Source organism: Durio zibethinus, chromosome 17 (assembly GCF_047325235.1).
Source record: "Durio zibethinus cultivar Kanyao isolate XHJ-2024 chromosome 17, ASM4732523v1, whole genome shotgun sequence".
Classification (NCBI taxonomy): domain Eukaryota; kingdom Viridiplantae; phylum Streptophyta; class Magnoliopsida; order Malvales; family Malvaceae; genus Durio; species Durio zibethinus.
The window spans coordinates 3,304,518-3,425,762 of NC_143178.1; the positions used below are offsets into that span (position 1 = coordinate 3,304,518).

The 121,245-nt window shown below is 34.6% G+C and overlaps 15 protein-coding genes and 5 pseudogenes across 27 annotated transcripts; 12 read left to right on the forward strand and 8 right to left on the reverse strand.

Annotated features, from left to right (window-relative positions):
• Positions 1 to 5,466: 5,466 nt before the first annotated feature.
• LOC111277460 (zinc finger A20 and AN1 domain-containing stress-associated protein 1-like) lies at positions 5,467 to 7,130 on the reverse strand. 2 transcript variants are annotated; one of them, XM_022863905.2, is made up of 3 exons: positions 6,858 to 7,130; positions 6,403 to 6,476; positions 5,467 to 6,235 (listed from the first exon to the last, which is right to left on the reverse strand). In XM_022863905.2, the coding sequence occupies exons 2-3, from the start codon at positions 6,447 to 6,449 to the stop codon at positions 5,701 to 5,703; spliced, it is 582 nt and encodes a 193-aa protein (XP_022719640.1). In that variant the 5' UTR covers positions 6,450 to 6,476; positions 6,858 to 7,130; the 3' UTR covers positions 5,467 to 5,700. The 2 variants fall into 2 exon arrangements, with proteins under 2 accessions (XP_022719640.1, XP_022719645.1); XM_022863910.2 differs by lacking the exon at positions 6,403 to 6,476.
• Positions 7,131 to 15,639: 8,509 nt separating this feature from the next.
• Positions 15,640 to 18,880, forward strand: LOC111277477 (Golgi apparatus membrane protein TVP38-like). Its single transcript, XM_022863916.2, has 4 exons — positions 15,640 to 16,165; positions 17,340 to 17,576; positions 17,652 to 17,869; positions 18,294 to 18,880. Exons 1-4 carry the CDS (start codon positions 15,881 to 15,883, stop codon positions 18,472 to 18,474), a joined length of 921 nt encoding a protein of 306 aa, XP_022719651.2. The 5' UTR covers positions 15,640 to 15,880; the 3' UTR covers positions 18,475 to 18,880.
• Positions 18,881 to 21,838: 2,958 nt separating this feature from the next.
• Positions 21,839 to 26,094, forward strand: LOC111277487 (putative LRR receptor-like serine/threonine-protein kinase At1g12460). Of its 2 annotated transcripts, XM_022863929.2 has the most exons (3): positions 21,994 to 24,072; positions 24,162 to 25,211; positions 25,298 to 26,094. In XM_022863929.2, exons 1-3 carry the CDS (start codon positions 22,895 to 22,897, stop codon positions 25,338 to 25,340), a joined length of 2,271 nt encoding a protein of 756 aa, XP_022719664.2. In that variant the 5' UTR covers positions 21,994 to 22,894; the 3' UTR covers positions 25,341 to 26,094. The 2 variants fall into 2 exon arrangements, with proteins under 2 accessions (XP_022719659.2, XP_022719664.2); XM_022863924.2 differs by having other exon boundaries at positions 21,839 to 24,072; positions 24,162 to 25,876.
• Positions 26,095 to 26,676: 582 nt separating this feature from the next.
• LOC111277503 (putative aminotransferase ACS10) lies at positions 26,677 to 30,224 on the reverse strand. 4 transcript variants are annotated; one of them, XM_089746107.1, is made up of 4 exons: positions 29,359 to 30,224; positions 29,141 to 29,272; positions 27,792 to 27,851; positions 26,677 to 27,661 (listed from the first exon to the last, which is right to left on the reverse strand). In XM_089746107.1, the coding sequence occupies exons 1-4, from the start codon at positions 29,764 to 29,766 to the stop codon at positions 26,750 to 26,752; spliced, it is 1,512 nt and encodes a 503-aa protein (XP_089602233.1). In that variant the 5' UTR covers positions 29,767 to 30,224; the 3' UTR covers positions 26,677 to 26,749. The 4 variants fall into 4 exon arrangements, with proteins under 4 accessions (XP_089602233.1, XP_022719678.2, XP_022719671.2 ...); XM_022863943.2 differs by having other exon boundaries at positions 26,677 to 27,596; positions 27,691 to 27,851; positions 29,359 to 30,089; XM_022863936.2 differs by having other exon boundaries at positions 26,677 to 27,605; positions 27,691 to 27,851; positions 29,359 to 29,970.
• A 4,446-nt stretch (positions 30,225 to 34,670) lies between these two features.
• On the forward strand, positions 34,671 to 39,731 carry LOC111277521 (protein TPX2-like). Its single transcript, XM_089746109.1, has 18 exons — positions 34,671 to 35,434; positions 35,601 to 35,762; positions 36,108 to 36,194; positions 36,505 to 36,655; positions 36,789 to 36,897; positions 37,303 to 37,353; positions 37,450 to 37,544; positions 37,641 to 37,716; positions 37,807 to 37,869; positions 38,014 to 38,100; positions 38,194 to 38,252; positions 38,447 to 38,525; positions 38,622 to 38,687; positions 38,773 to 38,835; positions 39,019 to 39,042; positions 39,191 to 39,235; positions 39,336 to 39,439; positions 39,528 to 39,731. Exons 1-18 carry the CDS (start codon positions 35,263 to 35,265, stop codon positions 39,544 to 39,546), a joined length of 1,512 nt encoding a protein of 503 aa, XP_089602235.1. The 5' UTR covers positions 34,671 to 35,262; the 3' UTR covers positions 39,547 to 39,731.
• Positions 39,732 to 40,847: 1,116 nt separating this feature from the next.
• On the forward strand, positions 40,848 to 41,788 carry LOC149513962 (blue copper protein 1a-like; annotated as a pseudogene). Its single transcript, XR_016329063.1, has 2 exons — positions 40,848 to 41,168; positions 41,269 to 41,788. The product of XR_016329063.1 is annotated as a blue copper protein 1a-like (transcript).
• A 2,861-nt stretch (positions 41,789 to 44,649) lies between these two features.
• Positions 44,650 to 46,476, reverse strand: LOC111277531 (putative sugar phosphate/phosphate translocator At1g12500 pseudogene; annotated as a pseudogene). The gene has a single exon (XR_016329062.1). The product of XR_016329062.1 is annotated as a putative sugar phosphate/phosphate translocator At1g12500 pseudogene (transcript).
• Positions 46,477 to 47,537: 1,061 nt separating this feature from the next.
• On the reverse strand, positions 47,538 to 48,983 carry LOC111286846 (growth-regulating factor 11-like). The gene is made up of 3 exons (XM_022877019.2): positions 48,710 to 48,983; positions 48,337 to 48,627; positions 47,538 to 48,209 (listed from the first exon to the last, which is right to left on the reverse strand). Exons 1-3 carry the CDS (start codon positions 48,756 to 48,758, stop codon positions 47,887 to 47,889), a joined length of 663 nt encoding a protein of 220 aa, XP_022732754.1. The 5' UTR covers positions 48,759 to 48,983; the 3' UTR covers positions 47,538 to 47,886.
• Positions 48,984 to 50,682: 1,699 nt separating this feature from the next.
• LOC111286853 (subtilisin-like protease) lies at positions 50,683 to 53,669 on the forward strand. The gene has a single exon (XM_022877024.2). The coding sequence runs from the start codon at positions 51,297 to 51,299 to the stop codon at positions 53,559 to 53,561; it is 2,265 nt and encodes a 754-aa protein (XP_022732759.2). The 5' UTR covers positions 50,683 to 51,296; the 3' UTR covers positions 53,562 to 53,669.
• Positions 53,670 to 60,044: 6,375 nt separating this feature from the next.
• On the forward strand, positions 60,045 to 62,432 carry LOC111277542 (subtilisin-like protease 4 pseudogene; annotated as a pseudogene).
• Positions 62,433 to 62,969: 537 nt separating this feature from the next.
• Positions 62,970 to 65,749, reverse strand: LOC111277553 (uncharacterized). The gene is made up of 3 exons (XM_022863978.2): positions 65,428 to 65,749; positions 64,403 to 64,518; positions 62,970 to 63,823 (listed from the first exon to the last, which is right to left on the reverse strand). Exons 1-3 carry the CDS (start codon positions 65,536 to 65,538, stop codon positions 63,313 to 63,315), a joined length of 738 nt encoding a protein of 245 aa, XP_022719713.2. The 5' UTR covers positions 65,539 to 65,749; the 3' UTR covers positions 62,970 to 63,312.
• Positions 65,750 to 69,084: 3,335 nt separating this feature from the next.
• LOC111286860 (transcription factor bHLH118-like) lies at positions 69,085 to 70,435 on the forward strand. Its single transcript, XM_022877026.2, has 3 exons — positions 69,085 to 69,536; positions 69,662 to 70,003; positions 70,083 to 70,435. Exons 1-3 carry the CDS (start codon positions 69,207 to 69,209, stop codon positions 70,182 to 70,184), a joined length of 774 nt encoding a protein of 257 aa, XP_022732761.1. The 5' UTR covers positions 69,085 to 69,206; the 3' UTR covers positions 70,185 to 70,435.
• Positions 70,436 to 71,930: 1,495 nt separating this feature from the next.
• Positions 71,931 to 73,077, forward strand: LOC111286875 (transcription factor bHLH36-like). The gene is made up of 3 exons (XM_022877031.2): positions 71,931 to 72,385; positions 72,459 to 72,803; positions 72,888 to 73,077. The coding sequence occupies exons 1-3, from the start codon at positions 72,014 to 72,016 to the stop codon at positions 72,963 to 72,965; spliced, it is 795 nt and encodes a 264-aa protein (XP_022732766.2). The 5' UTR covers positions 71,931 to 72,013; the 3' UTR covers positions 72,966 to 73,077.
• A 1,124-nt stretch (positions 73,078 to 74,201) lies between these two features.
• Positions 74,202 to 75,824, reverse strand: LOC111286882 (leucoanthocyanidin dioxygenase-like). Its single transcript, XM_022877039.2, has 2 exons — positions 75,231 to 75,824; positions 74,202 to 75,023 (listed from the first exon to the last, which is right to left on the reverse strand). The coding sequence occupies exons 1-2, from the start codon at positions 75,731 to 75,733 to the stop codon at positions 74,462 to 74,464; spliced, it is 1,065 nt and encodes a 354-aa protein (XP_022732774.2). The 5' UTR covers positions 75,734 to 75,824; the 3' UTR covers positions 74,202 to 74,461.
• Positions 75,825 to 80,342: 4,518 nt separating this feature from the next.
• LOC111286888 (expansin-A7 pseudogene) lies at positions 80,343 to 82,193 on the forward strand (annotated as a pseudogene). Its single transcript, XR_016328919.1, has 3 exons — positions 80,343 to 80,508; positions 80,860 to 81,166; positions 81,474 to 82,193. The product of XR_016328919.1 is annotated as an expansin-A7 pseudogene (transcript).
• A 441-nt stretch (positions 82,194 to 82,634) lies between these two features.
• LOC111318612 (uncharacterized) lies at positions 82,635 to 84,202 on the forward strand (annotated as a pseudogene).
• Positions 84,203 to 86,578: 2,376 nt separating this feature from the next.
• Positions 86,579 to 91,211, forward strand: LOC111277564 (B-type cell cycle switch protein ccs52A-like). Its single transcript, XM_022863986.2, has 9 exons — positions 86,579 to 87,204; positions 87,302 to 87,529; positions 88,583 to 88,762; positions 89,090 to 89,152; positions 89,252 to 89,446; positions 89,867 to 89,968; positions 90,057 to 90,119; positions 90,263 to 90,331; positions 90,754 to 91,211. Exons 1-9 carry the CDS (start codon positions 86,707 to 86,709, stop codon positions 90,805 to 90,807), a joined length of 1,452 nt encoding a protein of 483 aa, XP_022719721.2. The 5' UTR covers positions 86,579 to 86,706; the 3' UTR covers positions 90,808 to 91,211.
• Positions 91,212 to 91,335: 124 nt separating this feature from the next.
• Positions 91,336 to 93,184, reverse strand: LOC111277574 (protein STAY-GREEN homolog, chloroplastic-like). Its single transcript, XM_022864000.2, has 5 exons — positions 92,896 to 93,184; positions 92,639 to 92,781; positions 92,379 to 92,549; positions 91,933 to 92,100; positions 91,336 to 91,843 (listed from the first exon to the last, which is right to left on the reverse strand). Exons 2-5 carry the CDS (start codon positions 92,759 to 92,761, stop codon positions 91,481 to 91,483), a joined length of 825 nt encoding a protein of 274 aa, XP_022719735.2. The 5' UTR covers positions 92,762 to 92,781; positions 92,896 to 93,184; the 3' UTR covers positions 91,336 to 91,480.
• Positions 93,185 to 99,499: 6,315 nt separating this feature from the next.
• LOC111286891 (agamous-like MADS-box protein AGL19) lies at positions 99,500 to 106,587 on the reverse strand. 3 transcript variants are annotated; one of them, XM_089746111.1, is made up of 8 exons: positions 106,472 to 106,587; positions 105,806 to 106,015; positions 101,734 to 101,815; positions 100,856 to 100,917; positions 100,637 to 100,736; positions 100,495 to 100,536; positions 100,104 to 100,145; positions 99,500 to 99,890 (listed from the first exon to the last, which is right to left on the reverse strand). In XM_089746111.1, exons 2-8 carry the CDS (start codon positions 105,985 to 105,987, stop codon positions 99,765 to 99,767), a joined length of 636 nt encoding a protein of 211 aa, XP_089602237.1. In that variant the 5' UTR covers positions 105,988 to 106,015; positions 106,472 to 106,587; the 3' UTR covers positions 99,500 to 99,764. The 3 variants fall into 3 exon arrangements, with proteins under 3 accessions (XP_089602237.1, XP_089602238.1, XP_022732786.1); XM_089746112.1 differs by lacking the exon at positions 106,472 to 106,587 and adding an exon at positions 106,198 to 106,402; XM_022877051.2 differs by lacking the exon at positions 106,472 to 106,587 and having other exon boundaries at positions 105,806 to 106,168.
• A 3,642-nt stretch (positions 106,588 to 110,229) lies between these two features.
• On the forward strand, positions 110,230 to 116,497 carry LOC111277591 (uncharacterized). 3 transcript variants are annotated; one of them, XM_022864009.2, is made up of 13 exons: positions 110,230 to 110,350; positions 110,440 to 110,714; positions 111,180 to 111,298; positions 111,393 to 111,499; positions 111,590 to 111,677; positions 111,984 to 113,067; positions 113,580 to 113,634; positions 113,752 to 113,833; positions 114,009 to 114,089; positions 114,886 to 114,990; positions 115,078 to 115,127; positions 115,423 to 115,540; positions 116,176 to 116,497. In XM_022864009.2, the coding sequence occupies exons 2-13, from the start codon at positions 110,495 to 110,497 to the stop codon at positions 116,257 to 116,259; spliced, it is 2,193 nt and encodes a 730-aa protein (XP_022719744.2). In that variant the 5' UTR covers positions 110,230 to 110,350; positions 110,440 to 110,494; the 3' UTR covers positions 116,260 to 116,497. The 3 variants fall into 3 exon arrangements, 2 of the variants coding, with proteins under 2 accessions (XP_022719744.2, XP_089602239.1); XR_002688718.2 differs by lacking the exon at positions 110,230 to 110,350 and having other exon boundaries at positions 110,355 to 110,714; positions 115,428 to 115,540; XM_089746113.1 differs by lacking the exon at positions 110,230 to 110,350 and having other exon boundaries at positions 110,355 to 110,714.
• Positions 116,498 to 121,245: the final 4,748 nt, after the last annotated feature.

Genomic DNA, 121,245 nt, shown 5'->3' on the forward strand with positions numbered 1-121,245 from the left:
CATGGTCGGAGGTTCCATCCGATGCTTACCTAACAGATGAATTTAATGTGTGATTGAAGCATCTGTATGATTTTAACACTTGAACTTAGCCGTCTACCCTTCTAGTTCTGGTGGTTAAAATGTCCACTGACCCACCATTTTTTTTTTGCAGTGTGAGTGAGTTTGAGCAACCTAAAGGGAAAGTCTATTTGCTTCTTCGAATGACACTTGACAAAAGATTGTAGACCATAGGCTGTATTGTGCTTTAAACAGATGGGACTTATGTTTTGGGATTAATCAACAATATTAATAGTCAACATCTAATTGAAACATTAATGTGCTACGCATGAGCCAAGCAAAAACCTAGAAATACGTAAGACCATATATAAATATCTAAGAGTTATATCTATATATATATATATATATATATATATTGAAGTTACAAAAAATTGAATTTTGATTATTAAAACTCAAAAATTCAGCATTTTATTAAATGTCAAACGATTGTCGGCCAATAATTAAATTTCAAGAGTTTTGTTTCTTTCTTTTTACATTACATATAATAAAAAGTCACAAAAGGAGGCTGCTATTGATAGGGATTGGTTAGATTACAATCAATCTACCTTTGCTTAATGTTTCATTAATGTGGAGGTTGCATTTGTTCTATTAAACAGTTAAAGAGATGAATTATTCACAACCCGAACTCAATCATGCTTGAGTTTGAGTCTAGAACTAGCTCCTAAACCATCTAGAGCTAAATCCAAATCAAATCACTGTCCTTGAAGGTTTTGAAGTTAAAAAACCTTTTTTGATCAGTAAAGGAAGAAGGAAACATAAATGCATAAACATAAAATTCTTAGAGATTACTATAATTCATGATGAAGATGCATGACAGTCATGGAAGTCAGGTTTTCTTTCCTTGCAAACATAAAAAACAATTCGAAGAAGGTGGGCACGGCCCCAGCAATGGAATATCTTACATCATGAATTTCAATGAATTTATGGAAATAGAAATGATCTTTATCTAAATGCCAAATGGAAAGTGCAAATTAGTAAAAGAAAGGAATCCCCTCAATTTGATAAGAGAGATTTCCATCACTATGGAATGCCATTACAAGATATGTCCTATCAAGTTTTGTTAAAGTCAGGGAAAGAAAGAGAGAATGAGCGAGGGTCTGCTCCACCACCGCAGGCCTTAAGGTGGTCTGATCCACCACCCGGCAGGCCTTATTGACAGCTTTTATTATTATTATTATTATTATTTGTTTACTACTATTTCTTCTTCGCATTTGCCCTGATTAAGACACTTCAATAAAAAAGCTCAGAGATGGTGGTCCTGAAATGCCTCAAAGAGTATACTTGAAATTAGATGCTCTGCAGTACATTCAACAGGAAAATCTAAGAAAATGAATTGGTATTGATGCAACACATAAATCACTGTATAATCAAGTGGCAGTGCTTGGAAAACTATTCATCAATATTTAATGAAATTATGGTCAAAAAGAGAAGAAAGAAAGCCCCAGTGAAAACATTGTGAAAGTGGAACCTGCCACATGATATGTTGCAGTTTTATAGCGGAAAAGACCTAGACAGGATTACCAGCAAGTGATACAATAATGTTATGATGGTTTTGGCCATTTAAAAGCAAAAGCGACCTCCCTTGCTCATCCATTTCATTCCTCGTATATATTTAAAAGGAAATATTGAAATCATTATACGCCCTGAACAGTTCTTATCAAGTTGTACCAACTACCATTTTCATTATCTGAGCAACTCATTTTTACCCTCCCACTCATCCGAATACATGCTATTTGGTCTAAACAACTAAATATTAAGAAGTCAGTTGTAACGCCTCTAATCCCACATCAAAAGGATGTGTAGATAAAAAATGATATATATATGTAGAGACTTAATCTCAAACTTGAAAGACACTTTTTGTAGGATAAAACTGTGAGGTCAGGGAGTCAGAGTGGACAATACCTCAAAGGGATATGAATCTTGACAGGAAGGTTGATCCGAGACGTCGAAAGGATGAATGTCCGGGTTTCGGACCTTGTGAATCCTGACAGGAAGATTGATCCGGGACGCCGAAAGGGTGAATGCCCGGATTTCGGAGCCGCGTGAGTTCGAAGCTTGAGTCTCGACCCGTGACAAATGGTATCAAAGGGTATCAGAGCGGTCACCAGTCTGCACTCGTGTGAGTTATTAACTGCTACACGGTGGAGTCGTGGGAGTCACTAAGTGCTACACGATGATCTGGTGTGATCTTGATCCTGTGGATGGACTCGGCTTGACAGGACGTCAAGCATTAAAGGTAGAGAGATTGTAACGCCCCCAATCTGACATATGTTTGTTTTTTCTCTTGTTTGAACTAAGTCATGAATCTCGTATTCTTTTTTTCTTTACAGTGAAAGAAGTTGGAAAGAAGTTGTTAATAATAGATTACCGAGAGAAATGGGTAAAAGAAATTTCCATCCAAGATTTAATAATTGGTCCATTCTTAACCTAGGTAAAGTCCATCTTGTTGCGATAGAAATAAACAAAAACAAATAAGTTTTAGCTAATGTAATAAAGATACCAATTGTCGTTCCAAAGATTCCATTCATTTTATTTATTTCAAATAGCTCAGGGACGAATACATACGGAATGGAAATATTCCAACCCCCCAAGTAAAGAACTGTTACAAATAAGGAAGAAAGTAATAGATTTAGATAGGAAGCAACATAAAATAAACCAAATTTGATACCTGAATATTCGGTTTGATACCCTGCTACTAATTCTTCCTCGGCTTCTGGTAAATCAAAAGGTAATCTCTCACATTCTGCTAGAGAAGAAATTAGAAAAACGATAAACCCTATTGGCTGACGCCACAAATTCCATCCCCAAACCCCATATTTTGATTACGCCTCAACTATATCAACTGTACCCCCAATCTGACATCAGGAGAATGTGTGGATAAGGAATAATATATATATGTAGAGATTTAATCCCAAACTTGAGAGGGGCCTTTTGTAGGACAAAATCGTGAGGTCAGGGGGTCAGTGCGGACAATACCTCACAAGGGTGTGAACCGTGACAGGAAGGCTGATCCGAGACGTCGGAAGCGTGAATGCCCGAGTCTCGGAGCCGCGCGGGTTCGGAGCTTGAGTCTCGACCCGTGATAAGTGGTATTAGAGCGGTCACCAGTCCGCAGTCGTAGGAGTCACTAAGTGTTACACGGTGGAGCTGTGAGAATCATTAAGTGCTACACGATAGTCTGGTGTGATCTTGGTCTTGTGGATGGACTCGGCTTGACAGGGACGTCAAGCATTAAAGGTGGAGAGATTGTAACGCCCCCAATCCCACATCAGAAAAATGTGTGGATAAGGAATGCTATATATATGTAGAGACTTAATCTCAAATTTGTGAGGTGCTTTTTGTGGGACAAAATCGTGAGATCTTCGGATCAAAACGGACAATTCCTCACAGGTTGAGTGCGGGTCTCTACACCAGTAGTGACAAGATTGGTTGCATCTTGACCAACTTGCATGAATTCTTTGCAGTAAACACGTGCTGTGATATGAGTTCCAGGAACATGTTCCCAGTAGTCCAGTTGGGTTCGACCTGTTTCCAGTTCACGCCTAAAAGGGTTGGAGTTGGGTTGTTTCTTGTTCTTTTCTTTTTTCCGTTGTCAGCGTTGCGATTCAAATTGACATATAAAATGGAATTTGTCGCGGGAAAAACTTTATGAAATCTATTAAATCATAACAGAACACTCCATTTACTGGATACAGATCGTACCCTGTATCTCACCACCTAATATAAACAAGTTAATAGGAATTCTAATGTCCCTGACCATTCAGGCATATCCGCTTCATTTGTGTACAATTGGAAGGTGAAGTATTATGTTAGTAATTAATTGTTTGTCCAATTGAAAAATTACAACCTTATTAAACGAGGTTCTCTGCTTTGCTGACCTTTTTTTCTTATCACCATCCACCAAATTATGGGGGAACCACCATTTGCCAGTTTCATGGACGGATATATTTTATATATTCAACAAGGTGATTGGCCAAATAACTGAAAATCTTTTAATATTTATATATGAAATTATGATACTGCTTTAGTACAGTCAACAACATTCACAGATTCCTCGAATTTGACTGTCGAATTTGAAATTGTATGATTCCAGGAAGATAATATGGACTCCAGAAGTTATTCGTATGCAATGGCAATTTCTCCCACCATCCGACCAACAAGGCCCATACCTTGGGTACTCGAATTTAAAATAGGAACTGAAAGTGGAAAGTGCAAAACGTTTTGAAACTTTAATTTCAACGAGCTTTACCCGCTACGACCTATGGGTTACGAGAACTACAGGTTGCAGAAAGCCGCTCAAGAAACAACTGGAATTGAATGTTCAGAATGAAAAACTCATCATCCAAGGTTAAATTGAGCAGTTGATGTTAACACATAAGAATGTAAATTTTGGTCAATTTTTTCACAAAAGGAAGGGTACCAAGATGATCTCTAACCTAATCAATACGCATTCCAGGAATGCCAAACTGATAGAAGATTATAACCCTATGATTTCAGCTCTGCTCCTACTAGAAATACGTGATAGTAGAATCTGAAAAGGTCCTATAATAGCTACGGATTCGAAATCTTTTGGTAAGTTTAAAATTTAACACTACATTGTAATATCAGATGAAAATGTTAAAAAAATTACAAAAATAACACAATTTAAAATTTTAACAAAAAAATAAGTTAAACAGACACCAAAAATATATTTCATGGGCGTATCTTATAAATTTGACATGTTTTACATATGTTTGATACCATATAAATTTGACATGTTTCACGACCAGGGACAGTCTTCTTACGGCCAAGAGAAATGCAGTTAAACAGCCTTACTGAAAGATACAACAACGAGAGAGGAGATCCTTGCCATCAATGCCGCCTTCTTCACCTACTTCAACAACAGTGACTTCGATTCCGTTCCAATAATCATATAGAATATCAACTGGCTAAAAGTTTCAGAAGTTTTCATGAATCAGGAGGTAGCAATAGACACAAATCAAAATGCAGATCCAGTATAGAAACAGAAGCATGGAACAATAAAAGAAAAAGGGTTGATGCCTCTATGAAGCAATAACTAGATGATGCAGGTAACTTAAAAAGTTACATTGGAAGGAAAAGAACCGAGTACCATAAATGGGGTAAAACTGGGGAATTTGAATGCAAAAGAAACAACATCCACAGCGGAAATTCTGCGTTTGAAGAATGATAAGAGACAGGCATCTCTCCACCAGAGAACTAAGCATGGTAAGAAATCAGAATATGTAGCTACAAGATTAAGTATTTGCAGCTAAAAGAACTTACATCAATCACGTATTAGAAATTTTGATGGTGATAAGATCTTAATCCAACAAACATACAAAGTAGATAGCACAAACATTATATATATACCTAATAAATATGGATAAAATAAAGATCAAGACAGAAACATTCAAAGTAAACTGAAACTAAACATTCATTGATCCATTCTTATTGTGGAATCAACTAAGTTACCGTCCCAATCATTCCAACCACCACAAAACACTAGCAAGAACATTATAACACCCCGCATTTTTCCTGACCCAAAATCTAATAGAACCCTCGAAAAGCCAAGAGGACAAGAAAGAAAAGGCAAATTCATTCAAGAACACCGGCTCAGTCAAACTAACTCCAAGCCTCCCCTTTTCAGAACCTCTCCACCTTATCAGCTTTGACGATAGGATTTGCCTTGGCAATCGCATCACGCCCAGCACCCTTGAAATCAAAGGAGCACTCATGTTTTTCCGGGTACCGGTGCTCACCACAGAATGTACTCCCACACCTGCACTTAAACCCAGTCAATCCAACCTTCTTTCCGCAGATAAAGCACCTGTTCGGCAGCTTTGGCTCCGCCTGTTCATCACCAGCGACAACAGTCGGTTGTTGCTCAACTGCCATCGATGAGGAAGACGAACCCACATGAGGCAGCTCCACAACGACATCCTGCTGCTTCGATTGGACACTGAGGGATTTCTCCATGGCAGCTTTAGCCTTCGCAGCTTGCTCCTCCCCCGCCCGGAGGTCACGATAGCACTTGGAGCATAGGTTCATATTCGCCGCCGTGCCAAAAAATCCACAGCCGTTGGCGCAAAGCTTCGGCTCGGATGGTGAAAAGCTGGTTCCTTCATTCTGTTCAGAACCCATGGTTTCTTTCCCCTTTATATGTGCGTTGCTTTGGTTTCTACAATCAAAGATGAGAAAATAGGATTAGGGTTTTGTTCTCTTTTTTTTTTCACGGAAAATCAGAAAGATCTAACGTGGATTACACCAACGAGCTTCGCAATCAAAATATATATTGATTATTTCCCTAAGACTAATTTTTTATTAACGAATATACCCTTCACCTACATGTTCTTTCTATGGCTATACCGACGTAGCAAGGGTATTGTCGTCATGTTAAAAAAATGTGTTGCCTTCTCAAACTGGGTAAGACAGAAAACAAATCAGAATGGAACTAGGAAAAAGAATATACAAAAAGTACAGACAAACCCTCGGACAGCTATTCTAGGGTCAACGGAAAGGAGGGTAATTTAGTCTTTCAAACGCCCACTTAAACCCAAACTCCACCGATAATCAGGAGCATTCCTGAAGAATCTAGATAAAATTCCAATCCATCAACGTAAAAATCCCAATTTAATATCAGCCGTCGATCGGAATAAATCGACCAGCCACCAGTATTTACGAGTCAAACAACACACAAAAAGGAAAAAAATACCTGAAATTTCTTCAATCGATGAACATGAAAACCCAGAAGTAAAACAAAATCAAAATTCAAATCGAAAATTAAAACCAGTAAACCATACCTCGCTGTTTCGATAATCGGAGGTTCTTTGTTTGTTGCTTTTTTAGGTCGGCGTCGATCGATGAGAGAAATCGGGAAATTCGCAGACGAAGATTAGATTTTTTTTTTCAGAATTTGATAGAAAATAAAAGAAATTGAGAAAATTTTATAGGAACAGCAGAAAAATCCTGACTTTTTTTTGTGGGAAAGAAAAGAAAGGGAACAGAAGGAAAACGAAAACGAAGCTGAAACTCGAAAAACCAAAACCACAACGGAACCTTTGGTTTTCAAGTTTGGCTTTTAACTTCAAAATTTCTTTTTTGTTGGGGGGGGGGGGGTGTTTGGTTTTGTGTGTACGGCACCCATGGTTTTATGCCTGCATGGCAAGGGTACAACGGTATTTTGACAGGAGTCCAAATCTGAGCCATCCGATCTAATCCGGCCTTTGTGATGACGTCAAGGGTTCGATCATCCGACGGTTAGTGCTGTGGGATCCACTCTTCTGAGAAAGGGTGTTTAGGGAATTTAGTTGTTAAAATTAATAAATGTTGCTTTCAGTCTCAGAAAGCGACTGTGCTCTTTACGCTCCCTTCATTGACACGCCTCCTCCCGTTGCTTACAGCGAACCCGGTCCAACTGTGGGTTACAGAACCGGACCAAATATGGTCTTTTTTTTTTTTAATTTGTAATTTATTCTCAAATTCTCTACTCTACCGTACACCTTGCTCAGTGACATTACATGTCTTGAACCATTCTTTCAAGTATCAATTTTTTAATGGTTGGTTTAAATGGTTAGAGTTATTTTTTTGAGTTCGAATTTTATCGGTGATCATTTATTGAGATCATATCAAATGCATAATTTATAATTATTTATTTTAAATTATCAGATATGGTACATCTTATCTTGATTTAAGGGACTGAATAACTTATTTACCTCAAATTTTTCTTACAAAAAAAAGTAACAATTTTAAGGACATATTAGTTTATCCACATCTTATCTTAATTTGAGAGACTGAACAATTTATTTACACTGAATTTTTTTTAAAAAAAAAATATCAACTTTAAGGACATGTTAATTTATCTAATTAAAATTGAATTTGAATGAAAATAATCGTACACTTAATTTTAGTATTCAAATATAATCTCAAAAATATTTTGAAATCGAAATAATCATTCCACCCATTTTGTCGAAATTTTATTATAATTTATTTCTCTCATAAAAAAAATTTTGCACCAATAAATTCAAAAAAATATTATTTGTAAAATTGTTTATAGGTGAATTACAAATTTAATTCAGTTGCAATCATATATTCATTCATTAAATTAATTCATATATTTATTCTTTAAAAATAATATCTAATAAATTTAAAAATTAAATTTTTTACTTGCAACCTCTTTACTTATTCTATTACTCTGTCTTCAGTTCTCTCAAACTTTTTAGTTCAATATTGAATGCATATATATAAGACATGCCATTTTTTGGTATTGAAATAAGTAGTAAATCAAGCTAACGTTGAACATTTTATTCACATCTACCATTGCCAATGATAACAGTTCGATTTTATATGCATCATTTAAATGTGTTGATGAAGAAAGATAAAAGGGAAAGTCAGAATCAATGTGTCATTGTAACCAAAATTTTAATCCATTTCCCCTAACTAAAATAGCAGGAAAGGGAAGGCAATGATGCCATTTCCAAATTGGGTTTTTCATCAAATGAAAATTTCTGTTGAGATCCACTGATAAGTGAGTCTTTGATTATTATGTGATCATGAGTTGCAGAGCAAGTGTGAAGAAGAAAAACTAATTTTTTCCTCTGATTGGCTATGCCGGTTGATTAAAAATATAAACAAATCGTAACTCAAAGAGGATTAGAGGAGAAGAGTCGGTTTAACAATTACAAATATACGAGGTTTGGCAATACATAACCTATTTTTGTGTCTCTCGCCCGAACCCATTACCCAAAATCTGTTTCTGTTCCTTAGCCATCACGAAACCATATCCACATTCTATTCCATGCCAATGGCGATTGACAGTACTCCTCCAGGGCATGACTACAAGGTATTTTTCTCTGTTAAGCCAAACAAAGATAAGAGAGACGATGCACCTTCGCCTATGTTAAAGTTCCAGTGCAATGTTAGAATCATATATGTTTCAAACAGAACAGATGCAAGTATTCCAACCAACATTAAGCATCATAATTCATGGAGTTTCTTTCATCTTCCATATGACATGTTGACATGTGATGATAATTTTTCATTGTTTCAACCGCGGAGTTATATAACTCAGATGTTGAATTACATGAAAATTCCTTTCGAATTAGACAGGTTGTTTTGGAAACAATTGCATCAGGACAAAAAATCCGTCCCCTAGGAAAACCCCGATAACATCGTAACCCTTATCCTGGATGCTGCATATGCTATGGCGGATGCGTTTGGACTTTTAGAAGGCAGGGGACTGTTTTTGCTTGTTACAGTTGAGAAATAAGTGACTGTTCCGCATAGTGAATATGTGGGGATGTTGAAGGCAAAACAAGAAGAGTTGTTTTGCAAGGTTCGGGACATGGTTGTTAGGATGCTCCAATTGGAGGAACAAGGACAGGAACTTCCAAAATCAAAATGGGACAAGATGGTTGATGTAGCAGCCAAATCTGGGTTGAGTGAGGCTATGCAGAATTATTTAGCTTCATTGATGAAACATAGTCCAAAGGACTCTACTCACTACCGAACAAACATAGACGGAGCTTAAGTCAGCAACGGTTGCAGACCATATGCTCAATGCAGATGTCCATCCCCTGCCTCACTCTCGCCAGTTCCAGGAATATTACATTGTTAAATTTGGCCACAAGTACATTAGATTATGTTGATAATTTTTTTCATATTTGGTTTAGATTAACCAGTTTGATTCACATAGCAATGAAAATATGGAATGTATCTTTTCTCTTTTTCCTTTATCAGATGTTCATGTTTCTAATTGATACAAGGAATTCAACTTGATCAACTACATTTGAAATTTCAATGTCGGGTTAGATCCCTCCCATAACATATAAACTATGAATTGACTTGAAGCCTGCAAATTTTGGGATTAGGGCTTTTGTAGCATGCCAATTAAGCTCTTTGAATGGCTTAAATTTACTGCAAAGAAAGTGATTGTATCTCTTAGACTATGCTATATTCTGATAGTATCGTGTCTACAAATCATTCAATCATAAGAGAATAATTATCTAAAGCAAACAAGATCATGCAGTGAAGCGATTGATTGAAGTATAACCCATGGCTACCCTATCCCCATCATTATTGCTCATTTCCCTTTCGAGACCTTCAAAAGTTTTGCCATCATCACCATCTAATTCAGAAGATTACGAATAAATAGTAGAGCACGTGCCTATCCTTCCAAATGAACAGGCTCTACTTGAAGAAAATCTCAATCAGATAAATCCTCCCAAAGAACTCTCCAAAACCTTGGTACCTAAGCAAGGCCAATTAACAACAACAAAAGTCAACAGCCATCAGCTTAATTGTTCCAGGAACAGCATGAACAGCTTCCAAGCTAGCTGCATTTATGGAACATGAAGATTCTTAAGAGAAACAGACACCATCAGCTGCACTGCAAAACCACCACCTAAACCTCAACAATATCCTTACAAACATCAACAAGCCTCTTTCAACTTGCAAGAATTTTTCTGATTACCTTACTACAAGATTTGACAGATTACAAATTTTCTTTTTTTTTTTTTTTGTTTGAAGAAAATATGACTTCGTTGAAATTATGAAACGCCAGGGTTACAGCAAGAAGAAGGAAGGTTTCCATCCCACACAATAACTCCCCACTTGGCCACTTCTCTCTCAATCTTAGCTAAATTTTGTGCCAGAAAAATAGCTTCGATCTCTCCTAGTAAATACAAACATGACTACTCACACGTGAAAAAATTTTACTAAACAATTTATAAATAAATATGATGTTATTTTTTTAATATTTAAAATTATTAGAATTTAAATTTGATTGCTCCCTAGTGCTCGCCTCGCTCAATTCTGTCAAACTTGAAAATCATGTCTAAGCTTCCGGAGTCTTGATCACTGCTTATACTACTATTTTAGACTAGTGCCTCGTGACTTGGGTTTCTAGCAGGCCTCGAGGCTTGGTCTCTTAGGTTGTTAAACCCTTTTCTGTTAAAAATGAAACTGCTTCTCGACTTGAAAGAACCGCTGGGCCTGGACCACCTTACGGATCGTGACACATGCACATGCCTCAACTGACTTCGAGACATGTTGACCCTTGATCTCGACACATGCGTCGACCATCATCGGTACATGCTAGCCTTTAGTGCTGGTAGTCACTTAAACACATCGGCATATGCTAAGCCGCGCACCACACACAATTATCCTGGGCCTAGGCTACGCACCATGTGCACCACGATTGGGCAATAGGTGAGTTTAGGCACATTTTTCATATTTATGCAATCCCAATGCCATTTTTATGGCTTGTAAATTCATATAACACTCATTAGCGTCTGCACTTGGGCCTGGCTCAATTCTGTCAAACCTGAACATCATGCCTAAGTCACTACAGTCTTAATCATTACCCATACCATTGTTTTTGGCTAGTTCTCTATGACCTAAACTTCTAGTATGCCTCAAGGCCTGATCTCATTGGTTGTCAAACTTTGTCTGCTAGAACTGAAACTATTTCTTAACTCAAAAAGAACCGCTAGGCCTAGACCAGCTTGGAAACCGTGGCACATGGACATGTTTCGATCGCCATTGGGAAATGTTGGCCTTTGGTTTCAACACATGCTTCAATCACCATAAGCACATGCTAGCCCTTTTTACAAGTAGTTCCTTTAAACACCATTGGCACATGCTAAGCCGGGCACCAAGTGTGGGTATCCTAGGCTCGAGCCAGATACTATGCGCATTACTATTGGGCAATAGGTGGGATTAGACATATCTTCATATTTCTTTCATGCTAATGCCATTTTTATGGCTTGTAAATTCATATAATGCTCACAAGCGCTTGCACTTGGGCCTAGCTCAATTTTACCAAAATTGAACATTGAGCCTGAGCTTATAGAGCCTTGATCATTGCCCATACCATTGTTTTAGGCCAGTTTCCCATGATCTGGGCCTTCAGTCAGCCTCAAGGCCAAGTCCCCCTAGTAATCAAACCCTTTCCTACTAGAGTTGGAACTGTTCCTTGACTTGGAGAGAACATATGAGCATGGACTAGCTTGCGGATAATGACACATATACATGGCTCAACCACCATTGAAACATGTTGGCCTTTGGTCTTCGGACATGTTTTGACCACCATTGGCACATGTTAGCCCTTTGTGAGGGTAGTTTCCTTAAACACCATCGGTACATGCTAGGTTACGCATCAAGTGCGGGTATTCTAAATTCGGGCCATGCACCATTCATACCATGACTGGTAGTAGATGGGTTCATGCACATTTTCATATTTCTGTTGAGTCAATGCCATTTTATGGCTTGTAAATTCATATAAGTACTCATTAACACCCGCACCTAAGCCTGGCTCAATTTTGTCAAACCTGAATACCGTGCCTAAGCCTCTAGAGTCTTGATCACTACCCGTACCACTATTCTAGGCTAAGTTCCCATGACCTGGGCCTCCAATAGATCTCAAGGCTTAGTTCCCATAGCAGTCAGACCCTGTCTTATTAAATCTAAAATTGCTCCTTGATTTGGAGAGAACCTATGAGCCAGACCAGTTTACAGATTGTGGCATATGCACATGCCTCAATCGCCATCGGGATATGTTGGCCTTTGGTCTTGGTATATGCTTCGACCATTATTGACACATACTGGCCCTTGGGGTGAATAGTTTTTCGAAAGCATCGACAAGTGCTAGGTCGCACATCACGCACTATTATCCTAGGCCCTTGTTGCGCACCATGATCACCATGATTAGACAGTAGGTGAGTTTAGGTACATCTTCATAATTTTGTCATGCCAATACCATTTTTATGGATGTAAATTCATATAACGGTCTTTTAAGCCTTCATGTGATATTTTATGACAAGGTGATTCATTTTTTATTTTTCATCGCCAGTTGAGATTTTTTAAAATTTTTTTAGGAGTTTTGGTCCCAAAATTGGTATACGTGATCCTTGTTTGTTGGTATCCATAAAAAATTTCAACTAAAAAAATTAAAGTGTAAAAGATTTTATGGCCATTTGAAAAAAAGTGTTTCCATTTTAAAAACTTGAATGGCTATTAGCTACAAACCTATAAAAGCTTTTATGCTCTTTAAGATGTATGAATTGTCGAGGTTTCTTAGGAGATATGGGGCCAATATAAGGGCTAAAGATTGACACCCATTGCATTATTGTGCACACACCTCTCGACCCACTCCTTCAATTGCTAAAACCTCTAATGCCACCAGTCAGGTTCTCTGACATTGCTCCGGTGATGGTGCCCTAGGTAAAAAATGTGACACTAGCACATGCTCAAACTTAGCATGGACACTGGGGCCTAGAATAAACTTTGGTCAAGGCCTCGACCATCATCAGCACATACTAACATATGATGTAGGCACATATCTCGACCATCATTGGCATAAGATGGCCTTTGGTACATGCACCTATCTCGACCACCGTTGGCACAAGCTAACTTTTGGTACGAACACCTACCTCGACCACCGTCGGCTCATGCTGGCCCTTAGTAAGGGCATATACCTTAATCAGCATTAGCACAATCTAGACCCAGACAAGCACATGCCTTAATCAGCATCGATAAAAGATGGTCATTAGTAAAGGCAGTTGCTTCAAACACTATTAGCATATGCTAGCTCTTGTTGCGAACAATTGCCTCAAACACCATTGGCACATGCTAGGCCTTAATACGGGCACATACTTTATCCACCATCAGTACCTATAAACCTTTAGAGTAGGATATGCCTAAAAGTGTCCCTATTATAGACATTTTAATATCTACTGCTAGCATATTTATAAAATCTCTCATGCTCTTTAGGGAATGGTTGTTCAAGTCACCCCTCTTTCACCCACAAGGGGAGTAAGTGTATGTGATGGGCTTGTCATTGCATACATCTATGGCAACATCCATAGAGCAAAATTTAGGCCACGCATGCCTTCTGGCCATGTTGTCCGTCAACTGGTTGCTTCAGTGACCCATGGCCTCAACTAGTTGGCATACATGCGTAAAAGCTCAAGTTAGTGCTTATGTCACAGGCCGGGAGCTTAAGCCTAGCTATTGTATGGTTTTAGGTAGGAAACTACCATCTGTATACCTAAGTAACCTTTAACCGACTTTATTCCATGCACTAATAAACTGTTGTGCACTTGTGTTGAAACTTAACCTAACTTTCTAAGAGTTTAAGAGAAAACTAGGAATAAAATGGTTAAGGCAAGAATAGTATATTCATTTGATATGGTATGTACACTTGCTTGGAGCATAGTTCTTATGTGTTCTCTATAAATGCTCTCAAGGCCTAGTCCCAAATACTTCACACTCTTGCTTCATCTTCTGGTTATTGCTTATGTACAAATAAGAGAGAGGCTCTCCTATTTATACTTAAGCCATCTTAATACTTGTGGTTACAATGAATTCAAGTGTGTCGCCATTAAGAGCCTTTTAGATAGTTTTAGGGTGCCCAAACCCCAACAAGGTCGATTAAGACCTTTTTAAAAATATGCTGATTTTAGGTTCCCTGCCAAGCCCTTGGGTCTAGAAGAATCCGAGCACTTCCACTGAGTGCCCGACCTAATGGGTTCCAAAACCTTATCCATCTGGGTGCCATTTTGCTTGCAGCTATGGTCTTTTAAAGACTTCCTTATCTAGGTGCTACAGTGCCCAACATTGTACCCACACCTAGTCTTTCTGGAAACTTTGGTGCTTGCACACTTGGTCTACCTTCAGGCTTTTCTAAACTTTTTTGCACCCACGTGCTTAACCTGTCTCTAAGCAATTCTAAGTTTTTCTATGCTTGATTGCCTGCACCATTCTTCTAAAATGTTCTAGATCCTTCCAACGAGTAATCTTTATGCCTAGCACCATATAACTCATCACAAGTGTATTCTTGCACTCTGATCTTGGTCTTAGTCCATATACTTGACTAAATTATATGTCTTTAGAACCTTGGTCTCAATCCTTTCTAGTGTTTTACCAATATCATTTTGAGTAAGTTTAATCATGCGATTTTTTTTATTTAACACATTAAAATAAAAATTTTAAATATTTTATTACTAAATCATATAATTATTGACTTAATTTGTTACTTTGAGTACGAAGACTATGTTCCTTAACACGATAAACCAAATTGATTGGTACATATTTTGAGCTTGAAAGCCAAATCTAGTTAACATCTTTGGTTTGGAGTACTTACTTGAGTGGAATTCCTTGGAGTTGTAAACATAATGCCCTCGATTATAAACGTCAAGGAAAAGGATAGATCCACAGCACGCGTTCCAGCTTTTCCCGACTGTGGCAGCCAGCTATTTGTGTGACACGTGTCCAATTCTAATTGCTCTGTCCTCCAAATCTAGCACACCACCATGTCACCATCGGAGCATGTCCTCTTTCCACAAATTATTTTTTGGACTCCAGTATTTATCCACGATGGAGTGAGTCAATTTCGTGTTGGCAGCTCAAGTCTCTAACTGGCTGAAAAACTCAGTTCCCTCAGCGTCTTCTACCGATCAAAGTGGATCACACCTCACTCATTTCGCCACGTGTCATTCAAAACTTTCTAAACGACGCCGTTGCTTCGAATGGCGGCATCGTAAATTACAATACCTTATGAAAACAAATATTTCCAAATTGACAAATGAGAAATAAAGTAACATAAACGTTGAGTTTCCTTTTAAATTAATCAAAAACCAAAAAAATCAAACGTTTCTTATTTTTTGGTTTGCTTGCTTTGTTAAATAGATTATCATCTTTGCTCTCAATTCATCTACCACTCTCCTTCATCTTCTCTTCGAATCTATTCGCCCCTCCCTCGCACATTTTTCTTCTCTAATTATCTCAGGAACCAAACAGGAAATTAGGGTTCTTGTTCTGAAATTCAATGACTTTTAATGATGAGGGAGGAGAGGTGGTGCCAGAGCTGAAGCTAAGAATTGAGGGTGATGATGATGATGATGATGTTAATGGCAAAAGGGTAAACTTGAGACAGAGATTATTAGAAGAATGTGAAGTGGAAGAGAGAGATTTGTCGTTAAAAGAGTCAGCTTTTTCTTCAATAGGGAGAAAGTCTGTTTGGTATTGGATCAAGTTGGGAATTTTAATTACCTTTATAGGGTTATTGGCTGCTGTTTTCCTCAAATGGCTTGGCCCATTTTTCATAGATAAGGTTGGTTATTTTTTTCCTCAATTTCATGCCTTGGTTGGATTTTTTTTTTTTTTTTTATGCTTGCAATTTACATTGCCTTGTTTGACTAATTTTGAGGGTTCTTTCTTTTTTTTTTTTTTCCTTCAAAAGGATAATGACAGTTTTTTTTGTTGGAATTTTGGTTTTTTTTTTTTTTGGTGGATTTTAGTGATTACATGATATTAAACTGTCAACTAAAAGATGGTTTTCTTTTCCTTTTTTCAACTTGGGTTTTGTAACCTTGTTCAATTTGCTAAATTCAATGTCTTTGACTTTGAGCGCTCGTATGGGGTTAGTGCGGTACATTTATTGGTTATGATATTGTTCTGTGTTTTCTGCATATTGTATAATAAATAATAATGGTTTCTATCATTATATATTTTGGAGGTCATTGCTGGTTTGTTCTTAAAATGAACTGAAACCTTCTCCACTGGTGCAGTTGATCTTATTATTGACTAAGCATATTATTTAGTCAGAATGTGTGGATTGTCAAGGTTGGATGACCATGCTTTTATCTTTAAAGTTAGAAAAATTCATCAGTCTACATGATGATTATGGGCAGGGAACTCTTTTCTTAATGGCAAGTTGCCAGTCCAGCTTATGTTATTATCTTTGAATTTTATGTGATATATTTGACTGCTTGCTGAGAGGGAGCTGAATTATCGTTTGGTTCTATGTCTATCCGTGTCTCCCCTTAACATTCTTTCTTGCCACAAGAATAGTCATTCTATGTTCATTTTCCTTCTTAGCTTCAAAATGTCAGCAAAGCACTCTAGTGATCTCTATATGGGAATAGTTTATGCTTTGAGAAATTAATTATAATTGATATGTGTTCTCTCACTTTATGTTTTTGGTCCAAAACTAACAATGTTGGTAAACTAATCAGCACCTGAATAAGCATTAACTTTTACTTACTGGGATATGTGTCTATGTTGTGTTAAGCGTGATTCTTCATTCTTCCAACTAAGTTATGAAATATAGCAAATGGACACTTAGGTTTGATTCATTTTTTAGGTCCATTGTGTACCCAAAATTCTTGATTTTGTAATGATAGATTATGATTCTTCTCTATGATCTTCATGCGAACTGAGGGCTAAAAATGATGATTTCCTTTGCACTTTCTAACTGGACTTGACGAATGACATGATGACTGCAGGAGCTAATGCCTATAATAAATTGGGAGATGACAACCTTTAGTACTCCGATTCTGGCAGTTCTAGTCTTTGCTTCTGTGGCATTATTCCCCACGCTACTTTTACCATCTACACCATCTATGTGGGTGGCAGGAATGACATTTGGTTATGGTTTTGGATTTCTACTAATCATATCTGCAGCTGCTCTGGGTATCTCACTTCCATTCTTTATTGGCTCTCTTTTCCTTCAAAGAATTCAAGTGCGTACCTTATCCGAAGAATTTATTGTTCACCCTTTATTCAATGAATATTCAAGTAGTTCCATTTTTATGCAGGGCTGGTTAGAAAAATATCCCAAGAAAGCCGCCATTCTGAGAGCAGCTGGTGAAGGAAATTGGTTTCATCAGTTTAAAGCTGTAACATTAATCAGGATCTCTCCATTCCCATATATCATATATAATTACTGTGCAGTGGCAACACATGTTAAGTATGGTCCTTACATCTTGGGATCTTTGGTAGGAATGGTGCCTGAAATTTTTGTTGCAATATACACGTAAGATCTCTCTCTCCCTCTCCCTCATTTTTTTTTCTGTATTTAATCTTGAGTTTGTGTTTACTTATGCATATGTGTTCAATTTGTATACAATCTTTGATCATTACAACACATGTGCATGTGCATGCATATGCAGATGTAAGATCTTTGTATACGCATATCCATGTACATCTATGTTTCTTAAATGTACCTTATAATCTTAGACCATTACCTGATTTAGTCAGATATGCAAACCCCAAAAAATAATGCACACAGTGTATGAGCTGTATTTTTGGGTAGTAACAGGTTCGCAACTTTTAGGTTGTTCTGCTATCCATTCTTTTGTGTATGCTTCCTATCATAGATGTTTCTTAATGGCAACATGCATAGTTAATTGACATAACTTCCATACCTCCAAAACTTATTAGAATATTGATTATTGCAGTGGTATCCTCATACAGACATTGGCAGATGCTTCGAATGAGCGACACACCCTAACAGCTCCACAGATTTTGTTAAATGTAGGCGGTTTCCTTGTAACAGTGGTGACAACAATTGTTTTCACAGTTTATGCGAAAAGGCAACTAAAATTGTTGCAGAAAGAAGAAGATTTAGTGTTGCAATAAGCCGTAGTTTGTTTTAGAGAGAAACAATCTCTACCCGAGCTAGGTGTATATTCATGTTGAGAACGTTATAGGCTGGATGAAGTTTTATTTATTAAACAACTTCATCTATTGGATGGAATGTGTGAGGACAAACATGGTCCTATGAAGCATTGTGAAGGAGTAACACAGAGGGAACCAAGACAAAAATCTGGCATCATACAGAAAGGCTGTTTCTATCTTCCATTTATTTAAAGAATTTTATTCTTTGCTCTCTCTCTCGCTCTTAAGCACACATAATTGAGATTTGTATATGAATGACACGTCTGCCATATGAAAGTTGAAGTGGACCAAGGCAAAATCGCCGACATTTTATACATAAATCAGTTTCATTTTGTTGTTGACTTGCTGTATATGATATTTTGCAGAATCCTTGCTTTTTTATGGCCGAATGGTGTTCAAACTGTTCCTTGGTCTCTCTTATTTTATTGGATTTCACATGTACACGCTTATTGTCGCGGTTCACACTAACATATGAAATATTGTCTATTTTGACTCGTTGATCTCAGGGTTATCTCACAAAAAGTATTTCGTAAGTTAAAGAGGTGTAAACTTTTTATCTTAATATCAATTTTAATATATAGTCGATGTAAGATTTATGATTTTTTTTTAGGATCATGACATCTTCCTTCAATTGAAGTTCATCGTCTTCGGTGATACATCGTTAGTACCATTAGAGTTAGTTTTGATATTAAATGTCATTATCTATATTAATTTATGAGATATTGTCTGTTTTGTCTTGTTGATCTCATGATTTTGTTTCACGAAAAACGTCTCATAAATTAAAGAGGTGTGAATATTTATATCTTAAGATTAACTCTAATACATAATTGATATAAAATTTATGGCTCTTTCCTAGAACCCCCTGACACTTATCCTTTGTTCTATTTTTTAACCATGGGTGCGAGCACTGACCCAAATAAAGAATTGTTCATATCTTTTCTGTGGTTTTAAAATCCAGTTTCAACCTTAAATGGTGGGACAATGATGCTTTCTCCTGTATGCGTAACCTTCAATCATTGTCAAAGCATCTAAGGTAGAACAATGATGTTCTCACCTGGCTGCTTAACCTTTAAGATCTCAATAATATGAAGAAATATCCCTAAAGTAAAGCTACGCCTCTGTTGGACAATGTTTCATTCAAAACTGCCACTAGCTTTTTTTCTTTCAAACGTTTAGTCCAAAAGTTCATGGACTGAAACTGAAGCATTCTCACACTTTTGGTACATGGCAAGGAGTTTTCTCCTTTATTTTTGAACAAGCTAAGGGTAAAGTCCCAGCACTCGGACTCCCCCAAAATACTCAAATCTTTCAATCAAGCCCTACTATCATAAAGCAAGTAACAATCAAGACTGGAAAAGATTTTGTCCACATAATTGCCTTTTGAACAGTTGGGCAGATGTATGGCATTCTGTCTCTTACATCTTCTGCCATCTTTGCTGGCATCCTATGAATAGTTCATGAAATATGCAAATACTTATACAGATCCTAATGAAAACATTAACAAAATACTACCAAGAAAAAAAAAAAAGAACCTTTACTCTCATTCCAAAATTACATGGCTATCGACAAATGAAAGTGGTAAAATTGCCTTACCAATTTACTACAGTTAATCTAAGAAACATACAAACTTGATAACTGGTGGGGTTTGTTTCTTTGCTACAAAGAACCAAAGTGAAATTCTCTCAATTCTATCAATAACATTCATTAATGTTGAACTTTGTTGGCTTTTGGCACATTAATGCCTTTATGACACACATTATTATATTGTTTTTGGAAGATGAGATATATTTTTAACACAATGATTATGATGATTTTGTCGCCTTTAACTTTAGAAATCTATCATTATTGTGTTGCATATAGCATAAACATGGATAAAAAAAATTCTGTTTCAGCTGCATACATACAAATAACATCATATGGAGATCCCTTTATTTTTAATTTTTCTCACCTAAATTTTGTAACAGTCAAAGAACACTTTAGTAGATAATGCAATTATAGTTGTGAATGCATTGTAAACCAAAAGTAAGACAGTTTAAATATCAAATTGTAGGTTTTAGCCAAAGGGTTGAGAAAAAGGCTGTTTTGGCTGTTCAACACTCGTAAAAATTGGTAGCCTGTCGTTCTGTCAGTTCATTTGTGATTCTGGATTGGTGTTTGATTAAGCTATTTATGTCTAGTTGTTAGGATGTTACAAACTTAAGCATTTGCTTTCAAAGAAACCTTTGTGTTAAAGCATCCTTTTTTATTCAGTTTGGGCAAGATTGAACAGCAAAGCTAAAAAATCCCAGTTAAAAACATCAAAAACATTTTCTAGTTTTTAACTTGTTTGTAAGTTATTGTCTCATTCAAGAAAGATTGATGCCAAATTACCATTTTTCTTGTTGAGAGATTTGGTGTATTTGGCCGATTGATAGAGGTTTTGAAATTAAAAAAAAATGATTTAATAAAAAGAGGAGAGTGAGAAGGGGGGGAGGGGGAGGAATTGACATCTCTACCTACACATCTACCATGGCAATGACTGAAGGTTGGAGAAGAAATGAGAGGATGGTGCTTGGGGCTGCTGGCCTGGCATTCCATTAAGGAATATTAAAGTGTTTCCAAGCATTTTGTATGCACTTATGGTTAAAGTGTTAAGTGCTGTTGATATGGTCACATGGGAATGAAGAAAAAGATACATCAAAAGGCTGTGATGCACCATTGGGGGCCCTTAAAAAATGAAAATGCCATAAATCTTTCACTAGGCAAAAGCCTCAGGCACCAAGTTTTTCTTTTTCCATTTTTTTTCCTGCAAATTTTGATGGACCCTTCAGTCTGAGAATGTTGATAAGGTCCATGGTAGTAGGTTCTTCATATACGTTAAGCTCATCTGCCCTAAAAAAAATTCAATTCAACGGTTAAAAAATAGTGTTCAGAGACTTTCAGTTTTTAGCTTCTTTCTGTACTTTTCTTGACCTTGGATTGATTCATCTCAGTTTCTAACCAGAACCATGTACTCAGTCAAATGCAACAAGACAACAGCCTCAAGTTACTTAAAATATAAATAAAATCCATTAAAGTTAAACTGTTAAAATTATTTAAAAGATAATTAAAAATTAACAAAAAAAAAAAGAATTTTCCAGAAACAAAAGAGACATGACATGACAAGATCCGCTGAAGCTTTCAAAAGTAAATAAATAAATGGAGACAGGAAAAGATTCCCATTGTCCAGCTGGAAATACAGTGTAAACACATATATTTTTTTTCTTCTAAAACCAAAATTTCTGCTTATAAAGTAAAAATAAAAGGGAAATGGAAATAAATTTTGACGACTCATATAACTAAATTTAATAAAAAGAGTCACAATCAGAACGGATACAGAGAACCTTCATTGCAATAGGAAGGAAAGAAAAGCACAACTCAGTCAACAAAAAACCAAAAAAAAGGCAAAAAGCCAAAAAAACGCAACCATCATTTCTCCTTCTTTTACACTTCTTCTCTTTTGGGTTTTACTTAAAATTTTTGCTCTTTTTATAAGCACATTTTGTTCTTCTGTTATCCCTCTGCCAATAATTTGATGGTGATGAAAAGTGTTGGTACCATGGGTTGGTGAGAGAATAAATGCTTGTTGTTTGAAGACAAAGCCAAGGCCCTATCCTCGCACGGAGGTGAGTGAACCAAGAAGACAGTGGAGTTTCAATTTTTTTTTCTTTTATATGAGAGTTAAAATTAGTTAAAACTACAAAGAAAAATGGGAGGGGAGAGACAGATAGGGGGAGTGGGAGTGGGTTGTTTTGTAAAGAAAAGAGCTGAGCTTTGAGATACAAAGAGATTACATGCACGTGGTTCATCTTCTGTTGGTGGCAACCGTATAGATATAAATATTTACATGTAGTTATTAAATTGGCTCACCTGTATTTCTTTCCAGCCAAGACACCTTCATTTTTGTTCTCACTTGTCAGTTGTCACCATTTTCATTGCATTTTTTTCTCCCATGCTTTGTTTGTTGCCCTTTTTAACTCTCCTTTTGTCTAGACCTGAAAGAACTAAAAAAATTTGAGATTTTTGCTCAAACCCAGAAAGAAAAAGGTGAGATCTTTGGTTCTTACTTATAAGTCTTTGATTCATCGAGGAAAGTTTGGGTTAATAGGGGTAGCTCTGTTGTTTTTGCTGAGCAAATGTATGTTAAATTTTGGAGCTTGTTGAGTTTTTGTGAGAAAGGAAGTGAAAAATGTTTGTGTTTGGCCATGATCGTGATGTTTTGTCTTTGGTACTCGAGATTTTTACAAGTCCAAACAACAAGCTTTGCAATTGGAAAAGCAGGATAGGCAGATCTTCTTTGAATCAGATTCTATAATGCCAAACGGGTAGATTCAATTTTCTGTGTTCCCGCTGTGTTTCGAGCATGAGAAGGATCCATCAATTTATTGTTTCCCATGCTTTGCTCTTCCTGATTCTTGCTTCTTTTGGAATCAGAATCCTCATCATTTCTTTAGCAGCAACTGAAAAAGAAATCTTGCTCCAATTTAAAGGAAACATCACTAATGACCCTTACAACAGCTTGGCTTCCTGGGTTCCAAGTGGTAACCCTTGTGTAGATTTCAGTGGTGTGTTCTGTAATCCAGAGGGATTTGTGGACAAGATTGTTTTGTGGAACACTAGCCTTAATGGACAACTGCCAGCTGCCTTGTCAGGTTTAAGCTCACTCAGAGTCTTGACATTGTTTGGCAACAGATTTTCAGGTAATATCCCGCAAGAATATTCATTGTTACAAACATTATGGAAGATCAATGTGAGTTCAAATGCATTATCTGGTTCTATACCTGATTTCATTGGTGATTTACCTAATATTAGATTTCTTGATTTTTCAAAGAATGGTTATACTGGAGAGATTCCATTTGCTTTGTTTAAGAATTGTTACAAAACAAAGTATGTCTCTTTTTCACATAACAGTCTTTCGGGTTCTATTCCGGGGTCCATCGTGAATTGTAGTAAGCTTGAAGGGTTTGATTTCTCGTTCAATAATCTTACCGGTGAATTACCTTCTCGAATTTGTGATATCTCAGTATTGAAGTATGTATCTGTTGGTAGCAATGCATTAAGTGGCAGTGTGCTCCAAGAAATGTCAAAATGTCAAAGCTTGCTATATTTGCATCTTAGTAGAAATTCTTTTACAGGGTTGGTACCACTAGGGGTTCTTGAATTTAAGAATATTACTTATTTCAATGTTTCACATAATGGGTTCTTTGGTGAGATTCCTGAGATTGGAACCTGTAGTGAGACAACGGAATTTATCGATGCTTCATGGAATAGTTTGGATGGGGAGATCCCAAGAAGCATTTCAAACTGTAAAAGGCTAAAAGTTTTGGACTTGGGGTTCAACAGGCTTAATGGGACCATACCAGTTAATATTGGGGATTTGGGAAGGCTTTTGGCAATTAGTTTGGCTAATAATTCACTTAGCGGGACAATACCAGCTGGATTTGGTAGCATTGAGTTACTACAGGTCTTGGATTTGCACAATCTTGACCTTGCCGGTGGAATTCCTGATGATATAAGCAATTGCAGGTTTCTTCGTGAACTGTGAGTATAAATGCTATCTTAATGTGTTAGAGATTATCATCAGCATTGCTTTGAATTAATTCTGAGAAACTTATATTTTGTTGCTGCAGGGATGTTTCTGGAAATACTCTAGAGGGACATATTCCTGATACTCTTTACAACATGTCAAATCTTGAAATTCTTGACTTGCATCGCAACCATCTGAGCGGAAGTATCCCATCTAGTCTTGGGAACTTGTCAAAACTCCAATTTCTTGATCTCTCACAGAATTCACTTTCTGGTTCAATCCCCCCTTCACTTGGGAATTTGAATATGTTAACACATTTTAATCTTTCATACAATAATCTCTCTGGTATCATTCCTACTGATCAAACCATCCAGTCTTTTGGTGCATCAGCATTTTTTAACAATCCTGGGCTCTGTGGTTCCCCTTTGGCATCCTGTTCGGGAGGTGGCACACCTTCCACGACTGGTAAAACCATGGTCCTTAGTGTTTCTGCAATTGTTGCCATTGTTGCTGCTGCTGTGATCCTTACAGGGGTTTGTGTGGTAACCATCATGAACATCAGGGCACGCAAGAGTAAAAAGGAGGAAGTGACAGTGGTTGTTGAGAGCACCCCACCAGGTTCATCAGATTCAAATGTTATAATTGGGAAGTTGGTCCTCTTTAGCAAAAGTTTGCCGTCTAAATATGAAGATTGGGAAGCTGGAACCAAAGCTTTGCTTGACAAGGAGTGTCTAATAGGTGGAGGGTCGATCGGAACAGTCTACAGAACAAACTTTGAAGGTGGGATCTCAATTGCAGTAAAGAAGCTTGAGACTCTAGGAAGAATTAGAAACCAAGATGAATTTGAACAGGAAATTGGACGCCTAGGTAACCTCCAACATCCCAATTTGGTTGCTTTTCAAGGTTATTACTGGTCCTCAACAATGCAGTTGATTTTATCTGAATTCATTCCGAACGGGAATCTCTATGATAATCTTCATGGATCAAGTTACCCAAGTACTAGTACAGGTGCTGGCAATAGTGAACTAAGTTGGTCTAGAAGGTTTCATATTGCCCTCGGAACTGCAAGAGCACTTTCTTACCTTCACCATGATTGTAGACCTCCAGTTCTCCATCTCAACATCAAATCAACTAACATACTCTTAGATGAGAGGTACGAGGCTAAATTATCTGATTATGGATTGGGAAAATTGCTTCCGATTTTGGATAATTACGGTTTAACTAAATTCCATAATGCAGTTGGATATGTAGCACCAGAGTTGGCTCAAAGTTTGAGAGTTAGTGAGAAATGTGATGTGTATAGCTTTGGAGTAATTCTTTTAGAACTGGTAACTGGGAGGAAACCAGTAGAGAGTCCAACACTAAATGAGGTAGTGATTTTGTGTGAATATGTTAGAGGATTGTTGGAGAGGGGTTCTGCTTCAGCTTGCTTTGATAGAAGATTGCGTGGTTTTGCAGAAAATGAATTAATACAGGTTATGAAGTTGGGGTTGATTTGTACATCAGAGGTTCCTTCAAGAAGACCCAGCATGGCTGAGGTTGTTCAAGTTCTGGAGTCCATCTGATCTGGAGTGGAACCATAGTGATCAAGTACCAATGAGATTTAAAGTAATATTTTTTGAGGAAAGTTCAAAGAAATGGTAGTCTAGCTGGAAGGGGATGTGATTAATTGTGCAAAAGAGACCGAGTTGCTGATTAGGGTAAAAAAGAATAGACAAAAAAAAAAGATCATTCTTTTGTATTCATTTTGCTATTACCATTATTGATTTGTTCCTCTATTTGTAATTTTGTGCAATAAAAAGTATTCATTTACTTGTATCCATCTGCTCAGTTCTTGGGACCAGGTGAGTAAGTTCAAGAAATTCAAACCTCCAGGAAGCCTTCCCATTTAAGTTTACAGCAATGGCAGCAGCACAGCATGCAGACAGTTTCTTTTATGTTGTCTAATATAAAGGTAAAGCCTCTTAAAAGCATTGTTCATTCAACAATACAAAGGGCACGGAGCTCTTTAATGGTGCTTTTCTTTATTGGGTTTCCCCAAGCCTTTGCAATCTTGGCATGGTTTCCATATCAGATTTCTATGGTTGCAACGGTCTCAATTGTTGAAAGAAAATGTTGCTAGAGGTAGTAGCTTTTTCATTTATTTTTGGTTCATTTGACATCACGGTTGGACATCCAAATATTCCCTTTTAGAGTATCTTTAACTGCATTTTGCATTTCGAAATATGCGCTCACTTTACTGTTCTTGTTTTGGTCCCTAATTTGTGACAATGGCATATATATTTCACTGTTATTCAAAATTTACTTGGGAACCATACAATTCCTGCTCTGTCTCAATCATAGAGAAAAACACTGCTGCACCAAATCCAACAAACCCATTTTTTTTAAGAGTTTTCTCAAGATCCAGTGTCATTTTATTAATCAAGCTTCTGACGTTTACATATTGGTCAACATGAAAGGATCGGATTTCCAAGTGTTATGCACATGCAAATCCCTAAAAACGTTGATCCCTGTGGAGAGGCTTGGGACATGCACCGATCTCTCAATTAGGATCTGAATGGCATTAATTGGTCCTCTTCTTCCAAGTCAGGACTATGACTTTCCACCGTACCGTAGTGTCAAAGAAATAGTTTTCTATAAAAAAAAAAAATCAGTGGGTTGGGTAAAATCAATGAACAAAATAACAGCATCTCAACAATTCAATTTACAGATTTCAGAAACTTTCTGAATCCTTTCCATAACTACAGGGATATCTTTCTCTGTCAATGTGGCAAAACAGAAGCTGAACCATCCAGGTTCGATGCAATGACAACAAGACCCTGGAGTTACATTGACCTTGGCTATATTCAACAACTTATCCCAAAGCTCAAGTTCCCCTTTCTCACTGTAAGAACTGATTAACCCGCTCAGATCAGCCCAACAGTAGAAGCCCCCGCTACCCTTTATGTACTCTATGCCCAATTTTTTCAACCCTGCCACAAACTTAACATACATTCTTTGGAGCCTCTCCCTATTAATGGTGATGAATGAATGAACAAATTTTGTATCGGATAGCATAGAGATGAGCAAACGCTGGGTTGGAGCCGATATGGATGAGAACCTTGTCAACTTCTTAGCAGCAGCCAAAACCTCCTCATTAAAAGAGTAGATAACACCAACCCTGAAACCTGGAAGGGAAAGATCTTTCGACAAACCGTACACTACATGGACTCTTTTCCGGTCAACATCTTCCAGGTCAATGATTTCCGCCATGCTCACAAATTCTTCATTTCCATGAGTGCAACCAGCCAATATTTCATTACAGACAATATGGATGTTCTTCTCCCTGGCAAAGTCTAGCAGGCTGTAAAGCGTTTCTCGACTTAGAAGATTGCCAACAGGATTTGATGGGTTTGATATTATTATCCCACGTACTTTCAGCCCACGTTTTTTTGCCTGGTTGAATGCTTGATCAAGAGAAGCTACACTTAAATTGAAGTTGTCAGCACTTCGGCAAGGAACATGTATTATTTGCACCCCAGTCCGCCATTTTACATCCCTGTCAAAACTGCATACGTTCAAAACCTCAATTTCCTCTTCAGATATCTGGTTCCAGAATGAAAACTGTCAAAATGGTGGAGAAAAAAAATTACCCAGGGTAATATGGCGTTGGAACAAGAAATGCATTTCCAGCATCTGCTAAGCAGAAGCTAAGAATCTCAATTGCAGGGGTCGCACCAGCAGTCAGCAATACCTGTGAAGGGTGGAAGCAAACAGCTTTCTCCATGACTTGAGACATGAATCCTGCCACAGCCTGAAAGTAATAACAAGTCAAGACACAAGAATGTTTCACGTAGAGACTGTTTATTGACAAGAAGAAAACATTTCCAGAAGGAATCATTAGATGAGGAGCTTCCCGATGGTAGGCTGAGAATAGACTCCTGAGACTAATGACCCCAAGATGTCTATATCAGACATCTTAACATCACTTGAGACATGTTAAATTTAAAATTTTACAAATAATTTATGCCGGTAAATGTATTTTTCCAACATATTATATCACCTGAAAATTTTAAATACACCTACAAAACTTGTGCATAAATTAAGAAGACCTGTCATTAATTGTTAATATATTTCTCGCTTTTCTTTTATCTTCCTTTGCTTTCTCCAAACAAGGAGTTCACTTTATGATCATGGGCATAAATGTTGTCAAGCAGATTTTTAATTTTCATCAAACCCTACACCGCAAGTAATCAAAATGCATGATGCATAAATGGTGAGAAAAGAAAAACACTTGTGTTAAGAGGTGAACTAAACTGGAAATTACAAGATCTCAGTGCACGTACATGTTTTAATGAATGGTTCTTGTATCTACCAACAATATACATCACTAATACGAATTAAGAGCTGATGAAGTTAGATTTATTAACTGTTTTATTTATCCCCCTTTAATTGAACTTGTAACACTTAACCAGAAGGGAATCATTTCAATTTGTTATTTTCTCTGAACTCTTCTTTTCTATCTCTTCTATCCTCTTCTCTAAGAAACTAACTTGGCTTGCCTTCTGTTTAGTGTCTACCACCCAGCACCTGCAATCAACCCAGACCTCCAATAGTACAGTTCATATATTTGGTGTTTGTGACCTCATTCTCACTTCATTCTTCATAATGAAGTACTCTATTAGAGATCTTTCTTAGGCACTTAATAAACACCAAATATTGTACCCTCCTTTGAGGAATCCCAAACAATTAAAGATATAGGACTCTACTAAATTATTTGGTGCCGCCATTATTAACAGAGACCATGAACCGTCATATACACGCAGTCCCTAGAGCACATAGTAACCTTGTTATTGCTCAATCAATCTAAATCTCCAAACAATTAAATCTTGAAGTCACCAACAAGTGAATACTTCTACTTTTTCTCACTAGCATTATATGAACCATTTGAAGTTTGAAAACAACAAAAACATATGAACCATTTGAAGTTTGAAAACAATAAAAACAAACATATCAAGAAGACTGACCCAATAAACTGATAGTGATAATACTAAAATAAATGCAAAACAACAGTTACGTTGAAATTTTTTTCTCAATTGTTACCACTTTCAACTCCATTAATCCGTCAAAAGGCTGGTAAGTTGCAATCCTGCTAATGCTGGGGTCTTCACCATTTCCCAATAGCGCTTCTTTCCCATTCTCCGCTAGCCAACCCTTAACCAAATCCAACGACAACTAAAAAAACAAGAAAAATAAAAAATAAAAAACGGAACCATAAAGCATATTAACAATTAAAAAAACAAAAACGTAAAAGCACCCACATTGTTTTCTGCTAAACCCAGCTGGATGACCCCATTCGGATTACCCAATTCATCATAAGGATCCTCCTTGACCCGTCTCAACCCCACATAATACGGAGAATCCGCACCCTTAATAATCCTACTAACCCGACCTGAAATCGTGACGGGTCCACTCTGACCTTTCGGCGAAAGCGAAGCTCGAGACAGACTACGTGTCAACCCAGGAAGCTGCGCCAACTTCCCGGACGACGGAGACCGGGTAGATGGGTTTTCATCAAGAGAATTGGATTCGTTCTGGTCATCCTGGTCATGACGATGTCGCTTCAAATAGAATTGGAGAAAGTAAAAGAGCGCGCAAGGGATGATGGAGCCTAAAACTAAGCCTCCTCTTCCTTGAACAACGCCCTGTAGAGGAACTATCACTCTCATGGCGGCTCCTCCTTCCCCTCCGTTTTTTTCCTGTTCGGGTTCCGAAATATCGGGTTTGTGTCATTGTAGTGAAGCCATGGCCATTGGCCACATAACTCAAAAATGATTTAATGGGTTAATAAAAATAGTAGCTTTGTAGTTCTCTCTTCTGCTTTCTCTCTTTTTTTTTTCCTGGGTTATGGGATACAGCTTCGTTCTCAGCAGTTCCTTTCTTGAAGCCTCATGAGGAGGGGGATTTTTGAGATATTGGGATTTATCTGTTGTGATCTTTCGGAGGGAAAAGCTGTGAGTTTACTGAAATGGCCTTCCCGTTTGTTTGGTCCATTCTTTCTTGTGTTTGGTTTTGGAAATTGAAACTGGGAGGAAAAAAATGAATACTGCCGGTTTTATAGTAATTTCAGACACGATTTAAGCCATGATATTTTATGTCAAAGAAAACATTGTTCTAATCTAACCTCAATTAGAAACCCTATGAAATCTCTATAAAAACAAGAGTACAGGAGATAGAATCTGCCAACATTTTGTCCTCAAAGTCCCCCCTTGCACTTGAAGACAACACCCTAATTTTGGCCTTTTTTTTGTCCACCACAACCACAATCGACGTAAAGCCAATTTCACCAAGGCAAGTCACCAGATATCCGGGAGAAATCATACACAACACACAAACTTTGCAGCATTATTGGGGACTTCCATTTCCTTTGTTTTTCTCTTATAGCAACCTTTGTTCACTCCTCCAAGGTCCAAGTTTTCCTATAACAGCTTGGGTAGTCACTTTCCCTAACCTTTTTGCTAGGACCATTGATTGTCCCCTCGAAAACATTAGTGTTTATTTAAGCCGCACACTTCATTTACATAATCTTGAATTCTTGATTTTGAGGCCAATAGATTATGTGTTTTGTCTTTTTTTTTTCTTTTTTGAATAACTAAATACATTCTGAAGCTAAATGGATCAAGAAAGGAGATGGTTTGTAAGTTTCACTTGTTTATTTCCTTAAACCTTGGTGTGATGAGTATTAAATTAATCACCAAGTTAGCCTTGTCGTTGTCCACGTGATGTGTCCATAGATGCTGAGATTAGGAGTTTTCTTCTTAAAGAAGCAAGGGAAAATATTGAAAAACGTTGAAGACGAAAACAATATTGTTTTAGGATAACGTATAGATTCATTCAACTATTATAGATTTCGGAAACCTGAAATGAGGGAGATGTTTAAAAGGACAATTACTAATAATTCAGTTTGACTATTTTCTCGTTCAAGAATCAAGCTTTAGTTGTTTTCTGTACTTAGATTTACGCTACAAGATCCAAGAAACCTAAATGATATTTTTCGAGAAGATTGTTGGACTGCGTTCGTCATAAGATATTATTCGTTTCGAGATTTAATCCGATCTAGCTCATGGTTTTATCCATTGAATGTATGACATTTATTTACAAAATCATATATAATTTAATTCTTAATCATTAGACGTGGGATCATTTTTCTCTCAACACTAATTCCCTGATAAGGGTGTGGACTTTGTTTTGATTGAGGAATCATTACGGATTCATACAAACAACAGGAATACATCATTATTGACGTCTGTACCCACTAAAATTTGAGTCTTGCACTCAATCCATGCAGCTTTTTGAGGTTGCACGTATTCAAGTTAGTTGAACAATAATGCAAGATATTAATGTTTGTTAATCGAGGAAACAAATCCACAACAAAAAAAAATCAGAAAAAGTAAAGGGTAGGAAAGCTTTATCATTAAAGTATGTAGATCCATGAAATCTTGGGGGTGTTTTCTGCTGTGTTACCCACTAATGAAGCAATCTCTATCCAATATTGGCCACTCTATTCCCCAGCAGATTGTGAAGCAAAAGTAAACAAGTTGGGTATCATTAATATTAGAAACTTCTCAAATTAAGAGCCTAGGCCACATAGAGAACTCAGTAATCATCAACCTAACTGGAAAGTGTGAGAGGTCATTGTTCAAACCTAACTCAAAACAATCATTATTTTCACAATTGTTGCAAAGGAAAATGTTGGCTCACCTACAACCAATTAATCCTGGACTGGTTAAAATGGGGTAAGCTCTCATTTAGTTAATGGTACCGAACCGGTTTTTTTTTTTTTTTTTCTTTTGGGTTAATTTATTGTGATATATTGATTGAAATCAGAAATTAAGTTCAAAAAAAAAAAAATCTGAAAATACTCTGATTGTATTATAAAAAAAAAAAAAAATCATTTACTGAAAGTGAGACTTTTTATGAACAATGACAGGGAATACATTGAAAATACTGAATAAAACTTGTTCTGAGGATGTATTAGCAAATAAAAGTCATTGTTGAACCTGGAAACAGTTCAACATTTAATTGGATTGGGATGTTGAAGCTTGGATTGGAGATCGAGTTGATTGCATGCTTAGAATTACAAAGATCGCAAGAGCCATCAAGTTTGGTTTAGGAGGTCTGAATTTTGAAAACTTGGGGTGCTGTACGTGTTTTTAGAAAGTGATGGACCTGGAATTGGCTTACAGGTTGTGCATCAGTCCAGCACAAAGTTATGGATTCTGTCTGCTCTGTTTTTGTCACAGTGAAAGCACGCAAGCATGCTGCTGAATCCCCCTTTTGCCAAAGGAGAATGCTATATGAAATGTTTAAGCCCATGAATTTGGCAGGCAGGCAGGAAAGAGTACTCTAGGGAGGCAATTTCTCTCATTTTTCAGGTCACAAGCCCAACATCTCATTGCTAAAATGATGGATGTAATGTAAGAGGTTGGGTCATTTTGGTCTCTTGTTGAAGCTCTATAACGACAGTTTTAACAAAATCAGACAGCAACGTGCTCTATTCCTTGCTAATGGCTTAATTATTAACTCTAAACAACCCTAATTAAAAATGATCATGGTCTCAAATCAAAATATCCGAAAAAAAAAGAGACAAAGGTACGACGAATCTTTGACATGAAGTGAGATGTGAATTAGTGAGTCATGTTTCCTATTTTGGACAAAAGGTCAGATGATAATTAATGCAGGAAACAATACCATTACATTGTTCAACCTTTGGTTGGGGGAAATATCAAATATAGAAAGGAATCCGATGCAAAACCCTGTGACTACATTGAAAATGGAAACTACTTCAATTTTAAAATTTAATTAAATGATTTATATAATTATTTTTTTAAAAATTATATTTACTAAATTTATAATTCGAATTTTAATATTTTCAACTAAAAAAATAAAACATGTCTTTAAAAAAAATCTGGAATATTCAACTACCAAGCTATTATTTCTAGTTCTAGAAGTTGAATCTCAAATTTCTTCGAAAGGGCAAAAAAAAAAAAAAAAAAATCACGTGAAAATCAATGTTGTTCTCATTAAACAGTCTATACCAAGCAATCAATGTCTTTTGTTTCTTAGCATTTTTAGAGGCAGCATAGAATTCATAATCCTTCACAAAGGGACAAAAAGAAATGCACAAAAGTTATTGCATTAATAAAGTAAAAACCATATGCTATTTTTTGCAAGGCATTGATAGTTTTGGCAGCCTCTCCCTCCTTTTTTCCTTTCTTATTTTGAAAATCTGACACAGTATGAAACTGGTGAGTATCCAATGTTTCTCATTAAAACCTTTTCTTTTCTCTTAATATTTTCTTCTTATCAAACAAGAAAAAAATTTGAAAAGAAAACTTTTCTTTTCACACTCTTTTCTCTTATCAAATACAATGTTAAAATTATTTCTAAACCTTTAATTTAATAATTAAAAATATTTAAAAAGATATCAAATATTTAGTTTCGAATCAATCACCCATCTCTTATTCTTTTTTGTGTTAAAATTTTATTCTCTTGATGTAACAAAAAATATAATATTAAAATTAAATAATAATAATACCCAAAATATGATTTGATTACGTATGTAACTTTTTTAAAATAAAATAAAAAGGGTTTTGCCTAGGGTTTGTATCGGGTAGAGTTCGAGGTGGGTTTTGTTCATCTCAAACTCGATTCGATTTTATGCATTAATAAACCTGAACCCGATCCTATCCAAAATTTTTTTTATTTTTTCATACCTGATTCGACTCGAAATTAATAAAATATTATATTTTAAAATATAAAATATTATTTTTAAATATAAATATTTAAAAATATCATTATATAAATATATATAAATAAAAATTTTAAAAATTAATTAAAAATAATTTTTTAAATAATATCGGATCGGATAAGGTCGGATATGCCTAAAACCCAAACCCGACCTGATCTCAACTGTTTCTTAACCTTACCCGACTTGACCCAAAACTTGAAATTAAAAAAAAAAAAAATCGACCTCATAGGATTGAGTCAGATCGAAATCTGTCGGGATTGAATTAAATTCTCATCCCTAACTTTGCTACAAAATTCAAAACTAAAAATTTATCGTTCATTGAAGGCAAAAAAAAAAAAAAATCATTGATATTAATTTGAACTTCCTTTTTTATTTTTCCTCTTTTGGTTTTAGCTCAAGCAGCATTCAAACTTATAATTGACTAAATTTTATGTGAAAGATATAAACATGTTTTTTGATGTAATGTCAAAGTCTAAACATATAAAATCTTAGCTGAGTTAAACTCAACTTATATACAATCAAATCAAAATGATTTTCCATTGAAATCCGAAGCTTTATTCTTACAAGAAAAAAAAAATGATGCTGACTAATTTAGAGTTCGTTCGTAAATCACCAAATGCCCTTATTACCACCCTTCTCAACTTTTCCTCCATATTTGAATGCGCATCCGAGAGGCCCCTTACTCTTTCCCACCTGATAAACGAATAAAACCGTTACGGGCAATCTCGCAATTACGATCAAATCTCAGTGGCAAATTTAACCCCGGCCGAAATTTCAGAGTCCCGTCGACATGACCTCGCCGCCCTAGGCCTGTGCTCGAGCGCACTGCTCCTCACTTCAAAGACATCAAATTCTCAAAAAAAAAAAAAGGCCTAATTTACTCTTTTACCCCCCCCCCCCCCCCCCCCCCAAAAAAAAAAAACACAAAACTCCACCCTCAAATTCTGATAAAAGATCGGGAATAATATAGTCAAAAAATTTATAAACCGTCTTATATTTATATTTTTGTTTTAAAAATTTTCTGAAGCCCATAAATTCAAATTCGGATCGTTACAAAACCTCGGCTCTATAAAACAAAATAAAAAACAAAAAACCCGGGCAGGAGCTTCGATAGCTTGTACCTTACGCTGTTGATGTTGTCCTTTGTTCTGCGTTTTTCATTTTCTCTCTTCGTTGAAATAAAATTTATTTTGCCTTGAATGCTACAGTGAAGCTGGCGTACTCACCGCCGTCGTCGACTCAACATTGCTGTTTCCAAGATTTCTTGGGTTTCTGAGGGAAAATCAGTTTCAAATTATCGATGCAAATGGCGGCGAAGTTTAGCAATGGTTGATTCAGGGGAAGTTCGAGCGGCATTTTGAAGAGAGAAAGAGAGGAGTGAGTGTTGGAGAGAGAAAGATAGAGGGAGAGAGAAATGGAAGAGGAGATGGAGATGGAGATAGAGCCAGTGTTCGAGGTGAGAGAGATCGATCTCGATTATGAGTTTGATGCGGCTCGTTTCTTTGATTTCACGCGCGAGGAGTCGCCAGCGGAGGCCAGAGAAGCTGAACTTTGGTTCGAGTCGGCGCCAACTTGTCCTCCCTCTCGTTAGTTTCTCATTTGCCTAATAATATTTGCCTGAAGCAAGATTTATTTCATTATTCTTTTTTTTTTTTTTGGTTTATTATCTTTTCTTCTTGTTTGGTTGAAGAAAAATAAGCTGTAAAGATGATTTTACTTTCAATATTTTCACCCTTTTCTTTTGGATTGTAGCTTTTGTGACAAAGTTAGTTTTAAGGGAGGAGAGTCTCCTGGAAAATGTGACTACGTCGTCTCCAAAATGTGAAGGCATGGAAGACACTAGTACGTTACATGAAAATGATTCTGAAAATGTGATGGCATTGGAATTTTCAGCTATGGCTGCCACTAATAGAGGTACAATTAACCCCGTTTTGCGACCTATATGTAGAGTTTTTATTTTATTGAACTTGCTTTCTATTTAGATTTTACGACCGAAAGCTATAATTTAGCTGATATTAAAGGAGCCGTGGAGCTTGCTTCAGAAATATAGAGAGAGTCTTCGAGGCAAGCTTGTGCTTCTGCAGGCAATTATACGAAGCATGAGCTTGAGTGTAATCTGTCTTAGAGCTGTTGGTTAATCCTTTGAGTAAATGGGAGGATAGATCAACTAGAACAATGGGTAAATAAAAAGAAAATTTTTCTTCGGAAAGTTTGAAAACTGGGTTGAACCGATATTATTGTTTCTTTTATTGTTTTTAGGCAACGATGGAACTAACAGAGCGGCCTTCACCAATATACAGAAAGTTTTACAAAAGGCTCTGAATCAACCATTTCAATTAACTACAGGTGATCGGCACACTTCTGCAAAGTGATTGTACAGTTTTTTTTTTTTTTCCTTGTATCTGCCTCCAGTGACATTGCTTTCTTATTGTTATCATTTTTGCCTGCTCTCAAGTATGTTTCGTTAACCACAAATATAGTCTGAATGGTGTGTACTTTCTAGATTTGTTCCCATCTATTTGCTTGAATTTAGTCACTATACGTATAATCTGTCTTCTGTTATAGCTTGAACATCTCTGTAATGATTCTTTTATCATTAATAGGAACATTACTACATATATGTTCGCTCATACTTAATTTCTTTTCACTCTCTCAGGCACGACAACTTACAATCATATACCCAGTGATAAATTAAAAGCTAAATTTAAGGGCCTGAAACCATTAATGCCCTGGAGCTCGACTTACATGAAACATACTGCAAGTCAGTTAGCCAAACAAAATTGGTCCCCTCAAGTTGCTACATCCAGGTAATGCATGAAAATGCTCTATCCCTTATAACGTAAAAGAATCCTAGTTTCAATAAGAGGAACAGTTTATCTGCGAAAGCTCCTTTACTAAAATCTTACAGTTCTGATCTTTCTATTTGGTTTTCTGTTGTAGATTTCAGAAGCTACAGGTGCTAAACAGTGATAGAAGCCAAGGTAATTCTTCTGTGATTGAAAGTCAAGCTGCCAAGAGGCAGAAGCTAGAGGGAGGTCTCTCGTGTAAGGTACATGAGTTTGTAAAATTTCTCATACTTCTGCTATGTTGCTCATATCGAGGAGAATTTCTCATGGAAACCATTTGTATTGAACATGTTGGGTTTTTCAAGTGTTTTTTATTTTGTTGAGAGAACCTTTTCTTTTAATGTTTACAAGTTGGCAGTTAATAACTACATGAGTGCATGTTATCACAAGGTGCTCTAATGGGTTGTGTTTTTCATATACTAAGAGTAGAGGCAAACTAGATGTTGCATAGGTCAGTTCTTCTAGTTGGCCTGTCTTCACTTTTCCTTCTCCACATTGAGACTTAGGTATTCTAACTTTATCATTAATTTCTATTATTTAGTGGTTGAGTTACATAATTTTACCAAATAAGCCTCTGGTTTGGGCTAAACTATTGTTCTGCATGGCAGGTTGATGAGGTAAAGCAACAGACTATTTTGGTCCACAAGGCACCTAAAAAGGTATACCCTCAAATTATGTCTAGATCTATAAAGTGCATTTGGATTTAACCTGTCTTGCATCTGAAACTTTCTGAGCTTTTCTTTGTGGTTATGTAGGATGGAATAGATAGAAACACCATCAGTAGCAAGCTGAAGCTTACCATTCCAAGGGAACCGGAGCTTGAAACAGCCCACAGGGCTCAAAGATTATGGTTGGTTTCTGGTCACTTTTCTTTATATTTTGAGGTAGAGTAAAACTGTAGAAGTATTGTTAATAAGCTGCTGGTGCAATGATATCTTCATTTCAGGCCTAAGAACAATACAGAAGAAGAGCATGTTACATCTGCCACGTATAGATTCAAAGCACGCCCATTGAATAGAAAAGTTGGTACTTATGATGTGACAAAAGGGACTTTCTCTAAAGTTGGTTTTGTTGTACTTCCCTCCTCTCAAATATGTATTTATGATCTGCAGATTCTCAAGGCTCCTTCAATTCCTCTTCCTAAGAAGAGTATTCCAAAGTTGCCAGTGTTTCAAGTAAGTAACAGACTGTAGGTTCTTGCTTGTTCCTGGATTAATGGCATTTTGTGGAAGCATCATGACAAGCAATGATTCTTAGCAAAATGAGGTTCCTTGCATCCGTATGTAGCTAGATTAGATTGCTGTCTCATTGCTTCTCAGGAATTTCACCTAAAGACATCAGAAAGGGCTGTGCACCTCTCATCAGCTGTATCATCCTCCTCATTCCAAACAAATGACGCTGATAAGGTTACCCATTGATACCTTTATGTATCATCTTACTTTGGGCTTTTTTATGAATCAATCCACTTTGTTACTTCTGCAAAACTTGTGTTGTTGCAGAGGTCTGAGAAACCTTGTACAATTTCTGCTAGTGGCAATGGAACTAGAGAAGCCAGAAGGTAAATGTTTTATCTTTTAACTATCTAGAGAATGTAGTTTTGTGCTGAATATATATCATGTAGGCATCTATCCAAGCATGCATTTCTTATTGTGCTAATTCTTTTATATATGGGTCCCTTGGTGTTTATTAGTATTAAATTTGTATTAAATCTGAGAAAGGAATGACTTTGGAATTTTTTCCTGCATTGTTTAGACCAAGTCCCATGGATACCACTAGGCAGGATGCCTGTGACACAAAGAACAACTTCAAAGCTCGTCCTTTGAATAAGAAGGTAAACAAACAACAAATTACATCAGTGTATTGTTTGCTTGCTTGGGCTAGTTATCAATGATTCCTATCTAAGGTGTATCTAATTCCCTGTATGCAGATATTTTCCAGTAAAGGAGATATTGGTGTTTTCCGAAATATCAAGAGGGAAACCACAGTGCCAATGGTGGAGCATGGAAGAACTTTCTTTATTTCAAATTGATTGTTGGCTGAATTGTTTGATATGATATTGTGCTTTGCCTGTCAAACAGGAATTTAATTTCCATACAGAGAAGAAGGTTCCACAAAATCCACCCATAGAACTTTTTAGTAAGGTAAACCTTAATAAATACGTTTCAGTTATACTGTAATTCATCTTCCTCCTTTTTATATTTCCAATTAACATTATGTGGCATGTAAGAATGCAATTGAAGTGTTTGATCTTTTTCGGGTCTCGTTGTTTGCATGGCATATGTTATTAATATAATCTCTTTTTCTATGTCTATGTTGTCTGCCAGCTGTCTCTTACAACTGAACTACAGGCAAGCAATGGATCCCAAATTAGACTAGATCCTAACGTTTATATCTACAAAGTTTCTCCTAGTATTTTAACTCTGTTATTTCTTATTAGCGCTTTTGAATTTTTATTTTTCTTAGTTTGTTATTGATGTAATTGTTCTTTGGTATAAGGGCTCAAAAAAAAATAGATTGACTTCTTTCCAACCAGAAAATGAGGTAAGTTTCATAATTTCAGCACAGAAGTTCGATTTGCATCTCTTCACAAGGCTTTAATTCCTCCAACGAATAAATGCATCTAAATGCTATTGTCTTGTAGATGAGGCATTTGGCAAAGGAGAAACCACATGTGCTCAGCGGAAAGAACATTCAGTGTGCGAGTGATGGTTGCTTCACTGAAGTTGGTAATCAACTGAGCATGAGGTTTGTTTGGATCGATCGTTAACACTATCTTTTTCATCTTTCCTTAATTTTAAATTTTCAAGAATAACTTTAAATGGAGATTATGCAGGAGCCTGGGCATCCGCTGAAAGTAAAGGCAGCAGTCCCAGATGGCTTACCACCACATGAACATCCAACTTAAATATTCTGCTCTTGGTTTAGAATTTTGACGGATCAACAGTTGACAATTGCAGAAATCATATCAACATAGGTTTTCGGTGTATATGGAATCTGTTGATATCCACTTTACTACAAATCAATATTTATCTGTGGCAAAAAAAAAAAAAAATCAATCTTTTAACTCTAAAGAAACTGAACTTTTGTGCTCCATACTCGTGGGTCACAAGTGCATAATACAATAAAAGTGTTACAGGTTCTAACAAGGCCTCTTACCGATTCCTTTGACTTCAATTTTGCAGCATTATAACAAATGTAATGGCCATTAGTTCAGAAATGTAAATTATTTACTGAGTTTCTCAGGAAATGCTAGGTGGTATCAGTTCAAAATTATTTCTAGTTGGATGGCTATGGTATGAAAGCTGACAGGGTGGAACTTGGAAGTGTTCTCTTTTGACAAGATGGCTATGGTATCAGAACTCACCTAGTTGGAGGACTATGCATACAAACCAAGGAGCAAAGAAGAAACTGACTGAAAGGATGGAAGTATTCTCTTTTGACAGCGTCAAAGTAGTCAGTACGGTTGAGCAAGTTGGTTGTGGAGACTGAGACTAGTTCTGCCAGGGCTAATACCCTGATGAAAAGAGTGATAAATGTTTGTAATGTGGAGAAACTTGGTATCCAGGCTAGCTGACAGGGCATGCCATAGAGCGGCTTGGCTGGTAGTCCAAGACAGATAATAACCAAAGCAACCAATTGGAAAACGAAGGGTCATATCTCATCTTTTGGGAGGAGAATGTCCCCATGGTCCTGCAGAAAGCAGGAGCATAAAATTGAAAGTGAAGTAACTAGAGTCCAGACCATGAATACTAAAAATCTACTTCAGCAGATCAAATTCATGGCATTAGCATACATTATATATATAACTTTAGTATGTTACCTTCACTTGGTCTAATTCAGGTCCACTAAGAGCAGCAAAGTATCTTCCAGCAGGAACACTTCTGTTAACGGATTCATCAAGACCAGTTACACCTTCATTTCTTTGGGACTCCATCTCTCTCTCTTTTCTTCCAGGCAACAGAGAATTCTACTTACTGAGAGTCGACTTGGTCCTGAAGATAAAATCTCCTTTCCTATTAGCCGATCAAAACCTCCGAAGCTATATAAACATCTCCAAGAAAATCAATATTCCAAACCTGTTTGATTTTTGAAGCTTTTATGCGCTCTTCCCGTAAGTTTCCATGTTCATTTGGCTGTGCCGACCTCAGCCGGATCACATATGCTGAAATTAAGCATTTCTGCATCATAAACCTTGTAAGTAGGCTGCACTTTAAACTCTTTACTGCAAGCATTTCCGCAAAGACCATCTGAAGAACACATCCATGGCAAACTGGAAGACAGTTGCCTGCTAATTTCCTCAATGGCCTCTTCCAAGATCTTCTTCATCATTGCTGTTGTTGCTTACTTTGGAATTCCTTCAAGTTTGGCCGCTGAGTTTGTGGTTGGTGATTAGGTAATTAGAAAGAATGGAGTCTTGACTTTGATTACCAAGGTTGAACAGCAGGAAAGGAATTTCGAGTTGGAGATAAGCTTGGTAAGGTAACATTCTCTCTATTGTCTAAAAATATATATATACATGTAAACTCGCAATTATTTAGCCTGATGACAATAAGTAAATAATTTTCTTGATGCAGTTTTCAAGTATACACCGGCAGTTCACAATGTGCTTAGACCTTAGAGTTAATGGATCTGAGTTCCAACAATGTGAAGCAGCAGATAACATTGTTCCTCTTATCACCGGAAATGATGCGATGACATGTGCCACCCCACGAAGAAAATGGTACATTTGCGGTGCAGCCAGGTACTGCGCAGCCCAAAACATGAAGCTTAGCAAATGTGCTTTATCAAGTGGGATCTCCTCTTTCTGCTCCTACTCCTACTCCTACTCCCATCTCAACAACATCAACATCTGCTCCAAGAGGAAATGCTGCATCTAGCTTTTATGGATGGATTGTGGTCGTGGTTAGCTTTGTTGGGATGGTCCTTGTTTAATGTTGCAATGTTGTTCCAGCTTAATTCCCAGGTTAAACTGTTTTTGAGTGTTCAATTCTTGAACTTGCTGTTATTTTTATTTGTTCCGTTTGGAGAACAGGGTTGTGACAATGGTTTGCCATAATTATATTAATCAAGTCATCGTCTTCTCTTTGAGGCTTATGCTATTTCTGTCAACATATTTTCTTTGGGCTTTTCTGTTTTCTTTTTTTTTTGGGCTTTCTAGGCAGATAGCGTTATAAATTCCTTGTATAAATAAATTCAATAAAAACCTAGCCTAGCCCACAAATAATATCCATACCGATGAGCAGATGGGGAATGGTAACGGCGATAATTCAGCCCATATTGAAGGCCAAAGGTGAGCCAACATCAATGGATGATGATGCTTTGATAATGAATTGTCACCAATGCAGGAGGACACCAAACATGGAAAGGGAGTCCCCATCGTCAATTCAACTGATTGACATCACATATCCAGTTGATTGTTCATATAAACTCAGCATCTTAGAGGTTCTTGTGAATTTGTCAAATCTCCCTATGATCTAAACTAATACAAGTTCAACAATTTAAATATTTGATTAAGTCTCAATTATTAAAAAAAAAAAACCTGATTGTTAGAGATGGCATAATGGAATCCCATTTGATAATAAAGTATAAACCCAACAGAAAACTTCCATAGTGCCGCAGCAACATGGTACCGAGGCCTCTGCCCTGATTCTTAAGCTTAGACATGGCTACAAGTTCTTGGAACTTTTGATGTTGTTTTGCACGAACCAAACAATCTCAGTCGGCCAGGTTGCTAAACATGGAAAATTTAGTCTTTTTTCCCTTTTTGTTCCAACATTTCTCAGACTCAAACTCAGTTACATTCATTAAAAAAAATTCTGCTACAAAAAAGAAGCCTAGTTGCTGCACTTGTTCTTTCAATGTCCTAAACCTCTACCAAAAAAAAAAAAAAAAGGGTGAAAATCTGGTTAAAGGTCATGCCCAAACGTCAAGACAACATCAGAGTCTTGGGAAAGTGACAGGAATTGTTCAGGCACCACATGCTCCATTGCGATATTAAGAAAGTAACCCACAATGATTTTTGGAGTGGATGCAAACAATATTTTTTTTTAACAATGTGTTGCACCTGCTGCTGCAACCAAAGGATTCACCAACCGGTAATGACGTGAACGTGGTCACCCTTGCAAACACTAGAAAAAGACAATTGGTACAATTTGCGGAGCTGACAGATTTCAGGAAGTGGAATCAGAAGCTAGCAATTGCTTAGTCCCCTCAATTGAAATTTTTTTTACATTAAAAAAACAATGGTTAACTGGAGCCTGAAAGTGGAACCAAGGATTTTTGGGCAAATGCTGGTCTCCTCCCCTCTACCTCCAATCACTTGAATAAAGCCAAATATCTAAGGTCACCAACATCTTTATCCATCTCCGACATAGACAGGTGACCCAGGATTAAACCTGGCAGCAGTAGCAACTAATGCCTAATGGAGTATAATTGCAGCGTTTCGGTTCTTTTTTTTCACGAATAGTAGATTGAAAGCAACTTGTCATCTTTCCAAGTACCCCATTTTGTGATTTGGCTCGCAAGTCGTTAGCATTATATTGTATTTTATGCAAAGCCTTCGACCAGATGGAATGGGGGAACAAAGAAGTCCACACCGAATGATTTGGAATATTAACTTTTATATGAATTGCAAGCCAGGCCCTGTTTGTTTGAATTGCCTAGTCCAAAGCCACATTAGATACATGTACAATAAAACGCATAATTCTAAATCTTGCCTTTCTACCAACCCAATAATTTAAAGCTAGCCGCTGTGAGAATATGTAGTTCCAAATGCCACAAAAATTTTGAGCAACCCTAAGTTCCTCCCTGATTGGAAAATCTTAATCAAGCCACACCAAGTGGATTTCTGTCAGCTTAAACCGCTAGAAACATACGTGGCAACCGACACCGAGGCTGCTAAGAGCAAATGCCTCAAGGTTAACCAGGACAGGGAATAGGTTAACCGCAGGCTGATTTGGTCGTTTTCTAGCTGAAGCAGATGAACAGGCACGCCGTTTCGTGTTTATATAATTGTCAGTTGATCGACCATTCAGACATTCACAACTCCATTTCCACGTTGTTTCCCGATAAGACAAGTATCTCTGAATGGATTGACATTGATTTGGCCTTCAAAAACGTTATTTCGTTCTAAAATCAATTTCCTTGATCTTTTATTTCCTACAAACTTCAAGCGTAAAAATTTGACGACCCAAATTGCGCCACCAGTAACAGAACAGTTTGCTAATACCTGCAGACGTTCATTCGATTGTATTACTTTATTACACCTCTATCAAGCTAGAACTCTCTAATCAACACTTGCCAATGCCAGAACTCCATTTGATCCCGGTTGATAGAACATGCAGATTCATAACATAGAAAAAGTATTTTGTCCAGAAGACAGAACCAGTATCTCAACATCGTGCACAGGTCAGCTAAAAGCTGCATTTTAATCACTTGCAGCTGGTTTCCTGGAAATGAAATATGGAATCTTACCAACTTTTAACTCTGGAGCGGTGGTTAAAAGGATTTCTAAAGTTCTTCACACGTTTATTAATAGTAGTAACAAAAATGAATGGTCATTGACCTCAATGCTTATCTAGAAATAGGCCGTTCGCTGATTCATTGTCCATCAGTTTTAATTCAAGCTATCCCTTTTGTTTTCTACATAATATTTAATACAGAAAATAACAACCATGATGAGAAATAAATATGTTATCGTTGGATGGAAAAACCCACATAACAGATCACAAAGATGAACTTTCAAATGGTATATAGAAGAAGAAAATTCTTTTCAGATTCTCAGGACACCTGAAAATGCACCAAAACTTCATTCTCAGGCTGTTCCATCATAAAAAAACATGTTTCCTTCTAAACCCAATTACAAGGATTAGACCCGAAACAGAATTACCAACAACCGAAATTCTTCCAAAATCAGAAGTAAGACCAAAGAATGTCAACATGAATGGATTTAAGCTGGAAGTTAAACAATGAAGAATGCATGAACAGAACACTGAAGTCAAACAATGAAACAGCAGGAGATATGTCCAACATATACAAGTGGGAGAACTTCTTCTCCCAACTACAACACATGAAATGAATATTTGAACTGAGTCTTCTATCTGTCCATATTAATGCAGCAACAGAATATGTAAGATTACAAACAGGGAAAAAGCGAAAGAGAGAATTTTATTCTCTTACCCCAATAAAAAAGAAAAAAGAGCATCAAACCCTTTTCCCTGTTTTTCCTCCATCGTTACTATACAATCCAATCACAATTTTCTTTTATCCAAATTCTCTTCTTTGATTCTTTCCCTCCATTAAATCAAATAAAAAATAAAAAACAAAAAACAAGAAATTACAGTGAATAATAAAAAGAAAAAAGAGCCGCACCCGTGTTTGTGGCAATCAAAATAAATCCCATCCTTTCTTTTAAAATTATTGTCAGTGTGTTGTGACCTTAGATCTCTTCTTTGCCTCACTGTAAAGCACAACTCCCATAATTGTAACAGCAAATCCAGTCATTCCCATCACGGTCACCGGATTTCTAAAGATCATAACCGACACAAACGCAGCCACTGCAGCTTTAGCATTGCCCAAAACCTGCAAAGTAAGGGCACTTGTATGCTTGGTAACCAAAAAATTTGTCAAATTCACCAAATAGGCCACCGTAGCATTCCCAACCAACAAGAAAATAATAAAAGAATCACTCCTAGCTTTCTCAAGTGTGACTCTTGCAACATTCCCTTCAATATATAAAGTAAATGGCAACAAAATCGTTGCTGCCATAGGCGCCATATACAACAACAAGTTCATGGAATGTAGCTTCTCAGCTTCACTAGTTAACAAGATCCCTTGAACCACAGATTTCAAAGCACGACCAGAAGTAGAACCAATGCAAACCAAGAAGCCAAACAGGTTAAACAAAGGTTCACTATTACTAGCCAAAACAATCCCAAAAACCACAGGCGAAAGTGCAAAATAAACCTCAGCAGATTCCTTCTTGCAAGTGATTAAGAAAGCGAAAATGGCAGTGAAAAAAGGGGTCGTTGCACCAATAGCTTGGTTAAACGACACCGGAATGTACCTTAAAGATGTGTTCCCACACACAACGGAGAAACAAAAAATAACACTCAAAGCAAAGATCTTGAAAAACTGCTTCCTTGACAAAATGTGTTGCCTTGGAACTATTTCAAGAAAGGTTATGGCTACGTAACTGTAACAAGAACATGAGATCATGTGAAGCATGGTGAGAAAGATTGGATAACGGTAGCCATAAAAGCTGAGTAGATACTTGTTCAGTAAAAGGACTCCAATGTTGGACATGAACCATGAAGCAATGATCAGTGCTGTTAAAAGGTTAGGAGAGAGATGGGATCCAACGCTGTGGACGCTGTTTCTAACATCACCGGTTGGGGTTACCGGAATATCCAAAACCTTGTGGTCGGCAGTAGCGATTGAGTCCAGTCTTGGGTTGCTCATCCTCCTTGTCCATGTTTGCGCTTCCACCATTTGGGTCTTTTGGGATGATAGTAAAGATAGTAACTTTAAGCTCAAAGACTCAAACTTTTTCCTTTTCCTTTGGGTTTTCTTCTCTCTCCAAGAATCAAGAAGCGAAAAACAGAGAGAGAAAGAACAAAAACTGTTTCTTTTTTTTCTTCCGTTTTTGTGTGGCGTGTTAGATCTGAAGGAATGAAGGGAGGAGGATATGTTCAGTGAGATGATCTGATCAGAGGGTGAAGATTTAGATTTGAGAAAATGGATAAACGTGACCCGTTGGATTGGACGAAAGGGTAATGAAAGGAATAAAACAAAACATAAATGTATTAATTAGATTTCCTCGTGAAAAGAAACTTAGATGTTAGAGGGGTGTCGGTAATGGATTCACTCGCACGACTCTGGTCTGAATCTGACCAGATTTTCTTTTTTCCTTTTATTTATTTATTTTACTAACAGTAATTCCTTTTAATTTTTACAGTGAAGGGTTTATTACATACCGCGTGTTTTTTATGGTAAAGTGGCAAAACACGCAACGTATGAATAAGATGTTACGCACGTGTGATTCTTGGTTTCATAGTTTTTAATGCATTTGATTTACCTTTGGGGGTTATCATAGTTGTAATGCTAATATACACAAGTCAATTAATAATATATATATACAAGTCAATAAATCTCAGCTGATGAATTGCTGGGATATGTAACATATAATATTAGCATTTAGTACTAAGTATGAAATTTTTGTTACGTTTTCAAAATTTAAATTTAATGATTAAAGACGTTTGAACGGATATTAAAAGTTTAATTTCAAATTAAATTTCTTTTCATTCCCTATATTGTACTAAAAATTTATCCTCATGATATAATCAAAAAAAAAATCTTGTTACTTACGCATAATCAAGCTATAGATTTGTATTAGTGCTATAAAAAGGGTAAAAGATAGTGGGAGTATAGATTACAATTATTAATGTATTTTTATAATAATTTTTTATATATAAAATTGATCTACACAATAAGATATAAATATTTTGTATAATTAGTTACTAGTATCTTAAATTTTGCAATAAATGGTCCAACATGCTATCAAAAACTACTTAAAATGTTATCTCATTTTTGTTTCTAAAGAGTTGCTTCTCATTTTATTTTAATTTTCTATTAAAATAAGACAAAAAAATAAAGTATAAGTCTAAAGCAACTTTGATTACTTATCATTGACATAGAGAAGTAGAAATATAGATAAAAAAGAAGAGACTTGAAAAAATAGGGGCTGATGAATGTTCAATGAATGTTGGTTTATAATGGCTAGTCCCATACTTCAGCTGAAAGAGGTCTAATCATAAGATTTATGATTTTGGGCTTTGTTTTGGGCTTTGCTTATTAGAAATCTAAAAGCCAGCCAGCGGTTTGCTTTGCATATAACCCTTTATTTCACAGCAGCATTGGAAAAAGCCAAAAAAGGAGCGAGTGCATCGGTATCTAGACATCCAGGCTAGCTAAGGGTAGAGATTGATCAGTAATGGAGCCTGTCAGTCTCTACGCCCTTTCACCGACAAACACCATTAATGTCTCTCACATCTCAGACATTACATCAAAACAAAATCAAAAGGTCTCAAAACAAAATCGGAGATTGAGCTTTCCCTACAACAAGCGGCTACGAAAATCTGTCCATATTAAATCCCTTTGTCCTACAGTAATTCCTGAAATTTTGTAGTGAAAGTTCAGCTTTTGGATTGCCCCCCATCCTGGAGAACACCCTTTTGAGAGAAACCAATAAAGCTGGAAGAGAGATTGCTGCCACTGCTGCCATTGTTATCCACTTGGAGAGAAATGGAAAGGTTGGTATCAGTATTAGTTGCTTGAGAAGCTTCCGCAGGCTTTCTTGAACGCTGGCGCCCTCTGTGCATGTGCTTCTCACAGTACTTGTGATCTGGGACTGCCTCTTTGCTACACCTCCATTTCTTCCCATCTGTTCGTCTGCATCTTCCTGGCTCTGGATCCAGCCCATTCTTATACCCCAAATGCAAGGATCCACAATCCAAAACTGGACCAAGATCAAAGAACAGAAGAACAAAAAGTAAATTCATTACTACCGATCAATTAACCCAAAAAAATAAAGAAAAATATGTAGTAGCAAAAGAAAAGATGGTTTTGGACTTTTGGGTACTTACAGCCGGAATAGAGTTGGTAAGGACTGCCATGGAATCCACTGAGAGAACCAGTAACACTTTTCCATATAGGAAGAAGAAGATGATGGGGCACAGAAAGTCCAGCTTCCATGTACTTGTAGATGAGAGATTGAAGCTGTAGTTCTTGCAGCTGAAAAACTGTGAACCCAGTTGGTCTATGACCAGACCCACGTCCAAGCTCAAGACCTAGCCCAATTGGAGGTGACCCTTCTCCTCCACTCAGCCTATTACTGTCCATGCTCCACGAATCACCCAAATTTGTAAGTCCAATCCCTGCAAAAGCAATTACCAATACATGATGGGAGAAATGAAGTAATGTGCTCCCTGAGAGTGAGAGAAAGAAAAGGAAAAGTACCTAAGTCTGCAAAACGGGCAATCTGTAGAGGAGAGTTTACGGGCTCCATTTCTTGCGTGTGGGCACAAATCAGAGAAAAAACAAAGGGTCAAGAAGCAGGTACAGTAGGGTCTGCAACATACAATGAATTAGCGGTAAAGGTTAAAGATATACTCTATCTGAAAGTTGCAACAGTAAAAACAGATTTTTTAAGTCAGAAAATTTTTAGTTCATGGCAGAGTACATGGGGATGGGATAGCATGGGCTAATGGGCATCTTCTTAAAATGTGTTTTCAGTAATAAAAGAAAATCCTTTGTTTTTTAAAACGACAAATGCAACAATGACACCATGCACGCCCCAGTTGTCTTTCTATGAATTCTTGTTCCTATCCAAGTCCAACAAAGAGAGAGATAGATATGGAGATTAAAGTGAGACTGAAAGCATTCTGACATGTCAGGAAACTCTGCAGGTGTTTGCAGAAACAAATGCGCTTGTCAGGTCATGCGTGGTAACAAGTAGAGCCTGGGACCCGCAACGTGACAAAGAGGATAGTCATTTTGGCTCCCCTTCCACTTACGAACAAGCAAGCAGTTTCATCATATAACCATACGGGGAATGCTAGGGACAGCTCCTTCAACAATCTCACTTTTGAATAAGAAAACTTGTCACCAGGCGTGCAAATAATATTGACGCGTCTCACCCACCTTCATAAGATATTCTTTTTTTTTTTTTAAGTAAAATTTTTATTTCAAATTTTATAAATAAACAAAAACAAATTTAAAAAATTTTACCTTTTTATATAATTTAATTTTATTTAATTTTAAATTAATTGAGATTCAAAATAATTTTTACACATAAAAAAATCCCATACCAAAAAATAAAAAATATTGACGCGTCTTAATCTTTTTACTATGAGATGATTAATCGGTAGCTTAAGATAAAATGCTTTAGCCCATAACCTCTCAAGTTCTATAAATACAAAAATGCCTCCCAAAGAGTTTCTAAAAAAAATTCTCTTCAAGAGTTATATTATTAAAAGGAGAATATACCGTAAATTACATGCACTCATTCGAATTCTTTTCGTTTTTTTTTTTTTATAAGAAAAATCGTTTGTTTTTTTGAAACAATTTTGGATTCATTAATATTATTTTTTTGTGTTTTCAAATGCCCAATAATTCAACTATATATACGTTAAAAAAATTATTGATAATGAATATTTATCAATAATAATAGATAATAACTTTGTAAATATTTATTATTTATAATAAATATAAAGAGAACGAAAATTTTAGACTAGATAATAACTTTGTAAATATTTTATTATTTATAATTATTATTTTTATATATTAGTAAATAAAGAAATTATGATTATCTTTGCACAAGCTGCTAGAAAACAAACGAGTCGTTTGCCTCTAATTGAAGTAGAGATGTTAATGGATAAGATAAAGTATTCTCTATTTTTATATTTGAATTTTTATATTTATATCTAATTAATATTTTAAATTTATTTTTATTTTCATTCTCATGGGTGTTTAATAGGCATGGAGATGTTCATAATTTTTAACAAATAATTAAACACTAAAATTTTATTTAGTTTTTTTATTTTTATTTTGTATATTTAGGTAATTTTTTATAAATATATATTAATATATATTTTTTCAATAAAAATATATTAATTTTAATTAATTTAAAATAATAATTTATATTATTTAATAAAAAAGCTATATATTAAATATATAAAAAATATATATATATAAGGTATGAATACAGGACATGTGTTGTATTACTTATCTCTATTTTTAATAAAAATTTAAAATCATACTTTTTTTCATCCTTATATTCACAATGTGATATTTATTTTTATTTTTATTTGAATAAAAAATTAAATTTTTTATTAAATATAAGTAAAACTGACATTCTTAAGCTTAAGTCTATATATGCAAAGACAGAGAACAATGATTTTGAGCAAAATTACTGTGAATATGCTGGGGTTAATATCAGAAAAAGCTGAAAAAATCTGTATTGGTAAAAAACACAACTGGTAGCCTATTAATTGCTACAGAGTGCAAGAAACCAAAAAAAAAAAAAAAATTGAAACCATAATCAAACCAAGAAATTGCTATTTTTCCTATGTTATGCAATGAGGCTTCCTATGACTGTTCAAGGCATAACTTAAACATTTAGAAATTGTCATAGTAAAAGTAATATGCAGACAAATTCCCATAAACCAAGAAGTAGGAGAATTTACATAATGAAGTAAACAAGAAGTAAATGTCAGTTGGCTTTGCTGGAGAAGTCCCCAAAAATCTGTTATTCTTAAGGCACATCGCTACTTTTTTTCAACTGGATACAGCAGCGGCAAATTCCAAGTTCCAATCCAAAAAATCTGTAGGCTTCCATCCCAATCGACAATCTGACAAACTAGACCCAACAAGAATTTTCTTGTAGCACCTCCAATGATAATTTTAATTATTATCGTAAAGAGAACGGCCAACATTTGTACCAACATTCTCCTTCTCCGTCATGTACCATCTATAAATGGAGCTGCATGCAGATAGTAGTATATAGTAATCGAAAACATTAGATTCCTTCATTCCTTTAACCAATATGAAGGGCAAACATTTTGAAATGCTGCCAAAATTGGTAGCAATTTTTCTAGTTACTCGTGTTTTCAGGTTTAATATTCCTCTAGCAGTTGCTCGAGAAGTGGAATTTATGCCCATGAGCAAAGAAAATGGGAAAAGCGGCTTATCAACTTACATTGTTCACCTTAAGAAACCAGAGGGAGTCTTTGCACAAGCAGTAGACTTAGATGGTTGGTATCAATCGTTCCTTCCGGTCACCACATCCAGCCAGCAAACCAGGATTGTTTATTCCTATCGAAATGTGGCAACAGGATTTGCTGCAAAACTAACAGCAGATGAAGCAGAAGCAATGAAAAGAAAGGAAGGTGTCATATATGCTCGGCCTCAAAGAGTATATTCTCTACATACAACACACAGTCCTGACTTTTTGGGGTTGACCCAAAATCTTGGATTTTGGAACCAATCAAATTATGGTAAGGGAGTCATAATTGGGCTTTTAGACACTGGAGTAACCCCAGGTCACCCTTCATTCAGTGATGAAGGAATGCCTCCGCCACCAGCAAAATGGAAGGGCAAATGTGAATTTGATAGGGGATGCAATAACAAGCTAATTGGTGCAAGAAATCTTGCAGAAGATGAGGCAGGGCCACCAACTGATAAGGAAGGTCACGGCACTCACACAGCAAGCACAGCTGGTGGAAATTTTGTGGGGGATGCAAATGTGTTTGGCAATGCCAATGGCACAGCTGTTGGCATGGCACCTTTAGCTCACTTGGCAATGTACAAAGTATGTGGACAGTACTGTTCAGAAAGTGCAATATTGGCTGCAATGGACGCTGCTGTTGAGGATGGAGTGGATGTCCTTTCACTTTCATTAGGAGGTGGTTCAGTTCCCTTCTATGAAGACTCAATTGCATTGGGTGCCTTTACAGCTATTCAGAAGGGTATATTTGTGAGCTGTTCAGCTGGAAACGGAGGTCCTGGCTATAGTACCTTATCAAATGAGGCCCCGTGGATTCTTACCGTCGGAGCAAGCACCATTGATAGGACCATATTAGCAATTGCTAAGCTAGGAAATGGGTTAACAATTGATGGTGAATCCCTTTATCAGCCTAAAGATTTCCCTTCAACGTTACTGCCTCTTGTGTATGCAGGAGCAAATGGTAACGCGTCATCCGCATTTTGCGCCCCTGGATCATTGAAAGATGTTGATGTCAAAGGAAAAGTGGTTTTGTGTGAAAGAGGAGGGGGTATAGCAAGAATTGACAAAGGCCAAGAAGTGAAGGACAATGGTGGCGCTGCCATGATCCTCGCGAATGACCAGCTTAGTGGCTTCAGTACAATAGCTGATCCCCACGTACTTCCTGCAACAGATGTGAGTTTCACAGCGGGTTTGAGCATCCAAAAGTATATAAACTCAACAACAAAACCAACAGCTACAATCTTGTTCAAAGGTACGGTAATAGGAAAGCCATCTGCTCCTGAAGTCACTTCTTTCTCCTCAAGAGGCCCAAATATGCAAAGCTCTGGGATCTTGAAACCCGATATTATTGGCCCTGGTGTAAGCATTCTAGCTGCATGGCCAGTTTCTGTGGAAAACAAAACAAATACAAAGTTGACATTTAACATGATTTCTGGCACTTCCATGTCCTGCCCTCATCTCAGTGGGATTGCTGCTTTACTCAAAAGCTCCCATCCAGACTGGTCTCCAGCTGCTATAAAATCAGCTATCATGACCACAGCTAGCTTGGTAAACCTTGGAGGGAAGCCCATTGTTGACCAAACAAACACTACTGCTGATATCTTTGCAACTGGCGCAGGTCATGTTAATCCATCCAAAGCAAACGACTCTGGCCTTATCTATGATATCCAACCGGATGACTACATCCCTTATTTATGTGGCCTGAATTACACTGACGAAGAGGTAGGAACTATTGTGCAACGACCTGTGGACTGCTCCAGTGAATCAATAATAGCTGAAGCAGAGCTAAACTATCCTTCATTTTCTATAATATTACCGGAGTCTGGTTCTCAAAGATATACGAGAACGGTGACAAATGTTGGCCCAGCAAGCTCATCCTACACCTATGAAGTCGTTGCTCCAGCAGGAGTAGATGTTAGTGTAAAACCGAATCAGATTGTTTTTACAGAGGTGAACCAGAAAGCAACTTACTCGGTGACATTTAGCAGACAAAAGAACATCGACTTGCAATTTTCCCAAGGACTTCTCAAATGGGTTTCTGATCAGTATAATGTTACAAGCCCAATTGTTGCCATATTCGAATAAGGAATGGCTAGTTCAAGCAGCTTAATTCCATGCGTGGCCATGTTTTCATACAAAAGCTTGTAATTTACTATTCCTGGTCCACAATCTTCACTGGCTTTTGGCGTTTTTTCTTCAATAAATGTTCAAGTGAAACAAAGAACTGATTGATTGAGCATCATCCTTTTCACCCCACTAATTCTTTCGATTATAAATGGCATTTTTTTAAGTGCCTGCTTTTGAGTTAAGGTCAAAGACGGATCAACTCAACGTACACCAACCATATTTTCCATTTTTGCAATTCGAGTAAGAAGAGAAACCGATCAAGGAATAAATTTTCCTTTTCCTTTGCATGATTCCTTGGGACACAGCAGTTACTTCTGGTAAGAAAATCCTCCTTTCTTTTTTTTATTAAAGTTTATTTGTTGTTGATTTTTTGAACTCTATTTACAAGATAAACCAAGAAATCTCAAGCACAGTGTCATGAGCCAACCTTGTATAGGCCATGACCGAGACTTAGGTTGCCATGAGCCACCCATGTATAGGACCATGGTCGGGTAGATCCTTTGTGCTAGGAAAAATGTCTCCATTTCAAACATTGTAATGGTTACTGGTAGCATAGCTCTAAAATCTCTAAGGCTTTTTAGGGGGTGAGCCGGTAGCATAATGTTGGGTTGTCTCATCGGTTGCTATGCGAGCTTAGGCCACCCACCAAGGGCTGCCCTCCTGGCCCTGGTGATGATGGGAGGTCCCGATGTATGATTCCCGTTTATAATAAAACTCACCCCGATTGTATGTCCCGATTGTTGCCTCGATGTATTTTTTTTTTTTCGATGCGAATGTGCCTTCTTGTGTGTGTGCTTGAGATTGATCTCGATATGTTGTGCCTTATTGTGAATGCTTGTGACTAACCATGGCTTATTGTTATTTGTTCAGATATCGATCTATTGAAGGCTGACTTGGTTGGGAGCGCCCATTCAAGTGTCGCACGGTCTATTGCTTGTTGAGAGAAAGCTTAGTCCGTGACACGTGATATCAGAGCACAGTTGAAAAGTGCTAGAAAAATGGATGAGATGGCCACAAGTGGTGGACCGGATCATCAACAGAGAATTAAGGAACTTGAGGCCGCGGTGGCCGCAATGAAAACTCATATGGTGACGAAAGACCGAGTGAGAGAGATCGAGACAACCCAGCGGGAGTTGTCTGATACTCTCCACAATGTGAGCAAAGAGGCTAGAGATGCCTTGAACATTCTTCAAAAGGAGTTTGAGGAGTTCAGAGCACAGGTGAGCATCCTACAAATGGCTATGGCCAGATCGGGTTCGAGCTCGATGGAAAGGAGAAAAAGGCCCAAGGTGCCGGAGCCTCGATGCTATGAGGGGGCAAGGGATGCTAAGGAACTTGAAAATTTCTTGTTTGACATGGAACAATACTTCCGAGCTGTACACACAAATTCAGAGGAAGATAAGGTGACAATGGCGTCGATGTACCTCGCAGGGGATGCCAAGCTGTGGTGGCGCTCCAAGTTTGTCGATGACGAGTGACTGGTTAAGACTTGGACGGATCTGAAGCGAGAATTGAAAAACCAGTTTTTCCCTGAGAATGTGGAGTATATGGGTCGAAGGAGACTTCGAGAGTTGGTGCAAACCGGAACGGTGCGAAAGTTCGTAAGGAGCTTTTCTATCATGATGTTGGATATTCGGGACATGTCCGAAAAGGACAAGATGTTCTATTTTCTTGAGGGCCTCAAGCCTTGGGCGAAGACAGAACTACAAAGGCAGAAAGTGCAAGATGTGGCCACGGCCATGGCTGCAGCTGAACGTCTTCACGATTACAATGATGGCTCCTTAAAACGGAAAAATTCTCCATCAACCGGCAGTAGTTTTAACTTTGGAAGTGGGGAAAGATGACTAGGTTGGACCGACCTTTCAGTGGGGGATCAGACAAGAGGTCCCTTGGTCAAGATAGCACCCAACCCAAGACAACCAACGCAGGGATTTTCAAGCCTAGACAATCGCTAGCTTGCTTTCTTTGCAAGGGGCCGCATCGGGTGGCTGAATGCCCATACAGGGGAGCCCTTAATGCCTTAAGAACCTCGTCTCAAGAGTCCGTAAAAGCATCAGAGAGCGTTGAAGAAGCTGAAGAAGAGCCAGCCAGGATGGGTTCAATAAGGTTCCTCAATGCCCTCCGTACCCAATTGAACACTATAAAGAAAGAGCAGAGTAGAGGCTTGATGTACGTGAACTTGATGATCAATGAGAAAGCCACCAAGGCCATGGTGGATACGGGTGTAACCGACACTTTCATCACACCAGAAGAAGCAAAAAGGTATGGTCTTCAGATTAGTAAAGACTGTGGACGAACGAAGGCGGTCAATTCACCAACCTTTGCGATCAGTGGAAGCTCCAAAAGTGTGGTAACCCGATTGGGGCCATGGAAAGGAAAGGTAGACTTTACAATTTCCCCTACGGATGACTTTGATGTTGTCCTCGGATTAGACTTCATGATGTTGGCTTAGGTCATCCCTATCCCCGCCGCTAGCTACTTGTTGTTCTTAGGGGAACACCCATGTGTGGTGCCAGCCAACATCTTACCAAAGAGTGGTAAGAAAATGATTTCGACTTTACAGTTCAAGAAAGGGGTAAAGAGAAGGGAACCCTCCTTTGTGACTGTGCCGATTTACAAAGAAGGGTCGAAAATAGAACCAATACCTGATGGTGTGGGAAAAGTGTTGGAAAAATTCGAAGAGGTGATGCCAGAGATGTTGCCTAAAGTTCTACCCCTTCGACGAGCAGTGGACCATGAAATTGAGCTCCTCCCAGGAACGAAACCCCCTGCTAGAGCGCCATACCGCATGGCCCCGCCAGAGTTGGCCGAACTAAAGAAGCAGTTAGATGAACTGCTACAAGACGAGTTCATCAGACCATCAAAGGCTCTTTTCGGAACGTCAGTGCTATTTCAGAAAAAACACGATGAAAGTTTGCAATTATGTGTTAACTACAGGGCTCTGAATAAAGTCACCGTAAGAAACAAATATCCCATTCCCCTTATAGCAAACTTGTTTGATCAATTGAGCCGGGCCAAGTACTTCTCCAAATTGGACCTGAGATCTGGCTACCATCATGTTAGAATCGTTGAGGGAGATGAGCCAAAGACCACTTGTGTGACACGGTATGGTGCATTTGAATTTCTTGTTATGCCTTTTGGACTGACCAATGCTCCTGCCACATTTTGTACATTGATGAATTAGGTGTTCCATGACTACCTAGACAAATTTATAGTCATCTATTTAGACGATATAGTGGTATATAGCTCCACCTTGGAAGAGCATCAAGAGCACCTGCGCCAGGTACTTCAAAGATTACATGACCACCAGTTATACGTAAAAAGGGAGAAGTGTGCATTTGCCCAGACCCAAATCCATTTTCTCGATCACATTGTTGAACGTGGCCACATTCGAATGGACATGAAAAAGGTTAGGGCCATTAAGGAGTGGACAACACCGAAGAACGTTAGTGAACTCCGCTCATTTTTGGGACTAGCCAACTACTATAGAAGGTTTGTGAAAGGGTACTCTCGTAAGACCACAGCCCTCACGAAACTATTGAAGAAGGAGCGTAAATGGTGTTGGACGAATGAGTGCCAAGAGGCCTTCGAGTGATTGAAATATGTTATTATGAAGGATCCCATCTTAGCTCTCCCCGATATTGAAAAGCCCTTCGAAGTTCAGACGGATGCATCCGATTTTGCTATTGAAGGAGTGCTTTTGCAACAACATCACCCGGTAGCATTTGAAAGCAGTAAACTAAGTGAAGCTGAAAGAAAATATACGGCCCAGGAAAAAGAACTCCTGGCGGTGGTTCACTGCTTGAGGGCTTGACGACATTACTTGTTGAGTTCACACTTTGTCGTGAAGACAGACAATACGGTCGTTAGCCATTTTTTCACCCAACCAAGGCTTACGGTAAAACAAGCTAGGTGGCAAGAATTTTTAGCGAAATTTGACTTTTGTTTTGAGCACACCGCTGGAAAGACCAATCAAGTGGCCGATGCATTGAGCAGGCGAGCAAATCTAACGGCCCTTAGAAGAATTACCCCAATGACGGTTAGTAGAGCCACTACAGACATTCACAAGTTGATTGGAGATCACTTAGGGAAAGACCCGCAAGCTTGTGCCATCCTGAAGCTAGTGGAAAAAGGGAAGTCCAAGTACTTCTGGCAAGAAAATGGGGTCCTATAGACTAAGGGGCTTCGAGTGTTTGTGCCAAGAGCAGAAGGTCTGAGATAGATGCTAATGAGGGAATGTCATGACACACCATGGGCGGGACACCCGGGTTGGCAACGCACTTTGGCGTTATTGAAACAGGGATACTATTGGCCTCACATGCGACAAGATGTGATGGACTATACGAAGACTTGCCTCATTTGCCAACAAGACAAGGTTGAAAGGAAAAAACCTGCAGGCATGCTTGAACCACTACCAGTACCCACCAGACCATGGGAAAGCATCTCCTTCGATTTCATTTTGAGCCTACCCAAGGTTGGTGACCTTGGAGCTATTTTGATGGTAATTGATCGGTTCTCTAAGTATGCCACATTCATTCCCGCTCACAAGTATTGCACTGCGGAAGACACAGCCCGACTATTGTTCAAACATGTCAAATACTGGGGCCTCCCTCAAAACATTGTCAGCAATCGAGATCCGAGATTTACGGGGTCCTTCTGGAGAGAACTTTTCAAGATATTGGGGTCCCAACTCAACATCTCCTCAAGCTATCACCCTCAAACCGATGGTCAAACGGAACGGTTCAACGGATTATTAGAGGAATACTTGAGGCATTTTGTTCAGGCCAATCAGAAAGACTGGCCCTCATTATTAGACATGGCTCAACTCTGCTTTAATTCCAACAAAAGCTCTTCCACCAATAAGAGTCCATTTGAGGTGGTCACCGGACAATTACCAAGGGTACCCCACACTTTCTTAGAACAATATGGAGGAAAAAATCCGAGAGCCTTCAATCTCAACAAAGAGTGAAAACAAAACACAGAGATTACACAAGCTTACCTGGAGAAAGCATCAAAGCGGATGAAGAAATGGGCAGACAAGGGTCGTAGAGCTCAACAATTTCAAGTCGGTGATTTGGTTCTTGTTCGACTAGTTCCTGAACAAACCAAGTTCCTGAGAAAGAGATATCGTAGATTGGTGCGCAAATATGAAGGTCCAATAAGGGTCCTTTCTAAGGTGGGAAATGCTTCTTACAAAATTGACCCACCAAAGTGGATGAAAGTGCATCCAGTATTTCATGTGAGCAACCTGAAACCTTTCCATGCAGATCATACAGATGCTAACCGAAGAGAGCCAACCAGAGCTGCCATCACCATGAAGCCACCCTCAGAGCGTCGAGTCGAAAAGATCTTAGCTGATAGGGAAACCAAGATATCTCGAAGACTAGTTCGAAAATACTTAGTGAAGTTGGAGGGATTAGGACTAGAAAAAACCAGCTGGGAGAGAGAGCACGACCTCCAGAGATTTCAAAAGAAGATTGAAGAATTTCAAGCTAGCAAGTCGACGAGGACGTCGATAGAATAGGTGGGGGAGGATATCATGAGCCAACCTTGTATAGGGCCATGATCGAGACTTAGGTTGCCATGAGCCACCCATGTATAGGGCCATGGCCGGGTAGATCCCTTATGCTAGGAAAAGTGTCCCCATTTCAAACATTGTAATGGTTACTGGTAGCATAGCTCTAAAACCTCTAAGGCTCTTTAGGGGGGTGAACCGGCAGCGTAGTGTTGGGTTGTTTCACCGGTTGCTATGCGAGCTTAGGCCACCCACCAAGGGCTGCCCCCTGGCTCTGGTGATGGTGGGAGGTCCCAATGTATGATTCCCGTTTATAATAAAACTCACCCCGATTGAATGTCCCGATTGTTGCCTCGATGTGTTTTTTCTTTTTCTCGATGCGAATGTGCCTTCTTGTGTGTGTGCTTGAGATTGATCTCGATATGTTGTGCTTTATTGTGAATGCTTGTCACTAACCATGGCTTATGGTTATTTGTTCAGATATCGATCTATTGAAGGCTGACTTGGTTGGGAGCGCCCATTCAAGTGTCGCACAATCTATTACTTATTGAGAGAAAGCTTAGTCCGTGACACAGCCTACTCGCTGGTGGGTACTTTAAAGTTCAGATTGCTGCCTGAAATCTCACGCACACAAGTTTAGATTGCTGACTCGAAAAGAATCCCTTAGCTATAAAATCTGCTTTACTCAAAGGCATCTATATTGCTGTTTAAAGTATGATTACAGAGGGTATTATTCAACAAATACAAATGAATGGGCTCACTATAATACTCCAGCAGCAGATTTTAGCCTGCACTGAGGCTCATTTAAAGAAGCCGGCCATCTTTCTTCCTCTCACTTGTATGTATTGGCAGACTAAAAAGTGGTGAAAACACGAAAAAAATATCCCTCCTCCAACTTACTAGAGAGGAGCCATTTCCTATCAAAGATGGAAATCACTCACTTCATTTGTATCATTTTCTTGTTCAACTTCCATTCTCTGATTGTCCAACGAAGTTAATTTTCATCTGCAACAGAAAATGAAAAGAAAAAGTTGCAGACTTACATTGTCCATGTTGGGCAGTCAGATGTAGGAGTTCTTGGACAATCAGACAATCTAGACGTAAAGAGCCAGTACAAATCTTTTCTGCCATTCAACACTGCAAGCTCAGACACGCGGCCATGCATCATTTATTTGTGCAAGTGTCGTCAGTGGTTTTGCAGCAAGACTGACAGACGAAGTGCAAGCCATGAGAATGAGAACGAAAAAGGGGATCTCAGCACGTCCTCAAAGGATAAGACGTACACAGACAACACACACACCCCGCTTCTAGGGGCTGCATCAGGAACTGGGAATTTGGAAAGAATCAAACTTTGGAAAGGTGTGAAAAATGGCGTGCTGGACACTGGAGTTTTGCCAAACCACCCTTCATTCAGGGATGAAAGAATGCCACCTCCAGCAAAATGGAAAAGAAGATGCGATTTCACAGCCGGTAATAACAAACTAATTGGGGCAAGGTCCTTCAATATCGATGGAAATATGACCAAGGGCATGGGAGTTGAACCACCAATTGATGAAGATGGACATGGGACTCACACAGCTAGCACTGCTGCAGGTAGGTTTGAAAACTATGTTGATGTGTTGGGAAATGCCAAAGGTACAGCTGTAGGGATGGCACCACTTGCTCACCTGGCAATTTATGAAGTATGCTTTGGAGAAGACTGGCGATAGCAACAAACTAGCTGTGTTTGATGCTGCAATTGAGGATGGTGTGGATGCGATCTCCCTCTTTCGGAGTAGATGCAGTTCCGTTCTTCCAGGACAACATAACCGTGGGCGGATTTGCAGCAATGAAGAATGGAATATTTATTAGTTGTTAAGCTGGAAATCAGGGGCTTCCAACACCACATTATCCAATGAAGCCCCATGGTTTCTCACGGTTGGAGCAAGCGCGGTTGATCAAAAAGTTGTAGCCATAGCAAAGCTAGGAAATGGAGAAGAATTTGATGGAGAATCCATTTTCCAACCCAATGACTTTCCTTCCATGCTGTTACCGCTTGTTTATGTAGGCATGAATGGTAAACCAGAGTCTGCACTCTGTGGCGAGGGATCATTGAAAGGTATAGATGTCAAAGGCAAGGTGGCTTTATGTGAAAGAGGTGGAATAGCAAGAATTGCTAAAGGACAGGAAGTGAAAAATGGTGATAGTGTTGCCATGATTCTCATGAATAAAGAAGCTAGTGGCTTCAGTATTTTAGCTGATGGTCATGTTCTTCCAGCAACCCATGTAAGCTATGCTGCTGGGCTGAAGATCAAAACTTACATAAATTCAACAGCAGCACCTACAGCAACAATCTTATTTCGAGGAACCATCATAGGAGATTCATCAATCTCCCTCTGTTGCTTCCTTTTTGTCAAGAGGCCCCAGCTTGGCCGGCCCAGGCATTCTGAAACCAGACATTATCGGCCCTGGAATGAACATTATGAAAGCATGGCACTTCCCTCTTAATGATACAAATTCAAAATCCACTTTCAATAAAATATTTGGCACATCAATGTTTATGCCCTCATCTCAGTGGTATCGCAGCCTTGTTCAAGAGCTCTCATCCGACCTGGTCACCAGCTGTCACTAAATCTGCTATGATGACTTCTACCAACCTATTCAACATAGGAGGCAAACCCATTGTTGATGAAACGCTCCAACCTGCAGATCTCTTTGATACGGGTGTTGGCCACGATAATCCATCAAGGGCAGATAACCCAGGATTAATTTATGATGTCCAACCTGATGATTATATTCCGTATCTTTGTGATTTGGGCTACAAAGATGAGGAAGTTAGGATTATTGTACATAGATCAATCAAGCGGTCAGGAAAGCCCAGTATTTCAGAAGGAGAGCTAAACTATCCCTTATTTTCTGTCCAACTTGGACCGTCTCAGACACACAAAAGGACTGTGACAAAGGTTGGTGAGGCAAATTCATCTTACGAAGATATGGTCATAGCGCCGAAAGGGGTTGATGTGATTGTGAAGCCTAGTACACTATACTTCTCAGACCTAAACCGGAAGGCAAATTACACAATAACATTTACTCGAGTTGACTCAGCTTATAACATTGGTGAATTCACTCGAGGATACATCAAATGGGTCTCTGCTAAATACTTTGTTAGGAGTCCTATTGCAGCAAGGTTTGAGTAAGAAACATGTGCATAAAGACATAAGAGCAAGCTTCAAATGTATTGTCATAGAAATCAAGAGCTAGTCCTGGATGCTATCACAGAATTGTAACAACTTATTTCTCTATGTTTTCTTCAGTAACATTACAAATTGTTTCAACCTCATGACCAGAAAATTCAAACTCAATCCAATGAAGGGGGAAGAAGCATGTGGAACATTATACCAGGCATAGACGTTGAATACCTTTGCTTTTCTAATTTAAAGATCAACACTTGATGATGAAGTTAAGAAAAAAATAATAGTAATAAATATGTCTAACAGAAGACCAACAGGAACAAAAGTGAAAAGTTGAGTGATAAAAACCATATAAAAAAAAGTAATTCCATCTGCCAAATAAGTCCATACAAAGTGCATATAGATAAAATAGTAACATTGAAAATAAACCTGTTTGGTGCTTAAATCAAAGTAAATTTCTCAACAACAACAAAAAAAAAAAAAAGAAGAGAAATACAGCATTGCACAACACGTAAGCAACACAAATATGGACAGAGTTTTAGACAGTTGTTCTAAAAAGAGGTACAAATGGCTAAACTTTTCACATCCCTACCTTATGCCTTTTCAAAAGGTGAAAAAATTAGAGATTAGTTACAATTAAAATAGAAGCAACTGGGGCTAGTTACTTGTGAAGACCAACAATTGACAATAAGAATGGTTATTCTTATAAAAAAGCAAAGCCTCTTAAAATGTTGGTAACAACTAGCAGATTCTCAAGAATGCTATCATAAGTTATTCAAGATCAAGTCAAGAAGACATGCATGAGAAAAACTCATTAAAGAAAGAAAATAGCATCTGGTTATCACACATAGCAGATTCGGAGCTCCCCCCCTGACTGCCATGTAAAGAAGAGCATTTTAGGGCATTTTAGAGCAGAAAAAAAGGTATACCGTCTCGTTAGCACATTACTGACCCATTCACTGAAAAGTCTCTGCCACATTTACAGCTCCACGATGGTTATGGGAAATGACTTGCAAGTTGACTCTCATCGACCAAATCCAGGAGGCACATCAGGGTCCTCATCACTGACATCACATGGTTGCTTCCGGTTAATATCTTCAGAAAAGCCAGGTGGCACACCAACATCAACATCATCTTGTTCCTTCCCATCCTGTGAGTGACGGGGCTCTTCCTTACCGTTTTCTAGAGCTCCATTACTATAAGGCCTAGGAAGCTGCTGTTTTGCCTTATGCTGCAGCTGATGGTGTTTGCTGTAACGATTATTGGACAGAGAGAAACCTGGTGGTTCTTTTGGTTCACCATCAGATAATGTCTCATCAACTCTACCAACTGTGGCCTTAATGATACGATTATTCTCAGCTTCCTTTTCAACAGGCACCATTTCATGGATAGATGATTCACCCTTTTCTTTCCCTTGAGGATTAGCTAATTTATTGTACACAGATTGTACTGTTTCTGTTATTCCACTTCTCATTCCACCTTCTGATCTGATTATTTCCCATAGACTATCAGAAATTTGGCCCATCACTTTGTTCCTAATGGTTATGAAACATTAGAATTATCAAATTAACATCAATATTATTGAATAACTCAAAACCAACCAACAAGAACTTACAAAAAGTTGGTGAAGGATTAACTGAACATTCTAACACACTCTTGAACACAAACAAAGTTAACCTATTCTTTCTGAGTTGATATGTTTCTTGTGAAGTACTCCAAATTTATTCTGATATCCAAATCTTATTCCCAAGACAAAAGATTTTAATAACCAAATCTCCTCATGCCAAACACATAATAAAGAAAGATGCAAACATTTTATCCAGGAACAAACGTGATTTCCACTAAGAAAACCATTAGGCTTTGCTTGGTAGGAAGGATGGAAAGAAGTGAGGATGGAAAATTTGTTAATCTAATAGTTAAAATTTATAACAACTTTCCTACTTTCTAGCTTAACCATTTGATTAACAAATTTTCTATCTTCACTTTTTTCCATCCTTCCAGCCAAGCAAAACCTAAGGATTCTTAATGTTCAGATTTTTTTATTTTTGCATTTTTAAAAATGAACATGTTATGGATAAAGTCATCAAGAACTTTGACAACAGGGGGACACTTACCCAACCTCATCATATATGGCATCTGATAGTTGCCTTAGTTTCATGTTTTCAGCACCTGGACGATTAAGTGCTGCCGACTGCCTCACAGCTGCAATGATGTTGTTGCGTAATTCTTCCTGCAATTTATAGCCTTATTCAGAAGAACTTATAAATGTACATGGTTAGAACAATGTGCAAACAAAAATATGAAAGTTGCAATTGACATGTTCTTGAGTTGACAGAGTAATTATTATGAGCGGAAGCAATTATATTCCACATAGATCCAAATGGACAACTGCTTACATCTAAACAAGTATAATCAAGCAAAGTTCTTTATTACCATATAGCGAGCAATGAAAAGAGCACCACTCATTACCAATCAAGTTGATAAAGCAATTACAAAACATTTAACCAGCCAAACATATAGTGATAAAATCAAATAAAATTCAATCACTGTAAGATCCTTTAAGACCAAAAAGGACAGTTTTTGAAAAGCAAAGGCTGATTGAATTGATAGCACGATACACAAGACTCTGATTTGTCAAAAATCTGCGGCCGCAAAGCAGCTTAATCAACTTGTACAGTGTCATTGCAGTGTTTAACACAGATAATAAATCACTCTAAGCTATTTCTATATGACAAGCTGTATGGGACAAAGTAGAACCTACAATATATTCAAGCTTTACAATCACAACAACTGATGTAATATAATCTTTCTGAAGAAAAGAAAAAAGAATTTTAGTCAACCTTTCATTCAATATCAGAGAATTCTTCAGCACCCATTAAACCCAAAACCACAGTCTTGAATTTGATATTAACCAATAACACGCATAAATAATCATCATACTCAATTCCAAGAAAATACTCAAAATCAAGGCACAACCCACGAAGCAAACAATCACAAACAACAAGCATCCATGTTTTCCAAGGAACCCAAAAGCTCAACATTCCAAAATTTTTACCTTGATTCCCAAAGAAGTAAACAAGATAGTTTCAACCTTAGGAAAAGAAACAAAAAATAAGAAGAAGAAGATGAATTAACATACGTTGTCCTTGAGCTTGCGGATAATTTTGAGACGGAGCTTGTCGAAATCACCATCATCCTTGAGTTTTGCAATTACCTCTTCTCTGCTAATCTTCTTGGTTTCTTCTCCCATTGGATGCTTTCCATTCAATCTGTTGGATAAAAGAAAAACCTGGGTTTTTTTTCTTCTTTTATGTTTCTGTAAACTGTAATGCCTTCTAACCGGCAACGGAGGCAACGTTGCAGTGCAAAAACTTCGTGTAAATGGAACAAAGAAATCAAAACTATTCCCGATTTGGATTCAAGGGCAGTCAAGTCAAGTAATTTCATTTAGGCCCAGCATCAGCAAGTAGTAGTGAAAAAAATATATATTTTGTTTCAAACAACGTAGGTGTTTTTTCGGCGTGGCTCACGGCAAAGTGGCCCATATATACCACTGGGTCTAAACTGATCTCAGTCCACTTTTGGATTGTAGATTTGAGAACCTAAAATATAATACAATGATATAAAATATGATATAAAAATAATATGATTTAAAATTTTATAATAATTATATATAGATTTAATAAAACTAAAAAATATATATTTTATATTTTTATGTCAACATGAATTATTAGAGCTGTAAATAAATCAAACATGAACGAATAAATTTTTGTTTGTATTTATTCGTTTATTTTTAAAGGTGTTTATATTCATCAAAAAAATTACTTTGTTTGTTCATGTTCGTTTATTTAAATAATAAGTTATTTTTATTTTTTTCGTATTCATTCAATTAAATTAATGAACTTAATTATAAATAGTAAACGAACATGTTCACGAACATATATAAATAAATATATTTATGAATAATAAATAAATTATAACCAAATAAATTTAAATAAACAAACCTTAAATGCATATAAATAAACCCAAATAAATATAAATGAACCTTAAAATAGGATTAAACTAAAAGATAAAAATGTAATCTTATTAATATTATTATAAACAAACGGTAAATAAATAATAAATGAATGAATTTTAAATGAGTTTATTCACGAACATAAACGAACCAAATAGATATTTGTTTATATTCAACTCGTTTAATAAATGAATATAAAAATATTATTTAAAATTATTTATTAAATTTAATAAACGAATATAAACGAACGAAAATCAAATATATTCACGAATAATTTATCGAAAACTTTGTTAGTTTATATTCTTACAAATTATGACATATAATTTTTATATAAAATATAATATTAATACATAAATTTTAATATTTTATATGATACAAATATATGAATCATTAAATTTACTCCAAAAATTGATATCAATAGATAACTTCCTTGATCGTCAATCTCAAGACCCGCAAATGAAAAAAATAAAATAAAATAAAAAACCCCATGCATAACAGTATCTAAAATCCACCTATATATTGCGTTTTTTTTTTTTCTCATTGTATATTTATTTTAATAAAAATAATAACGTGCTAATTGAATTTAATTTAATCGTGTTCCAAAATCTGTATAGCTTGTATAAGAAGAGATAAAAAAACGAAACTGTGGTACACACTACTTGGTCAACTAATTTTCATCCTCATTTCTAGAGAAAAAAATTTTACGTCACACCTTTAAATTATAATTAATCTCATTATTTGCATGTGAAACATTTATGTATCACACCTTCAAATAATTTAATCAAAGAATGATTGATTAATAAAATAAAATATTTAAGTATAATAATATAATTCAATAATATTAAATTATTTACACATTGTCAATGATATATATATATATATATCTATATGGGATAAATTTAAACTACAAAATAAAATTACAAATTAAATATATAAGATGGAATCATATCAGCATTAATACATCAAATCTTATCAGAATTTGACAATTAAATGTGTTTGAAAGAGAACAATATTAAAGTAAATTATCTAATAAAAAAATTCTCGTACTGCATTTGTTTTTCTTTTATATATATATATAAATGGACCTACATATTTCATGATCAAAACACCCCACCTAATCCTGGCCCCTCACAAGTCACAACAATGGGTAGCATCATTAAAATTAAACGGGGCCTCTTTAATTAATTTAGTTGACAAGAAGCTTAAAATGTAATTAGTTTATTATTATTATTTTTTGCCAATAACCCAAACAATCCAGATGGCATTTACAATTACTAATTATATTAAAAAAATTAAAATTTTATTTATATTGACAGTAAAATTAATTTTAATAAAATTAAAAATAATGATGAAAATTATTATAATTACGATTAAAAAAAATTACACTAAATCTTAAAATTTTTGTAAAAATTTTCTGCTGCTTTTTATCAAACGCACCTCATTAAACTTTCATTTGATTTCCAATGAAAATTTTTTAAGCTTAATTGCATTTCATTATAGGTGCGGTTGCATCCAAATTCAACCTAAATTCTAAGGAGGAGCACGAAACCATCCCTACTCAATATATGTACTAAGGAATTTGACAAGCTCATTTCCCTTTTGAATCGATTTGCAACTCAATCCGCAGCTACATTAGCACTTCTACTAATCCAGTAGATTTTGACTCCTTCAAATTTGCACTCTAAGGCTTCTCTTTTTTTTATATAAGCTTGTAACATTTTAATTTTATATCGATATATTTTAAAGATTTATTATGATATATAAATTAAAATTTAAACTTAAATTTATGAAGTGCATAAAAATAAAATCGTGAGATTTTCAAATCAAAATTAAGATTTTTTGCAAACTACTTATGCACGATTGCAGAATCTACCTCCACCACAACCTTACCTAAATTCATTCTTCAGCTGCCATGGCTACTGCTTCTATGCTAGATTGCACACTTACCTCTTTCCCTATTCCTCCTACCATTCTCCAACCTTTTCTTTCTTTGAATGAGCTCAAAACAATAACTTCACTTTCCACTTCAGGTAGGATATGCTTATCAAATGTACAATCAATTAAATTTTCTATAAGCAGGATCTTCTTTATATTGGATACTTTCTCTTTTCCTTTTGTCCTATGTGCCTTTATTGCCTCAATGATTCTGAGTGAATAAAAAAATGATAACTGATTTCTGATGGCAATTGGTGTACACTGCCATATATGTGTTTATAAAAATATATGATCTTTTTTTTTTCTTTACCTCAAATTAAAATCCGATGCTTAATATATTACAAATATAATTCAGGAATTTGGATTTAAGGTGACAATAACCTCACAAATAAGAAAGGGTTATATGATGCAATATTTTTTTTATAAAAGATATCTTAGTTTAAAGATATAAAAAAAATATTACAGACTGAAATTTAAATCTTAAATTTATTGAATATTATATTTTAAAATAATTACATAAATGAAATAAGATAAATCATAAATTTCTATATTATATATATATATATATTTAATGAGTGAATTTTCAGCTCTCTCGATCACTAGAAAAGCAATTCTTAAGTTTGTTATTTATTATACCTTCATATGTAATTTAACCAAAATATTCATAAATTTTTTATTTATTATATATTATTATTTAATGGAACTTACTGTTAAACAAAATATATAGCAATAACATTTTCAAGAAAAATATCTATAGCAATACCCTTCAAATAATATAAGCCTGGAAGTGAGTGAGGTCATATCTAATATCATAATTGCCAATGAAAGAAAACAAAAATCTTGGAATCTCTGGCCCATCAAAGATCTGATATGCTTAAAATAAATAGATCCCATGATAAACTTCCACTGGTGGTCTAGAATCCAACACAAGATAGATAGGATCATAGGCGATTTGAGGGTTTGAAAAAATGGAGCATGTTGCATCAACGTTTCAATCCGACCAAAGGACAGATGAGTTTCAATTCTTTCCCATACCTTGCCAACAAAGAATCCAACAGGATGAACGCATCTTGATTCCTTCTGGAGATGCCAAAGTTGTCTCCACGAGGAGTGATTATAGCCAGCGCAGGCGTAAAGCAGCTAAAGCTTTTGGTGTCAACGGAGTCGATATTGGGAAGCCTAATGATAATAATAAAAAGAAGAAAATCATACATAGAGATATTGAGCGACAAAGAAGGCAAGAAATGGCTACCCTTTACGCAACTCTTCGATCACTGCTTCCTTCTGAATATCTCAAGGTTAGCTCCTCCTCCCTTCTTGCATGTGAAAATTCAAGTAGGTGGTTACCTAGTTATACATAATCTCTGAATCTTTGCAGTTTTTTTAAAATCATTTGCATTTAATTTCTTTTCACTGGTTTTAGGGAAAGAGATCTATATCCGATCACATGAACGAGGCTGTAAATTACATCAAACATCTGCAGAAAAAGATCTTAGAGCTGAGTGACAAGAGAGATGAACTTAAAAAATCATTCCATTCCTATGTTTCAAGTTCTGTTCCGGAAAGCTTACAAAATAGTTCGGAGGACACTGTAATGGTTAGACCTTGTTTAGCAGGAGTGGAGGTAGTCATTAGCACTTGCTTGAGACAAGGGCTTCAACTTTCAAGTGTGCTCGAAGTCATAGTTGCAGAAGGCCTAAGTGTTGTTACATGTATATCAACTAAAGTAAATAAAAGGTTAATAATCCACACTATTGTCTCCGAGGTAAATTAACGTTGTCAATCGTATCAGTATTTGAATGATGGAAGTTTAAAGCACTCTGATTTTTGGACTTTGTACGCAGGTGAATGATGGAAGAAGTATTAAGCCATCTGAGCTGCAACACAAATTAACAATGTCGACAGTTCCCTCATCTGAGTTAAATCTTGCTGTGTTGACCAAGTAATTATTGACCTCCAAGGTTGGTTCTGAAAATGATTAACAAAATTTTCTTCAGCCTTGATATTCCGTATAGCTGTAAATATGTATAAAAGCAAATTATGTTGAATCAATGCGTTGGTTATAATTAGGATATCCTGAATGACGCTTTCTTCATCATTATATATCTTTAGAAGCTAGATCAGCAAGCAATATTGGTTATTTTCATGGGTCCAGACTCCAGATTTTGGTAAATCCAATTTGTCGACGTTGAAGATCAATGAAGAAAGTATAGCTGATGTTTGAACATGAACACAAAAAGCCTCCCCCTAGCATTATGACTCGTTGAAATCTTAATTATTTTTTAATAATTAACTTCAAATTTGAACAAAAGTATTTCAACTTTTGATCTGTTTTCAACACACATAGAGAAAAAATATATTTTTTTTGGGGGGAGGAGAGGGAGGAGGCTTGAATTTTTCCTACTGTTCTTCGAATCTGGCCCTTAATGTCCTTCTAGATATATGGTTTTCTGCTTTGGTATTCAATTCTAGACAGATGATCATAGCAACCAAGTATTTCTACTAAATCCATCAAACTCGATTCTACAAGTATATATCCGACGGTTGAATCATTCTTCCCCAAGCACATGATTAAGCAAAGAGATTTTGATTAAAAAGGATAATAATATAAGTAGTTAAATTAATTCATCAATTAGGCCACTTGAGTCCCTGGACAACAACAAACATATATCTCATCCAAATCTTAATTTAAATAAAGAAATGAGTTGCAATCTTTACTCCATCATGAATAAGCAGAAATCTATGCACGATTTCCTGGTGGCAATAGTTAAAGAATAGAAAAATGAGAAAAACTCCAAATATTCAAAACAATGAAGAAGAAAAGGACACAGATTGTGGGATATGTTTGTCGTAGTCTCAAAGGACATGGCCACATGAGATTCAGCTTTTACACGTGGACAACTTAATTTCAAGTTATATTTGTTTGTAATAATTGTTAAATTTAACAACGCATATCATGCATATCTCAATTTCTGTTAAAAAAAATTATATTATAACAAATTAATTGATAACTTTTTATACAAATTAAAATATTTAATCTTAAATTAAATAATTATTCAAATGTTTAATTTTAATTTGAGCATTTAACCTACAACGATCAAGAAGTTAAAATTATAACTTGCATTTTCAAGACTTTGATTGAATTCTCCATGTTTAATTCTCAGATTTCAATAAATATATACACCTGTCATTTTCTGATTGCCATGCTAGATGATAAGAGATGAACTCATACAGCCAAGTAGGCCACAGATCTGAATGATACATCTGGACCTACATTTTCATGATAAATCAGATTCATCCAATCCTGTTTCCTCACAATAATGATCATGGTTTCTAAAAAAACTGTAGCATCTATTTAATTGGCAAGAAACTTGAATGTATTAATCGGTATTAGTTTCAAGCTCATATCATACAGTAACGATCACTCTCTGATTTGAGGGAAGAAAATTTTTTCTTCATCCGCAATAATTCTTGAATTTTTTGTCCATTATAAGTTCTTGACCTACCCCACGATTAATTAATAAGAAAATCTTAGCAGTATATTTGGGCTCCTTTTAGTATTAGTAGTTTAAGACATGTGAATTTTGTGAGTATTTGATCAGCCCTCCAAATGTACAGTTGCTATTGCTTTTGTCTTTGTCTAAATGTACGGTAGTTGTCCATGAAAGAAAACAAAGTCTTGGATTCTTATTTCTTAAAACATAACAACGATCTCATGCCTGAATAAAACTATCCCCTTTCGTATAAATCATTAATTTTACTTCGGGATAGGAAGATGGAACATGATGCAGAGGAAGTTTGGGGCTTAAGAAACATGCAGGACTGTGTGGTGTCAGAGTTCCCATCAGAGCAAAGCACAGATGAGCTGCTTCAATTCTTTTCTATTAATCCCGGCCAGCAAGACAGCAACAACCGACAGAAAGATGAACAGAACTTGATCCCTTATGAACACGGCAATGTTGTCTCCAAGATGATCAGTGATTGTAGCGGGGGAAAGCGTAAGATTGCTGTTGGCGTCAACGATGGAAATCCTACTGATAATAAAAAGAAGAAAACCATACATAGAGATATTGAGCGACAAAGAAGGCAAGAAATGACTACTCTTCATTCGACACTTCGATCACGGCTTCCTCTTGAATATCTCAAGGTTTATCTTGCTCTCTTACTTTAGATTAAAATTATTTCAAGTATAGTCATTGGATATTTTGTCTTAATTTTAGGGAAAAAGGTCAATATCCGATCACATGCAGGAGGCTGTCAAGTACATCAAACATTTGCAGAACAAGATCACGGAGTTAAGTGATAAGAGAGATGAACTGAAAAGATCATCCAATTTGCAGACACCAAGTTCTTCTATGATGGAAGCCAGACCAGACTGTTCCAAGGACAGTACTGTACAAGTTAGAGCTTGTTCCATAGGAGTGGAGATTACCATGAACACTGGATTGAGACGAGGGCTTCCTCTTTCAAATGTGCTTGACGTTATAGCTGCACAAGGCCTAAGTGTGGTTCAGTGCATTTCAGCTAGAGCAAATGAAAGGGTGTTGCATACTATTATATTGGAGGTAAATATTTTTGCAATTTTTAATTGGGAATCATAAATCAGAAGCAATAGATCTCTTAAATTTTTAGGCTTAACTTGTTCACAGGTGAATGGTGGAAGAAGCATCGAGCTGTCAGAGCTGCAACACGAATTGACAAAGCTAATACTTCATTCTCCAAGTTGATTATTAGATCTTAAATAATGTGCTGACTGGTTTTTACAGTTAGTACTGCATGATTCATGACTACAATAATAGAAGTCATTTATAAATTAAAATACCCAAAAAAAATAAAATTTATAAAGTCATGTATGAATATATTGAAATTGAATTTCTTCATTAGAGAGATTAGAGAAGGATTATCATGGGCCTAAGGCCCGACTCCATATCTTTGCTCTTGAATAGTTAGTATTAAATAAGATGTTATTATTGGGCAAAACATGTTCATATGTAATTGGGCAAGACATAAGGAGCTTTGAAAATAAGCTAGCTTGCTCCAATGAGGATGACTTTGTCGACAAGCTTAATTGGGCAAGAGATGTCCATGAAAAGCTCCTTTATGGCATAAAATCTTTTCACTCAGGAAAGGAAAGGAAAGATCATACTTGATTGGATGCGTGCTTTTGCAATTTAGGAAAGCTTCACACTAGCACTGCCCAAAGAAAATAAAAAAAAATATCACTAGTCAAAAACAGTACTGCTCGGTTGCTGAAAGAAAGGAATTGATTAGATGATATGGTTTTCATTATTTAATTCCTTGAGGGTCCCTTGAACGGTTGATGAGGCACGCAGCACATGTGCCAGAACCACTTTATCTGTGGGATTTGAATTGCCAATGAAATTATTTTATCCTCAGTCGACGATTTATTAATTAGTAAAGCAATTTCCACGTCAGTAATAGAACTATTTTTTTATTTGTATAGGGGATTTACATATTGTTCTATTAATTTTTCATGATAAGAAATTTTTTTTTATATTTGAATATTTGACAGAATAATTTATGTATAATTTTTTATAAAATTTAAGTTTATTTTTTAATTAAAAAAATAGGTTAATAGTCTATGGCGACAAACATAATAAGATTGCTAATACTGTTTACTAGGCTGCTTGACCTGGTAGAAACTTGCATGTTTTGAGTTTGATGCACTATTTAAATAATTACAGTTGCTTAAAAATATAAATATATATCAAACCCAAATTTTAATTTAAATTAATTTATGTTTAAAAAATAATATTAAACAGACGTTGTATTTGCAATCTCTTATATATATATATATATATATATATATATATATCATCGAATTGCAGCCTAGCTCTTCTATAAAAAAAAAATTGTATTTATATGTTAAAAAGATTGTTAATATGTTCAAAACTAAGACTAAGAAAAGAAGTGTGGAGGGGAAAAAGTTTTTCTAAGCACTGTTTAATAACAAGATATATATTGAGGAAGAAAATGTAAACAAAGACCATTAATACAAGGAAGCAAATCACGTCTCACTAATTATTCTAAAGCAGGTAAAGAGTAACCATAGAGTGAAAGAGACCACACTGGCAACACCCTACCACAACCATGGCTTTAACCCAAGAAAATATAGCATCATCAGAGTTCAGACCCATAAACAGCTTATCACGACAATATTGAAGATATAAAAAGATATATTTTATGTAAATAAAGACTGGTCTCAGTTAGACAGAGTATCCTGGGTCTTCCTGAACAGCTTGTGCTGGATATGCTGAGCAAAGGTGCGAGGAGGGAACAATGGAGGCTCTGTCTCGGACACTGTCTCTAGCAGTGGCTTCAGAATTATCTTCTCCTTTGGCGGCTCACAGAAAACTGCCCATGAGATCCTTACCTTCTCCTTGTTAACAAGACCCCTGTGAAGAATGCTCTTGTACTTACCATTGCTGAGGATCTCGATGGTGTCGCCAATGTGCATGATGATGGAGTTTGGAACACATTTTGCGGTGATCCACTTGCCTTCGTAGAAGAGTTGCAGGCCAGGAACCATGTTGTGGAGAATGAAAGTGAGTGCACTTACATCTGTGTGAGCTTCCACACCGAGAGCGAGTTCTGGTTGAGGACATTTGGGATAGTAATTGATTTTCATTTGAAGGAGAAGCTCTTCCAGGCCACCAACTTCCTTCTCTAGCCTTCCTTCTTCCAATCCCAAGCAAAGTGATAGTGCCGACAGAATTTTGGTTGCTAGGCCTCGGAGTTGCCTTGCGTACTCACTTGTAACGTCACTGCATATACAGTAACCAATTAATTTCGTTAATAATGAAGGGAAACATTATATAATATAGATCGCCAAATAATCGTCAAACTGATAGGTTTCTTGATTAAATGTGAAAGTTGTCAATGAATCCGGTGGACAAATATAGCATGTTTTTGTTAGAAACAAAATAAACCATGAAGTCAAGCATATTTAAATGTAAGCAAGCTAAACTCACATGTAGTCGCTGGGTGTTTTAGGCCAGATCGACAAGTCTCTCTTCTCCTCAGGATATACAAGATGGAAGAAGTAGTCCTCCCATTCAAGCTGTCCACTAGCATTGTTAGCAAGCTTGCTGCCATACCCCTGAATCTTCCCTGAACCCTGGTCGTTTGCATACTTCTCTTTCTCCTCAACAGGAAGTTCAAAAAACTTCTGTCCAGCTTTCTTGACACGATCCATGAGTTCGTCCGAGATTCCATGGTTAACAAGGTGCATCACACCCCACTCCATGGCAGCTTTCTTCAACTCCTGGCGACATCTCTCGCGTACCTCGACGTCCTCGGAGTCGATCTCCTTTAAATCAATGGTCGGAACCTGAGGCCCTTCCTCTTTTTTCTCTTCTTCAAATACATTACCTATGCTTGTCAGCTCTTCCTGAGGTCTAATATACTCTTTTGGGATTGACTGAATCCCACTGCTTGCCAAGCTTTCTACTCTGGGAGCCACTGAAGTCACCATTCTAGCAGTCTAAACCTATTTGAAAAGCTTGTTGTTTCCACTCTTCAAACACACAAATTTTTCTTTTTCGTATTGCAGTATCAGCTGTAATGCTAATGCTTAATTATAATGGGCTTTTTATAGGGCTGTGGTTGAAGAAAAATGATAAGCGGAAGATGAAAAAAACAAATGGAAAATAAAGCAACAAGTTGCCTGAGTGAACACGGGATGGGGTAGAGCTACCAACTCAAGACTCAGGAGGAAGGAAACACCATCGAAGAAAAATTGATGGGAGGTTGTTCACGTGAGTGAGTAGCCATGGTCAAAGTGTCCTAAAGTGAGTTGACTGGAAGATTGGAGCATATGGATATGGGAAACCTGAGCCTAACAATCTCTTCTTCTTTCTGCTAAATTGAAATAGAAAACTATTTGTCTCATTTCTCAACCACATGCTCAAATAATTATGATGTGATGTGGAACTTGATTTGATTTCTTTCATCTAAAGCTATCTCTCACTCCCATATAATTCTTCTAATCCTAAAATTATATCTAAAAATTACATAGTCAAAAGATTGATTCAACAAGTAATTAATCTTACACATAAATTTTTTTTATATATACTTCTAATTAATATTATAAGTTGTTAAGATCGCTTAATCTTAATTAACCAAATATAGGAGCTGATTGTTATATATCATCTACCATTCTTAGGATTATGGTAAAAATTCGTATTGTTAATGGTTTCATTTTATATAATTCGAAGAGAAAATCATACATACTTAATCAAATGATTTGTTATTAAAAAATTAAAATTTTAATTAATTTCAATGATTATGATTCAATTAATACAATTCTAAATAAAAAACATTCTACATTACGTTAGGTTAATTTACATACATAATTATAAAATAGGTGATTTGCTTTAGAAGAAATTTGACTAAATATATATATATATATATTTTTTTTTTTTGGGGAAAGTCCGAGTACCAACTACCAAGCCAGGACTGCACGTTTTTCATCTAACCCCTGCCTTTGGATTAATTAGTTAGTTTAAGGTAAAATGCATGGTGGAAAGGATTCAAACTTATTTCAACAAAAATATTATTGTTGAAGTTAAATTTCCCATTCACTACTCGCATTTGGAAACATTTTACCATTCATTGTTTTATTTGGCAAGAAGATGGAAATTAAAAGGATTCAATGCAAGAAAAAAAAACCTTATAAATAACTAAAATTATTATATTTGACCAAACTTAAGTTTGTAATAAAAAAGAGCGATCATTTAGCAATAAGAACAAATTTACACGTATCAAGTATTTCAACTAGATATTAAACTCCATGTAAAGTTGAATTAGCATAGCTAGGTTCGAGAGATAAATAAAAATCTCGATTCTTTTATATAGATCCATGCATTAAAAAAAGTTTTAAATAAATTCGAAATTTAATTTATTTAATTTATGTAATAATATTTAAAAAGTAATATTATTTGGTAGATTTGACGATAAACTCTCAATATCTATTAAACTTCAATTGAAATTTAAAATGAATTAATCTTTTAATATTAATTCATAGTTTTTCTTTAAAAAAGAGGGGTGAGGGGTTTATTTGTACATTTCTACGTAAGGAAAAACAAAGGAAATGAATTTTCCTAGCCTGAGTTAACACGAGAATTGTACATGGAAAGAATGAGGTAGTTGGTTTCTCGTCTTTCAGTCAATGAGCTTTCGGTCAGCCACAGCCTATCTGCCTGCTTCTTCTCTGCTGGTAATTAATTAATTTTGCGACGCTTTTTCAATTGTTGTAGCATAAATATATATATATATATTATTTATTTTTGCTTTCATCTTTGTAGCATAAATATATATTATTTATTTTCATCTTAATTTTTCTTAATTTTTGACTTTTTATATCTTGTTTTTTGGACTTTCATTGTCGTTTTGATCTAAATAGAAGTCCTTAAACTTTCATAAAAAGATATATCTAAATTCAAACAATATTATGGACTGATCTCATTTGCACAAATTTAATGAAAATCAATATACTAAAAGTCCGTTTTAAAATTGAAAGTCATGCGTTCGAATTTAATTATAATTTAAAAATAAAAAATTAATATTTGATATGAGAGGATATATAATATATTGATTTTTTTGTTATATATATATATATATATATATATGTGTGTGTGTGTTTAAAAATGTTTTTTAGTTAAAATTAATTTTAAAAAAAGGAAAATGGGAATTAAGTTGATTTGAAGGGGAGGTAGGATGGACCAGGATTAAGGTGTAATCGAGTCGAATCAATATAGTAAAAAATTTGAGTTTGATTTTTAACTCGCGATTCGATACTCGATTCGAATTTGATCGAGTTTTATTTTTTTAATTTAAGTTCGATTCATGATTGAAATCGAATTATTCGAACTCGCTCGATTAAGATATAAAAATAAATTCGATTCATATACTCGATAAGAGTTCAATTATTTATGCTCGAGCTCGAACTCGAATTCGATATATTTTATTAATTAAAATAATAAAAATATATTTAAATATAAAAATTCGATTAAGTTCACGAGCTACTCGAATCGAACATAAAAATATTCGGACTCAACTCAATCGATGAATCAAATTATTCAAATTTAAACCCGATTCAATAATAATCAAATTAATTCAAATTTTATTCGAATCTGAATAATTTATGAATATTAATATATTATTTATACTTTTACGTGATACCAATGATTGACGTTAGATTAAGGGGGTGGTAAGATCAAACGAAAACAAATACGGAAAAGGTTGAGAAAATCTATGGGACGAGACTACTGTTTTTCAGTGGATTTTTATTTTTTATTTATAAGCATCGATGCTCCATTTCAGGCCTCTGAAAGGTAGTTCACCAGCAGGAGTGGGTCAAGTCCTAATGTAGTGCATCAATGCCAGAAAAGCAGCGACAATCATTTGCATACATGGGTCAATCTTTTTATATTTTAATCACATTTTCATTTTGCCATTATTTTCAGGTCTAAAATAAATTAAAAATTCACAAATATCAAAATGATTGAATCAATCAATCAAGTTTAAATTAATAAAACATACTATCATAATGGAAGAAAATAGAAAAATAATTTAACTAATTAACTATATAATTTTTTATATGATAAAAATTTGATGTCCAAAGCATGTCATAAGTAATTGTTATATACTTCAAACTGCATTTTGTCAGGCAAGTAGACCAAACTGAATTATTAAAACAATCAATTTGTCCACCTTATTTTATTCATGTGATTTTGATTTAAGTGATTAAATTTATCTGTTCTCTGTCAAAGGAATAATAGCATGATGAAATCCATCATCACCTGTTTTCTGTAAAAATAAATCTTTTTAGATTTATTTTTGCCTGTCCTCAGTTAATCCTAAGACACCTACCCTTTTTTTTTAATTGCATCCCTAATTTAATTCATGTGTACCTAAACTTGACTTCTTCTTTTTTTTTGTTTTATATAATATAGGCTAAAAATCTTATAAAATGATCTGAAATTCATTCTTCAATTTTTAATTTATAATAATCCAACAAATTTTTTTTTATTTTAATAACTATGATCAAAATTCAAATGAATCACTGTAAATTATATTTAATTTTCATTTATTTTTTCAAGAAAAAAGGAGGCCAGACCGGGCTTCAAAAGAGTAGATGAAACCCGAAGGCTATAACCTTCGGTTAGCTCAGCCCAATAAATGAAGCCCAAGAAACACAAACCAGAAAAGGTCAAAAAGCTGGCCCCAAAATATCTGCCCACGTGGCTGCCAATGGACTCACGTGGACAGCACAAGGCAACCGCATGTCAATCTCACGCCTAAGGGCAAGATTTTCCCAGAAAACGACCATCACGAAAGATGACGAGGCAGATTTTGTAAGATCAAAAATCGGTTATCGTCCACGGTCCAAACGTTCCTCGGTTGCTCCATCATCATCAGCTTGACTCTCAGCACCGCCTGAAACCAGCAAAAACAGAATAGCATAGCTCTAACAGATTGAGGTCCTGCTTAATTTTTACCTTATTCATCAATGGCTACCAAATTGGCCTTTACTTCGACACACCCTTTTGTGTTCACTGCACCTATTCAAAAACCCTTTATTACTTTCTCTTCATCTTCCTCTACCAGGGTTCAATCTAATGGAAAGCAGATTGCTTCTTACTTCCCATCGAGGCTAATCCTGATAAAAAAGGTTTTGAAACTTAGAATCATCTTTTCGGGACCCAAAAATTTTGGATATTCCTTTAAGTTGACAGCTAAATTTGCAAGAAAAAATTAAATTGAAATGTATTCCTCAATAAAGACTTGTCTCCTTACGTTCTGCAAAGTTATATTTTTAATTAATCTAACTAAAGAGCACAAATAGAACCTGCACGCACGTTGACAATCATTAAAAAATTTGTATGATAATATCCGATGAATGAAGCATTACATATCCATTTCCAAAAGTTTAAGTTTGACGCTTGAGAGAATTGAGCTTCGTGAGTGTCACGATGGCATGCAACTTGTTTTTTTTATCCTTCTATGAAAGGTTGGTAGAAGGAAAATATATAGGCATTGTTCTAATTTGTCTGAGGAAAGTTTCATAGGAAAGATAAACCATGGCTTCTTCTTTAAATTCATGGAGCTTTGGGTTCTTTTCATTGACACTTACAACGTTGGCAATCATCAGCAAAACTTCTGTTGCTGCTCCAGTATACCAGCCAAGCTCCTGGGCCCTTGCCCATGCCACCTTTTATGGCGACGAAACCGCCTCCGAGACTACGGGTATATACGTTGTCATATCAGCATTTTCATATAGCTAGTCATTGTTTTAACCCTTTCCTTTGGCATATATGATGGGAATTTTCTCTTCAATCTTTCCTTTCTAAATCATATATGTTGGTCATTAATTTGTGTCTTTAGCTCATCAAGATTGATATTTAGACATATAAGAAGAGTTTATTTTGTTAATCTCTCAAAAAAGTTTGTCAGTCATTATCGTATCAGAGTAAAGGGTTTTATAAACAAATTTGACCATCGATTTAGCAATTCCTAATATGAGATGAGAAATGAAAAAAAAAATGATGCGGGAAATAATCCGTGGTAATTAACCCTGTTTTCTGTGTGAGCTTACAGGAGGAGCTTGTGGGTATGTGAATTTGGTAAGCAATGATTATGGTACGGACACAGCTGCTCTGAGCACAACACTTTTCAACAATGGGTTTACATGTTACCAGATAAAGTGTGTTCAGTCACCTTGGTGCTACAGTGGGGTTCAATCCACGACTGTGACTACCACCAACCTTTGCCCTCCAAATTGGGGCCAAGACTCCAGCAATGGTGGCTGGTGTAACCCTCCTCGAGTCCACTTCGACATGTCCAAGCCCGCTTTCATGAAAATTGCTCAGTGGAAGGCTGGCATTATCCCTGTCATGTATCGAAGGTACGTACATCATAATATGCTCAAGAAAATTCTTTGGATACTGAAATCCCTCTTAAAGCCTCACCTAGTAGTTTAAACTTCAAATTTTCTGGTTTCCTATTCAAATCCTGACTTTTCTTGTTTTGATATAAAAAATTCAACATGATTTTGCATATGAAGGAGAATGTTTAAACCATTTTCTAACGTACTCCAAGAAAGTTATGAACTACGTGTCTATCATCAGCTTGGTTTCTTGAAATTGTTTTTGAATTCTAGTGTTGAAATATACATGCTCTCCTAAATGGTCTAAGGATTCTAACCCTTGCAGGGTACCGTGCGTAAGGTCAGGCGGGCTTAGATTTTCTTTCCAAGGAAACGGGTACTGGTTGTTGGTGTATGTGATGAATGTAGGAGGAGGTGGTGACATTGCAACAATGTGGGTTAAAGGAAGCAAAACAGGGTGGATTAGCATGAGCCATAACTGGGGAGCTTCATACCAGGCATTTGCAGCTCTTAGAGGCCAATCTCTTTCCTTCAAGATCACCTCATACACAACCAAGGAGACCATCATATGTTGGAATGTTGCACCTGCCAATTGGAATGTAGGATTGACTTACAAGACAAATGTGAACTTCCATTAATCGACAACTTCACAATAGCTCTTCTTTTTTTTTCCCTTTTTAAAGCCCTACTAGGCCCATGCATTATTGCTTTCCTTGGAGAATTTTCCTTTGTAATTTCTAGAGCTTAGGCAACTGGGCAGCTCCATGGTTCAACCAAGTTTGAATGGCCAGGAGAATTATTATCTTCTCTCTTTTGGTTATTTCACTGTTATGTTCTTCCCTTCTGTTTTACTTTGTTCTTTGCTTTTCCTCGATTTTTTTTTCTCTATCTTCTTCCGTTTTCTTCTGCTTATTTCAATATTTCTTTTGATTTTATTGTACAAAGGTCATGTGTAATCAAAGGGATAAAAAGAATTATGATGGGATGCCATATGGCTAGCTAACATGAGACCCACAAATTTGTTAAAAACGGGGAACATGTTAAAAACACAATTTGAGTACTGAGCCCCCAAAGGGGAAATATGTCCTCACTTCAATCCCTTAGCACGCCAGCTTCCTTTTCATTTCCTTTTTGATATGAGGGGCCATGCCTCAAATCATTTCTCGTAACATTAATCCCTCCCTTGCGTAGCTCGTCAATGTTTCTTTCCATGCCAGAAGATTTTAGGCAATTTCAGGGGAGTTTAAATGTACATACCAAATCACTAGTTGCCAGTCTAAAAGCAAATTACGTAGTAGTGCCACTTGCTTGCTATAAATCCAGCTAAAATTATCTACTATTCAGTAAATTTCTATGTAGATGATATCTGGTTGATGGCAAAGAAAATGGAGAATGTCATTTTAATATGCCAATGTGGCAAATTGTTATTGGATTTAACCACTGGAGAAACTACATATAAAATGCATGATGCCTCCACATCATCCAAAACGCTACCTCACGTAGATTCTACCTGGGAAACCATTCTTTTCTCCTCTTTACTGGTACTTTCTCTTCAATTCAAAGCCTCTATCATCTATAAACTGCCCCAGACAGTACGAACTTTCTTCTTTGCAACTTCAAACCTGTCACATCTAGAAGAGAAACAAGAATCTGTTCTTGGAATATAGCTTTCAAAAATATCAAGTTCCTTCAATACACCAGCCAAGAAAAATTAGAAAAAGACCACAGAACTGTTCTAGCCAACTTCTTTGGCCAACTGAAGCTCCTCTCATGGGCTCTCTCTTCTCTCTCACATTGATAATACTTTCATGGGCATCATTACTCTCAATGAAAGCTGAAGCTGAAGGGATCAGATCAGCTCGCCTTCTTGATCTTCTCATTAGGGACTACACAGTAAAGTCCTTTGACAGGCACTTGAGAACAGGTATTGTACACACTGTACATTTACCTGCAAACTTCTCAGGCATCAAAGTCGATACAGCAAGATTTAGATGTGGAAGTCTCCATCGATATGGTGCACAAGTTAAGGAATTTCATCTGGGAAGTGGTGTGACTGTGCAGCCTTGTGCAGAAAGAGTCATGGTAGTTAGACAAAACTTGGGTTATAATTGGTCATCCATATATTATTCTAACTATGATCTATCAGGTTACCAGCTTATGTCACCTGTATTGGGCCTCCTCGCTTATAATGCTGGCAGTGATGTAAGTTTTAGTAGCCCTTTTCAGCTTGGAATTCTTTCCAGGGAAAAACCAATCAAAATAGATTTCAGCAACATTACTAAGGCATCCAACATGACAGGAATCAGGCCCTTGTGCGCCAGTTTTGAAGGAGATGGCAAAGTAACATTTAAAAACCAAGTATCACCCAATGTTTGTGTTGCAACCATGCATGGCCATTTCGGTTTGGTCATTGGATCACCGCCATCAATGCCTGTAAGGAAGAAGATTAGCAGATGGAAAATGGCAGTTGGAAGCTCAATCGGTGCTGCATTGGGTGCTTTCCTCTTGGGATTGCTTTTGGTGGCAATGTTTGTTAAGGTGAAGAAGAAAGCAAGAAAGGAGGAGTTGGAGAGGAGAGCATATGAAGAGGAAGCTCTTCAGGTTTCCATGGTTGGACATATCAGGGTTCCAACAGCCTCTGTAACTCAAACAACGCCCAATCGAACATGATTACATACCTTATCCTTCTTGAAATGTTATTTATGTCATTTTTTTCATGTATGATCATTAAGATTAGCTCCATTTGTTTTTGAGATAGAAAAACAAACCTAACCAAATATTCTTATGTTCAATATCTTGGAACAGGACAACTCTATTTTTCAAGGATATGCTGGTTGAGAATTTATTCTCTTTTCCCAAAACTTTCAGGAAAAGGACCAAACTTCTGAGAATTTCATAATTTCTGAGAACATATTGGAACAAACCTCAGAATTTCAGATTCGTAATTGTTTATTTGAAATTTCGTATTTCAAATAGCATCAAATTGAAAGGACTTTTCGGTTCTCTCTTTCTGGCCTACATCAATCAAAAAGCCATAAGCGTGAACTTTAAATATTTTCTAAAAATGATTGCAACTTTCGGTGACAATTAAGGACAGAAGAAGTTAAAGAAAACCAAAGTGCTCCATTTACCCCTCATCCCCGCCAAGATGACAGGGTATTTCAAATCAGATCATGGAAGCAAGAAAAAGTTTTGCATGTAAAATTTTGGATTGTTTTTCACAAAGTAAGTCATTATCTTATAAGAGAAGAGATTGCATGTGTTGAAATTTGAAATAAAATTTAATGAAGATCCTTTTTAAAAGTGATTGTATGAACTAAGGAAATTAAATCTTGGTTTTTGAATATATATTACTTTATTTCACCATCATAACAACAAAATGTAGGAAACAATCTAATTTTGTAGTGGTGGAGAAGTTCTTGGCTGAAATCATGCAAGTATCCTTGGTAATTTTTGCTAACACATTCAATGAAAGAAGACTCTGATCAACACTTTATAGTTCAGTAAAAAAGTTTTGCACGCTTGAACGCAAAATCAACATGCTTTACAAATTCTTTTGTTTTGTGTGGTCAAACACCATTATCAACCAAAGGCCCTTGAAATTTAAGTTGCTTTAGAGTGAAAAGAGTTGGTAGCCACCTCTTCCAAGAAAATGGGCCACAATGCGCTGGCTTCCACATTCCAACAATAGTTCTCAACTTGTAATGCTGCTTTTAATAGCTTCAAATGTTAGATATAACAGACTGAAATCTGAATTAAAAAACACTATAATGCAATACAAAATATGCAAATTCTTTCTCAGTAAATTAATCTGCAGAAGTTGGAAATGGGTATTGGCTATGCCAGCCAAAGTGGGGACCTTACAATTCAAGGATGCCATCAACTTCTTCCTGTCTCATACTGCCAATCTGCCATGATTTTCATGCTGCAACATCCCCTCCATTTCACCTACTTAATTAAACTCAAATTTAAGATTTTCTACTTTCCCTTACTTTTTATGAAGAATTTATAAAGTCTTAGCAAAAGAAATATGATTAATTCTGGAATAATGGTCTGCAAATTTCAAGTTTGAAGCTTCAGTTTGGAAGAAAATTAATTTTATTTTTTTTGAAAGTTAATTTAAGCGAGAGAAAGAAAGAAAGAAATGAGTTGGGCCGGTTCGCCAATCTGATGGCCCAATTATAATATACGTTGGGCTCATCCTAATGCCGAATCCAATTGCCTAATCTAACGGTCCATCTTCTGTCATTGGAATCCCTGCTGACTTTACTTTTACCCACACCAAATCTTTTCTTTAGCGCGAGAACGCTTCGGTAGTAACTGTTGCCGTTACCGTTACTAAGATTTCCCGGAATGGAACCCACATTAATCAAACGTCGTAAAAAATCTCACTTTCAAAAAATATATATTTGAATGAATTAAAAGAAAAAGGTTTTTTTTTTTTTGTCAAAAGAAAAACAAAAGTAAAATTGAGCATTTTGTTTTCGTAAAAAAAAAAAAAAATTAGGAAATCGAGGTTTTTACTTTTATCACTTCAACTCTCACTCTGACTCAGAGAAACAAGTGAAAAATCCCTATTAGATTCTAATAAATGTCCTATTTCGGTAATTTTTTTGTCTTTGTAATTTTAAAAATAACTGCGTATAAAGATTACGAATTCAACTATTATAAATTGATAGGAAAATGCTTTAAGTAATATTTCATTATTTTCCATGTAAATTCTTTTTTTTTTTTGTCAAGTTTCATTTAAATTTTTTGCAAAGCTCTCAATTACTATATTTTAAATGAAATAGTACAAATTTTGAACAATTTCAAACTATAAATTTGATTTTTTTTTTATCAATCCAATTAATATCAACTCTTTAATTCTAATGTCATATTATGATATTGTATTCTTTTAATTAAAAAAAATTAAATTACATTAAAAAGGTATTGCATCCTTTTTTAATTTTTTAACCATTAATTTTAATAAATTTAAGGAGATTAAAATTTTTTAATTTATTTTTCTTATCTCTTTAATATATTAAAATTAATAATTAAAAAATAATTTTTTTAAATTTTACATTGATATAAATTAATTTTAAAATAAATATATAAATTAGCTATTTTAATAACTCCTCATATCTCAATTTTATGAGAGTAATTTTCATTCTTGAAATTTTAGTACAACAAACCATGTAATTTAATCAACACATTCACCACCATTCTTTATTTACAAATAATTTTCATCAATTAGTTTCTTGTAAAAACTTTTTATTAATTATCAATAAATAAAAGTTTCCAAAAAAAACAATTACTACCATCAAGATTACTTGTTAAATAGGGTAAGGACTGATCAACCGACTCACAGCTTCACGGACCACATATAAAGATAGACTCCTCCACACCGAATCACTACTTTTCGCGCAAAAAATAAAAAGTGCCAACGTTTTCCGTCACCACAAAGAAAACCTCCCACCAAGCTACGACTCGTCTTCAACCTCTAATTTCAAAAAAAAAAAAAAAAAACTCGTCTCCGGCCTCTCAATCATATCAACCCCCAAAACTAATAATTATCTATGGACGATCCTACGATAAGCAATCAACGTAATCAATCAGCTCCGCCAACGCCCCGTCTCAACCTCCCGTCGAGAATGTCCGACTCTTCCCTCCATCTCGAAAACCTTCCGTCTCGGACAACGCATATCAACCGTATGATCAACTCCACCTACAACCGCTCTCCTTCGCGCACAATTTACTCCGATAGGTTCATCCCTAGCAGATCCGGCTCCAATTTCGCACTTTTCGACATCTCAAATTCTCCCACGTCAGCCGAAGGAAAAGAAGACAGTTCCGGTACTTATAACAGCCTTTTACGCGCCGCGCTTTTCGGTCCCGATACGCCCAATAAGAAGGACTCATCGGGCCTTCCGGCTTGCCGGAATATTTTCCGGTACAAAACTGAAACTAAACGGCCATTACACTCGCTTTCACCTTTCGGGCTCGACGAGTCGGTACCTGGGATTAGCCATAGCCCCGTTAAAGCTCCCAGGAAGGTTCCCAGGTCACCCTACAAGGTAACTTTTTTTTTTTTATGGGTTTTATAGTAAAATAGGTTGAAATTTTGAAAATTTGTTCTTTTTAGGGCTGATGTTTGTTCTTCTGGTTTTGTAGGTTTTAGATGCACCTGCATTGCAAGATGATTTTTATTTGAATTTGGTGGATTGGTCTTCAACTAATGTGTTGGCGGTAGGGTTGGGGAATTGTGTTTATTTGTGGAATGCTTGTAGTAGTAAGGTCACCAAGTTGTGTGATTTGGGGATTGATGATAGTGTTTGTTCAGTTGGTTGGGCTCAACGTGGAACTCATCTTGCTGTTGGGACAAGAAACGGGAAAGTTCAGGTTTGCTTTTATTATTAGTATTGGATGATAAAAATCTTTATGTTGCCAACCTGTTAAGTTTGTGCGTATGCTTGCTTTCTGATTTTGGCTATGTTAGATTTAAGCTGTTACAATTAGATAGCGTTATTAAGTGATGATAACCTGTGAACGCGGATAAGTATAATTAAGAATCAAGGCATTAGTTCTTATGAAACGTGATAATGTTTTCAAAGCCTTTTATAAACAAGGGTGGTGGAATCTGTGCAAAGTGTGAAAGTTTTGTCTCCCAAAGAAACTATTGCTGAATCCTAAAAGTAATATGAAGAGTACAAATTTATTGCCTTTCATTTCATTTTGCTGGCAATTTTTTTCAATTATTTTATTATGGAATTGTTCTTGGGTTTACTGATGCTTCTATATGTCGTTGGCCTTTATGGGATTTTGAAGCTATCACATTATGTTCAAGTTGCAACTGAAAATAATAGTTTGCTTTTATGATGTAGCTTATAGAACATTAAATTGTAGATAATTTTTGGGAGAATAGGAGGGTAGAAAAAGCCTTAAATTTGGTGGGAATATGCTTCATTGGTCAGATAAAGTCTGACCCTAAAGTGAAAGCCTCTATCCCTAATTTTTTTATTCAGGCCAGAAGGAAACTAGAAATTTTCTAGTGATATCATTAAGTGCATCTGTGGTATCTTTTTATAGATGTCTACAAACTGGAAGCACTTTTGGGCAGTGTAAGATAACTTTTGATAATGTAAGATGTAAACTTTGTTCTATTTTATTACCATTTTTAGGCCTCATCTAAACTTCCTCATATAAGGGAACTACATTCTTTATTTGCTTATATGAGTTTTGTTACTTAAAATTTTGAAGCTAGGTCTGACTCTTCATGTATTTGCTTGAATCTTTTGGCTTTATTAAACTTTTACATGAATTAGTAACCTGATACTTCTACCATGATCATGGAAGGTGACCACATTGAGTCATCTAACCTTTGTCTATATTCGGCTTCTAGCATTTTGATTGTGGAATAATGTAGTTAGTTAATGGCTATCACTTTGTATGTAGATTTGGGATGCATCTCGCTGCCGGAGGATAAGAACAATGGAGGGGCATCGATTACGTATTGGAGCCTTAGCTTGGAGCTCTTCTATATTATCTTCTGGTAGTCGTGACAAGAGCATTCTTCAAAGAGATATACGTGCTCAGGATGATTTTGTTAGTAAACTCTCTGGACACAAGTCAGAGGTTAGACTCATACTCATCTTCACTTTATTCAATGTAATCAGCTATATATATATATATATATATATATATGTATGTATATATAGTCCTAACAAATGTATATATGTACATATTCATATTATTACAATTGGATATTTATTTAAATTTCTATCATGTAGCTTCTTTGATTTCATAAATTCCACTTTTCCTCATGTTTTGTCATGAACTCATCGTCTAATGCCAGCCATTAATTATTTTTGGAGATGCATGTGGTACTCATCATGCTTGTGTTCCTTCACTTCTAAGAACATGTTGCCCAACTCTGAGTCTGAATCTTTGGCCATTGCGTAGGTTTGTGGACTAAAGTGGTCTTATGATAACCGTGAACTAGCTTCAGGCGGAAATGACAACAAAGTATGTAAACAGTTCTTTTGCCTGTTTAACTTGTTCTGATTCTTATTATACGCTTAACTTTTCAACTGATTGAATGGCAAAACTCTCATTCGTGTGCAGCTTTTTGTTTGGAATCAACATTCCACTCAACCTGTCCTGAAATACTGTGAGCATACTGCTGCTGTAAAAGCAATTGCATGGTCTCCCCATCTGCATGGGCTTCTTGCTTCTGGAGGTGGTACAGCTGATCGATGTATTCGTTTCTGGAATACAACCACTAACACACACTTGAGCTGCATGGACACTGGCAGTCAGGTGATTTTTTTTTTTTGGTTTTTATCATATCATACACCTTTAATGTGGCCTTAAATGTGCATGGAATGGAAAAACCTTCTACTGCATAAAGTTGCCTCCCTGACTGCATTGATATAATTGATGTTTCTCCAATTAGTTTGAAATGATGAAACATGCTGTCATCTGGATGGTAGTCAAAGTAGCTCTACTGCCAATCTGAAATCCAATAGCCATGTGAATATTAACAAGATAAGAGTGACCAAAAAGTTTAATCTACATTTTTAATTTAAAGTTCTCCTGTAAGTTCTTGAAATTTATCCATGGTAAAGTTTTATTATAGAAATTGACAAACTGTCACTGGTTTCTTTTGCCTCAGTGGTGCTTCTTAATACTTGAGTTACAAATTCTAAAAGATGCTAATGTCCACTTTATGAATGACAGGTTTGCAATCTAGTGTGGTCTAAGAATGTTAATGAACTCGTCAGCACTCATGGATACTCCCAAAACCAGATAATTGTTTGGAGATGCTCTACCATGTCAAAGGTAAAGAAAGCTTAAAAACAGTGTATATATGATAATAATCTCTCATTATCCACTTTTTTCCCTCTTAAGTCTTGTTCTACTAATGCAGTTGGCTACTCTTACGGGCCACACATACAGAGTTCTTTATCTTGCAATCTCACCTGATGGACAGGTACCTCACTTTCACAAACTTTATAGTTTCTGCCTTCTACTTATGTATTATGATAATATAATGATAAAAATTATGCAATTTTATTTTCTCTTTATTTATACATGCATGCTCTTCCCATGGCTGAAATCACTTTTTCCTTTCAGACGATAGTTACTGGAGCTGGAGATGAGACCCTAAGGTTTTGGAATGTGTTCCCTTCACCTAAATCCCAGGTAATGACACTTGGATTCCTGGTTATCTGAATATCTTTATCTTTTCCACAAATTGTTTAACCTAACTTTTTTTAGCCAATTTAATCTGACATTAGTTTTAATATCAATCTGAGTATTTTCTTACCCTACTTGTGGATGTTCCTTGCAGCATATATATTTACTAGTTTTTTCTTGGTAGTATAAATAGTTTCATGGAGAGAAAGAGGAAATATAGTACTACTACTTTTTTGGTCAAAAAGGTAGTTTTCATCTAGTGAAAAGTGATTGCTGCATCGTTCTGTGCTGCCTCTAACAGTGAATAATTGCCTCTAATTGCATCAAGTTCTTTCAAGATTCTCTTATTTTCCGTTTGTACACAACCTTCTGTTAAGCAATGGCCCATAAAACAACTCATTTATTTCTGGTCATGATCTTTAATGCAGAACACTGATAGCGAAATAGGAGCATCATCCTTTGGAAGAACCACAATTCGGTGACTTCATCGAGAAAATATGCTGTAAGCAATTCTCGTGCCTGGAATTATCAGACTGCATCGAGAAAACATGCTGTGAGCATTCACATGCTCTGAAGTATCAAAATTTTCGAGTGAACCAACCCACAAAGTAATCAAAAAAATGTGCAGTAGTTGCAAGAAGTAATTTATTGCTAGTTTCTTGTAAGTCATTGATTTTGAATCCCAATTTTCTTTTTCTTTAAAACACGTTTGATTGATGTATAGCGGGAGGTGCTATCAAATGGTGATGGCTACTCCCTTCCCTTCCATTGTAAATTAAAGAAGTCGGAGAGGTTGTTGAAGAACCGGGAACCTATTGTAGCACGTTTGTTTTTGTTTTTGTAAATAAATTCATATTTGGTAAAAACAAATTAATTGTAAGCACAATTACAAAATGTAAGTGTGAACTTCGCTTTCTAGGGCTTCAAATCAGATATATGGGTCATATTTGAATACATCCAGACACTGGCTGTCATAAGATTCATCGTCGAGGAAAAAGATTCGATTCAGGTGTTTGAACCCCCCACCAGTTTTATTTTGAGGGGACATGTTTTGAGAAATTGACTTTTTATTTACATCTTTCATCACAAACAAGAGAGTACAAATGCAAATTAATATGAATGATTACCAATCATTAATTTAACTATCATTTTTATTCAATCCATAGTTTTCAGGTTTGGTAGAGGCAACCGCTGCTGCTGGGACCCATGTTTTTCATTTTCATTGGGAAGCTTTTGTGACCATGGGATCAAGGTCATTGTTGGAAAACAACAGTTACAATTCTCCGGGCACGGCTGGGGCAATTCCCAGTTACTTGGCGAGATTTCTTGCTTTTTTTGTTGGGTCTGAGTCATATCTGCCTCACTTGAAGTTGCTCCAGCTTCCACCAGCGGACCCCGGCACTCTACTCTGTTGAATTCTGGAATGTTTGAGTGAAAATAAACCCAAACCAAAGACTCCTGTAATTCCGGGTAGTTTTTCAGCAAATTGCCATCTCCATAGACAAACGCCTTCAGTACCTATTTTAATTATGTTAAGAGATTAACTACCGGAAGATTAACAACCAAGAAATTCAGAAATCATTTGTTAAAGAAATTGATTAAATTACCACAGGGAGTTCTTTGCAGAAGATGAAGTATCTAAGTCTGGCACACAAGTCTAGGAGGAAATGGCCTCCACTTATGTGACAGTGAACATGCAAAGACATCCTTCCCTTCACTTTCTTCCATTCCGCCACCACTTCGTCTCTGTATAATTTGTTTGACCAACCTTGCAGCTGCAAGCAAACCCCGATTTCTTTACGAGAAATGAAAAAAAAAAATATATATATATATATATATATATATAAACTCTGTTTACCAACAGATTCAATGTCATATCAACTTTTCTTTTTTCCCATGTTTTCCTTAATATTCATTCCTCTTGGTTTTGTTTGTTCAAATAATATTTCAGCTGACTACATAGTGCGAATCCCACGTTTGGCCTGTTTTCTTCTCAATGAAAAATAATACAGTAGCATAAATTCTCATATGGGTTATGAAATGAAAGGATTACCTGAGATTTGTTAATGGTTTGTGAGACTGCTAAAGTAAGTTTAGAGGTTATATCACTATGTGTAAGGGTGTAAGTCCTAGGTAGCTTCCCTGGGTGCTTCTCATCAACTCCTAGAAACAAAACCTTTAGCTTTGATGCCTCGAAAATAGATGGCCCAAACAACCTTGCTACCTGATCCAATCCAATCCATGAAATCAATATAATCTTCAAAAAAATTTATAATGAAAGGCAAACATGAAGAAGAAAGAAAGGAAGATTACAGGAACAATAGCTTGGTTCTTCTTCTTGGATCTTCTTCCGGAAACAAAAAGAGATCTATGGTGTTCAAACACTGGGGGTCTTGGCTTTGTAGGGAGAACGGCAGCAAAAGTCAAAGTTCCCATACCTAATGTCCAAGCTCCAACTTTGGTGGAGAGAAGCACCCAAATAAAAATTTTTTTAAAAAAAATTCAATAATGAAATACCAGCTAAAACAATAAAAACATGATGGTTATAGCAAAAAAGAAAGAGCCGAAACTTTGAAGGGGAGGAAACAGAGAGAATCCTGGAGGAAGAGAAGACAGTGACTTTAAAACTTTGGAAACTTTTGTTTCCTTTTGCTTTTGCTTCAACGCCGGAGCAGCCTTGCTTAAACTTTTGACTTTGCTTGTACGCTGATGAAAGTTGAAAACATTGAAGTCATTAGAATTGAGCAATTATAGCGGCAATTGAATGGAATGCGTGCGGGTATGGCAGTTTTTGAGTAATTATAGCAGCAAATTAGAGAAAAAGGAGAAAGAGGTTGCTTGAATTTCCAGACTTGTGCCAACACTGACACTTGGGTTCAACATCTTATAACACGTTGAGATTGGACTCGTATCTTTTTACATGCAGACCCCGTTAGGTGGCACCCTTTTATTGACTCTCCGTGGCTTTTGGATACTCAAATATTTTACTCTCGTCAAGACAAAGATCAATTTACAGTCCATTTAGATTACCAGTGAAAATCATTTTGGTGAAATTAAAAAAAATTTATATCGAATTTGAAAATTTTAATAAAAAATTTATGTTATATTTGATTAAACGTATCTTATTAATTATTATTTAAATTTTACTGATGATTTTTTAAATTTAATTACACTTCATTGGATGTGCAATTGGATCCAAATTCACCTTTAAGTTAATTACTCCCCACTTATCCAGTAAGCACATGATCCTTCCAATTTTTGGAGTTATCTAGAAATTGATCCTAAGATATTGGATCTCAGTTTTGTTGGTTTATTAATTACTTTTAATTTGGGGGTTAATTCGTAACAAATATGTAATGTAAAGCTAGAAAATCTAATTACTTAATTTAGAAAGTTTGGGTGGTGAAAATGTTCTTATTCATAGTAAATATTATATTCCTTCTGTCTTTTTTTTTTTTTATATCTCAAAATTATGTCTTTTTTTTTTTACATTTAAAACATTTATTTTTTTATCTTTTAAAATTATTTTTTAAATTTTTTTTACTTTTTAAAATAAAAAATAATAAAACTTTAATTTTATAAAAATAATTTAATATTAAATATATTTAAATTAATTTTTTTTAATTCTATAAAAATCAATACAGAATAAATAAATTAAGACAGAGGGAATTGCAATTTTTCATAAAAAAAAAAATTGTTTGCGAGGGAAAGTTTTCACCCGATGTCGGTCATTTTCTCAATATATTTTTTTACTGACAAGTATGACAACACCATTTTTAATTTCTCCATGCATACTTAGTACATATTGATTTGATAACTCACTGCAGCGAGTCTATTCATATGCCCACCATCCTCTGCGCCAATGTAAGTCTAAAAGCTAGGTTTCAAGTAGTCATTTGAAAAGCAAAACATTTTATAAATAGATAGTTAAAATATGATATATACTTCATGTGTCCTTTCCACCAAGAGAAAGATTAAAACAAAAAAAAAAGAGGACTGTGAAAATGAAGTGACATAAAGGTGACAAAACGTCGAAATTAACAAATTCACATGTGCATGAAGATGAGGGACGTCAGGACATGTCATGTTACATGATAATGACATGAATGAAATTGAATTCAATTTTTTATAATATATAAGATTTTAAATTTTAATTTAAAAATGTTAATTTTATTTATATTTAATAAAAATTTTACTTTTTTATTTAAATAAAAAAAATGATGAATATTATATTGTGTGTATGAAAATGTAGATGTGAATGATTTTAAATGTTTTTTGGATACAATAATAAATATGAAGATTATAGTATACATCTCATACACATATTTTACATATATATATATTTATATATTTAATAATAAATTTTTTATTAAATAATATAAATTATTTTAAGATTAATTTAAATTAATATATTTTTATTGAGAAATATATATACTAATATATATTTATAAAAAATACCTAAATATATAAAAAAAAACTAAAAAATATTTTTTTAAAGCTATGAGTAGGAGGATTAGCTATTAAATATTACAAGGGCAGGGATGAAAATAAATTTAAAATATTTATTGAGTATAAATACAAAAATAAATATAATATAAAAATTTAAAAATAAAAAATACAATATCCTCTTTATATCTTATCTATTGACATCTCTAATTCAATTTCAATTTGAATAAAATTTTAATGTTATTCGATATAAATCAAATTTTATCTATTTATTTCTTTTTATTCATTTTTAAATTTTATTTTTTTATTTTTACATATTATTTTAATATAATTTTTAATATATTTATATATAAAATAATGATTTTGTTTTATAAATTTTTAAAAAATATATAAGTTAATAAAAATATATAATTTTGGTTGATTCGATTTTTTAAAAATTTTCATTTCTCAATCAAAATTTTGATTCAAATTTAATATATTTATTTAATACCTAAATTTAAATCAAATTAAATTAAACAGTAAAATTTCGAATGAATTTTTATTTTTTTATTCTTTTTCTCATCCCTATCATGCTCCATTCGGGTGACTAAGACCAAGACCAACTTTTATGAACTAATATTGTAGAGGAAATTCTTTAATTATTAATGTTAATTATAGTATGTAGTTTATGTTTTCCATTTTTTTTATTCATATATAACTAATATTTGTAATATAAAGAAAATTATATCCTATCACCAATCAAATTAAAATTGGAAACTTTTTAATAGCTTGAAGTTTTCATTTGAATATTGAAGTACTCTTCAAATATTACTCCAACTAAAGGCCTCACTTTAAAAAAATACAAAGAATTAAGTTTTTTTTTTTTAATAAAAATGATAGTGACCTAAGTATAAGATAAAAATTATATATACTAAAATTTAAACTTTAAATTTATTAAATATTATATTTAATGATGATTGTACGAATGAATTAAATTAAATTTAAAATTTTATTTAGAGATTTTTCGTTCATTTAAATTGATATCAACTTATCTATTTATCATGATTAAAGAGCTAAAGTAAATATAAATTAATTTCCATTGGAATTAATAAAACAGGCAAAACTCACCATCTCATGTAAAAAGTTGTCACTAAAAATTATTAATTTAAAAATTAATTAAGATGCTCATTATGTAATAAAAATCGAAATATCTAACCAAATAACCATTCTGATCGATTCTTATCCATGATGAAACAAAATTCAATTCCAACTTCTGTGTACAATTTGTCAAAACAATACTTTTTTAATTACAAATTTTCATATAATTTATTCAACCAATGACTTTTTCTTTTCTATTTTCCTCATTCATTGATTTAGAATTGTAATAACAAACCATGTAAGTTCCATTTAGGAGAAGTTTGGAAATCGATTCTTTGAATAAAGTTATACATATGCACTCGTTATTAAATGAAATGCATGCCATATAAAAATTAAACTTGAAAATTCACTTATGATTATTCATGAATCTCTCTCTTTCTCTCTCTCTCTCTCTCTCTCTCTCTCTCTCTCTCTCTCTCTCTCTCTCTCTCTCTCTCTCTCTCTCTCTCTCTCTCTCTCTCTCTCTGTGTTTCATTTCAATGGAGGTTTGTTCGATTTTGAAGTGACAAAGCTTGGTTGTAAGGAAACGAATGGGTTCCACATTTGTGAATGCTGAGCTTGATCAGAGTTGGGATATGTGAGATTTGGTTTCTGTCTATATAATCAATCACTAGCAGCTAGCTTGGCATGGCCATGCCCGGCCAATACTATTAAAAAGGATTTCGTCATAGGAGGCGGAGACCGGCAGAGCATTATTGACCGCTAACTGCCAAGAAAAATACGGTGTTGGTGTTCATTTTGGTCAATTTCATTAATTTCGAATATGAATTATTTAAAATTAAATTATTTTATTTTCGATAACAAAATTAAATTGATGAATTTTAAAAATTAATCAATCAAATTTAATTTAATTAGTTTAATTGATTTTTTAATTATTTAAATAATAAATATATTTAAATTAAATTATATTTTAAACTTTTAATTTTTTATATTTTAAATAAATTAAATAAAATTAGTTAATAAAATATTAAAAATTATGTTCAAAATTTTAGTAAGTTATGAAATTAAATGATTTATTTCATATATTTTTTATTTTATAATCGAATTATATTATATTTTGATTAATTTAATTTTTAAATCAAATTAATTAAAAATTAAAAATTTTTAAAATTATTTTTAAAATTAATTAATTAAATTAAATCAATTTAATCGATTAATTCAATTAAAATTTCTTAGCCTGGGATGCAATCTCTCATGGGCCGGGGTACCTAAACGAAATGAGGGAAGAAATCCAAGAGAAAATATGGTCCTACATTGGACCAAACCAGATGAAATAAAAACAAAAGTTGCTGGCAAAACACGATGTCTTGAATTATGTTTTTCATCTCAGAAAAAAGTTGTGGACAGCGTCCACTGGTAAGAAGGGGAGAATTGAATTATAGATAGATTTTCATTTCTTTTGTCCTTTTTGTCCAGAAGGATGTATTATTTTCAGCATATTAATCACGTGCATGCATATAAAGAAGCAAATAGGCTCGTACTGAGATCCCCCGTTACAAAGAAGAAAAAAAAAAGCTTTAGGTACCTTAATTACCTATTTAGTTTAGGCATCAAAATAAATGGGTATAAAATTTGAATTTGAATTTAATTGATTTATATAATTATTTTTAAAAAAATAATATTAAATAAATTTAAAATTTTAATTTTATTTTCATTTTTAAATTGTAATTTTTTTTATTAAATATATAAATATATATTTTCCCCATCTTTAAAAGTGTACTTGTTAAATTTATATATATATATATATATATATTTTTTTTTTTCAGAATCCAAGTCTGATGCAAAGTGAAATTATTTTAGTTAGAGTTGTTCAGAGTAGGGTTGTAAACGAGCCGAGTCGAGTCGAATAGTGAGAAGCTCGAGCTCGAACTCGACTCACAACTAGGAGTTCGATACTCGATTCGAGCTCGATCGAGTTTTATTTTAGCTCGATTCGTGATCGAATTCGTGTTACTTGAGCTCGTTCGATTAAGCTCGATTAATATGTAAAAATAAGTTCGATTCGTATACTCAATAAAAATTCGATTATTTATGCTCGAACTCGAACTCGAATTCAGACTTGAAATATTTTATTAATTAAAATAATAAAAATATATTTAAATATAAAAGCTCGATTAAGCTCGCGAGCTATTCGAGTCAGATATAAGAATACTCGAATTCGACTCGATCGATAAGTAGAGCTTGAGCTCAACTCGACAATAATCAAATCGAATTCGAGTTTTTTTTTAATCGAACTCAAATAACTTGCGAGTACTAATGTATCATTTACAATCCTAGTCCAGAGCATAGACAATGATCCGCCCCATATATTAAATAGTACAAAAAAAAAGCAGTGATTTTAAGTAGGAGTTAAATGAATAAAGTTTTTGATGAATTATTTATGAATATATTTAATTTATATTTATTTATTAAGTAAATTAAATATAAATAAAAAGTTATTTAATTTATTTATATTTATGAATAATTCGTTTAAAATTTATTTATTTATAATAATATTAATTAAATTATAGCTTTTATTTTAAAGTTTATTTAATATTAAATAAATCTAAATTTTTAATTTTAATTTTATTTTTATTTTTATATTGTAAATTTTTTACTAAAAATATAAATATATTTTTTCTCCACCTTTAAAAGTGTACTTGTTAAATTGATATATATATTTTTTCTTTTCAGAATCCAAGTCGGATACCAAGTAGAAAGAGTTGTCATGAGCATAGGCAGTAGTCCGCCCACATATTAAATACCCAAAAAAATGAAACGGTGATTTTGAGTAAGAGCGTAAATAAATATAATTTTTGATGAATTATTTGTTAATTTATTTGTTTTTTTTATTTATTTACATTTATTTATTAAATTTAATAAATGGTTTTGAATAATATTTTTATATTATTTATTAAATAAATTAACATAAATAAAATTTTATTTAATTTATTTACATTTGTGAATAAATTTGTTTAAAACTCGTTTAAATGCCATTCATTTATTATTCGCTTATGATTTATTTGTTATTTGTTTATAGTAATACTAATAAAATTATATTTTTATGCTTTAATTTTATTTTAAGGTTCGTTTATGTTCGTTTAAAATTTATTTGTTTAAATTTATTTAATCATAATTTGTTTATTATTCACGATCATTTTTATTTATACATGTTCGTTAATAAATTTATTTAATATTTACAAATAATTTTATTTAATTTAATTAAATCAAATACAAATCGAATACAAATATCATATAATTTAAATTAATCAAATTCAAACGAACAAAACAATTTTTTTTATTGAATACAAACTAAACCCAAATACCTCTAAAAATAAAAACAAAACAAATAGCATATATATTTTCTTTCATATTCATAGCCTTAATTTCAGATAAAAAGTTGGATATTTCAATTTTTGTGTAGATTTCGTATAGGGATTAGACATCTCAATTCTTGTGCTCATATCTGTTATTTCTTATGCAGCTTATTGAAAAAAGAGTCAATTTCAGTTAATTAATAATACAAATAATTAAGAAAATCTTGATAATAATACTCCATGATAATTATTTTTAATTATATTTTTATTAAATTTTAGTGAGATCAATACAAAAAATAAAAATAAATAATTTACTATTTCATACAAACAAGAAGCTTACCTTTTAAAATTGAGTTATGCGCACATGAAATCTTACTATTAATCACACAAATATTATTGTAGCTCAATCCCTTTTTGTCATAAGTACGACTACATATAATATATTCACAATTCATTTTTCATCACAACTCAAGATGAAAAAGCAAGAAAAAGGCAGCTCTGATCTGAACTTTCTGAAAGTTATTTTTGAAGCTTTATTGATCACCAATTAATATTTAGCACTAAGGTTTTTGGATAATTCTTGTCTCCGGCGGTCCTATAAACAATTCCGTCTCCACCTCTATGCTCTGGGTTTGCAGTTCATGATCCGATAGGCTTGTTGACGATTGTCGCGGTCGCACCCCACACTAATGTAATAAAATGATGAATTCAATTAATATTCATGTTGATAAAAGATCGAAGAACCTAGTGCTTACTCTTGTTATTGACATTTATCTAACAGCTGATAGATCAACCACCTTCCTGGAGTGGATTATGATTGTTCCGTGTACTGGGTTTTCTTGATTTACCGGTTCAACAAAATCTTGTGATATAGGAGCATTAGAGAACAAATATAGTACCTGTCCTCTCAGCTTTGCATTTTCTTCTTCAAGGCGTCTCTCCTGAATGATTTACAAGGAAATGGAAATAATAACACCACATGGTTAGGAAATTATTCTTCCAAATTAATATCCATGGAATGTTAAGCATACATTTGTTAACGCAAGGGATTGTTGAACTGTGTCTGCTACGAAGCATTGTCTATTCTGAGGCCTGACGTTATCTTCCTGACAATGTATTCTTTTGAAAAAAGACGCTTCAGTAGGAGAATAACGATCTTTACTTGTAAAATCACGGTTCGATTTCTGGTTATTAGATGTGAGATGTGGTCCTCCTTACAATGCCCCGTAGCAGCTATAATCTTACAATCCTTGCATCAACAGCATCGAAAAAAGAACGAAAAATGATTACCTCTCCCTTTAGCTTCTCAATCTGCTCCCAAAATAATTGATTCTGAACACAGCGAAATCAAGTTTTAAACCCATGTCAGTAACATTTTATTTATATTACAAACATGAAAATTTTTGAACGTGCAAGTGAATTTCTGATGTACCTTTCTAGCCCTAATTTTGCTTAAGCTTCGCTCCAACTGGTTTTCTAACACTTGTAGGTCATTAAGAGAACATGGTTCCAATCCATTTCCCAAGAGTTTTCTGTTATAAATTCAAAATATAGAAGTTTACATGCGGTGAAGAAAAGGGACTCCAAATATGAACTGGAACTCAGTTATAAGTACATGTATTTTATACAAGTTTCAAGCAAAGGATTTAACCTTTTAGAATCTTCAAGAAATTCGATCTTCTTTGCCATGCTGTGAGCATCCTCCTTTACGTTCTTCATGCACAAGTTCAATAATTAGATATTGAATGACAAGCCTCAATGTACAGATATATCATGCGTAAAGAAATTGCTCCATAAGTCTAAGACATCAGGGGAGCCTAACTTACGACTTTTGGATGCACGGTGGGAGGGACTTCCACCGTGCAGTGAGTGACGGCACTGTTAATCATAAAACGGCACCCACGATGCGGTGAGAGTCTCCCACCACACATCCAAATAAAACATTAATATATATTCATTGACTTGCTAAAGATGTTGGTCATGAGCGATAAAGGTTAGAAATTCAAATTTAGCAAATATTTGAAAAGGCAACAAAATGAATCTGCAATATTAATTACGCACAATGACATAGACCTTTCTCACAAGAAAATAATAAATTGCATCCCATTTACATATGCATATTTAATTATGTCCTTGAATTCCAAGACAGAGACAAGAAATTAACATGTAAAAAACCAAAGGAGAGAGGTCCAAGTGATTGCTACATGCAATCATATCTCTGCATAATCGCTATTAAGGTAGAATAAAAACAATTATATTTGCTCATTATATTCTAGTTCTAGGTGAGCGGAATGAAGTTTGGCTAGGAATTATAGAAAATAAAGCGGTAAAATAAGTCACATGTGAAACACCAGAAAATGCTGAACCAGAATATATAGAAAATATGGTGATCTTCTATCCTTTCAATTAATGTTCATAAGATTAGTATTTACTTGAAGAATTTTTGGTGGATTACAAAGACGGCTTCTAGGTTCCAATCTTTTATTGACTAATATTTAACAACGAATGCAAAAGGATGGCTAGAGCTACCTGCATATTTTGCTCTACCCCTTTGCTGCCGATTCCAAGATCCTTCTCTTTCTTCTGATACCGGTCTATAATTTTGTTCATACTGAAGCATCTCCAAACACAACAAGAATGAGTGCACGTCTAAAAAGATCAGATATTAAACTAGCTAGCTAACCTGTCTTGCCATTATTTTCTAATGTTTTGGCGCTGTAAATGTTGACTGTTCATTTTGTATTTGTATATGCAAAAAAGTAAATGAAGATGAGGGTTTTTCAAGAGAAATTACAATCACTAAGCCATACCTAAGTCGTTAACTTGATTGTTTGAACTTCTTAACAGACTATGCTTTCTCTAAGTGGTCTCAATTAAAAAGATCAATGTTCTAAGAGCTGAAAACCACGAAAGAAAAACATAGCCAATCAAAGCACTTCTCTTTTCCAAGATGGAAGGTAAACAAAATGTGTGGCAGAATATTTATGGTAAGAAATTCTCAAGTCCAAAAATCCTGTATCTTCAAAGATAGTCATATTCATCACACACTAGTTGAATTGTGGAAAACCCAGATTTCTTCCTGGAATCACATGTCGGTCACAGTTTTGAACAGAAAATGTTTTCAAACTAAGAAATAATATTGAGGTTAATTAGCGTGCATGTAGTGTAATATATTACCTAGAAATTAATCATGTCGCTACTGCCCTAAGTATATTGAAAACAACAACAAAAAAGGGCTAAATACTTTGGAGGTAGAAAAGAAAAATAGGTTGTCTGATGCACGCCTAGGATCCTCTTTTCTTTCAAATATTCCTTCAGGACCACATCTTCATGGGTTTTTCCTTTTTTCTATTTTTTTTCCTAGAAGTACAAAGAAGTGTTTTATTATACCTCAAACTTGCCGCTAACCCAGTTACTGTTTCTCTCGGATTTTCCTTAATGGAGGGTGGGGGGTCAGGCACCATGGAAGATGTTGTAGTGAATAAGCTTTAATATATGAGCTAAATTGATGTTTTGGCCTTAAATCTCTATATCAACCAAAGGCCATAGTTAAATAAAACACAGAAAGTAATTATGCCTGCATGCTTCTTTTTTTATTTTTGGTTTTAAAACTACCAGCTGAGTCAAAGCTCATATATAGTTGGAGGAAAATAAGCAATCTGGGACCCCAAAAAATTTCTTCACTGGCCATTTTTTGACCCATAAGCAACAATCAACTTACGCAAACTTCCATGTGGTGGATTTACAATTCATTTCTTTATCATGCGGTACAAAAATCTCATTCATGGAGAAATATCATAAAATTAGCCTTTTCCTTCATTTTGGAACCTTGTCTCTCTGTTTATGCAAAAAGAAAATGAAGATAAAGTATGTACATAACAACATTACCAACATGATAATGGGAATCAGACAAGAAAAATTAATAATATTATTCAGGATTTTGAAGTCCAATTTTCCAAATTACCAATTAAGGGCAAAGTGTTACTCAGCTACTTGATGAACCAGTATGAAGTGGTATTCACAATCACAAATTTAATAATATGGAGGCTTTACCAAACTTTAAAAGTTATCAAAGACAAACCTTAAGAAAACCGAGCATGCCTAAAATTCTTTGAACAATCATTTTTTTTTCTTTAAAAAGAAAAGGCCAGGTAGAATTGCCCAGAAAATTTTACATTGACTTCAGAATATAAATGAAATTTTCGTCTAAATTAATCTAATCACTCTAAAATAAATCAATGGCCATACAATACGTGATGATGTTTGATCACAAAATACACCCATTTGTTTGACAAGTACCATGCAGTTTGTTGGTTAATGCTAATAACTGAAAACCTTAATAAAGGGAACCCTTCTGACCGTTTAAATCACTTGCAATGGGTTAAAAGGGTGTAGAAATAGTACATTTGTGTTCAAAATTTTCAATACTTGTCCATTTAGAATGTATGTATTAAACCTTCAATGCTTTATTGATATAGTCTATAAATGTTAACAAAGAATGTGGAAATGCTTGAAGCTTTCTGCATGGAACCAAAAAGATCTTCCTTCTAATTGTTTATGAAGTCCACAAAGATGCATACAAATGGATGATGGAACAAAGTTCTCACTCATGTTAATTTGTGAGGGAAATGAGCAATTCTAACATAAATGAAGAACAAATTAGTTATAATTCTCAAATGTCAATTAAGGTAAAGTAAACTAAATGGAGTGACAATTACTATCCTAACCACTCTTGACAGAATGTGAAAACCCTAAAGTAGATTCATACAAAGTTTCCATTTATTTTATTTATGAGATTAACACAAAATTATGAATTAACATATTCAATTAAACAAGCACATAGGAAAAAATATAAACTCGTTTATAAAACTTTTCAACTCTATTGCCAATAGTAGATTGTGGAATAATAACACCTCGAATAATAAAATCTAATGCTGATAATAAGTAGCTAAAGTCACCAAGATTGTGAATGGAGAACTTCCTATCACAAGTGTCATGCACTGAAACTACTTAGTTCTTATATATTTTCCTTTTTATAAGTTTATTAGGCTCAAAAGATCATGAAAAACAAAGCATGAAATGCTCGTAATAACTAAATCTTAGCTAGTTTCATGTACCAAAAAAAATCTTACCTAGTCTCAACTAAATCAGATTTGATAGAGTCTATAACTTAGTTAAACATCAATCTTGTTTTAAATTTTAATAGTTCAAACATGAGTAAGATTCCTCTAAGATGTGTGAAAGGGTATAAAATCTTTAACTACCAGATGAACAAGAGCCTCAGCACCTTTTCGCATCGACCTACGTCCAATACTCGAAGAAGAGTCTAAGCAACAATTAACAGCAGTAGAGCTATAAAGACAAATTTCAAGCTCTAAGAGTAATGATTTCATGTAAAATAATTGATGCTAGAACCATCTATGAATCATCATCATTAAGGCTTCAACAGGATGATAATCTTATTGTGATGTAAAAATATCTCTAGGAAGCCATGTGCTAGATCAGTCTCAAAAGACGTATCCCCTTGAGATTATCAGATGTTCTCTAGCTAGCTAGGAATCCATGAAACAATATAACCTCAATTATAGAAGAGTAATTTTTGGATGAGTAATAAATAATTTATATGTATTACTTGTTTTAATTATTAATCATGAGGTCCTAAAACACACGATTGACACTAACACGAACACTAACACTAAAAACAAGATAGTGGATGTACCTTGAAAAAAGCAAATTATTTATCCAGTGTAATCGAATTATGTATTGTCAAAAATGAAAAAACCATATAAACAAGAAATGCCAAGTACAAAACTCAGCTCCTGCTCAGAGGCCCCCCTTTAACAGTCAACAGGTTCACTTTCAACTTATTAATTTTTCTTTTTTGTTTTTTTGGGTTCAAATTAAATAAAACTCAAAAAGTGTTTATCACCTGTTTTGTTCATAAAGGAAATGTTGATAATAAATCAAGATTTTATTGATAGAACCAAATTGGAAATATTCTCATAAAATGAGCCTATATATTGCTGCTTCTTGCTTATTGTCATTAACCTCTAAAACCTTTTCAAAGCTAGCTAGCTAAGGTGAGCTTGCTCACATATATGACTAAACACCTAAACTTTGGCGATCAATAATCCAAGTATATTTTACCCAAAACATTAACCCTAAAGACCACATATCTCTCTTTCTTTTTGTCTCTCAGGACTCGTGCTTGAAGAGAGGACAAGAGAAATCTGCAAGATCACTTGGAACATCTACTAACAAGGAAACCCAACAGAACAAGATAACCTGGTTAGATTTTATTCTGAAGAAAAACTAAAGAAGACAGAAAGAGATCAGACCCTTCTGACAGAGATAAAGACTGGAATCATCTATCATAGTACTTGCCTAGCTACATGGTAGGAGAGCAGCCTGAGCGGGGCCTCTGTATAATTAAGTGACATCCAAGTTTAATTACCAAAACTTATTTATATCTCCACAGATTTAATTAAACAAATATTATTTAGATTGTATTTTGAGTACATTGGAGACTTGCATAAGCTTAAAATAGTAACCCAAAAAAAAAAAAAAAGCAAATATGAAGATGAAAGATGAGAAAACGCACCAAGCACTAGAAAACTCATATAGCTTCCCTCTGGGAGAGAAGATGATGAGTGCAACTTCAGCATCGCAGAGAACTGATAGCTCAAAGGCCTTTTTGAGCAATCCATTTCTTCTCTTTGAAAACGTTACTTGCCTGCTTGATGCATTTTCTATTCTCTTCATCTGAGTTTTCCCTCTCACCATATTAATCTCACAGTAGCAGTTGGTTCTCCTACAACCAAAAGGAAACAATGAATCCTAGAAGACAAACCCAGAAAAGAGTAAACTGTCTGAACTCAAACAGATTTCGATGGTCAACAACCAAAGAACCAAAAGACCCAGATGAGAAAAAGGTTTCTAAAAATAGAAAGGGAGTAACTTAAAAATCTAATCAAATTAGGACAAACATATTACTCAAAAAGAAGCCTGAAAAAGATCTTTCTCGGTATGGGAAAGCTCAAGTTGATGTAAAGAGAAAAAACAAGATTTTACTGGGAATTTTTTGAAATTTCTCTTGGAAATGAAAATCTAAGAAACCCTAGATTTTATAGATGAGAAAAATGACTTGACCAAATTTGCTCTCTGTCACTTCCTCAACCTCAACCTCAACCTCCTATAACCCTAGACAGAATAAAAAAATAAAATTTAAAAAATATTATAATAGACAAAGTCCAAGGAAGTGGAGAACCTAATGTCTTTCTTCTTTTGGTATAATTGAAGGGGAAATAACAGGCACCTCCGAAAAAAGAAAAATAGAGAATAAATGCCAAAACATGTGATTCCCTAATAAAGAGAGAAGAGGATGCACCAAAAATGTATGCCCACCGCATGAATTCATGACACATGTCTCGTTTTACCGACAACCTCCACCCCCGGTGTCCACTGAAAGAAGCAAAGCCAGCGTGTGAGGTGAAAGACACAGAACATTTCTGTCGGTTGCATCAAAAATTGGACACTCATCGATCAGGATTAAACGATTTCCAGCGTGGGTCCGTACATGGTTAGGAAAACACATCTGCGTCTGTCCGTACAAATGGCATAGAGAAGGAGCTAATGGGAGTTTTCCACGTCATCTCTTGTACTGTGATCATGATCAGGCTGGGTTTCACGTGGCTCTTCCTTGTTTGATGGTGGGGTTTTGGCCTCTGGGGCCTCGGTTCTACTTTTTCTCTTTCTCTTCTCGCCACCCCTTTTTCCCCTTATATTTAGGGCTTTTTTACTTAACAGTTGTGCCAAGTGGTGGCGCACTATTGGGTTCTAGATTTTTCAAAAAAATAGCATAGTTAATGAATTTTTTTTATTTGTGATGATTAGTAGGTATTAGTGGACCACATTGGGGACACGAACCATTCCACATTGGGGGTGTGACATGGACCATTGATAGCTTGGTTCGCTAATCGTCGTTTAGCTCATAACCTCATATGGTTAGGGGCAAAGATTAGAGTCTAAATCTTTACGTATATAGGCGAAATAGTATTCTCTTCAAAGAAAAATTAATGATGCTTCATTGCCTTATTTGTTGATTTACTTCATTTGTGTTAATAAAAAAATTTTAAAAAATATAATTAGTTAATTTACTTTAAAATTTAATATCGAATCGAATATTTAATATTTTTTTAATTTTTTTATAATCGAATCAAATGCTTGTTAGTGTTATCAAACCTAACAACGATGCTATGATTTATTAAGGTGAAAAAAGAGAGGACATGAGCAAAGCAATTAAAATTTCGTTAATAATTAATGTAGTCGTTCAAAGATACTACACAACAACTTCTCTTGGAATGATTTTCATTTGTGCAAATGAACAAGTGAAAGTGACCCTCCAACGGGAACTCTAGGCGCTGCAGAGTTAATTTTACCAGCTTGTGGTCCATCAATTTAACCACCCACACATTTCCTCACAATCCTTGCTCGCCGGCCCATGATTAATGAGCCATATCCTATTTGGTTCGATTGGACTTCGTTTATGGACTGACGAGTCCGAACTTTCTTTTTGCTCATAAAGTCATGGACTAGCAGGCTGAATCTGGACGGGGTAGCAATTGGCAATGGGTTCTAAAAAAAGTATTAATTTATTTTAATTGGTTGACATTGTAAATTAGCATCTCATGCTCTCGTGTGCTGTAGTCCAGCTCCTGCCACACAAATGTGGGAAGCCTGGTTGCAGAGAATCTCTCCTTCACTACACTCCCCAACCTCCAAATGCAGAGTAAACTACAACTTTCCATTACTGGCGGGTATAGATTCATGATTAACATATAATATGATAAGATTAAAGATGAAAATGATATATTAATAATCATAAATTATTCAAGTTTGATTCAAATAAAATTTGAATTTGATTTGATCATTATCAAATCGAGTACGAGCAATTTATTTTATTGAACAAATTAAATTCAAATATTTTAATATCCAATTTGAATAATTTACGAAATTTAATTAAATTTTTTAATTTAATATATTTTTATTATTTAATTAAAAAATTATTATTTTACTTTTATAATTTAAATTGAGTTTAAATAAATAATTGAGTGTGAAATCGAATATGAGAATCATACTTATTTTTATTAAACAAATTTAACCAAAAAATTTGAATAATTTGATTTTTATTTTAAGTCAAATTTAAATTGAAAATTAAAATTCAATCGAATTTAAATCAAGTATCAAACAACGAATGTTAAATCAAATTCAAACTCAAAATTTTCATTATATTGACTTGGGTTTATTTGGATAGACGATAAAATTAATTTCAATGAGATTAAAAATAATGATAAAGAATAAATTATTACTGTTATAGTGAGTTAAATCAATGTGATATGTATTTAAATATAAAATAACAGTAATAGTAAAGTGAATTGTAGTGAGAAAAGAAAATAATCATTAAAAACATTAGATTAAATATTATATATAATAAAAGTTTTAAATTACTTAGTATTGACAAAATTAATAAATAATTAAAAATTAATAAAAATAATAATACATGAAATAATATTCTTTATTATTAAATTAAAATTATTTCAAATTTTGTAAATAAAAACTAAAAGAGAAAAGAAAAGAATTAAATTATATGAGTGATTTTGTATTTACAACAAAAACTAAAGGATAAAAAAGAAAAACAAAAATGAAAGTCCGTCGGCTACTGGATCAAACTTAGTCAACGAAAAATTGGTCTCAATCGTGCTGCAGCGATGAAAATCAAATGACAATTTTTACACTGTATAGTGAGATTGACACAAACTCCAATTATAATCGAAGGTTCTAGTTAGATTCAAAAACACCCTTGGCTGGACTTGATTACACTCTTGTAAAATGATGTGAGTTTTTTTTTTTTTTCTTTTTGATCAAAATTCCAACGACGGCAGTTGAAGTCCGGATTTGTCGAAAAACGTGATTTACTAGGACACATTTAAACTGAATTAAAAGTTAAAAGAGTCCAAAAAAAAACCTTAACTCCAATTACGTGGCTTATAATTCCTTCCATTTGACTAAGTATTTCCCTTTCTTAGTTGCTAAGGTATATGTAAATGAAAACCTAACTTTGCTGCTATCCTTTAGCCGAAAAAACTGTATGTTAATATATAAATAGGTTTGATTAACTGGTATTTAAAAAATTATATTTGATGCATTATTTTTGTTAAATTTAAGAGTTGACAATACACTAATTACATTTTTTTCTTAAATATCATCTTAAGTAATTTTATTATACACTAGTTAAATTTTTTTTTAAATAGCTAATGCTAACTACTAATTAAACTTCAAAACATGAGATAAATGAAAATCAAAATTAATAAATGGAAAATAATGTAAAATCAATAATTTCTTAATGGGTGATTAATAGTGATGGTAACGGATCGAGTCGAGATTGATTTTTATTCGTCTTGAATCTAATCCGATTTTAAATATATAAAATTTAAACTCGATTCGATCCGATAAATTTTTTATTATTTTTATACTCGAATCTGATTCAATATTATATAAAATTATACTTGATTCTACTCGAAATTAATAAAATATTATTTTAAATATACATATGAAATTAAATATATATAAATAAATATATAAAATAAATATAAAATTAAATAATTAATTAAATAAAATTTTTTTTTATATATATCAAGTCGGGTAGGATCGAATTTACCTAAAATTCAACTTCGACCTGACTCCGAATTTTTTTATGCCACGTTACCCTATTTGATATTCGATTTAAAAAAAAAAATTAACTCTAAAAAATCGAGTTGAATCGAAATCCATCAATTTCGAATTTTTTTATCTTTTTTAGTGGTTAAGAGAAAAGAATAGTAACTTATTATAAAATTAGAATTCAAATTTAAATAATTTTATTTTATTATTATATAAAAATGTCTTATAAAAAATAAATAAATTACGATACAACTAATAACTGTTAACTCCTAAATTACATAAATAGAATCAGTAAAATAAATATTTATGTTTTTTTGGTACTAATAAAAAAACTTTATCATTAATAGTTATAATAAAATGGAGAAAGAAAATAAGAAAAACAAACTTTTGTGTTGCCGTCAAAATAAAAGGCCTCCATACAATAATGGTTCACTTTCTATTTTTCTTTTGTGATTTTTCTCTTCATAAGTTTTAAAACTCTCTAAAAGCATTTTTTTTTTTCTTATTTTCATTTAGTGGTGACGTAAATTTTCTGTGATTAAATTGTTTCAAAGCAAAAGAAGAAAGGAAAATGTCCGCTGCTGCTGCTGATGCTTCTTCTTCTTCTTGTTCGGCTTCTTCTGTGTGTGAATCGAAGGAAGAAGCAGTGAAAGAAGGACTCAATCAAGAACAACAAAAGCAAGAAGCAATTAAAGAGTGCATGCACAAGACTAAGGTTATACAGTTCTTAGGTCGTACTACGCCTATTATTCTCCAAAACGACAATGGACCTTGCCCTCTCCTTGCCATCTGTAACTCCTCTCTTTCTCCTCTTTCCATTTCTAGGGTTTTAAATTTTGATTTATTAATTGTCTCTTGTCATTGTTTTGTTGCTTTGAATATTCGGATTGAAAATTCTTTAGCTTTTCGATTTAATCTTTTTGGTCTTGGTCTTAGGTTTCAATTTCGATTCAATTTTCTTTTCATTGTTCCCGGGAGCGATCAAGAATCGACTTTTTGAACATTTCGAATGTTTGATTATTTTTAGGGTTTATTGGTTTGATTCTTTGTTGTTCCTCCTGTTGCTAGTGGAAGAACTTAGACCGTGTTTTGAAGAACAGGACAAAAAATTTATAAATGAATTTTTATGTCAATAAATCGAATTACAAACATGATCAAGTTTCTAATTGGTCAATATTGTGATATCGTTTTTTATGGGAATTAGAATTGGAGCTTATTAAGTTTTGAACATGAACATTTTTTGGGGCCTATGACAGGTAATGTTCTCCTTTTAAGGAATAATTTGAACCTGAGTTCCGATATAACTGAAGTTTCACAGGAGAAATTGCTTTCACTGGTGGCCGAGCGCGTCATTGATTCCAACAGTAATGTCAATGTAATTTCTTTCCTTTTTTATGCTAGGCTTATTTGCTTGTTACTGCCTTAATGGTATAGCAGGATGACACTGATAAACCCTTTTTGGCATGTAGAATAAAGATGCAGGTTATGTTGAAAATCAACAACAGAATATTGCAGATGCAATTGATTTACTTCCACGCCTTGCTACAGGGATTGATGTAAATATTAAATTCAGGAGGTTAACATTTTCCTTTATTTCTGTCTTTGTTTTTCTCCTACAAATCGCCTCGTTGTGCAATCCTTATTGAATTATGTGTAAAACTTACAGAATAGATGATTTCGAGTTCACTCCTGAGTGTGCCATATTTGATCTGCTTGATATTCCCCTCTATCATGGTTGGATAGTTGATCCCCAGGTATGGTCTTTTTAGTCACATATATTATCAGATTGTATTGCTTACCTTTCAAGATTATTACATTAACTTTTTGGAGTATATATTTTGTTTCTAATTAGTGTTTATATTACTAGGATTCTGTTATTTTTCTAAGATGTCCATTCCTGTGTGGTCTAGGTTTCAGGTTTACAAGTTTTGGGCCTGCACATCCTGATTTTAATTTTTTTTTTTTGGCCAAATCCTGATTTTATTTTAATCAGATATCATGCAATACAAATTAATTGCACCAGGATATGATAGTTTATGTTCACGGTGCACATGTGCCAGGACTATGAAACTGCTAGTGCCATTGAGTCAAAATCCTACAATGCCATTATGGAGGAGCTTGTTGCATTGGAAACACGAAATATGGAGGTTTCACATAAAAATAACTCTGAAGATTGTGTGGATTTTGCTGCTGCAACCACTGCCACTCTAGGAGTTCCCTCTCCTAACCTTTCAAAAACCAGATCTTTTGATGATTCTCCTTGTTTTGTGTCTGATCAGCAAATATTAAGAAAGGGGGATCTTGAGGAGGAAGAAGAGCTATTGAGAGTCTTGAAATTGTCAAAAGCTGAATTGCCAACCTCAGTTGGTGATCCTGGCAGTTTAGATGAAAGATCATTTTCAAAGAACCTTGTTTCTGTAGATTCTGTAGATTCTGTAGATACAGTAGAGGGGGACAAAGGTGTTGAACATCAGAACCTGCAGTGGCACAAACCATCTTTTTCTGATAATTGCACTTTCTTGAGCAATGGTAGTGGTAGTAAAACATGTTTTGAGACCCTCACAAGGGAAGAGTCCCCAAAGACTGATGGGATTAATCAGGATCAGTTATCTTACGTTAAATATAGGCAAATTAGCCTTTCAAATGATGTGGTTGAGAAGAGTAATTTTGAGACAATGGTTTTCAAGGGGAGTAGTGCTGAAGAATCGCTCCAGATTGAAAGTGCAGCTCCTGTTTCTCTGGCAAAGGAAACTGCTTCTATAGATGGAAAGAACACTGAAATTTCACAAGGGGGTGAAACAATTGAGATTCAATCCACTTCTGCTACTGATGCTCAGGACATTCCAGATAATGTGAATGGGTGTGATTCACCAGAAGTATCATCTGTGTCTTTACAAAATGCCAGTTCAGATTCATCTGGTGGCAGAATGCATCATGCAGATGTACCTGAAGCGTTTACTTCTAGTCTTGATGGAAGTGAACCTATATATGAAGGTGAAGAATGCATATTAGATTCAGTAACAACAACATATGAGGACCGGGAGCCTGTATATGAAGGTGAGGTAATTCTTGCAAAACAAGCTGAAAAAAGAGCTGTAGAGGACTGCAATGTGAAGTCTAAAGATGAAATCACTCCACAAGAAGGTTAGTAATGCACCTTATAGAAAATGTAAATCTATAACCTTGTATGGTGCATATATCTTTCTTTCATTGATTTAAACCCCATTCTTTGTTGCTTTTGCTTGTTGCTTGTTGCTTCCTCGAGGATTTTTATAAAGAATAATTAATGTATTTTCTTATCCATTTAGGTTTAATTTTTAAATTCTTAAAAGAAGTTGTTTCCTTTTTTATCCAAATGGACTTTCTTGTCTTCATAGGCAGATCCACCTTATAAACTGGACACCCCTAAAAATTGAAAAATAAGAAATTTTGGGGGAAAATTTTCCACTGGACACCCAAAATTTTCTCATGGGCACCTTTTTCTTCCACAAAATTAGTAAATTCATTGACAAAATTGATAAATCCATTGACAAATTTTTATACATTTTATAAGTGGACACCCCCAGAAAAAAATTCTGGGTCCACCATTGCTTGTCTTACTATTTTCATGTGTTTATTCAAGATAACCTACAATGCATTTCCTTAATGCTATTCAGGGGAACTGATTGGAAACTTTTTGAAGAACAATGCCAGTCAATTGACCTTTTATGGGTATGTTTGGTATTTTTTAGCTGTTTAAAGATCTAATTTGTTCTTGAGTCTATTACATCATAAAACTTTATGTTATGAGGAAGCTTGTCGTCTAGTGACTCTTAATATATTTTGCAGGCTTTTTTGCTTACAAGATGGTCTTAAAGAACGTGAGCTTTGTGTTTTTTTTCGTAATAATCATTTCAGCACCATGTTTAAGGTTAGGAGCTGGAATCACTTTTTCTGTGAATTATTGCCTGTGGCTGTTTATGACCTGCCACTTATGCTTTATCTTGAACAACTTGACTAAATTAATAAGCCAATTTAAGAACCAGTTTTTTTTGTTTCTTTACTTTAGTTATTTCTTGATTCATTGAATCTCATTTTATTTGCAGTATGATGGTGAACTCTATCTTTTAGCTACTGACCAAGGTTATCTAAATCAGCCTGATTTGGTTTGGGAGAAACTAAATGAGGTAAAATTGTTTCCTTGATATCTTCTTAAGCAAGAATCACTTCATTGACTTTTGGGTCTCATTTGTAATTGTAGTCAAAATATGTAAGTTGGATTGTTTACATTGTCGTCAATTTTAAAGTCTTGGACTCTATTGGAGTCGTTAAGATACATAACTAGTCAGTGGTGCACTGGCCACTGCATCATGGGGCTTTCTTGAAGTATGTCATGAATGTTTAACTGGGATGATTACTTGCTTTTTAGCTTTAGTGTTATGAAAAAATGGAAAACATCAAAACTAATGAAACAAAAATTTAGGCCAGCCAAGTTTTTAGTATCAGAGGTACTAGCTATAGCTGTGGCCTGTAGGTGTTCTTGTTTGCTGATGATAGCAACTATGATTATGAGCAGGGAGCAGAATATTACTCCTGAAGTCAACATATTGTGCTTTGAGGAAAACTAGATCTTTCTCCATGCTTTGCCTTAAGAACTTTTATAGTTAAACAACTGTGCTTAAATGACAAGAAAATAGAAAATTGCTTGTGAGACGTATATTTTTCCTTTTCTGGTCCAGAATACTAGTACCTTTTAAATGCTCTTCATTTGGTGATGTATTTTCTCCATTTCTTTTGTTCATTGTTTTTGTCCCATTCAACTTCCTAATGAAATAATAAAGTTTTGAAAAATGAGAGAAAAATGCTGCTAAGGGTCTTAAAATTTTAAATTTGAACCTTGTAACTGTTTTAAACCTATGTTGTTTCTGTTACTGGTTCTTTTTTGAAGTTTGGTATCCAAAAATTATCTCCTCATGCTTTCAGGTCAATGGAGACACACTGTTTATGACTGGCAACTTCAAGGAATTCAAGGTGGATAGTCATGCCACCGGTACTTGGGATGAACAAAATGCTATGGCTAGTGCTGCTGTACGTATTTCCCTTTGGTGAGAAAACTTTAATGGTTGATTTGACGAATGACTTTAATGAAACTTACCAAAGATTTACATGATGCAGGACTACATTGCCACCATTGATAGTGCATCGCAAGCAGGATTGGACATAACGTAATTATCCTAACTTTGGGTTATGGGTATCTATATTAATTTGTTCTACAATAATTTCTCTTGATGTTAATAGTTCTAATGAATCTCAATAACTGCATAAGTTTTGGAAGCCATTATTCTGTCAATATCTGAAATGATGCTTTATTTTATAATTATTTGTTTGGAAAAATGGTTAAGTTAAAATACGTTTTCAATATTCTTGAATGAATTAAAATTTTCTAAGCATGGTTTTACTTGTCCTTTATTATGCTTAGGGATAACAAGTTTTATTAATTCTATGATGTTATCATCACAGCTCAGATTTACAGCTTGCAATAGCTCTACAACAACAAGAGTTTGAACAACAGCCGCAGCGTCAGAATGTGCAGCAACCACCCATTGTTGGTGGTTCAAGAATAGTAACAGGTCCCCAGGTATTTTATTCCCTCTTCCTTCAAGATATTCTTAAATAACTGTCATCTTAGACTCTGATCACTGATTCTTGAATCCTATATCCGGGTGAGTGCACTGATTTGTGGTGTGATGGACTTTTCTCAAACTCAGCTGGACTTACCTGGGTCTCTAAGTGACATGATAAATTATTGTTGTTTAAAAATATAATTTGTTTAGATTGGAAGCTATGTAGATGGAAGAGAAGGATCATATATGAAGTAGATACTTTCTATTAGTAGTAGTGTGGAATAATAAAGAATACGCTATTCAATTAGAAAATTTTTATAAAAAGATCTGAAACAGTTGGAAAATGTATTGAGAATAGATTGAGCTTTTCCAGTTAGTACCCTAAATGCAGTCATGGTGGTTTAAACTCTGTATTGATGATCTTCTGGTTGCCTGAAAGATGGAGAGTACTTGGTGTGACTTTAATAGGCTTGTTAATACTGATAGAATAGCAGTCTAGCACTAACAACAATTATTAATTATCTATTATTATCATGCATTCATGACTTATCCTTCTAGACTTGATGTGGTGACATCAATTCATAGATTGACTTTGTATGGTGTGTTGCGGAACATTGAAATTCTAAATGACAGAAGTGGCATTTTGCAGGTGCCGAGAAGCAGTGGAAGGAACTCTTCATCTTCATCATCAAAGCAAGATGCAAAATTAAAAGAAAAGTGTATTGTGATGTGAGTTTCGCTTTAATGCATTTGGGAAATCATTGTACTGTAAATGGTGGGTGTCTTGGTCCAATTGCATTTCAACACTAATAAAAACCCTGATTAACCATATATGTCATTTTAGGTGAAGTTTTTGACTGTATAAAATGGGATGTATATATTGCAATATTACTTCACCTGTTCAAAGCCTATAACCACTGTCCATGGTGGCGGCTTATAATTATATTCGAGTACTATCTATGTTTCTAGCATTGCTAGTTTGTGGTCCCAATCATAAACAAGCTTAAGTATGGTGGAAACCTGAACAACTTCACCTGGTTATGCATCAAGGGTATGTTGGGGGAGCCACCTGCTTCGTTATTGTTGTTATTATTATTATTATCTAATGGATGTGAAAGCGTAGCCCACGGTGTCATGGGGGGGAAGGGGAACATTTGTTATCAACAATTACGAAGCACATATGGGGGCAGAGAGGGTGATGTTGATGTAGCATATAACAAATTGACAATGGCAGCAATCGGGATTAAATTCTTGAGAGAATCATATATGGCGTAGGAGTTTGTTCTCTCTGGTCAATTCTCAATTGCCTTCTTCAACTGTTCAACATCAATTACTTCTTGTAGTGTCAGCGTCGACCAAGATTGACTTGTCACTGTAGTGACAAGAATTTATAAGCATTTGATATTTATTTTGATTCTTGAGGTTTTTAGGGTTCGAATTTGGATTATTATTACTGAAACTCCAAATAGAAATTGAAATCCAATTTATTTGGAGGGTTATGTTTATTTCTATTTTACCCATGTTGTCTCACAAAATATCAATTCATATATATATTTGTGATCATTGATAAACATGAAATAACAAATTAAATCAAAGCTTTACTATATAATAAATAAATTATAAACGTGATATTCTATCTTGAAACATTTAGGTTAAAAGAAAAGTAGTGCTCCTGATTTAAACAAAAAAAAAAAAAAAGGTAGTGCTTTGAATTTGAAAAGCAAGAAAGGTTTTTTTTTTGTCTAAATGCACCCACCAAAAAGTAGGACAAAAGTCGACCATTGGACACTTTGCTGCCCCGTTCAATTAATCATTTTCAATCAAACATTTTCCTTTCATCCGATTGGCAATATCAAAACCCTTTGAAATTTGTAGCATAAAAATTGGTTTTTCTTCTTCACCTAACTCTCAAAGAGTTAACATTAGGGCTCAAAATTTCACGTTCCGTGATTTTTTTTTCCCCTTTTTCATGCACGATCGTGATATCTTTAATTAGTAGGTATAAATAAGTTAGAAAAATAATAAAGAAAGGGGTGGTCCCTTTAGATTGTCGCAATCTTAGGTTTGGAATAGGACAAAGCTACATCTGTGACGGTGACCCCACTTCTAACTCCACCTCCCCACCAACGCCCGCCAATGCTTCACTTTTTTTGCCTCTTCCTTTTCCTTTGGAATTACGTCATTAACCTTCCAATCCTCACTCTCTGTTTTTTGTTTTCTCCCCTAAGCAAAATATCAAATAATTTCAAATAAATTTTGATTTTTCTATTTCTTTATTATAATTAAATTTATATAATAATCCACTACTAATAAAAGTGAATTTTATATAATATTTTAATAAAATTTATAATTTATAATTTTAATTAATTAATTAAAATATAATTATTTATATGTTTTATCTTTTGGAAACACGGGTGCATGTGAATTGAAACTCTCAGAAGAGATAGTGTGTTGTTTAAAACATTTTGTACTATAATCTCTTTAGTTATTGTACTCTGACTTTCAATCTTTCTTAAATCTGAAGAAATTAGTTGATGTTATCAAAGAAAATAGTAGCCATTAAATTCAGGATATTTATATCCATAATTTGCATAATTTCTATAAATGAGGCATTACTTGTGAAACCTTCTTACCAAAATTTAAAACCATAGTTAAGAAAATTTACTTCTTTGCTTCCAACGCAAACATTTCAACCAAAAACAAAAGAGAAACCACAATATTTTCTTTATATTAAGTGATCATTTGGATTCTACCGTATTTTTAATACGATATGATTGAATTTATTATACTATCAATTAAATTTAAATATTAATTTCAATAAGATTTATTTAATATAAATTTTTTATTAAAATTTTTTTTAATCGTAACTATAATAATTTTTATTATTATTTTTAATGTTACTATAATAAATTTCATTATCTATTCAAATAGTTCTACTACTACTATATAGTTTTTCTTTTTCTTCTTTTTACAAAAAATTATAGTCTAAAAAAAAAAAAAAAATTACATATCTTAAAATTTGAACACAAAGTTATTAAAATTTTATATTTTAAAATATTGCATGAAACAATAAAAGTAAGCTGAGGTTTTTTTTTGTTGCTTGAAATCAACTCCATGCCTCCAACGGAAGTTAGCTAAGTTGGCAAGTATCAATATTTTTCTTGTAAGTTAACTTCGATTCCACACACTCCAACAATTTTTTAAGAACAACTTATAAATTCTCAGTAAATATATTTTTTTAAGAGATAATATCATAAATCCTTCTTAAATTAGAATAAAATATTTAATATATTATTTAATTTTAAAAGTTTTTAATATGATATTTAAATTATATATTTATTAATTAATATAATATTTAAAAATTTATTTATTTATTATGTATCATCATTTAAAATTAATTATATTAAGAGTGAGCATAATATTAATTAATAATTTTTATCATTTATATTAAATATTTTTATTATAATTTAAAAATGATTAATGATATTAATTTTCCTCTCAATTAAATTTATCTTAAAAAAAAAAAAAAAAAAGTCTAACTAGTGCCATTGGCGTCTCTCCAACGTGGAGTACTTTTTTCTTCCTACAATCCGCCAATTGAGAAGGATCCACCGCCTAAAATTGTCCTAGAAAATGGGCCCACCACCATAGAAAACATCCAAGATTTTGTCTTCAACCATACCGACTGCGGACCACGATAGGCCACTGAAAAAACACATGCTCAAATTATCCAAGTGCATTGCTTCCAAAGAAACATCCAACTCACTCTCGTTTTTTTGAGGAAAAAATATGAAAATTTGATGGCTGCTCCATACCAATGATATTTGCAATTTTTTAATTCATTTTTTAAAACACATTACAAAAGTTAAGAAGAGAATGGGAAATTAAGAGGCTTATAATTGTTGATTGAAAATTAGATTGTTAATTTTAATTCTCCATATATCTCTCTTTTTTTTTTTTTAAGATGTTCTAAAATTATTTTTTTAATATCTAAAATTTTTATTTTTATATTTTAAAATTATATTTTATGATTTTTTTATTTTTTGATATTAAAAATCATAAAATTTTAATTTTAATATTAAATACATTAAAATCAAATTTTTTTTAAAATTTCATAAAAATTAATATTACCTAAATAAATTGAGACAGAGGAAATAACATTTTAAGGGTAAATATATAAATAAAATAGGTAAAAATAAAACGTCTTGATTGTTTAATTCAACCAAGTTTATCAATTACTTATACTTTTGGATTACGTCTTGAGCTATTGTTCTCAAAATTTTCTTTGTTTTAAATCAGGAAAATGGTAAAAAAAAATGGCAAAAAGAAACCATTAGCAGATATTTTCGGGTTTTTCTTTTTTTTTTTTTTCTTTAATCATGGAGTATAGATTGGGTTAGTGCATCAATAATGGTCGAATGAAAGAAAAAAATATTAAAAACATGCAGCAGCCAGAAGCGGGCGGAACAGTGACAACCGACAGCTCACCCTCAGCCCACATTCTTAAATAACAAAAAAATGAAGTTAATTGCCTATAAAAAAGTTAATTAACATTGATTAAGGGAAAGTACCCTTTGCTTTTTAAGAGACCCTTCACTCGAAAAAACAAAATTTATAATAATTGAAATTGAAATTTTAAATTTGTTAATGTTATTTTTAAGGGTAATTATATAAAATAATTAAATTAAGTTTATTATTATTATTATTATATATTTTTCTCTTTTAGTGGATGAATACGTATTTTTTATTTTTTTCTAAAAAAAAGGGTATTTTTATTTTTAATAAAAATTGTTACAAATAAAATTTTCAATTAGTTTATTAATTTTTTAAAAATAATACTATAATATTATTTCATTTTCACCAAAAATTAGAGTTCAATTAGAAAATCAATTTTATATTCAAAAGTTCAAATAGTCATATTTTGAATCACCATTTTATTTTGATGCAATATGGAATTAATAAAATTTGAATCACCATAATTCTAAGATTTTTTTTCTCGTTTTTCTTTAAAGTAAAATATAAGTTTTTGTATATATATATATATATATATATATATAAAAGAAATGGGTGGTCAAGTTAGTAGTAGAAGTAGTACACAAGTTTTATATGCCAACAACTATGTAAATTTTTGAAAAATTATTAAAATTTTAATGATTAAAGTTTAAATTTGATAATTTAAAATAAAAAAATATTAGTATTATAAATATTTTATCTTAAAAAAATAAAATTTCAGTTGCTGGGATGTAGACTTGATAACATTGATGATAGAAATGACGTGGACCTTTTTGCTAAAAGACAGCAAACCTTTTTATACAGTGACCACACGAATTGTTCTCACTTGCTAATCGAATGTGTTCCCTTCAATTTCACTTGCATCAACAGGTGCTCAAATCAGTGCTCGGTACTTTAATTGCTAAAATATATATAGGATTTATAAAAAATCCAGGATAAATAAGAAAATAAAACCCCCAATACAATTCCTTTTTTCAATTTTAATTTTTTTAAGTAATTTTATGGACGGATTTTTGCAAATAGATACGATGCATTTAAGATTTATTATTCTACTAAAGTTATATGAGATAATAAATAAAAAAATTATTACAAATATTTTGGCTCGACTAGCAAATACATGTCAAATTAATTAAAATTGTTCTAGGTGTAATATTGATAAATTTTGAGGGTAGATTTTGTAATTAATCTAAAATTTGGTAATAAATGT

Bases quoted from the DNA above. Each gene is read 5' to 3' on its own strand.
- LOC111277503 (XM_022863936.2), bottom strand. From the start codon at position 29,766: ATGAGAGTGATAGTTCCTCTACAGGGCGTTGTTCAAGGAAGAGGAGGC. The intron at 29,273-29,358 runs GTGGGTGCTTTT...TTGTTTTTTTAG, and splicing joins TGGGTTTAGCAGAAAACAAT to TTGTCGTTGGATTTGGTTAA. The intron at 27,852-29,140 runs GTAACAATTGAG...TATTACTTTCAG, and splicing joins GATTAATGGAGTTGAAAGTG to GCTGTGGCAGGATTCATGTC.
- LOC111277521 (XM_089746109.1), top strand. From the start codon at position 35,263: ATGGAAGAGGAGATGGAGATGGAGATAGAGCCAGTGTTCGAGGTGAGA. The intron at 36,898-37,302 runs GTACATGAGTTT...TCTGCATGGCAG, and splicing joins AGGGAGGTCTCTCGTGTAAG to GTTGATGAGGTAAAGCAACA. The intron at 37,717-37,806 runs GTTGGTACTTAT...TATGATCTGCAG, and splicing joins CACGCCCATTGAATAGAAAA to ATTCTCAAGGCTCCTTCAAT.
- LOC111286875 (XM_022877031.2), top strand. From the start codon at position 72,014: ATGGAACATGATGCAGAGGAAGTTTGGGGCTTAAGAAACATGCAGGAC. The intron at 72,386-72,458 runs GTTTATCTTGCT...TCTTAATTTTAG, and splicing joins TTCCTCTTGAATATCTCAAG to GGAAAAAGGTCAATATCCGA. The intron at 72,804-72,887 runs GTAAATATTTTT...ACTTGTTCACAG, and splicing joins TGCATACTATTATATTGGAG to GTGAATGGTGGAAGAAGCAT.
- LOC111286846 (XM_022877019.2), bottom strand. From the start codon at position 48,758: ATGGAGCCCGTAAACTCTCCTCTACAGATTGCCCGTTTTGCAGACTTA. The intron at 48,628-48,709 runs GTACTTTTCCTT...TTGCTTTTGCAG, and splicing joins TGCCCGTTTTGCAGACTTAG to GGATTGGACTTACAAATTTG. The intron at 48,210-48,336 runs GTAAGTACCCAA...ATCTTGGTCCAG, and splicing joins TTACCAACTCTATTCCGGCT to TTTTGGATTGTGGATCCTTG.
- LOC111286860 (XM_022877026.2), top strand. From the start codon at position 69,207: ATGGAGCATGTTGCATCAACGTTTCAATCCGACCAAAGGACAGATGAG. The intron at 69,537-69,661 runs GTTAGCTCCTCC...CACTGGTTTTAG, and splicing joins TTCCTTCTGAATATCTCAAG to GGAAAGAGATCTATATCCGA. The intron at 70,004-70,082 runs GTAAATTAACGT...CTTTGTACGCAG, and splicing joins TCCACACTATTGTCTCCGAG to GTGAATGATGGAAGAAGTAT.
- LOC111277591 (XM_022864009.2), top strand. From the start codon at position 110,495: ATGTCCGCTGCTGCTGCTGATGCTTCTTCTTCTTCTTGTTCGGCTTCT. The intron at 111,299-111,392 runs GTAATTTCTTTC...TTTGGCATGTAG, and splicing joins ATTCCAACAGTAATGTCAAT to AATAAAGATGCAGGTTATGT. The intron at 115,128-115,422 runs GTAATTATCCTA...TTATCATCACAG, and splicing joins CAAGCAGGATTGGACATAAC to CTCAGATTTACAGCTTGCAA.
- LOC111286891 (XM_089746111.1), bottom strand. From the start codon at position 105,987: ATGGTGAGAGGGAAAACTCAGATGAAGAGAATAGAAAATGCATCAAGC. The intron at 100,737-100,855 runs GTTAAATCCTTT...AATTTATAACAG, and splicing joins TTTCTTGAAGATTCTAAAAG to AAAACTCTTGGGAAATGGAT. The intron at 100,146-100,494 runs GTAATCATTTTT...TAAATCATTCAG, and splicing joins TTGAGAAGCTAAAGGGAGAG to GAGAGACGCCTTGAAGAAGA.
- LOC111277553 (XM_022863978.2), bottom strand. From the start codon at position 65,538: ATGGGAGAAGAAACCAAGAAGATTAGCAGAGAAGAGGTAATTGCAAAA. The intron at 64,519-65,427 runs GTATGTTAATTC...TATAAATTGCAG, and splicing joins TCCGCAAGCTCAAGGACAAC to GAAGAATTACGCAACAACAT. The intron at 63,824-64,402 runs GTAAGTGTCCCC...CATAACCATTAG, and splicing joins GCCATATATGATGAGGTTGG to GAACAAAGTGATGGGCCAAA.
- LOC111277564 (XM_022863986.2), top strand. From the start codon at position 86,707: ATGGACGATCCTACGATAAGCAATCAACGTAATCAATCAGCTCCGCCA. The intron at 87,530-88,582 runs GTTTGCTTTTAT...CTTTGTATGTAG, and splicing joins CAAGAAACGGGAAAGTTCAG to ATTTGGGATGCATCTCGCTG. The intron at 90,120-90,262 runs GTACCTCACTTT...TTTTCCTTTCAG, and splicing joins CAATCTCACCTGATGGACAG to ACGATAGTTACTGGAGCTGG.
- LOC111286882 (XM_022877039.2), bottom strand. From the start codon at position 75,733: ATGGTGACTTCAGTGGCTCCCAGAGTAGAAAGCTTGGCAAGCAGTGGG. The intron at 75,024-75,230 runs GTGAGTTTAGCT...CTGTATATGCAG, and splicing joins AAAACACCCAGCGACTACAT to TGACGTTACAAGTGAGTACG.
- LOC111277487 (XM_022863924.2), top strand. From the start codon at position 22,895: ATGAGAAGGATCCATCAATTTATTGTTTCCCATGCTTTGCTCTTCCTG. The intron at 24,073-24,161 runs GTGAGTATAAAT...TTGTTGCTGCAG, and splicing joins TGCAGGTTTCTTCGTGAACT to GGATGTTTCTGGAAATACTC.
- LOC111277574 (XM_022864000.2), bottom strand. From the start codon at position 92,761: ATGGGAACTTTGACTTTTGCTGCCGTTCTCCCTACAAAGCCAAGACCC. The intron at 92,550-92,638 runs GTAATCTTCCTT...GGATTGGATCAG, and splicing joins AGAACCAAGCTATTGTTCCT to GTAGCAAGGTTGTTTGGGCC. The intron at 91,844-91,932 runs GTAATTTAATCA...TAATTAAAATAG, and splicing joins TCTGCAAAGAACTCCCTGTG to GTACTGAAGGCGTTTGTCTA.
- LOC111277460 (XM_022863905.2), bottom strand. From the start codon at position 6,449: ATGACGACAATACCCTTGCTACGTCGGTATAGCCATAGAAAGAACAT. The intron at 6,236-6,402 runs GTAGGTGAAGGG...CTTTGATTGTAG, and splicing joins TATAGCCATAGAAAGAACAT to AAACCAAAGCAACGCACATA.
- LOC111277477 (XM_022863916.2), top strand. From the start codon at position 15,881: ATGACTTTTAATGATGAGGGAGGAGAGGTGGTGCCAGAGCTGAAGCTA. The intron at 17,577-17,651 runs GTGCGTACCTTA...ATTTTTATGCAG, and splicing joins TTTTCCTTCAAAGAATTCAA to GGCTGGTTAGAAAAATATCC. The intron at 17,870-18,293 runs GTAAGATCTCTC...TGATTATTGCAG, and splicing joins ATTTTTGTTGCAATATACAC to TGGTATCCTCATACAGACAT.
- LOC111286853 (XM_022877024.2), top strand. From the start codon at position 51,297: ATGAAGGGCAAACATTTTGAAATGCTGCCAAAATTGGTAGCAATTTTT.